We start from the raw sequence: 131198 nt of genomic DNA on the forward strand, positions 1-131198 counted from the left end.
GGAACACTGAGAACCTTGAAAAGATTCTTAGAACTGTCGCTAGACCAGAAGGAAAAGCAACAAATTGGTAATGCTTGTCAAAAAAGAGAATCTCAGAAAATAAAAATAATCTGAAATGAAAACAGAAGATATGCATCTATTGTATCTATTGTAAACAAATAATGCATCACTGACCAAAAAAAGGCAAAAACATAATTTATGTAAGAACTTACCTGATAAATTCATTTCTTTCATATTAGCAAGAGTCCATGAGCTAGTGACGTATGGGATATACATTCCTACCAGGAGGGGCAAAGTTTCCCAAACCTCAAAATGCCTATAAATACACCCCTCACCACACCCACAATTCAGTTTAACGAATAGCCAAGAAGTGGGGTGATAAGAAAAGAGCGAAAGCATCAAATAAGGAATTGGAATAATTGTGCTTTATACAAAAAAATCATAACCACCACAAAAAGGGTGGGCCTCATGGACTCTTGCTAATATGAAAGAAATGAATTTATCAGGTAAGTTCTTACATAAATTATGTTTTCTTTCATGTAATTAGCAAGAGTCCATGAGCTAGTGACGTATGGGATAGCAGATACCCAAGATGTGGAACTTCCACGAGTCACTAGAGAGGGAGGGATAAATAAAGACAGACAATTCCGCTGAAAAAATAATCCACAACCCAAATCAAAAAGTTTTAATCTTATAAAGAAAAAAAACTGAAATCATAAGCAGAAGAATCAAACTGAAACAGCTGCCTGAAGTACTTTTCTACCAAAAACTGCTTCAGAAGAAGAAAACACATCAAAATGGTAGAATTTAGTAAAAATAAGCAAAGAAGACCAAATTGCTGCTTTGCAAATCTGATCAACAGAAGCTTCATTCCTAAAAGCCCAGGAAGTAGAAACTGACCTAGTAGAATGAGCCGTAATCGTCTGAGGCGGGGTTTTACCCGATTCCACATAAGCATGATGAATCAAAGATTTAAACCAGGACGCCAAAGAAAAGGCAGAAGCCTTCTGACCTTTCCTAGAACCAGAAAAGATAACAAATAGACTAGAAGTCATTCCGAAATCTTTAGAAATTTCAACATAATATTTCAAAACTCTAACTACATCCAAAGAATGCAAAGACCTTTCTAGAAAATTCTTAGGATTTGGACACAATGAAGGGACAACAATTTCTCTACTAATGTCATTAGAATTCCCAACCTTAGGAAGAAATTTAAATGAAGTCCGTAACACTGCCTTATCCTGATGAAAAATCAGAAAAGGAGATTCACAAGAAAGAGCAGATAACTCAGAAACTCTTCTAGCAGAAGAGATAGCCAAAAGGAACAATACTTTCCAAGAAAGTAATTTAATGTCCAAAGAATGCATAGGTTCAAACGGAGGAGCCTGTAAAGCCCTCAGCACCAAATTGAGACTCCAAGGAGGAGAGATTGACTTAATGACAGGCTTGATACAAACCAAAGCCTGTACAAAACAATGAATATCAGGATGATTAACAATCTTTCTGTGAAAAAGAACAGAAAGAGCAGAGATTTGTCCTTTCAAGGAACTTGCAGACAAACCCTTATCCAAACCATCTTGAAGAAATTGTAAAATTCTAGGAATTCTAAAAGAATGCCAAGAGAATTTATGTGAAGAACACCAAGAAATGTAAATCTTCCAGACTCGGTAATAGATCTTCCTAGACACAAATTTACGAGCCTGAAACACAGTATTAATTACTGAGTCAGAAAAACCTCTATGACTAAGAATTAAGCGTTCAATTTCCATACCTTTAAATTTAATGATTTGAGATCCTGATGGAAAAATGGGCCTTGAGACAGAAAGTCTGGCCTTAACGGAAGTATCCAAGGTTGGCAACTGGCCATCCGAACGAGATCCGCATACCAAAACCTGTGAGGCCATGCTGGAGCCATCAGCAGTACAAATGACCGCTCCATTAGGATTTTGGAAATCACTTTTGGAAGAAGAACTAGAGGCAGAAAAATATAAGCAGGATGATAATTCCAAGGAAGCGACAACGCATCCACTGCTTCCGCCTGAGGATCCCTGGATCTGGACAGATACCTGGGAAGTTTCTTGTTTAGATGAGAGGCCATCAGATCTATTTCTGGAAGTCCCCAGATTTGAACAATCTGAAGAAATACCTCTGGGTGAAGAGACCATTTGCCCTGATGTAACATCTGTCGACTGAGATAATCCGCTTCCCAATTGTCTATACCTGGGATATGAACCACAGAAATTAGACAGGAGCTGGATTCCGCCCATACAAGTATCCAAGATACTTATTTCATAGCCTGAGGACTGTGAGTCCCCCCTTGATGATTGACATACGCCACGGTTGTGACATTGTCTGTCTGAAAATAAATAAACGATTCTCTCTTCAGAAGAGGCCAGAACTGAAGAGCTCTGAAAATCGCACAGAGTTCCAAAATGTTGAGTGGTAATCTTGCCTCCTGAGATTTCCAAACCCCTTGTGCTGACAGAGATCCTCAGACAGCCTCCCAACCTGAAAGACTCGCATCTGTAAAGATCATGGTCTAGGTTGAAAGAACCGAAGAGACTTGTAGAACTAAATGATGATGAACTTAACCACCAATCAAAGATAGTTAAACATTAGGATTCAAAGATATAAAAAGTGATATCCTAGAATCCCTACACCATTATTCAGCATAAAAAAAACTGGAAAGGTTTCCTATGAAAATGAGCAAAGGGAATCGAATCCAATGCTGCAGCCATGAGACCTAAAACTTCCATGCATATATAGCAACTGAAGGAAATAATAGAGACTGAAGATTCCGACAAACGGAACCCAATAAATTGTCACTTGTCTGTTAGAGACAAAGATTTTGACACAATCTATCTGGAAACCTAAAAAAAAAGGTGACCCTTGTGTGAAAGGAATCAAGGAGCTTTTGATAAAAAAATCCTCTAACCATGACTTGAAGAAACAACAAAGTTAAATCGTATGAGATTCCGCAGAACGAAAAGACTGAGCCAGTACCACGAGACCGTCCAAATAAGGAACACTGAGAACCTTGAAAAGATTCTTAGAACTGTCGCTAGACCAGAAGGAAAAGCAACAAATTGGTAATGCTTGTCAAAAAAGAGAATCTCAGAAAATAAAAATAATCTGAAATGAAAACAGAAGATATGCATCTATTGTATCTATTGTAAACAAATAATGCATCACTGACCAAAAAAAGGCAAAAACATAATTTATGTAAGAACTTACCTGATAAATTCATTTCTTTCATATTAGCAAGAGTCCATGAGCTAGTGACGTATGGGATATACATTCCTACCAGGAGGGGCAAAGTTTCCCAAACCTCAAAATGCCTATAAATACACCCCTCACCACACCCACAATTCAGTTTAACGAATAGCCAAGAAGTGGGGTGATAAGAAAAGAGCGAAAGCATCAAATAAGGAATTGGAATAGTTGTGCTTTATACAAAAAAATCATAACCACCACAAAAAAGGGTGGGCCTCATGGACTCTTGCTAATATGAAAGAAATGAATTTATCAGGTAAGTTCTTACATAAATTATGTTTTCTTTCATGTAATTAGCAAGAGTCCATGAGCTAGTGACGTATGGGATAATAAATACCCAAGATGTGGAACTTCCACGCAAGAGTCACTAGAGAGGGAGGGATAAAATAAAGACAGCCAATTCCACTGAAAAATTAATCCACTACCCAAATCAAAAAAGTTTCAATTTTTATAATGAAAAAAACTGAAAATATAAGCAGAAGAATCAAACTGAAACAGCTGCCTGAAGTACCATTCTACCAAAACTGCTTCTAAAGAAGAGAAAACATCAAAATGGTAGAACATAGTAAAAGTATGCAAAGAAGACCAAGTCATTGCTTTGCAAATCTGATCAACAGAAGCTTCATTCTTAAAAAGCCCAGGAAGTAGAAACTTACCTAGTAGAATGAGCCGTAATCCTCCGAGGCGGGAATCCACCCGACTCCAAATAAGCATGATGAATCAAAAGTTTAAGCAAGATGCCAAATAAATGGCAGAAGCCTTTTGACCTTCCTAACACCAGAAAAGATAACAAATAGACTAGAAGACTATCTGAAATCTGAATAGCTTCAACATAAGATTTCAAAACTCTTACCATATCTAAAGAATGTAAGAATCTTACCAAAGAAGTCTTAGGAAAAGACAATAATTCCTCCCTAATGTTGATAGAAATCACAACTTTAGGTAAGAATTGAAATGAGGATAGCAAAAACCACCTTATCCTGATGAAAAAATCAGAAAAAGGAGACTCACAAGAAAGAACAGATAATTAAAAATTGTTCTAGCTGAAGAGATGTCTAAAAAGAACAATACTTTCCATGAAAGTAAATAATGTCTAGAGAAAACATATGCTCAAATAGAAGAGCCTGTAAAGCCTTTAGAACCAAATTAAAACTCCAAGGAGGAGAAATTGGCTTAATGACAGGTTTGATAAGAACCAAAACCTGAACAAAATAATGAATAACAGGAAGGAACACTGCCTTACCCTGATGAAAAATCAGAAAAGGAGATCCACAAGAAAGAGCAGAAAACTCAGAAACTCTTCTAGCAGAAGAGATAACCAAAAGGAACAATACTTTCCAAGAAAGTAATTTTAATGTCCAGAGAACGCAAAGGTTCAAACGGAGGAGCCTGTAAAGCCCTCAGTACCAAATTGAGACTCCAAGGAGGAGAGATTGAATTAATGACAGGCTTGATACAAACCAAAGCCTGTACCAAACAATGAATATCAGAATGAATAGCAATCTTTCTGTGAAAAAGAACAGAAAGAGTAGAGATTTGTCCTTTCAAAGAACTTGCAGACAAAACCTTATCTAAACCAACCTGAAAAATTGTAAAATTCTAGGAATTCTAAAAGAATGCCAAAAGAATTTATGAGAAGAACACGAAACTCGATAATAAATCTTTCTAGAGATAGATTTACAAACCTGTAACATAGTATTAAACACTGAGTCAGAGAAACCTCTATGACTAAGAATCAAACGTTCAATCTCCATACCTTCAAATTAAATGATTTGAGATCCTGATGAAAAAATGGGCCTTGAGATAGAAGGTCTGGTCTTAACTGAAATGTCCAAGGTTGGCAACTGGCCATCCGAATGAGATCCGCATACCAAAACCTGTGAGGCCATACTGGAACCACCAGCAGTACAAACGAACGCTCCATTAGAATTTTGGAAGAACTAGAGGCGGAAGATATAGACAGAATGATAATTCCAAGGAAGTGTCAATGCATACGCTACTTCCACCTGAGGATCCCCGGACCTGAAATAGGCCCCTGGGAAGTTCCTTGTTAAGACGAGAGGCCAACAGATCTATTTCTGGAAGCCCTCACATCTGAAAAATTGAAAAACATATCTGGGTAAAGACCATTCTCCCTGATGTAAAGCTTGATTAACAGAGATAATCCGCTTCCCAAATGTCTATACCTGGGAAAAGGACCCCAGAATTTAGATAGGAGCTGGATTTAGCCCAAGCAAATATCCAAGATACTTTTGTCACAGTCTAAAGACTGATAGTCACACCCTGATGATTGACATACACCACAGATGTGATAATGTCTGAAAAAAAAATAAACGTCTCTTCTTCAAAAGAAAACAACTGAAGAACTCTGGGAATGCACGGAGTTCCAAAATATCAAATGGTAATCTCGCCTCCTGAGATTTCCAAACCCCTTGTGCTGACAGAGAACCTCAGACAGCCTCCCAACCTAAAAGACTCGCATCTATAGAGATCATGGTCCAGGTTGAAAGAATCAGAGACCTGTAGAACTAAATGATGGTGATCTTAACCACCGAATCAAAGATAGATAAACATAGAATTCGAAGATTTAAAAAGTGAAATCCTAGAATCCCTGCACCATTATTCAACATAAAAAACTGGAAAGGTTTTCTATGAAAATGAACAAAGAGAATTGAATCTAATGCTGCAGCCATAAGACCTAAATTTCCATGCATATATAGCAACTGAAGGAAATAAAAGAGACTGAAGGTACCGACAGACAAAACCCAATAAAAAAGTCACTTGTCTGTTAGAGACAAAGACAGTGACACAATCTATCTGGAAACCTTAAAAAATGTGACCCTTGTGTGAGGAATCAAGAGCTTTTGATAAAAAGATCCTCTAACCATGTCTTGAAAAAAACAAAGTTGAATCATATGAGACTCCGTAGTCTCAGAAATAAAAATAATCTGAATGAAAACAGAAAATGAAGATATGCATCTATTGTATCTAATGAAAACAAATAATGCTATCACTGACCAAAAAAAGGCAGAATAGACCATATAAATACCAATTTAAATGATGGTACATAATAAAAAGATTTTCTATCTTTGGAACAATGAATAGTTTTGAATAAAAACCCCAAAACCCAGTTCCTAAAAATGGAACTGGAATAAATACCCCAGAAGATTCCAGATCTGAGCAGCGCTTGAGCCCCAACAGGTGATCAGCCGCACTTCAACATTACCCAAAATATATAGGAAAATGTTAGCCTTACTGGAATAGCTGGAATATAATAGAGAGAAAAAGACTTCTCATAGACGGTTTAACTCTAAATTTTATTCTGTACCAAAGTCTAAGAAATTTGGACCGAATAGAACCAAAAAAACTTCCAATTAAAAACATGTTACTTGGATAAGAATTAGAATTTTGTTCCTTAGTAAGAACAACCAAACTAAAATAAGCTTAAAGTTTTAGTCTTAGAACTCAATCTTGAAGCCCAGAGTAACAGTTAAGAATTGAATCCAAAATGAACCAAATAATTGATTATCTTGGAAAAAAAGAAATAAGGATTTTTTTTTTTTTTTCAGAAATCACAAAATTCTTCTAGCTAAAAACAGCTAAAGACATAGATTAAAACCTCATTTGTGAAAATATTCAAAAAAATGAAGATACAAATGAAATTATTAGCATGATAGTCCAGTTAAAAGACCAATCAACACACCAGACTTGCATAACAAGACAAATGCAAGATAGCAAGACAAATGCAACAGCACCCAGTCTAACCTCAAATGAGCAGTAGACTTTGTCCCTTAATAATGCTAAATAAAAACATAATCTGATACTTGATTTTAAAGTAAACAGAAAAAATGAAGCAATTGCAACATCATTCAAATAAAACACAGGTCCAAGAAAAATACCTGAAAAATAATTTTCCTTAAATAGGATACAACCATCTAAAGGAAAAATAAATACTATTTTGCTATAGAAACAATAGCATAAGTAGTAGGAGTAGAGATAGCCCCAATAAATTGGAGAACCATCAAAATTGAAATGAACTGCCGGCAAAGAATATAGTTTAAAACCTTTAAAGAAGGAATAAAAGAAAATTCCCAGCCTATTCCATTCCCTAGTATGAGGAACTGGAAAAAAACCTCTGAAAATACAGAAGAATAAATAAGCAGAAATAAAATGTTAGTTAGTCTTGAAAAAGAACTAGTTACCTTAATATCCAAAATAATCAACACCTTTTCAACAAAGAACAAATGTACTTTAAAAATAAAAAAGTGGATTTGATAGTGTCAATATCTGATGAAGAAAATTCTGAAATGAGAAAAAACATCATCAGAGAAGGATAAATCATTATGTTGTTGGTCATTTGAAACTTCAATCATTAAAAAAGAAGTTTGAAAAAGACCTAAAATTTTTTATTAGAAGGCACGATGTCAGACAAAGCCTTTAAAATAGAATCAGAAAAATATTCTTATAAATCCTCTACGTAATTCTTGTACATAAGATGTAAAAAGAATAGGAATATATAAAGCATAAATACTAATGGATTCTGCATGTAAAAGTTTATCATGATAACTTATAACAAACCATAGCTAAAGAAAAAACATTCATAACATTTTTAAAATAAATTAACTTAGCTTTGGTAGGACTGAACTTCAGTCAAAAGGAATCCCTTAGAACGTTTTGAAACAGGAACAGTGAAATCTTGCAATATGTAATAGAAAAAAACAATATTTAAAGCAAAATTATCAAATTCCTTAAATGACAGTTTCAGGAATGGGAAAAGAAATGCAAAATAATAAGCTTCTAAAAACCAGAAGCAATAAAAAAGTGAAATTTAAATAACCACATTTTTTGGCGCCAAAAATGACGCCCACATTATTGGCGCTAAATACAATGCCCATATTCTTTGGCGCCAAGTATGACGCCACATCCTCTGACGCCGAAACCGACGCCCACATTTTTTGGCGGGAAAAAAATGTCTGAATATACATGCGTCAAAAAATGACGTTTACAGAATACAACTTCCGGCGTCAACTACTGCGCCGGAAATGACAAAAAAAATTTGCGCCAAAAAAGTCTGCGCCAAGAATGACGCAATAAAAAGCAACATTTTCTGCCCCCGCGAGCCTAACAGCACGCAGGGAAAATGGTCAATTGAGAATTTTCAAGGTAATGAAAAATAAATTGAATTAAAATGCATTATCCCAAATAATGAAACTGACAGTCTGAATTATAAAGGAATACTGATTATCCTGAATCATGGCAAATATAAGGTTAAAGACATATATTTAGAACTTTACATATAAAGTGCCCAACCATAGCTTAGAGTGTCACAGAAAATAAGACTTACTTACCCCAGGACACTCATCTACATAAAGTAGATAGCCAAACCAGTACTGAAACGAGAATCAGTAGAGGTAATGGTATATAAGAGTATATCGTCGATCTGAAAAGGGAGGTAGGAGAAGAAATCTCTACGACCGATAACAGAGAACCTATGAAATAGATCCCCTTGAGGAAGACCATTGTATTCAAATAGGCAATACTCTCTTCACATCCCTCTGACATTCACTGCACTCTGAGAGGAAAACCGGGCTCCAGCCTGCTGCGAAGCGCATATCAACGTAGAATCTAGCACAAACTTACTTCACCACCTCCATGGGAGGCAAAGTTTGTAAAACTGAATTGTGGGTGTGGTGAGGTGTGTATTTATAGGCATTTTGAGGTTTGGGAAACTTTGCCCCTCCTGGTAGGAATGTATATCCCATACGTCACTAGCTCATGGACTCTTGCTAATTACATGAAAGAAAAGACTAAACCCCAGGTAAGAAATAAATTTCTTTAAAAAAATGTTTATATTCCCCAAATATGAAACTGACAGTCTGCAGAAGGAAATACATGAACCTGACTCATGGCAAATATAAGTACAATACATATATTTAGAACTTTATATAAATGCATAAAGTGCCAAACCATAGCTGAGAGTGTCTTAAGTAATGAAAACATACTTACCAAAAGACACCCATCTACATATAGCAGATAGCCAAACCAGTACTAAAACAGTTATTAGTAGAGGTAATGGTAAATTGAGAGTATATCGTCGATCTGAAAAGGGAGGTAGGAGATGAATCTCTACGACCGATAACAGAGAACCTATGAAATAGACCCCCGTTAGGGAAATCATCGTATTCAAATAAGTGATACTCCCTTCACGTCCCTCTGACATTCGCTGTACTCTGAGAGGAATCGGGCTTCAACAATGCTGAGAAGCGCATATCAACGTAGAAATCTTAGCACAAACTTACTTCACCACCTCCATAGGAGGCAAAGTTTGTAAAACTGAATTGTGGGTGTGGTGAGGGGTGTATTTATAGGCATTTTGAGGTTTGGGAAACTTTGCCCCTCCTGGTAGGATTGTATATCCCATATGTCACTAGCTCAAGGACTCTTGCCAATTACATGAAAGAAAATTGCAATTTTTTCCCCCCAGCATTTTTTTTCCACAGCTACATGTTGTGCAATGGAGAGGCACAAGCAGGTCTGCCCACCATTACACAACATGCTGCGCCACCTACTGGATGAAAGTGGTCAAGATCATTGCATGGCACATAACTGCTTATTTGAGGCAGTCCTATTTGGGCTGACCCAATCCAGTGAGAGGCATTAGTAAGGCATTAGGGTTGGGGCTGGATGTTAAATCATATAAAACAAAACAAAAACGGAAAAAAACAACTTTCATTTATTTTGTTGCTGTCCTGTGAAGCTGCTAGCTTTGCTAAAGTGAAAAAGAGTTCTGTACTACCCCTCCAAGTGCAGTGGAATGTTCCACTGTCACTTCCTTACAGAGCAGCCAGGAAGAGATGCAGTGAGCAGTGTTTTAGCCACATTTTATTAAAGTAAGTTCTGCAACCTTAGATTTTGCTGAAAGGGATTCTGTTAGTGAAAATGATAATTTAATAAATGAGGTTTAGTGTTTTTTGACTCTTTTACAGCAGTTTAAGGATTGTTTTTCTATTTTGTTTACTCAAAATTTACACCCAGAAGCTTGCCTCTGTACTGCACACTAATTTATAGTCTCACTTTCTGAACTCTCTGTAGCTCTGCTGTTTTATTACTTAAATATGCAGTGGTCCATCTCTCCCACCCCTTGTGTGTGTGTGTCTCTCTCTCCTTATGTGTCGTTCTCCCCCATGGTCTCTTTTTCGCTCTCTCTTCCTCCCCCTCTGACTCTCTTATCCCTTATGTGTCTCTCTAACCCTCTGTGTGTGATTGTGTCTCTCTTTCTCTAACCCTCTGTGTGTGATTGTGTCTCTCTCTCTTTCTCTCTCTCTCTCTAACCCTCTGTGTGTGATTGTGTCTCTCTCTCTTTCTCTCTCTCTCTCTAACCCTCTGTGTGATTGTGTGTCTCTCTCTTTCTCTAACCCTCTGTGTGATTGTGTCTCTCTCTCTTTCTCTAACCCTCTGTGTGTGATTGTGTCTCTCTCTCTCTCTAACCCTCTGTGTGTGATTGTGTCTCTCTCTCTCTAACCCTCTGTGTGTGATTGTGTGTCTCTCTCTCTAACCCTCTGTGTGTGATTGTGTGTCTCTCTCTCTAACCCTCTCTTTAACCCTCTGTGTGGGATTGTCTCTCTCTCTAACCCTCTGTGTGTGATTGTGTCTCTCTCTCTTTCTCTCTCTCTCTAACCCTCTGTGTGTGATTGTGTCTCTCTCTCTAACCCTCTGTGTGTGATTGTGTCTCTCTCTCTCTCTCTCTCTAACCCTCTGTGTGTGATTGTGTCTCTCTCTCTTTCTCTCTCTCTAACCCTCTGTGTGTGATTGTGTCTCTCTCTCTCTCTAACCCTCTGTGGGGCCTAGTTATCAAGCCGTCAACCTCAAATACGCTGGAATTCCGCAGCGTATTTGTGGCGAGGCTGATTCGCCTTAGTTATCAAAGGCTCGAGACCGGCAAAAGTAGAATTTTGTGACGTAAACTTCGATCCGCCGGACTCAGTCCGACACAGATCGATTCTTACGTCACTCCAGATGTTCCACACAAGTGCGGCACAATCTCACTACTTTTGCTAGTTATCAAAAAACTAGCAGGTACGCTCGGCACTTTTACGGCCCAGCGTACCTGGTTTTCAAAGCGCCAGCCTGGAGGCGGCGGATCCCATAGGAATCAATGGGAGTCTGACCATAGCGAAAGTACAAGTTCGCTGCTGACAGACATCCCATTGATTCCTATGGGAGCTGTCTACACCTAACACCCTAACATGTACCCCGAGTCTAAACACCGCTAATCTGACCCCCCCCTACACCGCCGCAACTAAATAAAGTTATTACCCCCTAAACCGCCGCTCCCAGAGCCCACCGCAAGCTACTCTATACATATTAACCCCTAAACCGCCGCTCCCGGAGCCCACCGCAACTATAATAAATGTATTAACCCCTAAACCGCCGCTCCCTGAACCTGCCGCAACCTATATTAAATGTATTAACCCCTATCCTGCCCCCCCTACACCGTCGCCACCTATAATAAATTTATTAACCCCTATCCTGCCCCCCACTACGCCGCCGCCACTGTAATAAAATTATTAACCCCTAAACCTAAGTCTAACCCTAACGCCCCCCTAACTTAAATATTAATTAAATAAATCTAAATAAATTAACTCTTATTAACTAAATGAATCCTATTTAAAACTAAATACTTACCTTTAAAATAAACCCTAATATAGCTACAATATAAATAATAATTATATTATAGCTATCTTAGGATTTATATTTATTTTACAGGTAACTTTGTATTTATTTTAGCTAGTTAGAATAGTTATTAAATAGTTATTAACTATTTAATAACTACCTAGCTAAAAGAAATACAAAATTACCTGTAAAATAAATCCTAACTTAAGTTACAATTAAACCTAATACTACACTATCATTAAATTAACTAAATAAACTACCTACAAATAACTACAATTAAATACAATTACATAAACTAACTAAAGTACAAAAAATAAAAAAAGCTAAGTTACAAAAAATAAAAAAATAAGTTACAAACATGTTAAAATATTACAACAATTTTAAGCTACTTACACCTAATCTAAGCCCCCTAATAAAATAACAAACCCCCCCAAAATAAAAAAAATCCCTACCCTATTCTAAATTAAATAAATTTCAAAGCTCTTTTACCTTACCAGCCCTTAAAAGGGCCATTTGTGGGGGCATGCCCCAAAAAGTTCAGCTCTTTTGCCTGTAAAAGAAAAATACAACCCCCCCCCCAACATTAAAACCCACCACCCACATACCCCTAATCTAACCCAAACCCCCCTTACAAAAACCTAACACTAATCCCCTGAAGATCATCCTACCTTGAGTCGTCTTCACTCAGCCGAGCCACCGATGGAACTGAAGAGGACATCCGGAGCGGAAGAAGTTAATCCTCCAAGCGGCGCTGAAGAAATCTTCCATCCGATGAAGTCATCATCCAGGCGGCGCTGAAGAAGTCTTCGATCCGGCCGATGTCATCTTCAAAGAGGCGCTGAAGAGGTCTTCTATCCGGGCGAAGTCATCTTCCAAGCCGGGTCTTGAATCTTCCTTCCGCCGACGCGGAACCACCTTCTTCACCGACGGACTACGACGAATGACGGCTCCTTTAAGGGACGTCATCCAAGATGGCGTCCCCTCAATTCCGATTGGCTGATAGGATTCTATCAGCCAATCGGAATTAAGGTAGGAAAAATCTGATTGGCTGATGGAATCAGCCAATCAGATTGAGCTCGCATTCTATTGGCTGTTCCGATCAGCCAATAGAATGCGAGCTCAATCTGATTGGCTGATTGGATCAGCCAATCGGATTGAACTTGAATCTGATTGGCTGATTCCATCAGCCAGTCAGATTTTCCTACCTTAATTCCGATTGGCTGATAGAATCCTATCAGCCAATCGGAATTGAGGGGACGCCATCTTGGATGACGTCCCTTAAAGGAGCCGTCATTCGTCGTAGTCCGTCGGTGAAGAAGGTGGTTCCGCGTCGGCGGAAGGAAGATTCAAGACCCGGCTTGGAAGATGACTTCGCCCGGATAGAAGACCTCTTCAGCGCCTCTTTGAAGATGACATCGGCCGGATCGAAGACTTCTTCAGCGCCGCCTGGATGATGACTTCATCGGATGGAAGATTTCTTCAGCGCCGCTTGGAGGATTAACTTCTTCCGCTCCGGATGTCCTCTTCAGTTCCATCGGTGGCTCGGCTGAGTGAAGAAGACTCAAGGTAGGATGATCTTCAGGGGATTAGTGTTAGGTTTTTGTAAGGGGGGTTTGGGTTAGATTAGGGGTATGTGGGTGGTGGGTTTTAATGTTGGGGGGGGGTTGTATTTTTCTTTTACAGGCAAAAGAGCTGAACTTTTTGGGGCATGCCCCCACAAATGGCCCTTTTAAGGGCTGGTAAGGTAAAAGAGCTTTGAAATTTATTTAATTTAGAATAGGGTAGGGATTTTTTTTATTTTGGGGGGGTTTGTTATTTTATTAGGGGGCTTAGATTAGGTGTAAGTAGCTTAAAATTGTTGTAATATTTTTAACATGTTTGTAACTTATTTTTTAATTTTTTGTAACTTAGCTTTTTTTATTTTTTGTACTTTAGTTAGTTTATGTAATTGTATTTAATTGTAGTTATTTGTAGGTAGTTTATTTAGTTAATTTAATGATAGTGTAGTATTAGGTTTAATTGTAACTTAAGTTAGGATTTATTTTACAGGTAATTTTGTATTTCTTTTAGCTAGGTAGTTATTAAATAGTTAATAACTATTTAATAACTATTCTAACTAGATAAAATAAATACAAAGTTACCTGTAAAATAAATATAAATCCTAAGATAGCTATAATATAATTATTAATTACATTGTAGCTATCTTAGGGTTTATTTTAAAGGTAAGTATTTAGTTTTAAATAGGATTCATTTAGTTAATTTATTTAGATTTATTTAATTAATATTTAAGTTAGGGGGGCGTTAGGGTTAGGGTTAGACTTAGGTTTAGGGGTTAATAATTTTATTACAGTGGCGGCGGCGTAGTGGGGGGCAGGATAGGGGTTAATACATTTATTATAGGTGGCGACGGTGTAGGGGGGGCAGGATAGGGGTTAATAGGTTTAATATAGGTTGCGGCGGGTTCATGGAGCGGCGGTTTAGGGGTTAAACTATTTATTTAGTTGCGGAGAGGTGCGGGATCAGCAGGATAGGGGTTAATAATTTTATAATAGAGGGCGACGGTGTAGGGGGGGCAGGATAGGGGTTACTAGGTATACTGTAGGTGGCAGCGGTGTCCGGGAGCGGCGGTTTAGGGGTTAATACATTTATAAGAGTTGCGGCAGGGTCTAGGAGCAGCAGTTTAGGGGTTAATACATTTATAAGAGTTGCGGCGGGGTCTAGGAGCGGCGGTTTAGGGGTTAGTAACTTTATTTAGTTGCGGGGGGCTCCGGGGGCGCCGGTATAGGGGGTAGAACAGTGCAGTTTAGTGTGAGTGCTTAGTGACAGGCTAGCAATAAAGCTGGGAAAAAGCCGAAGGGCAGCGAGATCGGATGAGTGATAACTGTCACAGTCCGCTGCTCATCGCCCCGCGGCTTTTTGACAGCTTTATTTGATAACTTAGGCGAACGTATTCAAGGTCCGCGGCGGCGAAGGTAGGCGAGCTTAGGCGGGCGTATTGGGCCGGCGAAGCCAGAAAAGTAGACGGCTTGATAACTACCCCCCTGTGTGTGATTGTGTCTCTCTCTCTTTCTCTCTCTCTAACCCTCTGTGTGTGATTGTGTCTCTCTCTCTCTCTCTCTAACCCTCTGTGTGTGATTGTGTCTCTCTTTCTCTCTAACCCTCTGTGTGTGATTGTGTCTCTCTTTCTCTCTAACCCTCTGTGTGTGATTGTGTGTCTCTCTCTCTCTCTCTCTCTAACCCTCTGTGTGTGATTATCTCTCTCTCTCTCTCTCTTTAACCCTCTGTGTGTGATTGTGTCTCTCTCTCTCTCTAACCCTCTGTGTGTGATTGTGTCTCTCTTTCTCTCTAACCCTCTGTGTGTGATTGTGTCTCTCTTTCTCTTTAACACTCTGTGTGTGATTGTGTCTCTCTTTCTCTCTAACCCTCTGTGTGTGATTGTGTCTCTCTCTTTCTCTCTCTCTAACCCTCTGTGTGCGATTGTGTCTCTCTAACCCTCTGTGTGTGATTGTGTCTCTCTCTCTTTCTCTCTCTCTAACCCTCTGTGTGCGATTGTGTCTCTCTAACCCTCTGTGTCTCTCTCCCCCCGTCTCTCCCTCTCCCCCCCCCCCCCTAGTGCTTTTCTGTGTGTCTGTCTACCTTTTATTTTTTTAATTAATGAATTGGTAGTGCCATCTGATAGTGTGGCTTTATTTAAAGGGGTGGGGTCAAGCGCCCCACCATCTTTAGATTTCACCAGCCGCCACTGGATCAAGACATTTTTATATTTACTGAATAATGAAAGAATCTATAAGCATAATTTGCAGCATTACAGTAAAAAGTATGTTTTAAACATATTTTAATGGGCCTGGATTTCTAGATCTCATAATCAGAGCAAGCATTTTGTTATCTGGCAAGAGTTTCTGTTACAATCCTTTAGACTAAAATCAGATGTTTACTAAGTTGATCAGTTTTCCAAGACACCATTTAAAGGGACACGAAACCCATGTTTTCTTTCATGATTTAGAAAGAGCATGCAATTTTAAATGTTTCCAATTTACATCTAATATCTAATATTCTTCATTCTTTTGATATCCTTTGTTGAAAATCATATCTAAATATGCTCAGTAGCTGCTGATTGGTGGCTGCACATAGATACCTCATGTGATTGGCTCACCCATGTGCATTGCTATTTCTTCAACAAAGGATATCTAAAGAATGAAGGCGTATCCTAGCCACTGCCTCACCAGCCTCTCACATCACTGCACGTCGATATATATATATATATATATATATACACATACATACATACATACACACACACACACACACAGGACACAGTTCAATGACTTCTCACGGTGATGAAAAATACGACGATGAAAGCACATTGTCACGTATTTCATCACTGTGAGAAGTGATTGAAGTTTGCCCTATGTGTATGTATATGTATATACTGTATATATACAGTATCCCACAAAAGCGAGTACACCCCTCACATTTTTGTAAGTATTTTATTATATCTTTTTATGTGACAACACTTTGCTAAAATGTAAAGTAGTGAGTGTACAGCCTGTTTAACAGTGTAAATTTGTTGTCCCCTCAAAATAACTCAACACACAGCCATTAATGTCTAAACCGTTGGCAACAAAAGTGAGTACACCCTTAAGTGGAAATGTCCAAATTGGGCCCAAAGTGTCAATATTTTGTATGGCCACCATTATTTTCCGGCACTGCCTTAACCCTCTTGGGCATGGAGTTCACCAGAACTTCACAGGTTGCCACTGGAGTCCTATTTTACTCCTCCATGACGACATCACAGAGCGCTATCCCACCTTCCATTTGAGGATGCCCCACAGATGCTCAATAGGGTTTAGGTATGGAGAGATGCTTGGCCAGTCCATCACCTTTACCATCAGCTTCTTTAGCAAGGCAGTGGTCGCCTTGGAGGTGTGTTTGGGGTCGTTATCATGTTGGAATACTGCCCTGCGGCCCAGTCCTCGAAGGGAGAGGATCATGCTCTGCTTCAGTATGTCACAGTACATTTTGGCATTAATGGTTCCCTCAATAAACGGTAGCTCCCCAGTGCCGGCAGCACTCATGCAGGCCAAGACCATGACACTCCCACCACCATGCTTGACTGTAGGCAAGACACACTTGTCTTTCTACTCCTCACCTGTTTGCCACCATACACGCTTGACACCATATGAACCAAATAAGTTTATCTTGGGCTCATCGGACCACAGGACATGGTTCCAGTAATCCATGTCCTTAGTATGCTTGTCTTCAGCAAACTGTTTGCGGGCTTTCTTGTGCATCATCTTTAGAAGAGGCTTCCCTTCTGGAACAACAGCCATGCAGACCAATATGATGCAGTGTGCGGCGTATGGTCTGAGCACTGACAGGCTGACCCCCTACCCCTTCAACCTTTGCAGCAATGCTGGCAGCACTCACACGTCTATTTCCCAAAGACAACCTCTGGATATGACGCTGAGCACGTGCACTCAACTTCTTTGGTCAACCATGGCGAGGCCTGTTTTGAGTGGAACCTGTTCTGTGAAAACGCTGTATGGTCTTGCCCACCATTCTACAGCTCAGTTTCAGGGTCTTGGCAATCTTCTTATAGCCTAGGCCATTTTTATGTAGAGCAACAATTTTTTTTTCAGATCCTCAGAGAGTTCTTTGCCATGAGGTGCCATGTTGAACTTCCAGTGACCAGTATGAGAGAGTGTGAGAGCGATAACACCAAATTTAACATACCTGCTCCCCATTCACACCTGAGACCTTGTAACAATAATGAGTCACATGACACCGGGGAGGGAAAATGGCTAATTAGGCCCAATTTAGACATTTCCACTTAGGGGTGTACTCACTTTTGTTGCCAACGGTTTAGACATTAATGGCTGTGTGCTGAGTTATTTTGAGGGGACAGCAAATTTACACTGTTATACAGGCTGTACACTCACTACTTTACATTGTAACAAAGTGTCATTTCTTCAGTGTTATTACATGAAAAGATATAATAAAATATTTACACCGTTATACAGGCTGTACACTCACTACTTTACAGTGTAGTAAAGTGTAATTTCTTCAGTGTTGTCACATGAAAAGATATAATAAAATATTTACACTGTTATACAGGCTGTACACTCACTACTTTACATTGTAGCAAAGTGTCATTTCTTCAGTGTTGTCACATGAAAAGATATAATAAAATATTTACACTGTTATACAGGCTGTACACTCACTACTTTACATTGTAGTAAAGTGTCATTTCTTCAGTGTTATTACATGAAAAGATATAATAAATATTTACACTGTTATACAGGCTGTACACTCACTACTTTACATTGTAGTAAAGTGTCATTTCTTCAGTGTTGTCACATGAAAAGATATAATAAATATTTACACTGTTATACAGGCTGTACACTCACTACTTTACATTGTAGTAAAGTGTCATTTCTTCAGTGTTGTCACATGAAAATATATAATAAAATATTTACACTGTTATACAGGCTGTACACTCACTACTTTACATTGTAGTAAAGTGTCATTTCTTCAGTGTTGTCACATGAAAATATATAATAAATATTTACACTGTTATACAGGCTGTACACTCACTACTTTACATTGTAGTAAAGTGTCATTTCTTCAGTGTTGTCACATGAAAAGATATAATAAATATTTATACTGTTATACAGGCTGTACACTCACTACTTTACATTGTACTGTCATTTCTTCAGTGTTGTCACATGAAAAGATATAATAAAATATTTACAAAAATGTAAGGGGCGTACTCACTCTTGTGAGATACTCTATATATATTTATTATATGCACTTTTAATTTGTGGGACAGTAATACATTTCAACAGCACATGTGTAGCAGCAGCAAGATCTGACACAACTTCCTTGTCAGAATCTGCTCCCTCAGAGCGCATGTTGCTGATTGACAATCGCATTCCTATTTAACATATGGGGAGTGCGATGATGTCATACAGAGCATGCGCAGTCAGAGGGAGCAGAATCTGATAGCACCCCGGCTGTACAAAGGAAGTACGGTACCCTTGATTGGAAGGCGTCCCTAAAAGACATTTAGAAGTGCGCTTAGAGAACGATTCTGAATTAATTTATATATATATTGGTTTTTAGTCCTAAGAAGGCAAATACATTTTTGATATCTTGTATTATACTTAAAGGGACACTGAACCCAATTTTTTTTCTTTTGTGATTCAGATAGAGCAGCAATTTTAAGCAACTTTTCAATTTTTCTTCGTTCTCTTGCTATCTTTATTTGAAAAAGAAGTCATCTAAGCTTTTTTGGGGTTCAGTACTCTGGACATCACTTTTTTATTGGTGGATGAATTTATCCCCCAATTACCAAGGACAACCCAGGATATTCACCAAAAATGGGCCGGCATCTAAACTAACGTTCTTGCATTTCAAATAAAGATACCAAGAGAATGAATAAAATTTGATAATAGGAGTACATTAGAAAGTTGCTTAAAATGTTATGCTCTATCTGAATCACACAAAAAATTGGGCTCAGTGTCCATTTAAAGCTGTGTCTGCCATTTTTAACCTATGCTGTATAGCGCTAGCTTAGCTGTGTAGTCGTGTGTATATTAGTTTCTGATAAAACCTAGAAGAGAGGTTAGCGTAGCTGTGTAGTCGTGTGTATATTAGTTTCTGATAAAACCTAGAAGAGAGTTAGCTTAGCTGTGTAGTCGTGTGTATATTAGTTTCTGATAAAACCTAGAAGAGAGGTTAGCTTAGCTGTGTAGTCGTGTGTATATTAGTTTCTGATAAAACCTAGAAGAGAGGTTAGCGTAGCTGTGTAGTCGTGTGTATATTAGTTTCTGATAAAACCTAGAAGAGAGGTTAGCGTAGCTGTGTAGTCGTGTGTATATTAGTTTCTGATAAAACCTAGAAGAGAGGTTAGCTTAGCTGTGTAGTCGTGAGTATATTAGTTTCTGATAAAACCTAGAAGAGAGGTTAGCGTAGCTGTGTAGTCGTGAGTATATTAGTTTCTGATAAAACCTAGAAGAGAGGTTAGCTTAGCTGTGTAGTCGTGTGTATATTAGTTTCTGATAAAACCTAGAAGAGAGGTTAGCTTAGCTGTGTAGTCGTGTGTATATTAGTTTCTGATAAAACCTAGAAGAGAGGTTAGCGTAGCTGTGTAGTCGTGAGTATATTAGTTTCTGATAAAACCTAGAAGAGAGGTTAGCGTAGCTGTGTAGTCGTGTGTATATTAGTTTCTGATAAAACCTAGAAGAGAGGTTAGCTTAGCTGTGTAGTCGTGTGTATATTAGTTTCTGATAAAACCTAGAAGAGAGGTTAGCTTAGCTGTGTAGTCGTGTGTATATTAGTTTCTGATAAAACCTAGAAGAGAGGTTAGCTTAGCTGTGTAGTCGTGTGTATATTAGTTTCTGATAAAACCTAGAAGAGAGGTAGCTTAGCTGTGTAGTCGTGTGTATATTAGTTTCTGATAAAACCTAGAAGAGAGGTTAGCTTAGCTGTGTAGTCGTGTGTATATTAGTTTCTGATAAAACCTAGAAGAGAGGTTAGCTTAGCTGTGTAGTCGTGAGTATATTAGTTTCTGATAAAACCTAGAAGAGAGGTTAGCGTAGCTGTGTAGTTGTGTGTATATTAGTTTCTGATAAAACCTAGAAGAGAGGTAGCTTAGCTGTGTAGTCGTGTGTATATTAGTTTCTGATAAAACCTAGAAGAGAGTTAGCTTAGCTGTGTAGTCGTGAGTATATTAGTTTCTGATAAAACCTAGAAGAGAGGTTAGCTTAGCTGTGTAGTCGTGTGTATATTAGTTTCTGATAAAACCTAGAAGAGAGTTAGCTTAGCTGTGTAGTCGTGAGTATATTAGTTTCTGATAAAACCTAGAAGAGAGGTTAGCGTAGCTGTGTAGTCGTGTGTATATTAGTTTCTGATAAAACCTAGAAGAGAGGTTAGCTTAGCTGTGTAGTCGTGTGTATATTAGTTTCTGATAAAACCTAGAAGAGAGTTAGCTTAGCTGTGTAGTCGTGTGTATATTAGTTTCTGATAAAACCTAGAAGAGAGTTAGCTTAGCTGTGTAGTCGTGTGTATATTAGTTTCTGATAAAACCTAGAAGAGAGTTAGCTTAGCTGTGTAGTCGTGTGTATATTAGTTTCTGATAAAACCTAGAAGAGAGTTAGCTTAGCTGTGTAGTCGTGTGTATATTAGTTTCTGATAAAACCTAGAAGAGAGGTTAGCGTAGCTGTGTAGTCGTGTGTATATTAGTTTCTGATAAAACCTAGAAGAGAGGTTAGCGTAGCTGTGTAGTTGTGTGTATATTAGTTTCTGATAAAACCTAGAAGAGAGGTTAGCTTAGCTGTGTAGTCGTGTGTATATTAGTTTCTGATAAAACCTAGAAGAGAGGTTAGCTTAGCTGTGTAGTCGTGTGTATATTAGTTTCTGATAAAACCTAGAAGAGAGGTTAGCTTAGCTGTGTAGTCGTGTGTATATTAGTTTCTGATAAAACCTAGAAGAGAGGTTAGCGTAGCTGTGTAGTCGTGTGTATATTAGTTTCTGATAAAATCTAGAAGAGAGGCTAGCGTAGCTGTGTAGTCGTGTGTATATTAGTTTCTGATAAAACCTAGAAGAGAGGTTAGCGTAGCTGTGTAGTCGTGTGTATATTAGTTTCTGATAAAGCCTAGAAGAGAGGTTAGCTTAGCTGTGTAGTCGTGTGTATATTAGTTTCTGATAAAACCTAGAAGAGAGGCTAGCGTAGCTGTGTAGTCGTGTGTATATTAGTTTCTGATAAAACCTAGAAGAGAGGTTAGCGTAGCTGTGTAGTCGTGTGTATATTAGTTTCTGATAAAACCTAGAAGAGAGTTAGCTTAGCTGTGTAGTCGTGTGTATATTAGTTTCTGATAAAACCTAGAAGAGAGGTTAGCGTAGCTGTGTAGTCGTGCGTATATTAGTTTCTGATAAAACCTAGAAGAGAGGTAGCTTAGCTGTGTAGTCGTGCGTATATTAGTTTCTGATAAAACCTAGAAGAGAGGTTAGCTTAGCTGTGTAGTCGTGTGTATATTAGTTTCTGATAAAACCTAGAAGAGAGGTTAGCTTAGCTGTGTAGTCGTGTGTATATTAGTTTCTGATAAAACCTAGAAGAGAGGTAGCTTAGCTGTGTAGTCGTGTGTATATTAGTTTCTGATAAAACCTAGAAGAGAGGTTAGCTTAGCTGTGTAGTCGTGTGTATATTAGTTTCTGATAAAACCTAGAAGAGAGGTTAGCTTAGCTGTGTAGTCGTGTGTATATTAGTTTCTGATAAAACCTAGAAGAGAGGTTAGCGTAGCTGTGTAGTCGTGAGTATATTAGTTTCTGATAAAACCTAGAAGAGAGTTAGCTTAGCTGTGTAGTCGTGTGTATATTAGTTTCTGATAAAACCTAGAAGAGAGGTTAGCGTAGCTGTGTAGTCGTGTGTATATTAGTTTCTGATAAAACCTAGAAGAGAGGTTAGCGTAGCTGTGTAGTCGTGAGTATATTAGTTTCTGATAAAACCTAGAAGAGAGTTAGCTTAGCTGTGTAGTCGTGTGTATATTAGTTTCTGATAAAACCTAGAAGAGAGGTTAGCTTAGCTGTGTAGTCGTGTGTATATTAGTTTCTGATAAAACCTAGAAGAGAGGTTAGCTTAGCTGTGTAGTCGTGTGTATATTAGTTTCTGATAAAACCTAGAAGAGAGGTTAGCGTAGCTGTGTAGTTGTGTGTATATTAGTTTCTGATAAAACCTAGAAGAGAGGTTAGCTTAGCTGTGTAGGTCGTGTGTATATTAGTTCTGATAAAACCTAGAAGAGAGGTTAGCTAAGCTGTGTAGTCGTGTGTATATTAGTTTCTGATAAAACCTAGAAGAGAGGTTAGCTTAGCTGTGTAGTCGTGTGTATATTAGTTTCTGATAAAACCTAGAAGAGAGGTTAGCGTAGCTGTGTAGTCGTGTGTATATTAGTTTCTGATAAAACCTAGAAGAGAGGTTAGCGTAGCTGTGTAGTCGTGTGTATATTAGTTTCTGATAAAACCTAGAAGAGAGGTTAGCGTAGCTGTGTAGTCGTGTGTATATTAGTTTCTGATAAAACCTAGAAGAGAGGTTAGCTTAGCTGTGTAGTCGTGTGTATATTAGTTTCTGATAAAACCTAGAAGAGAGGTTAGCGTAGCTGTGTAGTCGTGTGTATATTAGTTTCTGAATAAAACCTAGAAGAGAGGTTAGCGTAGCTGTGTAGTCGTGTGTATATTAGTTTCTGATAAAACCTAGAAGAGAGGTTAGCGTAGCTGTGTAGTCGTGTGTATATTAGTTTCTGATAAAACCTAGAAGAGAGGCTAGCGTAGCTGTGTAGTCGTGTGTATATTAGTTTCTGATAAAACCTAGAAGAGAGGTTAGCGTAGCTGTGTAGTCGTGTGTATATTAGTTATCTGATAAAAGCCTAGAAGAGAGGTTAGCTTAGCTGTGTAAGTCAGTGTGTATATTAGTTTCTGATAAAACCTAGAAGAGAGAGGTAGCTTAGCTGTGTAGTCGTGTGTATATTAGTTTCTGATAAAACCTAGAAGAGAGGTTAGCTTAGCTGTGTAGTCGTGTGTATATTAGTTTCTGATAAAACCTAGAAGAGAGTTAGCTTAGCTGTGTATCGTGTGTATATTAGTTTCTGATAAAACCTAGAAGAGAGGTTAGCGTAGCTGTGTAGGTCGGAGGTATATTAGTTTCTGATAAAACCTAGAAGAGAGGTTAGCTTAGCTGTGTAGTCCGTGCGTATTATTAGTTTCCTGATAAAACCTAGAAGAAGGGTTAGCTTAGCTGTGTAGTACGTGAGTTTATTAGGTTTCTGATAAAACCTAGAAAGAGGTTAGCTACTAGCAGTGTAGTCGTGTTGTATATTAGTTTCTTGATAAAACCTAGAAGAGAGGTAGCTTAGCTGTGTAGTCGTGAGTATATTAGTTTCTGATAAAACCTAGAAGAGAGGTAGCTAGCTGTGTAGTCGTGTGTATAATAGTTTCTGATAAAACCTAGAAGAGAGGGTTGTTAGCTTAGCTGTGTAGATCGTGTGTATATTAGTTTCTGATAAAACCTAGAAGAGAGGTTAGCGTAGCTGTGTAGTCGTGAGTATATTAGTTTCTGATAAAACCTAGAAGAGAGTTAGCTTAGCTGTGTAGTCGTGTGTATATTAGTTTCTGATAAAACCTAGAAGAGAGGTTAGCGTAGCTGTGTAGTCGTGTGTATATTAGTTTCTGATAAAACCTAGAAGAGAGGTTAGCGTAGCTGTGTAGTCGTGTGTATATTAGTTTCTGATAAAACCTAGAAGAGAGGTTAGCTTAGCTGTGTAGTCGTGAGTATATTAGTTTCTGATAAAACCTAGAAGAGAGGTTAGCTTAGCTGTGTAGTCGTGTGTATATTAGTTTCTGATAAAACCTAGAAGAGAGGTTAGCTTAGCTGTGTAGTCGTGTGTATATTAGTTTCTGATAAAACCTAGAAGAGAGGTTAGCGTAGCTGTGTAGTCGTGTGTATATTAGTTTCTGATAAAACCTAGAAGAGAGGTTAGCTTAGCTGTGTAGTCGTGTGTATATTAGTTTCTGATAAAACCTAGAAGAGAGGTTAGCTTAGCTGTGTAGTCGTGTGTATATTAGTTTCTGATAAAACCTAGAAGAGAGGTTAGCTTAGCTGTGTAGTCGTGTGTATATTAGTTTCTGATAAAACCTAGAAGAGAGGTTAGCGTAGCTGTGTAGTCGTGTGTATATTAGTTTCTGATAAAACCTAGAAGAGAGGCTAGCGTAGCTGTGTAGTCGTGTGTATATTAGTTTCTGATAAAACCTAGAAGAGAGGTTAGCGTAGCTGTGTAGTCGTGTGTATATTAGTTTCTGATAAAGCCTAGAAGAGAGGTTAGCTTAGCTGTGTAGTCGTGTGTATATTAGTTTCTGATAAAACCTAGAAGAGAGGCTAGCGTAGCTGTGTAGTCGTGTGTATATTAGTTTCTGATAAAACCTAGAAGAGAGGTTAGCGTAGCTGTGTAGTCGTGTGTATATTAGTTTCTGATAAAACCTAGAAGAGAGGTTAGCTGTAGCTGTGTAGTCGTGTGTATATTAGTTTCTGATAAATCCTAGAAGAGAGGTTAGCTTAGCTGTGTAGTCGTGTGTATATTAGTTTCTGATAAAACCTAGAAGAGAGGTTAGCGTAGCTGTGTAGTCGTGTGTATATTAGTTTCTGATAAAACCTAGAAGAGAGGTTAGCGTAGCTGTGTAGTCGTGTGTATATTAGTTTCTGATAAAACCTAGAAGAGAGGTTAGCTTAGCTGTGTAGTCGTGTGTATATTAGTTTCTGATAAAACCTAGAAGAGAGGTTAGCTTAGCTGTGTAGTCGTGTGTATATTAGTTTCTGATAAAACCTAGAAGAGAGGTTAGCTTAGCTGTGTAGTCGTGCGTATATTAGTTTCTGATAAAACCTAGAAGAGAGGTTAGCGTAGCTGTGTAGTCGTGAGTATATTAGTTTCTGATAAAACCTAGAAGAGAGGTTAGCGTAGCTGTGTAGTCGTGTGTATATTAGTTTCTGATAAAACCTAGAAGAGAGGTTAGCTTAGCTGTGTAGTCGTGTGTATATTAGTTCTGAATAAAACCTAGAAGAGAGTTAGCGTAGCTGTTTAGTCGTGTGTATATTAGTTTCTGATAAAACCTAGAAGAGAGGTTAGCTTAGCTGTGTAGTCGTGTGTATATTAGTTTCTGATAAAACCTAGAAGAGAGGTTAGCTTAGCTGTGTAGTCGTGAGTATATTAGTTTTCTGATAAAACCTAGAAGAGAGGTTAGCTTAGCTGTGTAGTCGTGTGTATATTAGTTTCTGATAAAACCTAGAAGAGAGGTTAGCTTAGCTGTGTAGTCGTGTGTATATTAGTTTCTGATAAAACCTAGAAGAGAGGTTAGCTTAGCTGTGTAGTCGTGTGTATATTAGTTTCTGATAAAACCTAGAAGAGAGGTTAGCGTAGCTGTGTAGTCGTGAGTATATTAGTTTCTGATAAAACCTAGAAGAGAGGTTAGCGTAGCTGTGTAGTCGTGTGTATATTAGTTTCTGATAAAACCTAGAAGAGAGGTTAGCTTAGCTGTGTAGTCGTGTGTATATTAGTTTCTGATAAAACCTAGAAGAGAGGTTAGCTTAGCTGTGTAGTCGTGTGTATATTAGTTTCTGATAAAACCTAGAAGAGAGGTTAGCGTAGCTGTGTAGTCGTGTGTATATTAGTTTCTGATAAAACCTAGAAGAGAGGTTAGCTTAGCTGTGTAGTCGTGTGTATATTAGTTTCTGATAAAACCTAGAAGAGAGGTTAGCTTAGCTGTGTAGTCGTGTGTATATTAGTTTCTGATAAAACCTAGAAGAGAGGTTAGCGTAGCTGTGTAGTCGTGTGTATATTAGTTTCTGATAAAACCTAGAAGAGAGTTAGCTTAGCTGTGTAGTCGTGTGTATATTAGTTTCTGATAAAACCTAGAAGAGAGGTTAGCTTAGCTGTGTAGTCGTGTGTATATTAGTTTCTGATAAAACCTAGAAGAGAGGTTAGCTTAGCTGTGTAGTCGTGTGTATATTAGTTTCTGATAAAACCTAGAAGAGAGGATAGCTAGCTGTGTAGTCGTGTGTATATTAGTTTCTGCAATAAAGAACCTAGAAGAGAGGTTAGCTTAGCTGTGTAGTCGTGTGTATATTAGTTTCTGATACAACCTAGAAGAGAGTTTATGCGTAGCTGTGTAGTCGTTTGTATATTAGTTTCTGATAAAAACCTAGAAGAGAGGTTAGCGTAGCTGTGTAGTCGTGAGTATATTTAGTTTTCTGATATATAACCTAGAAGAGAGGTTAGCATAGCTGTGTAGGCGACGTGTGTATATAGTTTCAGATAAAACTAGAATGAGAGGTTAGCCCGTTACGTAGCTGTGTAGTCGTGTGTATATTAGTTTCTGATAAAACCTAGAAGAGAGTTAGCTTAGCTGTGTAGTCAGTGAGTATATTAGTTTCTGATAAAACCTAGAAGAGGAGGTTAGCGTTAGCTGTGTAGTCGTCGTGTGTATATTAGTTTCTGATAAAACCTAGATGAAGAGGTTAGCGTAGCTGTGTAGTCGTGTGGATATTAAGTTTCTGAAAAAACCTAGAAGAGAAGTCTTAGCTTTCGTTTTCGACAACCTAGAGTAGCTCGCTGTGTATATTAAGTGTTGCTGATAAAACCTAGAAGAGAGGTTAGCTTAGGCTGTGTAGTCGTGTGTATATTAGTTTCTGATAAAACCTAGAAGAGAGGTTAGCTTAGCTGTGTAGTCGTGTGTATATTAGTTTCTGATAAAACCTAGAAGAGAGGTTAGCTTAGCTGTGTAGTCGTGTGTAATATTAGTTCTGATAAAACCTAGAAGAGAGTTAGCTTAGCTGTGTAGTCGTGTGTATATTAGTTTCTGATAAAACCTAGAAGAGAGGTAGCTTAGCTGTGTAGTCGTGTGTATATTAGTTTCTGATAAAACCTAGAAGAGAGGTTAGCGTAGCTGTGTAGTCGTGAGTATATTAGTTTCTGATAAAACCTAGAAGAGAGTTAGCTTAGCTGTGTAGTCGTGTGTATATTAGTTTCTGATAAAACCTAGAAGAGAGGTTAGCGTAGCTGTGTAGTCGTGTGTATATTAGTTTCTGATAAAACCTAGAAGAGAGGTTAGCTTAGCTGTGTAGTCGTGTGTATATTAGTTTCTGATAAAACCTAGAAGAGAGGTTAGCTTAGCTGTGTAGTCGTGTGTATATTAGTTTCTGATAAAACCTAGAAGAGAGGTTAGCTTAGCTGTGTAGTCGTGTGTATATTAGTTTCTGATAAAACCTAGAAGAGAGGTTAGCGTAGCTGTGTAGTCGTGTGTATATTAGTTTCTGATAAAACCTAGAAGAGAGGTTAGCTTAGCTGTGTAGTCGTGTGTATATTAGTTTCTGATAAAACCTAGAAGAGAGTTAGCTTAGCTGTGTAGTCGTGAGTATATTAGTTTCTGATAAAACCTAGAAGAGAGGTTAGCGTAGCTGTGTAGTCGTGTGTATATTAGTTTCTGATAAAACCTAGAAGAGAGTTAGCTTAGCTGTGTAGTCGTGAGTATATTAGTTTCTGATAAAACCTAGAAGAGAGGTTAGCTTAGCTGTGTAGTCGTGTGTATATTAGTTTCTGATAAAACCTAGAAGAGAGGTTAGCGTAGCTGTGTAGTCGTGTGTATATTAGTTTCTGATAAAACCTAGAAGAGAGGTTAGCGTAGCTGTGTAGTTGTGTGTATATTAGTTTCTGATAAAACCTAGAAGAGAGGTTAGCTTAGCTGTGTAGTCGTGTGTATATTAGTTTCTGATAAAACCTAGAAGAGAGGTTAGCTTAGCTGTGTAGTCGTGTGTATATTAGTTTCTGATAAAACCTAGAAGAGAGGTTAGCTTAGCTGTGTAGTCGTGTGTATATTAGTTTCTGATAAAACCTAGAAGAGAGGTTAGCTTAGCTGTGTAGTCGTGTGTATATTAGTTTCTGATAAAACCTAGAAGAGAGGTTAGCTTAGCTGTGTAGTCGTGTGTATATTAGTTTCTGATAAAACCTAGAAGAGAGGTTAGCTTAGCTGTGTAGTCGTGTGTATATTAGTTTCTGATAAAACCTAGAAGAGAGGTTAGCTTAGCTGTGTAGTCGTGTGTATATTAGTTTCTGATAAAACCTAGAAGAGAGGTTAGCTTAGCTGTGTAGTCGTGTGTATATTAGTTTCTGATAAAACCTAGAAGAGAGGTTAGCGTAGCTGTGTAGTCGTGTGTATATTAGTTTCTGATAAAACCTAGAAGAGAGTTAGCGTAGCTGTGTAGTCGTGTGTATATTAGTTTCTGATAAAACCTAGAAGAGAGTTAGCGTAGCTGTGTAGTCGTGTGTATATTAGTTTCTGATAAAACCTAGAAGAGAGGTTAGCTTAGCTGTGTAGTCGTGTGTATATTAGTTTCTGATAAAACCTAGAAGAGAGTTAGCTTAGCTGTGTAGTCGTGTGTATATTAGTTTCTGATAAAACCTAGAAGAGAGTTAGCTTAGCTGTGTAGTCGTGTGTATATTAGTTTCTGATAAAACCTAGAAGAGAGGTTAGCGTAGCTGTGTAGTCGTGTGTATATTAGTTTCTGATAAAACCTAGAAGAGAGGTTAGCGTAGCTGTGTAGTCGTGTGTATATTAGTTTCTGATAAAACCTAGAAGAGAGTTAGCTTAGCTGTGTAGTCGTGTGTATATTAGTTTCTGATAAAACCTAGAAGAGAGGTTAGCGTAGCTGTGTAGTCGTGTGTATATTAGTTTCTGATAAAACCTAGAAGAGAGGTTGCTTAGCTGTGTAGTTGTGTGTATATTAGTTTCTGATAAAACCTAGAAGAGAGGTTAGCTTAGCTGTGTAGTTGTGTGTATATTAGTTTCTGATAAAACCTAGAAGAGAGGTAGCTTAGCTGTGTAGTCGTGTGTATATTAGTTTCTGATAAAACCTAGAAGAGAGGTTAGCGTAGCTGTGTAGTCGTGTGTATATTAGTTTCTGATAAAACCTAGAAGAGAGGTTGCTTAGCTGTGTAGTCGTGTGTATATTAGTTTCTGATAAAACCTAGAAGAGAGTTAGCTTAGCTGTGTAGTCGTGTGTATATTAGTTTCTGATAAAACCTAGAAGAGAGGTTGCTTAGCTGTGTAGTCGTGTGTATATTAGTTTCTGATAAAACCTAGAAGAGAGGTTAGCGTAGCTGTGTAGTCGTGTGTATATTAGTTTCTGATAAAACCTAGAAGAGAGGTTGCTTAGCTGTGTAGTCGTGTGTATATTAGTTTCTGATAAAACCTAGAAGAGAGTTAGCTTAGCTGTGTAGTCGTGTGTATATTAGTTTCTGATAAAACCTAGAAGAGAGGTTGCTTAGCTGTGTAGTCGTGTGTATATTAGTTTCTGATAAAACCTAGAAGAGAGTTAGCTTAGCTGTGTAGTCGTGTGTATATTAGTTTCTGATAAAACCTAGAAGAGAGTTAGCTTAGCTGTGTAGTCGTGAGTATATTAGTTTCTGATAAAACCTAGCGGTATATGTTTCTATGAGCGTGGCTAATGGGTTTGTTAAAGGGGTACTAAACCAACATTTTTTCTTTCATTATTCAGATAAGGCAGCAACTCCCAAGGGCGCCAAGCCGGATTTATCGCACGGCTATTGGCTAAGAGGTGAAAACGTCACCTCTTAGTAAAACAGCGATCTGCCGTGGGCTGCCTTAGCAGCTTAGTGTGACGAACGCTTGAAACAAATAAAGGAGCTTTCTGCATGAAGTATTTTATACTTCATGACTGAAAGTCCCATTTATTTGTTTCAAGCGTTTCACAAGCACTAGGGCTGACTTTCACTTTAAACAACTTTCTAATTTACTCCTATTATCAATTTTTCTTTTGCTATCTTTATTTGAAAAGCAGGAATGTAAAGCTTAGTAGCCAGCCCATTTTTGGTTCAGAACCTGGGTTATGCTTGCATACTGGTGGTTAAATGTAGCCACTAATCAGCAAGCACTATCCAGGGTGCTGAACCTAAAATGGGCCGGCTCCTAAGCTTTAAATTCCTGCTTTTCAAATAAAGATAGCAAGAGAATGAAGAAAAATTGATAATACGAGTAAATAAGAAAGTTGCTTAAAATTGCTGCTCTATCTGAATCATTAAAGAAAAAAAATTGTTTTGAATCCCTTTAATAGCGCACTATCACTATAATCATTAGCATAACATTTCTTCTCTCATGAGTCATGACACCACTGGTAACATGACATCACTGATGACATGACACAACAGATAACATGACATCACTGATGACATGACACAACAGATAACATGACATCACTGATGACATGACACAACAGATAACATGACATCACTGATGACATGACACAACAGATAACATGACATCACTGATGACATGACACAACAGATAACATGACATCACTGACCAAATGGCACCGCTGGTCACATGCACCGGTGATTACATGGCACAACAGATAACATGACATCACTGACCAAATGGCACCGCTGGTCACATGCACCGGTGATTACATGGCACAACAGATAACATGACATCACTGACCAAATGGCACCGCTGGTCACATGCACCGGTGATTACATGGCACAACAGATAACATGACATCACTGACCAAATGGCACCGCTGGTCACATGCACCGGTGATTACATGGCACAACAGATAACATGACATCACTGATCACATGGTACCACTGGTCGCATGACATCACTGATGACATGACACAACAGATAACATGACATCACTGACCAAATGGCACCGCTGGTCACATGCACCGGTGATTACATGGCACAACAGATAACATGACATCACTGATCACATGGTACCACTGGTCACATGACACAAAAGGCCAGAACTATCATACCTCTGTTATCTTGAGCTGATGACTGTGTAATTGGTAAGGAAAACTCCTGTATAAAGTAGGTTACATGGAACGCACCATTAGGTACTTACCTCATCCAGCTCCGTCACCCTCTGCTGCAGCTGGACCCGGGTTGTATATTCTTCTTCCCACCTGCAAGAAACAAGTTTTATGCTTTCTGTGTATTTATATAATGATATAGGTGACAAAACACAGCATTATACAAATATGTATACTTATACTATATATAAGGGCCCTACAAAACCTCCTATACTATGTAAAGGATGTAGGGTGCCATTATATACACTGGACATAATTAAGACATACATTGAATTGGTGATTTGTTAGTACCACCTTAAACCACTAGTGTATAACAGAATGTCTCCACTTTAAACCACTAGTATGTAACAGGATAATACCACCTTAAACCACTATTAACATATATATTGGTTTTTAGTCCTAAGAAGGCAAATACATTTTGATATCTTGTATTATACTTAAACCTGTGTCTGCCATTTTTAACCTTTGCTGTATAGCACTAGCTTAGCTGTGTAGTCGTGTGTATATTAGTTTCTGATAAAACCTAGAAGAGAGGTATATGTTTCTATAAGCGTGGCTAATGGGTTTGTTAAAGGGATACTAAACCCAAATTTTTTCTTTCATTATTCAGATAAGGCAGCAACTCCCAAGGGCGCCAAGCCGGATTTATCGCACGGCTATTGGCTAAGAGGTGAAAACGTCACCTCTTAGTAAAACAGCGATTTGCCGTGGGCTGCCTTAGCAGCTTAGTGTGACGAACGCTTGAAACAAATAAAGGAGCTTTCAATAGTCAATCCTAGCATTTGACAAACACTAGGGTTGACTTTCACTTTAAGCAACTTTCTAATTTACTCCTATTATCAATTAACAGAATGCAATCATGATAAACCTCGTGTATAACAGGATATTACCAAACCAATAGTGTATAACAGGATATTACCACCTTATTTTACTAGTATACAACATATTACCACCTTAAACTACGTTTATATAACAGGATATTACCAACTTAAACCACTAGTGCATAACAGGATGTTACCACCTTAAACCACTAGTGTATAACAGGATGATACCACCTTAAACCACTAGTGCATAACAGGATATTACCACCTTAAATCACTAGTGCATAACAGGATATTACCACCTTAAACCACTAGTGCATAACAGGATATTACCACCTTAAATCACTAGTGCATAACAGGATATTACCACCTTAAACCACTAGTGCATAACAGGATATTACCACCTTAAATCACTAGTGCATAACAGGATGTTACCACCTTAAACCACTAGTGCATAACAGGATGTTACCACCTTAAACCACTAGTGCATAACTGAAACCACTAGTGCATAACAGGATGTTACCACCTTAAACCACTAGTGCATAACAGGATATTCCCAACTGAAAACACTAGTATATAACAGGATATTACCACCTTAAACCACTAGTGCATAAGAGGATATTACCACATTAAACCACTAGTGCATAACAGGATATTACCACATTAAACCACTATTAACATATATATTGGTTTTTAGTCCTAAGAAGGCAAATACATTTTGATATCTTGTATCATACTTAAACCTGTGTCTGCCATTTTTAACCTTTGCTGTATAGCGCTAGCTTAGCTGTGTAGTCGTGTGTATATTAGTTTCTGATAAAACCTAGAAGAGAGGTATATGTTTCTATAAGCGTGGCTAATGGGTTTGTTAAAGGGATACTAAACCCAAATTTTTTCTTTCATTATTCAGATAAGGCAGCAACTCCCAAGGGCGCCAAGCCGGATTTATCGCACGGCTATTGGCTAAGAGGTGAAAACGTCACCTCTTAGTAAAACAGCGATTTGCCGTGGGCTGCCTTAGCAGCTTAGTGTGACGAACGCTTGAAACAAATAAAGGAGCTTTCAATAGTCAATCCTAGCATTTGACAAACGCTAGGGTTGACTTTCACTTTAAGCAACTTTCTAATTTACTCCTATTATCAATTAACAGAATGCAATCATGATAAACCTCGTGTATAACAGGATATTACCAAACCAATAGTGTATAACAGGATATTACCACCTTATTTTACTAGTATACAACATATTACCACCTTAAACTACGTTTATATAACAGGATATTACCAACTTAAACCACTAGTGCATAACAGGATGTTACCACCTTAAACCACTAGTGTATAACAGGATGATACCACCTTAAACCACTAGTGCATAACAGGATATTACCACCTTAAATCACTAGTGCATAACAGGATATTACCACCTTAAATCACTAGTGCATAACAGGATATTACCACCTTAAACCACTAGTGCATAACAGGATATTACCACCTTAAATCACTAGTGCATAACAGGATATTACCACCTTAAACCACTAGTGCATAACAGGATATTACCACCTTAAATCACTAGTGCATAACAGGATGTTACCACCTTAAACCACTAGTGCATAACAGGATGTTACCACCTTAAACCACTAGTGCATAACTGAAACCACTAGTGCATAACAGGATGTTACCACCTTAAACCACTAGTGCATAACAGGATATTCCCAACTGAAAACACTAGTATATAACAGGATATTACCACCTTAAACCACTAGTGCATAAGAGGATATTACCACATTAAACCACTAGTGCATAACAGGATATTACCACATTAAACCACTATTAACATATATATTGGTTTTTAGTCCTAAGAAGGCAAATACATTTTGATATCTTGTATTATACTTAAACCTGTGTCTGCCATTTTTAACCTTTGCTGTATAGCGCTAGCTTAGCTGTGTAGTCGTGTGTATATTAGTTTCTGATAAAACCTGGAAGAGAGGTATATGTTTCTATAAGCGTGGCTAATGGGTTTGTTAAAGGGATACTAAACCCAAATTTTTTCTTTCATTATTCAGATAAGGCAGCAACTCCCAAGGGCGCCAAGCCGGATTTATCGCACGGCTATTGGCTAAGAGGTGAAAACGTCACCTCTTAGTAAAACAGCGATTTGCCGTGGGCTGCCTTAGCAGCTTAGTGTGACGAACGCTTGAAACAAATAAAGGAGCTTTCAATAGTCAATCCTAGCATTTGACAAACGCTAGGGTTGACTTTCACTTTAAGCAACTTTCTAATTTACTCCTATTATCAATTAACAGAATGCAATCATGATAAACCTCGTGTATAACAGGATATTACCAAACCAATAGTGTATAACAGGATATTACCACCTTATTTTACTAGTATACAACATATTATCACCTTAAACTACGTTTATATAACAGGATATTACCAACTTAAACCACTAGTGCATAACAGGATGTTACCACCTTAAACCACTAGTGTATAACAGGATGATACCACCTTAAACCACTAGTGCATAACAGGATATTACCACCTTAAATCACTAGTGCATAACAGGATATTACCACCTTAAAACACTAGTGCATAACAGGATATTACCACCTTAAATCACTAGTGCATAACAGGATATTACCACCTTAAACCACTAGTGCATAACAGGATATTACCACCTTAAATCACTAGTGCATAACAGGATGTTACCACCTTAAACCACTAGTGCATAACAGGATGTTACCACCTTAAACCACTAGTGCATAACTGAAACCACTAGTGCATAACAGGATGTTACCACCTTAAACCACTAGTGCATAACAGGATATTCCCAACTGAAACCACTAGCATATAACAGGATATTACCACCTTAAACCACTAGTGCATAACAGGATATTACCACATTAAACCACTAGTGCATAACAGGATATTACCACATTAAACCACTAGTGCATAACAGGATGTTACCACCTTAAACCACTAGTGCATAACAGGATATTACCAACTGAAACCACTAGTGTATAACAGGAAATTACCACCTTAAACCACTAGTGCATAACAGGATGTTACCACCTTAAACCACTAGTGCATACTAGGATGTTACCACCTTAAACCACTAGTGCATACTAGGATGTTACGACCTTAAACCACTAGTGCATACTAGGATGTTACCACCTTAAACCACTAGTGCATAACAGGATGTTACCACCTTAAACCACTAGTGCATAACTGAAACCACTAGTGCATAACAGGATGTTACCACCTTAAACCACTAGTGCATAACTGAAACCACTAGTGCATAACAGGATGTTACCACCTTAAACCACTAGTGCATAACTGAAACCACTAGTGCATAACAGGATGTTACCACCTTAAACCACTAGTGCATAACTGAAACCACTAGTGCATAACAGGATGTTACCACCTTAAACCACTAGTGCATAACAGGATATTCCCAACTGAAAACACTAGCATATAACAGGATATTACCACCTTAAACCACTAGTGCATAAGAGGATATTACCACATTAAACCACTAGTGCATAACAGGATATTACCACCTTAAACCACTAGTGCATAACAGGATGTTACCACCTTAAACCACTAGTGCATAACAGGATATTACCACCTTAAACCACTAGTGTATAACAGGATGATACCACCTTAAACCACTAGTGTATAACAGGATGTTACCACCTTAAATCACTAGTGAATAACAGGATGTTACCACCTTAAACCACTAGTGTATAACAGGATATTACCACCTTAAACCACTAGTGCATAACAGGATATTACCACATTAAACCACTAGTGCATAACAGGATATTACCACATTAAACCACTAGTGCATAACAGGATATTACCACATTAAACCACTAGTGCATAACAGGATGTTACCACCTTAAACCACTAGTGCATAACAGGATATTACCAACTGAAACCACTAGTGTATAACAGGAAATTACCACCTTAAACCACTAGTGCATAACAGGATGTTACCACCTTAAACCACTAGTGCATACTAGGATGTTACCACCTTAAACCACTAGTGCATAACAGGATATTATCACCTTAAACCACTTGTGCATAACCACTAGTGCATAATTGAAACCACTAGTGCATAACAGGATATTACCACCTTAAACCACTAGTGCATAACAGGATATTACCACCTTAAACCACTAGTGTATAACAGGATGATACCACCTTAAACCACTAGTGTATAACAGGATGTTACCACCTTAAATCACTAGTGAATAACAGGATGTTACCACCTTAAACCACTAGTGTATAACAGGATGTTACCACCTTATACCACTAGTGTATAACAGGATGTTACCACCTTAAACCACTAGTGTATAACAGGATGTTACCAACTTAAACCACTAGTGTATAACAGGATGTTACCACCTTAAACCACTAGTGCATAACAGGATGTTACCACATTAAACCACTAGTGCATAACAGGATATTACCACCTTAAACCACTAGTGCATAACAGGATATTACCACCTTAAACCACTAGTGCATACCAGGATGTTACCACCTTAAACCACTAGTGCATAACAGGATATTACCACCTTAAACCACTAGTGTATAAAAGGATATTACCACCTTAAACTACTAGTGCATAACAGGATATTACCACCTTAAACCACTAGTGCATAACAGGATATTACCACCTTAAATCACTAGTGCATAACAGGATGTTACCACCTTAAACCACTAGTGCATAACTGAAACCACTAGTGCATAACAGGATGTTACCACCTTAAACCACTAGTGCATAACAGGATATTACCACCTTAAACCACTAGTGCATAACAGGATGTTACCACCTTAAACCACTAGTGCATAAAAGGATATTACCACCTTAAACCACTAGTGCATAACAGGATATTACCACCTTAAACCACTAGTGCATAACAGGATATTACCACCTTAAACAACTAGTGTATAACAGGATGTTACCACCTTAAACCACTAGTGCATAACAGGATGTTACCACCTTAAACCACTAGTGCATAACTGAAACCACTAGTGCATAACAGGATGTTACCACCTTAAACCACTAGTGTATAACAGGATGTTACCACCTTAAATCACTAGTGCATAACTGAAACCACTAGTGCATAACAGGATATTACCACCTTAAACCACTAGTGCATAACAGGATGTTACCACCTTAAACCACTAGTGCATAACAGGATATTACCAACTTAAACCACTAGTTTATAACAGGATGTTACCACCTTAAACCACTAGTGCATAACAGGATGTTACCACCTTAAACCCCTAGTGCATAACAGGATATTACCACCTTAAAACACTAGTGCATAACAGGATATTACCACCTTAAATCACTAGTGTATAACAGGATGTTACCACCTTAAACCACTAGTGCATAACTGAATCCACTAGTGCATAACAGGATGTTACCACCTTAAACCACTAGTGTATAACAGGATGTTACCACCTTAAATCACTAGTGCATAACTGAAACCACTAGTGCATAACAGGATATTACCACCTTAAACCACTAGTGCATAACAGGATGTTACCACCTTAAACCTCTAGTGCATAACAGGATAATACCACCTTAAACTACTAGTGCATAACAGGATATTACCACCTTAAACCACTAGTGCATAACAGGATATTACCACCTTAAACCACAAGTGTATAACAGGATATTACCACCTTAAACCACTAGTGTATAACAGGATATTACCACCTTAAACCACTAGTGCATAACAGGATATTACCAACTTAAACCACTAGTGTATAACAGGATATTACCACCTTAAACCAGTAGTGTATAACAGGATGTTACCACTTTAAACCACTAGTGTATAACAGGATGTTACCACCTTAAATCACTAGTGCATAACTGAAACCACTAGTGCATAACAGGATGTTACCACCTTAAACCACTAGTGTATAACAGGATGTTACCACCTTAAATCACTAGTGCATAACTGAAACCACTAGTGCATAACAGGATGTTACCACCTTAAACCACTAGTGCATAACAGGATGTTACGACCTTAAACCACTAGTGCATAACAGGATATTACCAACTTAAACCACTAGTGCATAACAGGATATTAACACCTTAAACCACTAGTATATAACAGGATGTTACCACCTTAAACCACTAGTGCATAACAGGATGTTACCACCTTAAACCACTAGTGCATAACAGGATATTACCACCTTAAACCACAAGTGTATAACAGGATATTACCACCTTAAACCACTAGTGCATAACAGGATATTACCACCTTAAATCACTAGTGCATAATAGGATATTACCACCTTAAACCACTAGTGCATAATAGGATATTACCACCTTAAACCACTAGTGCATAACAGGATATTACCACCTTAAACCACTAGTGCATAACAGGATGTTACCACCTTAAACCACTAGTGCATAACTGAAACCACTAGTGCATAACAGGACGTTACCACCTTAAACCACTAGTGTATAACAGGATGTTACCACCTTAAACCACTAGTGTATAACAGGATGTTACCACCTTAAATCACTAGTGCATAATAGGATATTACCACCTTAAACCACTAGTGCATAACTGAAACCACTAGTGCATAACTGAAACCACTAGTGCATAACAGGATGCTACCACCTTAAATCACTAGTGCATAATAGGATATTACCACCTTAAACCACTAGTGCATAACAGGATATTACCACCTTAAACCACGAGTGTATAATAGGATATTACCACCTTAAACCACTAGTGCATAACAGGATATTACCACCTTAAATCACTAGTGCATAATAGGATATTACCACCTTAAACCACTAGTGCATAACTGAAACCACTAGTGCATAACAGGATATTACCACCTTAAACCACTAGTGCATAACAGGATGTTACCACCTTAAACCACTAGTGTATAACAGGATATTACCACCTTAAACCACTAGTGCATAACAGGATGTTACCACCTTAAACCACTAGTGTATAACAGGATATTACCACCTTAAACCACTAGTGCATAACTGGATATTACCACCTTAAACCACTAGTGCATAACAGGATGTTACCACCTTAAACCACTAGTGCATTACAGGATTTTACCTCCTTAAACAACTAGTGCATTCCCCCCCCCGTCTCTCCCTCCCTCCCTGCTGCCCTGGGATTTACCTCCTCCATCCCTCCCGTTAGGGCCATTAAAGATGATTAGGAATTTTATAATATATTGCCAAGTAATAAATTACTAACTATTACCTCGTGGAATGTTGCTGGCATTTCATCACCGATTAAAAGAAAAGCAATCCTTAAAAATCTTAAAAAGTTAGATTCAGATATCGCATTATTTCAAGAGATAAGATTAAAAGAAATAGAAATAGCCAAACTGAAAACTAACTGGGTGGGAAAGGTGTATGCTACGTCATGTTTAAACAGGAAGAGAGGGGTAGCCACACTAATTAACAAGAAATTGGATTATAAAATAATAAAATGTGTGCTGGACCCAGAATCCCGCTTTATAATTCTTCAAATGCAAATAAAAAAATCTTTTTTTAATTATATGTAATGTTTATGGTCCAAACGAATTAAAGGGACAGTCTACACCAGAATTGTTATTGTTTTAAAAGATAGATAATCCCTTTTTTACCCATTCCCTAGTTTCGCATAACCAACAGTTATATTTATATATTTTTTATCTCTGTGATTATCTTGTATCTAAGCCTCTGCAGACTGCCCCTTTATTTCAGTTCTTTTGACAGACTTACAGTTTAGCCAATCAGTGATGGCTCCTAGGTGACTTCACGTGCACGAGCACAGTGTTATCTATATGAAAAACATGAACTAACACCCTCTAGTGGTGGAAAACCTGTTAAAATGCATTCTTAAGAGGCGGCCTTCAAGGTCTAAGAAATTAGCATATGAACCTCCTAGGTTAAGCTTTCAACTAAGAATACCAAGAGAATAAAGAAAAATTGGTGATAAAAGTAAATTGGAAAATTGTTTAAAATTACATGCTCTATCTGAATCATGAAAGTTTATTTTGGACTAGACTGTCCCTTTAAACTTAAAATTTTGGCACAATCTTCAAGCCAAACTAATTGATTATACAAACGCTAAGTTAATAGTAGCTGGTGACTTTAATTTAACTCCAAAATTTCCTATAGACAGAAACAGTCCCAATTTGAGAAGATATGATTATGGACTGAAAAAAGAAGCAAAAATCTTTATTTATTTTTTGAAAGACACTGAAACTTCAAGATATTTGGCGTCGGCAAAATGCTGATGAGAAAGCCTATACTTGTATGTCTAAAAGTTTCTCGTCCTCATCTAGAATTGATTTATTTATGATAGCTGAGTCTTTTTTGAAAGAAGATACCGTAGCTGAAATCAAAGATTTTACAATATCAGATCATGCCCAAATTGTATCAAAAATCCCTCTTGTAGGGACAATGACTGGAAATAAAATAAATAACTATTTTTCCCAGCTATATGAAAGACAATCCATCATTTATAGAAGTGCTAAAAAAAAGCTGGAATGAATTTCTATTAAATAATAAAGAGTATAATCAGAAAAAAGAGATTCTTTGGGAGACAGCTAATAAGAGGGGAAATTATAAGTTATATGACTAAATTTAAAAAGAAGGTAAATGCGAGGGAGATACAACTTACGAATCAGCTATCTAATAAATTCAATAAATACTTAATTGACTCCTCTAAAGCTAATTGGTTAGAATATATTAGTTCAAAACAAGAAAGACGCGTTTCTGATTCAAAAAGTGTATAGAGAGGATTTAAAGAGCAGAGCGAGAATTATGAAATTTGGCAACAAGACAGGGAGCTAGCGGGCTAAAATTGCCAAGCTAACCAAAAAAACAAATATGATAGGTGCTATTAAAAAAGAAGGGAAGATGGTGACAAACACTAAAGATATATGCCAAATCTTTTTCGAGGCCTTTCAAAAGTTTTACAACGCCGATGAGACGCATCAAGATAATAAAGGAGAATTCTGGGAGAATATAATTGTACCAAAATTAGATAATGAAAGTCTAGAGAAATTGAATGCCCCGATATCAAAGAAGGAGATAGAAACAGAAATTAAGAAAGCCACTTATAATAAAGCCCCTGGGCCAGACCAGTTACCCTCAGAATTTTATACATTTTTATCAATGTAAATATTTGCATAGAAAATTAGTACATCTAGGCAAGTATCCCCCGCTTGCTTTTCCCGAGAAATTCTTAATATACAATGTTACCAATGCACAAGAGAATTGTGGGTAAGATATGCAAATTCTCATTTTTTTTGCTTCAAAATACTGTTTTGACACAGCGATCCTTTTAACAGGATTATTACAGCAAACCAGAAATCACTCACTAGACAAGCCTGTTTCGTTCTTTTTGGAACTCATCAGTAGGAGATAGATTTCTGGTTGCTGCATTGGTAAAGCTATTTTCATGGTTAAAACAAAATTCATTAAAATTATGGGGGGAGATAAAAAACTGAAATTAAAATCCTCCATGTCTCAAAATTAAATCAATGTAAATATTTGCATAGAAAATTAGCACATCTAGGCAAGTATCTTTTTGCATATTTAATTTGCATATCTTACCCACAATTCTATTGTGCATTGGTAACATTGTATATTAAGAATTTCTGGGGAAAAGCAAGCGAGGATACTTGCCTAGATGTGCTAATTTTCTATGCAAATATTTACATTGATTTAATTTTGAGTCATGGAGGATTTTAATTTCAGTTTTTTATCTCCCCCCATAATTTTAATGAATTTTGGTTTAACCATGAAATTAGCTTTACCAATGCAGCAACCAGAAATCTATCTCCTACTGATGAGTTCCAAAAAGAACGAAACAGGCTTGTCTAGTGAGTGATTTCTGGTTTGCTGTAATAATCCTGTTAAAAGGATCGCTGTGTCAAAACAGTATTTTGAAGCAAAAAAAATGCGAATTTGCATATCTAATTTGCATATATCTTACCCACAATTCTCTTGTGCATTGGTAACATAATATATTAAGAATTTCTGGGGAAAAGCAAGCGGGGATACTTGCCTAGATGTGCTAATTTTCTATGCAAATATTTAATTGAATTAATTTTGAGACATGGAGGATTTTAATTTCCGTTTTTTATCTCCCCCCATAATTTTAATGAATACAATTTTATTAAAGGAGGGTTCTCCCTTGCTAACAGAATTGTTTAATCTCTATTATTCCGGTAATAGTCCAATGTCAAAAAATTTTACAAAAGTAATTACCTCACTGATTCTTAAAAAAGGGAAAAATACGGATTTGATAGACGCTTATAGGCCAATTTCGCTATTAAATACTGACTATAAGATATTGGCCGCAATAGTGGCTAATAGACAAAGATATTATGGGTAATCGTATATCAACAAATCAAACAGGTTTTATGAAGAATAGATCCTCCACTTTAAACATTAGGAAAACATGTTCAATATTGGACTATTGCTGGAATAATGGAAAACAGGAGAATAAAGGCAAGTTAGATGACATGGCTCTGATAACAATTGATGCTGAAAAAGCCTTTGATGCAGTCCAATGGGACCATCTATTTTCCACCCTGAGTAATTTTGGTTTTGCAGGAAATTTTATTAAGTATATCAAATCTATTTATGATAACCCTCTATCCATTATTTCAGTAAGTGGGATGTTTACACCAGATGATAGACTGGGAAGAGGTACAAGACAGGGATGTCCCCTGTCCCCACTTTTATTTAACCTAGTAATAAAGCCCCTAGCAATAAAATTAAATCAAGCTATACAGGGAATTGTATGTAATTCAGTAGAGACAAAAATTATACTTTATGCTGATGATGTTATTGTCTTCCTATGAGACACAAAAAATATATATATTTTTATGGATCTTCTTAATAAATATGGATCTTTTACAGGATATAAAGTCAATATGATCAAATCAGAACTGATGTAGATCAGAAAAACAAAAAGCTCTGCCCAAGATATTTTATTTAAAGAAGTCGATAAAATATTATACTTGTGAATTTGGCTAAATAGGAACCCAGCAAAATGGTATGAGGAAAACTATAATTCTTTTTTCCTCAAAATAAATATTTCATTAGAATTTTGAAAGAAACTCCCCTTGTCCTTATCTGGGAAAAATAACCTGGTGAAAATGATTTGGTTCCCAAAAATCTTATACAAACTACAAAACCTACCTTTATTAATTAAAAAGAAAGATATCAAACTTTTTAATAAAGGTTTAACTAATTTCTTCTGGGGGAAAAGAAAGTCAGATATTCTATAAGCAAATTATGCCATCATAAAAATGTTGGGGGTTTATCTCTCCCGTCTTTGCAAGATAATAATATTGTCTGTCTAGTTAAAATAGCAGCAGAGTGGCTTTTGGGAGAAGATAATTTTACTTCTAAAGGACTGGAGCTGGCGATGGTGAGTCCATTCTCCTAAAAAGCATTATTACATACAGACATAAAAAAGATACCAAAGGAGTGTAAGAATTTAAAAGTAATATTTACTATAATAAGAGCTTGGCAGATTTTTTGTAAAAGAGTTGGCCTAGATTTCAGGAAATCTAATTATCTTGAAATTATTGGACACCCACTCTTTCTGGATGCATTTATCACTGCATCCAGACCAGATATCAGTGATAAATGCATTAAATGTCAAAAAAGCTCGGCTGAAATACTACATTATATATGGGAATGCCCTAAGATAAATCAATTTTGGAATAAGGTTAATTACTGGTTAGTCAAGATTATCCAAGAGAATTATACTCTCCAGCTTGAGTCAGTGATTTTTCTCCTACCAAAACAAAATAGATATAGAAATAGAGATTTTATAAATTTTTCAATTTTAATAGGAACGAACCCAAATTTGAAAAAATGGATCTCAAGAAAAAGTCCTACTATTGCAGAATATGTGGAAAAAATGTATAGTATGTTAATTCTGGAACAATGTGCGATAGAACCTGGAAAAGAAAAAAAAGTGCTTTTTTAAGAAGTGGGGAGATATGATTAAATCATATTCAATAGATATCCAGAAATCAATCATCCGGCCCTTCTATCATTCATTATATGTACAAGAAGAAATGTTAAGAGGTGATCTTCCTCAATTTTGAGTCAATTTGGAACTGGCCTGGGGAGGGGGGGAGAAGAAAGGGGTGGTGGCTGGGGGGGATTTGGGGAGACAGAGTCATTTTTCGTTTTTTTTTCTTCGTAACCTCCAATTCAAGGAGGGCTATGTAATTCTGCTTATCTTGGTTATGGAGGGCATAGTTCCTATTTATTTGCTCTAATGAGTATTTCTGTCGAGTCTTGTTCGTACTGTAAAAAAAAGGAAAAAGGAAAGGAAAAAAGGAGAAAGTCAAGGGGAAAGGAGAGAAGAAGGGGGAAGAGAGAGCAAAAAGTAAAGAAGAGCTCAACAATGTGCTATGAAGTGATATATAGTTGCTTTTGAATGGTATTTTGTTTTTTCTTTTTTTTGCTTTGTCCATATGTTTATTTTTTTAGGTACGGCCTTTGTAGGGCAATCAAATGTATTGTAATCACATTGTTGAAATGATAAAAACAAAAACAAAAACATAATTTATGTAAGAACTTACCTGATAAATTCATTTCTTTCATATTGGCAAGAGTCCATGAGCTAGTGACATATGGGATATACAATCCTACCAGGAGGGGCAAAGTTTCCCAAACCTCAAAATGCCTATAAATACACCCCTCACCACACCCACAATTCAGTTTAACGAATAGCCAAGCAGTGGGGTGATAAAGAAAGGAGAAGAAAGCATCAACAAAGGAAATTTGGAAATAATTGTGCTTTATACAAAAAATCATAACCACCATAAAAAGAGTGGGCCTCATGGACTCTTGCCAATATGAAAGAAATGAATTTATCAGGTAAGTTCTTACATAAATTATGATTTCTTTTATGTAATTGGCAAGAGCCCATGAGCTAGTGACATATGGGATATCAATACCCAAGATGTGGATCTTCCACTCAAGAGTCACTAGAGAGGGAGGGAATAAAAATAAAAACAGCCATATTCCGCTGAAAAAATTAATCCACAACCCAAAAAAAATAAGTTTATTTTCATTTTTGAAAGAAAAAAACTTAAATCAAAAGCAGAAGAATCAAACTGAAACAGCTGCCTGAAGAACTTTTCTACAAAAAACTGCTTCCGAAGAAGCAAATACATCAAAACAGTAGAATTTAGTAAATGTATGCAAAGAGGACCAAGTTGCCGCTTTGCAAATCTGATCAACTGAAGCTTCATTCTTAAAAGCCCACGAAGTGGAGACTGATCTAGTAGAAAGGAAATGTAAGGCAAATTGCCTGGAATGCACATAAGGGTTAAGGCCAAGACGGAGGAGGGGAGTGTTGTGTTGTGTGTATGAAACAATGTTGCAGAAAGAGAGGAGGGGTTCCAGCTTACCTTTTTAAGCCCAGTACAGGAAGCACATGTCCTCTTTCTGCTGTTTTTCTCAAAGTTTTCACATGAGACGTTCAAGGAGATCTAAAGCACCTCCAAGGCGAATCATGGAGGCTGGGGAGGAACCTGCAGAGAGAGAAGTGGTTGAAGACAGCGATGAAGCAGCTGAGTGGATCCCTCCATCGCCAGAAACGGTGGGTCGAACCCCTTTGCTTCCCTCCCTTTCCCCTTCACTTGATCAATCCTCCGGGGAGGTTGGGGGTAGTAGTGGGGAGATTTCAGATAGGGCCCTACTGGAGGTGCTGGCATTAGTGAGCAATATGGGGGGTAGTGCTGGGCATCCAGATGGCGCGTCTGAGCCCGTCGGCCATGCGGCCGGGAGTGAGCCCTCTTTACGGGGGGTTAGTTCTGACATAGGCCCCAATTTAGTTACCATGTCGGGCCCTGCCGGGCCCGTTTCTGGCCTTCGCAGGCCCACATGTCCCCCTAAAGTAGCCGGTAAAGCGGGGGTCCCCGCTAGGCCCGCTATGCGGTCTACAGCCGCTAGCTCCTCTGTCCCCTGCTCTCCGGTCCCCCTGGCTGGGCCTCCCTCCCCTCGCGTGGTCGCGGCGGGCCCTTCTCGGCCTTGTGGCGTTCCGGTCCCCGGCCCCTACGGGCCTTGCTCTTTTGCCCCAATAGTTGGTAGTTTTAGTGGGAGCAGTTCGGCCTTACCTCCGACGTCGTCTCCGGTGTCTCAGGACTCCATCGCGGCCGCGGTATCCCTTTTCCAGATGTGGGCATCTTCTTTGTCGGGGTCTCCGGGTGCGTCCCACGTGGTCCTTGGTCCTCCGGCGGTGGTTGCGCAGGCTCCCGCGTCAGCTGTTCCTCCATCGGCGGCGACTTCCGGTTTGCGGTCCTCCGAGGGCGGGACTTCCGGTGACGTCATTTCCGATGACGTCACTGCCGGTCCCGCCATTTGTCAGCGGTCATCGAAGCGGAGCAGGTCGAGTTCCCCGCGCGGCGTTCAAGGTAAGAGAGGAGTGCCGCGGGGGGGAACTTATGCTCCGGGGGGCAATTCTGCTGATGCAATGGGGTCTACAGGGGCAGCACTTGTGGGGGTTGATCTTCACGAGGGGGCTAATGGTGAATCAATGGAGGAATTACCTCAGGGGGGGCATTTCTCTGGCCAAATGAACCCGGGGGTCCCTGTTGGAGGCCCCCGTGGGCAGGTTGCAAAGGGTATTACGGCCCGGCAAAGGGCAAAGGCCCCGTCGGGTAGTAATCCTCGTCAAGGGGCAAAGGCCCCATTGGGCAATTATAAAGGTGGCGCAGCACCTATTGGGCACGCTAGGAGTATGCCTAAGAGCGCTGGCAGTAATAGTGAGGTTTCTGTGGGCAAAGGCGGCGCCCGTGCAGGCGGCGCTTTTGGCGCGCAAATTGGTGGGAGTGTAGGGGCTAGGCCTCAGGCTCCGGGCGCATCTCCGGCAGCAGCGAGGAAGGTAGTAACTAGGTCTTCTACCAAACATGGTTCACCAGAACAGTTTCAGAGTTTAGATTTAGCGGTTGCATCCACTAGACGTAAGAAAGCCACCCCTATCACTCAGAAGTCAGTACATTTTAGTGAAGAGATAGAGGACTTTACAGAAGATGAGCAGGGTGTGTATGATGATGTTGCAAGTGGCGAAGGCACCCATGATGTCCATGATGTGTGTGAGGGGATGCATGAACGGTCTGGGCACAGGGGGAGGGGTAGAGCAGACCTTCCCCTTCGTGGTACTCCTCTCTGGCAATCTCTTTTGCAGGAAAGCGACATGGCTACGTCAGGAGATTCAGGCAGCGGGTTGGAGAGAGGTGCTGAGAGCGGCCAGGACTCCATGGTGTCAGAGGATGAGCGTCCTTCTACTTCGGGAGTCGTGGCGATTTCAAACAGGACCGGTGTGAGAGATGGTGAGTCCTCAGTTTCAGTGGGGTTGCGGGGTTTTACCTCATCCTCGGATGATTCTGGGTCAGAAAATGACAAGGAACTGGGGTTGCATGGGAAGGGCAATAAAAGAATGTATAAGATGCTTAGATGGTTAACTGATGAGAGGAGATCAGAAAAAGGGGGTTTGCGTGACCGTTATGACGATATTGCCTCTGGCAGGTCCGACAGGGCTGCCCCACCCAGACTTCGCATAAGTGGGGTGGGTAGGCCCGTTAATCGGAAGGTGGCACTCCAAGGGGATACTAGATCCTGGTCTTCTTATGATCTGCACGAGCATTTGAAGACTAAGACAGTACGGAGAATTCAAGAGGGTAAATTTGTTAACATCTTCGAGCTCTCGGTGGAAGCCCTAAGGCAGAAAGCGAGAGCGGAGGATGGGACAGGCCCCAAGAAGTACCAGCGCCCAGATACATTTCACGAATGGCGCCGGTGTTTCAGGATCTATGCGTCCTGCTATTTGCAAAAATGGCCGGACCAGTGTTTAGCCGTGTTGAAATACATGGAAAACATGGAGATCATTGCTGATAATTATCGCGATGGTGCCTGGCGGGATTATGATGAGGAGTTCCGCAGAAAGATGGTGGGTAATCCACTGTTGGATTTCGGGTGCGTAGAAATGCAACTCTGGGCCCGGCTGGGTCCCGAGAAATCGCTAGGTTCCTCTGGGGCCCCGGCGGGTGCAACGCAGTTTCGACCCGCAAATAGATTTCGCAGACGCCCGGCTGGGGTTTGTTGGAAATTCCAGGACAAGCAATGCACGTTGGGAACCGCGTGTTCCTTTCGGCACGCTTGTCGCATCTGCGGGGGATTTCACCCTGCCGCAGACTGCGTTAAAAAAGGGGAAAGACAGGACAGGACTGGGCCAAGAGGCCCTGCTGTCGCTAAGAGCGGACACCCCGCTGAAGGTGGCCGCAATTAGTAAGTGGCTCACGCTCTACCCCGATAGGGTAGCGGCGGCCTTGTTGGAGTCAGGGCTCCGGGAAGGTTTTTGTTATCCCCGTACAAGGTCCGGTTTCGGGTGCGGCTTCTCGCAGGAACCTGAAATCTGCCTCCCTTTTCCCGGAGGTATTAAAGGAGAAATTGGGTAAGGAAGTTTCACTGGGTAGAATGGCTGGCCCGTTTAGGGAAAGACCTATGCCGGGATTGGTTATCTCGCCTCTAGGGGTCGTGCCCAAAAAAGACCCAGGAAAGTTTAGGATGATACAGCATCTCTCATACCCAAAGGGAAAGTCAGTCAATGACGCCATTCCTCAGGACTTAAGTACGGTATATTACCAGTCATTTGATGATGCCTTGCAAGTAGTACGCAGATCGGGTCATGGGGCTTTACTGGCCAAGCTTGACATCGAGTCTGCTTTCAGACTCTTGCCGATTCACCCCGCATCATTTTACTTAATGGGATGTTTCTTCAACGGACACTATTATGTTGACCGTTGTTTGCCCATGGGGTGTTCCATTTCCTGCGCCTATTTTGAGGCGTTTAGTTCCTTCTTGCATTGGGCCGTGGCGGAAGTGACAGGAGAGGATAGGATTGCTCACTACTTGGACGACTTTCTCCTGGTCGGCAGACGGGGGTCTAGGGAATGTGAGCTGCTCCTTTACGCCATGCGGCTGTTGATGGAGAAATTTGGAGTCCCCTTAGCAGAGGACAAATCGGAGGGCCCTTGCACTTGTCTTACTTTCCTGGGTATCGAAATTGATTCGGTAGCCCAGGAATGTAGGCTTCCGGTTGATAAGGTACAGAAGATGTTGGCAGCAGTCAGGAGCCTCGCAGCGGCGCAGTTTTGCACGCTGATAAGAGCTCCAATCGGTTTTGGGTCTGCTCAACTTTGCAGGGAGAGTCATCCCGATGGGGAGGATTTTCCTGAAGAGAATGGAGCGCTTGTTGCCGGGAGTTACTTCCCCTAAGGCCAAAATAATGGTTAATAGTGACACGAGGGAAGACCTCCGTGTCTGGGATCTGTTCCTCAGGGATTTCAATGGGATCTGTATTTGGAGAACCCCTCAAACTCCGGCGCGAGAACTGCACCTCTTTACTGATGCTGCTGGGGGTTTTGGATACGGCGCCTATCTCAATGGCGAGTGGAGCGCCGAACCTTGGCCGGCAGAGTGGGCGACCAGGGGCCTGACCAGGAACCTGTGCCTTCTAGAGCTTTTCCCCATTCTGGTGGCGTTGGAGATCTGGGGGGACAAGCTCGAGAACCGCTCCGTCATTTTTTTTTGGACGGACAATTTGAGCGTGGTTTTCGCCATTAACGGTCTCTCGTCGTCCTCACCGCCAGTAATTCGATATCTGAGAATTCTGGTTTTGAGATGCCTCAAGCGGAACATTGAGTTTCGGGCTAGGCATGTCCCAGGGGTTAAAAACGTTATTGCTGATGCACTATCTCGCTTTCAATGGGAAAATTTTAAGAAATGTGCTCCTGAGGCTGCCACTCATGGCTTTCCCTGTCCCCCTTTTCTTTGGCAGGTGGCTTTGGATGGCAGTCCCTGATTCCGGTGCTTAAGGCGTCCCTGGCACCTTCCACTTGGAAGTCCTATGTAAGGTACTGGGAAGAATGGGTATTCTTCTGCGATGTCCAAGGATTTCCTTCTTGTGCTGGTGAGCAGGACTGGCTATTGCGCTGGCTCGCGGAGCTTAGGGCTAAGTTAGCTAAGAAAGGGGCGGTATCCGCGCGGTTGGCGGCGGTGTCCTTTTTCTGTAAACTATTCACGCTGACGGACTCTTCCAATACGTTTTGATTCGTCAAATACTGAGGGGTTGGGGAAGGTCGGAAGTGCGGCGTCCAGACGTTAGGGAACCCATAACGGCGGACAGGTTGGTCCTCCTGCTTCGTGTTTTACCGGAGGTATGTTCCTCAGACTACGAGGTGCGGCTTTTTTCAGCGGCGTTCGCCATGGCGTTTCATGGCGCACTCCGAGTGGGGGAATTGGTCCCCCAGTCTAAGTTGGCGAAAGTGGGTGGCGTCCTGGCGGAGCACGTCAGGTTTACGGATAATGGGGTATTACTTTTCATCCCTCGATCGAAAGTCGATCAAGATGGTAGGGGGGCCTGGCTGTCGCTACCCGCGCATGCGGGTTCCGCCTGCTGCCCTAGTGCACTGTTGAGGACCTTCTCGGACAGGCGTCCAGTGGGTGCGGTTAGATTTTTAATTCATCAGGATGGTACCCCCCTGACGAGGTTTCAATTTCGGAAGGTTTTGGGGTGGGCGGCTAAAAAAGTGGGCTTGAATCCCAATACCATAGCTCCTCACTCCTTTAGGGTTGGAGCTGCTACGACGGCGGCGACTTTAGGCTGGTCGGCTGACCGCATAATGGCGCTTGGGAGGTGGAAGTCTAAGAGGTATCAGATTTACGTTAGGCCACTTATATCCCAATGTTAATATTTGCTGGTTGATGATGTTGCACACTTCGCTGCCATTATGTGCCCTAACTCTTGTTTCTATTGCAGGGCCTAGAAGTGGGCCACTTCGTGCCTGGATCGTTGGGCACTCGTTCGTACACTGGGCGGCTATCCGAGCAGCATCGCAACCTGGAGGGCAGCAGCTTGGGTTCTCATTCTCCAGGGTGGTAGTTAGGTGGTTAGGAAGGAGAGGCCTTTGCTGGGCAGATCTGCCTGGGTTACTGCAATCCGCCATGAGGCGGTGGGAGAAACCCCATGTTTTGATCATCCACTTAGGTGGAAATGATCTCGGCTCAATTCCCGGCCGGGACTTGAGCGCAGTGATCCAATCAGATCTGCGCACCTTTAAAGCTTGGTTGCCTGGTGTGAGAATGGGCTGGTCAAACATTATACCGAGGTTGACGTGGAGACACATGGCCAATCATAGGGCAGCGTTCCAAGTTCGCAAGAAGCTCAATAGAGATGTTAGGAAGCTTATGTGCGAGCTAGGTGGTTTTGTTGTGGAACACAAGTTCATTACGGCCGCTGACCGGAGCCTGTACCGAGGCGACGGGGTCCATCTTACGGACCATGGCATGGACCTGTTTATTGAAGATATACGTCAGTCCCTACTCCTATTTGTGTGAGTTGGGTGGCGGCGAGAGTGGCCCTTGATATTCGGGCGATCTCGTGGCGGGTGGACAGTGTCCGGGGGCAGGATGTGATCGAGGTAGAGTGACGGCACTTCCGGCCAGGGATGAAGTCCCCAGACGCGCGTCTGGGGTGTTCCCTGCCCGTGTGATTACGATGCCGAGAATTCCCTGTTTTTATAGTATTGAGCTACGCTCTGCTTCTTCTCCTGCGCCCTGGTACTGCCCATCTTGTTAGCATGGGTTACTACGTTTAGCTAGTACCTGATTGCCGCCCCCCTTGGTCCATGTTTATTCAGACGGTCGTTAGTTCTTGTGTTGCCACAATAAACGTGACCTGCGGGTTTTCTCTAACCATAAAAAAGTTGTTGTGTCGTTATTTTGTGTGTTATTTATTTCTACGTTTAGAAACTAAGTTGAGTTTATGTTAAACCAAGAATGTATATAGTTATAAGTTATTCTTTCCACAGAGGAGGATATGGCATTTAATCCCTTAAGGAAATGTAAGGCAAATTGCCTGGAATGCACATAAGGGTTAAGGCCAAGACGGAGGAGGGGAGTGTTGTGTTGTGTGTATGAAACAATGTTGCAGAAAGAGAGGAGGGGTTCCAGCTTACCTTTTTAAGCCCAGTACAGGAAGCACATGTCCTCTTTCTGCTGTTTTTCTCAAAGTTTTCCCCACCCTTCCCTCCCTTTGTTTATTATTTTGCAATCAGTAGGGGGATCCGTCCTTATGGTGGTCCCCAGGGACTAGGGCTATCCGAAGGCTTGATGAGGGCTAGCCAGCCTATTTCTGTAAGTCCAAGGACGTTAAGTTTCAGCTCCCCAGGTATTTCAATCTGGTTTACGCACCTTTTTGATCCTGGCCCCTTACTGGTACGGAGTGGTGGTTTGCACCCTGGGCTGGCGGGTGGACAGTGTCCGGGGGCAGGATGTGATCGAGGTAGAGTGACGGCACTTCCGGCCAGGGATGAAGTCCCCAGACGCGCGTCTGGGGTGTTCCCTGCCCGTGTGATTACGATGCCGAGAATTCCCTGTTTTTATAGTATTGAGCTACGCTCTGCTTCTTCTCCTGCGCCCTGGTACTGCCCATCTTGTTAGCATGGGTTACTACGTTTAGCTAGTACCTGATTGCCGCCCCCCTTGGTCCATGTTTATTCAGACGGTCGTTAGTTCTTGTGTTGCCACAATAAACGTGACCTGCGGGTTTTCTCTAACCATAAAAAAGTTGTTGTGTCGTTATTTTGTGTGTTATTTATTTCTACGTTTAGAAACTAAGTTGAGTTTATGTTAAACCAAGAATGTATATAGTTATAAGTTATTCTTTCCACAGAGGAGGATATGGCATTTAATCCCTTATGAGCTGTAATTCTCTGAGGCGGGGCCTGACCCGACTCCAAATAAGCTTGATGAATCAAAAGTTTCAACCAAGAAGCCAAGGAAATAGCAGAAGCCTTCTGACCTTTCCTAGGACCAGAAAATAAAACAAATAGACTGGAAGTCTTCCTGAGATCTTTAGTAGCTTCCACATAATATTTCAAAGCTCTTACCACATCCAAAGAATGTAAGGATCTCTCCAAAGAATTCTTAGGATTAGGACATAAGGAAGGGACAACAATTTCTCTACTAATGTTGTTAGAATTCACAACCTTAGGTAAAAATTGAAAAGAAGTCTGCAAAACTGCCTTATGCTGATGAAAAATCAGAAAAGGAGACTCACAAGAAAGAGCAGGTAACTCAGAAACTCTTCTAGCAGAAGAGATGGCCAAAAGAAACAACACTTTCCAAGAAAGTAGTTTAATGTCTATAGAATGCATAGGTTCAAATGGAGGAGCCTGTAAAGCCTTCAGAACAAAATTAAGACTCCAAGGAGGAGAAATTGACTTAATGACAGGCTTAATACGAATTAAAGCCTGTACAAAACAGTGTATATCAGGAAGTACAGGGAGTGCAGAATTATTAGGCAAGTTGTATTTTTGAGGATTAATTTTATTATTGAACAACAACCATGTTCTCAATGAACCCAAAAAACTCATTAATATCAAAGCTGAATATTTTTGGAAGTAGTTTTTAGTTTGTTTTTAGTTTTAGCTATTTTAGGGGGATATCTGTGTGTGCAGGTGACTATTACTGTGCATAATTATTAGGCAACTTAACAAAAAACAAATATATACCCATTTCAATTATTTATTTTTACCAGTGAAACCAATATAACATCTCAACATTCACAAATATACATTTCTGACATTCAAAAACAAAACAAAAACAAATCAGTCACCAATATAGCCACCTTTCTTTGCAAGGACACTCAAAAGCCTGCCATCCATGGATTCTGTCAGTGTTTTGATCTGTTCACCATCAACATTGCGTGCAGCAGCAACCACAGCCTCCCAGACACTGTTCAGAGAGGTGTACTGTTTTCCCTCCTTGTAAATCTCACATTTGATGATGGACCACAGGTTCTCAATGGGGTTCAGATCAGGTGAACAAGGAGGCCATGTCATTAGATTTTCTTCTTTTATACCCTTTCTTGCCAGCCACGCTGTGGAGTACTTGGACGCGTGTGATGGAGCATTGTCCTGCATGAAAATCATGTTTTTCTTGAAGGATGCAGACTTCTTCCTGTACCACTGCTTGAAGAAGGTGTCTTCCAGAAACTGGCAGTAGGACTGGGAGTTGAGCTTGACTCCATCCTCAACCCGAAAAGGCCCCACAAGCTCATCTTTGATGATACCAGCCCAAACCAGTACTCCACCTCCACCTTGCTGGCGTCTGAGTCGGACTGGAGCTCTCTGCCCTTTACCAATCCAGCCACGGGCCCATCCATCTGGCCCATCAAGACTCACTCTCATTTCATCAGTCCATAAAACCTTAGAAAAATCAGTCTTGAGATATTTCTTGGCCCAGTCTTGACGTTTCAGCTTGTGTGTCTTGTTCAGTGGTGGTCGTCTTTCAGCCTTTCTTACCTTGGCCATGTCTCTGAGTATTGCACACCTTGTGCTTTTGGGCACTCCAGTGATGTTGCAGCTCTGAAATATGGCCAAACTGGTGGCAAGTGGCATCTTGGCAGCTGCACGCTTGACTTTTCTCAGTTCATGGGCAGTTATTTTGCGCCTTGGTTTTCCCACTTGCTTCTTGCAACCCTGTTGACTATTTTGAATGAAACGCTTGATTGTTCGATGATCATGCTTCAGAAGCTTTGCAATTTTAAGAGTGCTGCATCCCTCTGCAAGATATCTCACTATTTTTGACTTTTCTGAGCCTGTCAAGTCCTTCTTTTGACCCATTTTGCCAAAGGAAAGGAAGTTGCCTAATAATTATGCACACCTGATATAGGGTGTTGATGTCATTAGACCACACCCCTTCTCGTTACAGAGATGCACATCACCTAATATGCTTAATTGGTAGTAGGCTTTCGAGCCTATACAGCTTGGAGTAAGACAACATGCATAAAGAGGATGATGTGGTCAAAATACTAATTTGCCTAATAATTCTGCACTCCCTGTATAGCAATCTTTCTGTGAAATAAAACAGAAAGAGCAGAGATTTGTCCTTTGAAGGAACTTGCAGACAAACCCTTATCCAAACCATCCTGAAGAAACTGTAAAATTCTAGGAATTCTAAAAGAATGCCAGGAGAATTTATGAGAAGAACACCATGAAATGTAAGTCTTCCAAACTCTATAATAAATCTTTCTAGAGACAGATTTACGAGCTTGTAACATAGTATTAATCACAGAGTCAGAGAAACCTCTATGACTTAGAACTAAGCGTTCAATTTCCATACCTTCAAATTTAATGATTTGAGATCCTGATGGAAAAACGGACCTTGAGATAGTAGGTCCGGCCGTAACGGAAGTGGCCAAGGCGGGCAACTGGACATCCGAACCAGATCCGCATACCAAAACCTGTGTGGCCATGCTGGAGCCACCAGCAACACAAAAGACTGTTCCATGATGATTTTGGAGATCACTCTTGGAAGGAGAACTAGAGGCGGGAAGATGTAAGCAGGATGATAACACCAAGGAAGTGTCAGCGCATCCACTGCTTCCGCCTGAACATCCCTGGACCTGGACAGGTATCTAGGAAGTTTCTTGTTTAGATGAGAGGCCATGAGATCTATCTCTGGAAGACCCCACATCTGAACAATCTGAGAAAACACATCTGGATGGAGAGACCACTCCTCTGGATGTAAAGTCTGGCGGCTGAGATAATCCGCCTTCCAATTGTCTACACCTGGGATATGCACCGCAGAGATTAGACAGGAGCTGGATTCCGCCCAAGCAAGTATCCAAGATTCTTCTTCCATAGCTTGAGGACTGTGAGTCTCACCCTGATGATTGACATAAGCCGCAGTTGTGATATTGTCTGTCTGAAAACAAATGAACGGTTCTCTCTTTAGCAGAGGCCAGAACTGAAGAGCCCTGAGAATTGCACAGAGTTCTAAAATATTTATTGGTAATCTCGCCTCTTGAGATTTCCAAACCCCTTGTGCTGTCAGAGATCCCCAAACAGCTCCCCAACCTGAAAGACTCGCATCTGTTGAGATCACAGTCCAGGTTGGCCGAACAAAAGAAGCCCCTTGAACCAAACAATGGTGATCTATCCACCATGTCAGAGAGTGTCGTACATTGGGATTCAAGGATATTAATTGTGATATATTTGTATAATCCCTGCACCATTGATTCAGCATACAAAGCTGTAGAGGTCTCATGTGGAAACGAGCAAAGGGGATCGCGTCCGATGCTGCAGTCATAAGACCTAAAACTTCCATGCACATAGCCACTGAAGGGAATGACTGAGACTGAAGGTGCCGGCATGCTGTGACCAATTTTAAACATCTCTTGTCTGTTAGAGACAGAGTCATGGACACTGAATCTATCTGGAAGCCTAAAAAGGTGACCTTTGTCTGAGGAATCAAGAAACTTTTTGGTAAATTGATCCTCCAACCATGTTTCCGAAGAAACAACACTAGCTGATTCGTGTGAAATTCTGCAGTACGTAAAGACTGAGCTAGTACCAAGATATCGTCCAAATAAGGAAACACTGCAATACCCTGTTCTCTGATTACAGATAGTAGGGCACCCAGAACCTTTGAAAAGATTCTTGGAGCTGTTGCTAGGCCAAATGGAAGAGCAACAAATTGGTAATGCTTGTCTAGAAAAGAGAATCTCAGAAACTGATAGTGTTCTGGATTAATCGGAATATGAAGGTATGCATTCTGCAAGTCTATTGTGGACATATAATGTCCTCGCTGAACAAAAGGCAGAATAGTCCTTATAGTCACCATCTTGAAAGTTGGTACTCTTACATAACGATTCAAAATTTTCAGATCCAGAACTGGTCTGAATAAATTTTCTTTCTTTGGTACAATGAATAGGTTTGAATTAAACCCCAAACCTTGTTCCTGAGGAGGAACTGGCATGATTACCCCTGAAGACTCCAGGTCTGAAACACACTTCAGAAAAGCCTGAGCTTTTACTGGATTTACAGGGATACGTGAGATAAAAAAACTTCTCACAGGAGGTCTTACTCTGAATCCTATTCGATACCCTTGAGAGACAATGCTCTGAATCCAATGATTTTGGACAGATTTTATCCAAATATCCTTGAAAAACCTTAATCTGCCCCCTACCAGCTGAGCTGGAATGAGGGCCGCACCTTCATGCGGACTTAGGGGCTGACTTTGGTTTCCTAAATGGCTTGGATTTATTCCAATTTGAGGAAGGCTTCCAATTGGAAGCAGATTCCTTGGGAGGAGGATTGAGTTTTTGTTCCTTATTCTGACGAAAGGAACGAAAACGGTTAGAAGCCTTAGATTTACCCTTAGTTTTTTTTATCCTGAGGCAGAAAAACTCCTTTTCCCCCAGTGATAGTTGAAATAATAGAATCCAACTGAGAACCAAATAAATTATTACCTTGGAAAGAAAGAGATAGTAATCTAGATTTAGATGTCATATCAGCATTCCAAGATTTAAGCCACAAAGCTCTTCTAGCTAATACAGCTAAAGACATGGATCTAACATCAATTTTGATAATATCAAAAATGGCATCACAAATAAAATGATTAGCATGTTGCAGTAAGCGAATAATGCTAGATATGTCAGAATCCAATTCTTGTTGCACTAAATTCTCCAACCAGAAAGTTGATGCAGCCGCAACATCAGCCAAAGAAATAGCAGGTCTGAGAAGATGACCTGAATATAAATAGGCCTTCCTTAGATAAGATTCAAGCTTCCTATCTAAAGGATCCTTAAAGGAAGTACTATCTTCCATAGGAATAGTGGTACATTTAGCAAGAGTAGAAATAGCCCCATCAACTTTTGGGATTTTTTCCCTAAACTCTATAGATTTTGCTGGTAAAGGATAAAACATTTTAAACCTTGAAGAAGGAATAAAAGAAGTACCTGGCTTATTCCATTCCCTAGAAATCATATCAGAAATAGCCTCAGGAATAGGAAAAACCCCTGGAGAAACCACAGGAGGTTTAAAAACATCATTTAAACGTTTATTAGACTGAACGTCAATAGGACTGGTTACCTCAATATCCAAAGTAATGAACACTTCTTTTAATAAAGAACGCATATACTCTATTTTAAATAAATAAGTAGATTTGTCAGTGTCAATGTCTGAGGAAGGATCTTCTGTCTCAGATAGATCCTCATCAGAAGAGGATAAATTATTATGTTGTTGGTCATTTGAAATTTCATCAGCTAAATGAGAAGTTTTAAAAGACCTTTTAAGTTTATTAGAAGGTGGGAATGCAGACAAAGCCTTCAGAATAGAATCAGAAAAAAATTCTTTTAAAATTTACAGGTATATCATGCACATTAGAAGTTGAAGGAACTGCAACTGGCAATGTACTATTACTGATGGAAACACTATCTGCATGTAAAAGTTTATTATGACAACTATTACAAATGACATTCGGTGAAATAATTTCTACAATTTTACAACAAATGCACTTAGCTTTGGTAGAACCGATGTCAGGCAGCAATGTTCCAGCAGAAACTTCTGAGACAGGATCAGATTGGGACATTTTGCACAATGTAAGAGAAAAAACAACATATAAAGCAAAATTATCTATTTCCTTATATGACAGTTTCAGGAATGGGAAAAAATGCAATAGCATAAGCCTCTGATAGAGAAAAAAGCAAGAGGCAAACATACAAGGGGTATAGAAATAATTAAAAAGTTTGGCGCCAAGTATGACGCACAACGTAACAAACTTTTTTTGGCGCCAAAAATAACCGTAAATGACACACTTGCGTCACTAATGACGCCACCGTGTGAAAGGTCTCGGCGTCATGTATGACTCCGCAAATTACAAAGTTGCGTCATAAACGTATTTTTTCGCGCCAAAAATATTTTTGCGCCAAGAATGACGCAATAAAGTTTAGCATTTGACGCACCCGCGGGCCTAATACCCGCAATAGCAAGAAGAAGTCAATTGAAAAAAAAACTAAACCCCATGTAAGAAATAAATTTCTTGAAATGTTTATATTCCCCAAATATGAAACTGACAGTCTGCAGAAGGAAATACATGAACCTGACTCATGGCAAATATAAGTACAATACATATATTTAGAACTCAATATAAATGCATAAAGTGCCAAACCATAGCTGAGGTGTCTTAAGTAATAAAAACATACTTACCAAAAGACACCCATCCACATATAGCAGATAGCCAAACCAGTACTAAAACAGTTATTAGTAGAGGTAATGGTAAATTGAGAGTATATCGTCGATCTGAAAAGGGAGGTAGGAGATGAATCTCTACGACCGATAACAGAGAACCTATGAAATAGACCCCCGTTAGGGAAATCATCGTATTCAATAAGTGATAATCCCTTCACGTCCCTCTGACATTCGCTGTACTCTGAGAGGAATCGGGCTTCAACAATGCTGAGAAGCGCATATCAACGTAGAAATCTTAGCACAAACTTACTTCACCACCTCCATAGGAGGCAAAGTTTGTAAAACTGAATTGTGGGTGTGGTGGAAACTTTGCCCCTCCTGGTAGGATTGTATATCCCATATGTCACTAGCTCATGAACTCTTGCCAATTACATGAAAGAAAACAAAAAACCCCCCACTAGTGCATAATAGGATATTACCACCTTAAATCACTAGTGCATAATAGGATATTACCACCTTAAATCACTAGTGCATAACAGGATGTTACCACCTTAAACCACTAGTGCATAACAGGATATTATCGCTAATACACTAGACTACTGGCTAAACACTCCACAGAGACAGCAATTGTTAAGGTTACCAACGACCTACTTACAGCAAAATCAAAAGGCCACTTCTCTCTGCTTATCCTTATTGATCTGCCAGCAGCCTTTGATACTGTTGACCACCCTCTTGTGCTCCAAACCCACCAATCCTTCGGCATCTGTGACACAGCCCTCTTGTGGCTCTCTTCCTACCTGTCAAACTGTACCTTTAGTGTAGCCTTCTCTGGGGCCTCCTCTGCCACGTCACCACTTTCTGTCGGAGTACCGCAAGGCTCTATCCTCGGTCCCCTTCTCTTCTCAATCTACACGTTATCAATAGGTTCCCACCCAAATCTACTTCTCTGCACCAGACCTATCTCCTTCCTTGCTAACCCGTGTCACTAACTGTCTTTCTCACATCTCTTCCTGGATGTCCTCTCACTACCTCAAGCTAAATCTCTCCAAAACTGAGCTCCTTATTCCCCCCCCTTCTACCAAAATCTCCACCCCAATCTCTCAATAACTGTTGACAACTCCATTATTACCCCTACCCCGCATGCCCGATGTCTCTGGGTCACATTTGTCTCAGATCTTTCTTTCACTCCTCACATTCAGTCCTTGGCTAAAGCCTTCCGCTTCTGACTGCTCTGTATATAACTATATACCGGTCACTGTACATAGTATTACTGGCTGTGACTGCTCTGTATATAACTATATACCGGTCACTGTACATAGTATTATTGGCTGTGACTGCTCTGTATATAACTATATACCGGTCACTGTACATAGTATTACTGGCTGTGACTGCTCTGTATATAACTATATACCGGTCACTGTACATAGTATTACTGGCTGTGACTGCTCTCTGTATATAACTATATACCGGTCACTGTACATAGTATTACTGGCTGTGACTGCTCTGTATATAACTATATACCGGTCACTGTACATAGTATTACTGGCTGTGACTGCTCTGTATATAACTATATACCGGTCACTGTACATAGTATTACTGGCTGTGACTGCTCTGTATATAACTATATACCGGTCACTGTACATAGTATTACTGGCTGTGACTGCTCTGTATATAACTATATACCGGTTACTGTACATAGTATTACTGGCTGTGACTGCTCTGTATATAACTATATAGCGGTCACTGTACATAGTATTACTGGCTGTGACTGCTCTGTATATAACTATATACCGGTCACTGTACATAGTATTACTGGCTGTGACTGCTCTCTGTATATAACTATATAGCGGTCACTGTACATAGTATTACTGGCTGTGACTGCTCTGTATATAACTATATACTGGTCACTGTACATAGTATTACTGGCTGTGACTGCTCTCTGTATATAACTATATACCGGTCACTGTACATAGTATTAATGGCTGTGACTGCTCTGTATAGAACTATATACCGGTCACTGTACATAGTATTACTGGCTGTGACTGCTCTCTGTATATAACTACATACCGGTCACTGTACATAGTATTACTGGCTGTGACTGCTCTCTGTATATAACTACATACCGGTCACTGTACATAGTATTACTGGCTGTGACTGCTCTGTATATAACTATATAGCGGTCACTGTACATAGTATTACTGGCTGTGACTGCTCTGTATATAACTATATAGCGGTCACTGTACATAGTATTACTGGCTGTGACTGCTCTGTATATAACTATATACCGGTCACTGTACATAGTATTACTGGCTGTGACTGCTCTGTATATAACTATATACCGGTCACTGTACATAGCATTACTGGCTGTGACTGCTCTGTATATAACTATATACCGGTCACTGTACATAGTATTACTGGCTGTGACTGCTCTCTGTATATAACTATATACCGTTCACTGTACATAGTATTACTGGCTGTGACTGCTCTGTATATAACTATATACCGTTCACTGTACATAGTATTACTGGCTGTGACTGCTCTGTATAGAACTATATACCGGTCACTGTACATAGTATTACTGGCTGTGACTGCTCTGTATATAACTATATACCGGTCACTGTACATAGTATTACTGGCTGTGACTGCTCTGTATATAACTATATACCGGTCACTGTACATAGTATTACTGGCTGTGACTGCTCTCTGTATATAACTATATACCGGTCACTGTACATAGTATTACTCGCTGTGACTGCTCTGTATATAACTATATACCGGTCACTGTACATAGTATTACTGGCTGTGACTGCTCTGTATATAACTATATACCGGTCACTGTACATAGTATTACTGGCTGTGACTGCTCTCTGTATATAACTATATAGCGGTCACTGTACATAGTATTACTGGCTGTGACTGCTCTGTATATAACTATATACCGGTCACTGTACATAGAATTACTGGCTGTGACTGCACTGTATATAACTATATAGCGGTCACTGTTCATAGTATTACTGGCTGTGACTGCTCTGTATATAACTATATACCGGTCACTGTACATAGTATTACTGGCTGTGACTGCTCTGTATATAACTATATACCGGTCACTGTACATAGTATTACTGGCTGTGACTGCTCTGTATATAACTATATACCGGTCACTGTACATAGTATTACTGGCTGTGACTGCTCTGTATATAACTATATACCGGTCACTGTACATAGTATTACTGGCTGTGACTGCTCTGTATATAACTATATACTGGTCACTGTACATAGTATTACTGGCTGTGACTGCTCTCTGTATATAACTATATACCGGTCACTGTACATAGTATTACTGGCTGTGACTGCTCTGTATATAACTATATAGCGGTCACTGTACATAGTATTACTGGCTGTGACTGCTCTCTGTATATAACTATATACCGGTCACTGTACATAGTATTACTGGCTGTGACTGCTCTCTGTATATAACTATATACCGGTCACTGTACATAGTATTACTGGCTGTGACTGCTCTGTATATAACTATATACCGGTCACTGTACATAGTATTACTGGCTGTGACTGCTCTGTATATAACTATATACCGGTCACTGTACATAGTATTACTGGCTGTGACTGCTCTGTATATAACTATATACCGGTCACTGTACATAGTATTACTGGCTGTGACTGCTCTGTATATAACTATATACCGGTCACTGTACATAGTATTACTGGCTGTGAATGCTCTGTATATAACTATATACCGGTCACTGTACATAGTATTACTGGCTGTGACTGCTCTGTATATAACTATATACCGGTCACTGTACATAGTATTACTGGCTGTGACTGCTCTGTATATAACTATATACCGGTCACTGTACATAGTATTACTGGCTGTGACTGCTCTGTATATAACTATATACCGGTCACTGTACATAGTATTACTGGCTGTGACTGCTCTGTATATAACTACATACCAGTCACTGTACATAGTATTACTGGCTGTGACTGCTCTGTATATAACTATATACCGGTCACTGTACATAGTATTACTGGCTGTGACTGCTCTGTATATAACTATATAGCGGTCACTGTACATAGTATTACTGGCTGTGACTGCTCTGTATATAACTATATACCGGTCACTGTACATAGTATTACTGGCTGTGACTGCTCTGTATATAACTATATAGCGGTCACTGTACATAGTATTACTGGCTGTGACTGCTCTGTATATAACTATATACCGGTCACTGTACATAGTATTACTGGCTGTGACTGCTCTGTATATAACTATATACAGGTCACTGTACATAGTATTACTGGCTGTGACTGCTCTGTATATAACTATATTCCAGACACTGTATATAGTATTACTGGCTGTGACTGCTCTGTATATAACTATATACCGGTCACTGTACATAATATTACTGGCTGTGACTGCTCTGTATATAACTATATACCGGTCACTGTACATAGTATTACTGGCTGTGACTGCACTGTATATAACTATATAGCGGTCACTGTTCATAGTATTACTGGCTGTGACTGCTCTGTATATAACTATATACCGGTCACTGTACATAGTATTACTGGCTGTGACTGCTCTGTATATAACTATATACCGGTCACTGTACATAGTATTACTGGCTGTGACTGCTCTGTATATAACTATATACCGGTCACTGTACATAGTATTACTGGCTGTGACTGCTCTGTATATAACTATATACCGGTCACTGTACATAGTATTACTGGCTGTGACTGCTCTGTATATAACTATATACTGGTCACTGTACATAGTATTACTGGCTGTGACTGCTCTCTGTATATAACTATATACCGGTCACTGTACATAGTATTACTGGCTGTGACTGCTCTGTATATAACTATATACCGGTCACTGTACATAGTATTACTGGCTGTGACTGCTCTGTATATAACTATATACCGGTCACTGTACATAGTATTACTGGCTGTGACTGCTCTGTATATAACTATATACCGGTCACTGTACATAGTATTACTGGCTGTGACTGCTCTGTATATAACTATATACCGGTCACTGTACATAGTATTACTGGCTGTGACTGCTCTGTATATAACTACATACCAGTCACTGTACATAGTATTACTGGCTGTGACTGCTCTGTATATAACTATATACCGGTCACTGTACATAGTATTACTGGCTGTGACTGCTCTGTATATAACTATATACCGGTCACTGTACATAGTATTACTGGCTGTGACTGCTCTGTATATAACTATATACCGGTCACTGTACATAGTATTACTGGCTGTGACTGCTCTGTATATAACTATATACTGGTCACTGTACATAGTATTACTGGCTGTGACTGCTCTGTATATAACTATATAGCGGTCACTGTACATAGTATTACTGGCTGTGACTGCTCTGTATATAACTATATACCGGTCACTGTACATAGTATTACTGGCTGTGACTGCTCTGTATATAACTATATACCGGTCACTGTACATAGTATTACTGGCTGTGACTGCTCTGTATATAACTATATACTGGTCACTGTACATAGTATTACTGGCTGTGACTGCTCTGTATATAACTATATAGCGGTCACTGTACATAGTATTACTGGCTGTGACTGCTCTGTATATAACTATATACCGGTCACTGTACATAGTATTACTGGCTGTGACTGCTCTGTATATAACTATATAGCGGTCACTGTACATAGTATTACTGGCTGTGACTGCTCTGTATATAACTATATACCGGTCACTGTACATAGTATTACTGGCTGTGACTGCTCTGTATATAACTATATACAGGTCACTGTACATAGTATTACTGGCTGTGACTGCTCTGTATATAACTATATTCCAGACACTGTATATAGTATTACTGGCTGTGACTGCTCTGTATATAACTATATACCGGTCACTGTACATAATATTACTGGCTGTGACTGCTCTGTATATAACTATATACCGGTCACTGTACATAGTATTACTGGCTGTGACTGCACTGTATATAACTATATAGCGGTCACTGTTCATAGTATTACTGGCTGTGACTGCTCTGTATATAACTATATACCGGTCACTGTACATAGTATTACTGGCTGTGACTGCTCTGTATATAACTATATACCGGTCACTGTACATAGTATTACTGGCTGTGACTGCTCTGTATATAACTATATACCGGTCACTGTACATAGTATTACTGGCTGTGACTGCTCTGTATATAACTATATACCGGTCACTGTACATAGTATTACTGGCTGTGACTGCTCTGTATATAACTATATACCGGTCACTGTACATAGTATTACTGGCTGTGACTGCTCTGTATATAACTATATACCGGTCACTGTACATAGTATTACTGGCTGTGACTGTTGTGTATATAACTATATACCGGTCACTGTACATAGTATTACTGGCTGTGACTGCTCTCTGTATATAACTATATACCGGTTACTGTACATAGTATTACTGGCTGTGACTGTTGTGTATATAACTATATACCGGTCACTGTACATAGTATTACTGGCTGTGACTGCTCTCTGTATATAACTATATACCGGTTACTGTACATAGTATTACTGGCTGTGACTGTTGTGTATATAACTATATACCGGTCACTGTACATAGTATTACTGGCTGTGACTGCTCTGTATATAACTATATACCGGTCACTGTACATAGTATTACTGGCTGTGACTGCTCTGTATATAACTATATACCGGTCACTGTACATAGTATTACTGGCTGTGACTGCTCTGTATATAACTATATACCGGTCACTGTACATAGTATTACTGGCTGTGACTGCTCTGTATATAACTATATACCGGTCACTGTACATAGTATTACTGGCTGTGACTGCTCTGTATATAACTATATACCGGTCACTGTACATAGTATTACTGGCTGTGACTGCTGTGTATATAACTATATACCGGTCACTGTACATAGTATTACTGGCTGTGACTGCTCTGTATATAACTACATACCAGTCACTGTACATAGTATTACTGGCTGTGACTGCTCTGTATATAACTATATACCGGTCACTGTACATAGTATTACTGGCTGTGACTGCTCTCTGTATATAACTATATACCGGTCACTGTACATAGTATTACTGGCTGTGACTGCTCTGTATATAACTATATACCGGTCACTGTACATAGTATTACTGGCTGTGACTGTTGTGTATATAACTATATACCGGTTACTGTACATAGTATTACTGGCTGTGACTGTTGTGTATATAACTATATACCAGTCACTGTACATAGTATTACTGGCTGTGACTGTTGTGTATATAACTATATACCAGTCACTGTACATAGTATTACTGGCTGTGACTGCTCTGTATATAACTATATACCGGTCACTGTACATAGTATTACTGGCTGTGACTGCTCTGTATATAACTATATAGCGGTCACTGTACCTAGTATTACTGGCTGTGACTGCTCTCTGCATATAACTATATACCGGTCACTGTACATAGTATTACTGGTTGTGACTGCTCTCTGTATATAACTATATAGCGGTTACTGTACATAGTATTACTGGCTGTGACTGCTCTGTATTTAACTATATACCGGTCACTGTACATAGTATTACTGGCTGTGACTGCTCTGTATATAACTATATACCGGTCACTGTACATAGTATTACTGGCTGTGACTGCTCTGTATATAACTATATACCGGTCACTATACATAGTATTACTGGCTGTGACTGCTCTGTATATAACTATATACCGGTCACTGTACATAGTATTACTGGCTGTGACTGCTCTGTATATAACTATATACCGGTCACTGTACATAGTATTACTGGCTGTGACTGCTCTGTATATAACTATATACCGGTCACTGTACATAGTATTACTGTCTGTGACTGCTCTCTGTATATAACTATATACCGGTCACTGTACATAGTATTACTGGCTGTGACTGCTCTGTATATAACTATATACCGGTTACTGTACATAGTATTACTGGCTGTGACTGCTCTCTGTATATAACTATATAGCGGTTACTGTACATAGTATTACTGGCTGTGACTGCTCTGTATATAACTATATACCGGTCACTGTACATAGTATTACTGGCTGTGACTGCTCTGTATATAACTATATACCGGTCACTGTACATAGTATTACTGGCTGTGACTGCTCTGTATATAACTATATACCGGTAACTGTACATAGTATTACTGGCTGTGACTGCTCTGTATATAACTATATACCGGTCACTGTACATAGTATTACTGGCTGTGACTGCTCTGTATATAACTATATACCGGTCACTGTACATAGTATTACTGGCTGTGACTGCTCTGTATATAACTATATACCGGTCACTGTACATAGTATTACTGGCTGTGACTGCTCTGTATATAACTATATACGGTCACTGTACATAGTATTACTGGCTGTGACTGCTCTGTATATAACTATATAGCGGTCACTGTACATAGTATTACTGGCTGTGACTGCTCTGTATATAACTATATAGCGGTCACTGTACATAGTATTACTGGCTGTGACTGCTCTGTATATAACTATATACCGGTCACTGTACATAGTATTACTGGCTGTGACTGCTCTGTATATAACTATATACCGGTCACTGTACATAGTATTACTGGCTGTGACTGCTCTGTATATAACTATATACCGGTCACTGTACATAGTATTACTGGCTGTGACTGCTCTGTATATAACTATATACCGGTCACTGTACATAGTATTACTGGCTGTGACTGCTGTGTATATAACTATATACCGTTCACTGTACATAGTATTACTGGCTGTGACTGCTCTGTATATAACTATATACCGGTCACTGTACATAGTATTACTGGCTGTGACTGCTGTGTATATAACTATATACCGGTCACTGTACATAGTATTACTGGCTGTGACTGCTCTCTGTATATAACTATATACCGGTCACTGTACATAGTATTACTGTCTGTGACTGCTGTCTGTATATAACTATATACCGGTCACTGTTCATAGTATTACTGGCTGTGAATGCTCTGTATATAACTATATACCGGTCACTGTACATAGTATTACTGGCTGTGACTGCTCTGTATATAACTATATACCAGTCACTGTACATAGTATTACTGGCTGTGACTGTTGTGTATATAACTATATACCGGTCACTGTACATAGTATTACTGGCTGTGACTGCTCTGTATATAACTATATACCGGTCACTGTACATAGTATTACTGGCTGTGACTACTCTCTGTATATAACTATATACCGGTCACTGTACATAGTATTACTGGCTGTGACTGCTCTGTATATAACTATATACCGGTCACTGTACATAGTATTACTGGCTGTGACTGCTCTGTATATAACTATATACCGGTCACTGTACATAGTATTACTGGCTGTGACTGCTCTCTGTATATAACTATATACCGGTCACTGTACATAGTATTACTGGCTGTGACTGCTCTCTGTATATAACTATATAGCGGTTACTGTACATAGTATTACTGGCTGTGACTACTCTCTGTATATAACTATATACCGGTCACTGTACATAGTATTACTGGCTGTGACTGCTCTGTATATAACTATATACCGGTCACTGTACATAGTATTACTGGCTGTGACTGCTCTGAATATAACTATATACCGGTCACTGTACATAGTATTACTGGCTGTGACTGCTCTGTATATAACTATATACCGGTTACTGTACATAGTATTACTGGCTGTGACTGCTCTGTATATAACTATATACCGGTCACTGTACAAAGTATTACTGGCTGTGACTGCTCTGTATATAACTAGATACCGGTCACTGTACATAGTATTACTGGCTGTGACTGCTCTGTATATAACTATATAGCGGTCACTGTACATAGTATTACTGGCTGTGACTGCTCTGTATATAACTATATACCGGTCACTGTACATAGTATTACTGGCTGTGACTGCTCTGTATATAACTATATACCGGTTACTGTACATAGTATTACTGGCTGTGACTGCTCTGTATATAACTATATAGCGGTCACTGTACATAGTATTACTGGCTGTGACTGCTCTGTATATAACTATATAGCGGTCACTGTACATAGTATTACTGGCTGTGACTGCTCTCTGTATATAACTATATAGCGGTCACTGTACATAGTATTACTGGCTGTGACTGCTCTGTATATAACTATATACCGGTCACTGTACATAGTATTACTGGCTGTGACTGCTCTGTATATAACTATATAGCGGTCACTGTACATAGTATTACTGGCTGTGACTGCTCTGTATATAACTATATACTGGTCACTGTACATAGTATTACTGGCTGTGACTGCACTGTATATAACTATATAGCGGTCACTGTTCATAGTATTACTGGCTGTGACTGCTCTGTATATAACTATATACCGGTCACTGTACATAGTATTACTGGCTGTGACTGCTCTCTGTATATAACTATATAGCGGTCACTGTACATAGTATTACTGGCTGTGACTGCTCTCTGTATATAACTATATACCGGTCACTGTACATAGTATTACTGGCTGTGACTGCTCTATATATAACTATATACCGGTCACTGTACATAGTATTACTGGCTGTGACTGCTCTGTATATAACTATATACTGGTCACTGTACATAGTATTACTGGCTGTGACTGCTCTCTGTATATAACTATATACTGGTCACTGTACATAGTATTACTGGCTGTGACTGCTCTGTATATAACTATATACCGGTCACTGTACATAGTATTACTGGCTGTGACTGCTCTGTATATAACTATATTCCAGACACTGTATATAGTATTACTGGCTGTGACTGCTCTGTATATAACTATATAGCGGTCACTGTACATAGTATTACTGGCTGTGACTGCTCTGTATATAACTATATACCGGTCACTGTACATAGTATTACTGGCTGTGACTGCTCTGTATATAACTATATAGCGGTCACTGTACATAGTATTACTGGCTGTGACTGCTCTGTATATAACTATATACCGGTCACTATACATAGTATTACTGGCTGTGACTGCTCTGTATATAACTATATACCGGTCACTGTACATAGTATTACTGGCTGTCAATGCTCTGTATATAACTATATACCGGTCACTGTACATAGTATTACTGGCTGTGACTGCTCTCTGTATATAACTAGATACCGGTCACTGTACATAGTATTACTGGCTGTGACTGCTCTGTATAAAACTATATACCGGTCACTGTACATAGTATTACTGGCTGTGACTGCTCTGTATATAACTATATAGCGGTCACTGTACATAGTATTACTGGCTGTGACTGCTGTGTATATAACTATATACCGGTTACTGTACATAGTATTACTGGCTGTGACTGCTCTGTATATAACTATATACCGGTCACTGTACATAGTATTACTGGCTGTGACTGCTCTGTATATAACTATATAGCGGTCACTGTACATAGTATTACTGGCTGTGACTGCTCTGTATATAACTATATACCGGTCACTGTACATAGTATTACTGGCTGTGACTGCTCTCTGTATATAACTATATAGCGGTCACTGTACATAGTATTACTGGCTGTGACTGCTCTCTGTATATAACTATATACCGGTCACTGTACATAGTATTACTGGCTGTGACTGCTGTGTATATAACTATATACCGTTCACTGTACATAGTATTACTGGCTGTGACTGCTGTGTATATAACTATATACCGGTCACTGTACATAGTATTACTGGCTGTGACTGCTCTCTGTATATAACTATATAGCGGTCACTGTACATAGTATTACTGGCTGTGACTGCTCTCTGTATATAACTATATAGCGGTCACTGTACATAGTATTACTGGCTGTGACTGCTCTCTGTATATAACTATATAGCGGTTACTGTACATAGTATTACTGGCTGTGACTGCTCTCTGTATATAACTATATAGCGGTCACTGTACATAGTATGACTGGTTGTGACTGCTGTGTATATAACTATATAACGGTCACTGTACATAGTAGTACTGGCTGTGACTGCTCTGTATATAACTATATACCGGTCACTGTACATAGTATTACTGGCTGTGACTGCTCTGTATATAACTATATACCGGTCACTGTACATAGTATTACTGGCTGTGACTGCTCTGTATATAACTATATACCGGTCACTGTACATAGTATTACTGGCTGTGACTGCTCTGTATATAACTATATACCGGTCACTGTACATAGTATTACTGGCTGTGAATGCTCTGTATATAACTATATACCAGTCACTGTACATAGTATTACTGGCTGTGACTGCTCTGTATATAACTATATACCGGTCACTGTACATAGTATTACTGGCTGTGACTGCTCTGTATATAACTATATACCGGTCACTGTACATAGTATTACTGGCTGTGACTGCTCTGTATATAACTATATACCGGTCACTGTACATAGTATTACTGGCTGTGACTGCTGTGTATATAACTATATACCGTTCACTGTACATAGTATTACTGGCTGTGACTGCTGTGTATATAACTATATACCGTTCACTGTACATAGTATTACTGGCTGTGACTGCTGTGTATATAACTATATACCGGTCACTGTACATAGTATTACTGGCTGTGACTGCTCTGTATATAACTATATACCGGTCACTGTACATAGTATTACTGGCTGTGACTGCTCTGTATATAACTATATACCGGTCACTGTACATAGTATTACTGGCTGTGACTGCTCTGTATATAACTATATACCGGTCACTGTACATAGTATTACTGGCTGTGACTGCTCTGTATATAACTATATACCGGTCACTGTACATAGTATTACTGGGTGTGACTGCTCTGTATATAACTATATACCGGTCACTGTACATAGTATTACTGGCTGTGAATGCTCTGTATATAACTATATACCGTTCACTTTACATAGTATTACTGGCTGTGACTGCTCTGTATATAACTATATACCGGTCACTGTACATAGTATTACTGGCTGTGACTGCTCTCTGTATATAACTATATACCGGTCACTGTACATAGTATTACTGGCTGTGACTGCTCTGTATATAACTATATACCGGTCACTGTACATAGTATTACTGGCTGTGACTGCTCTGTATATAACTATATACCGGTCACTGTACATAGTATTACTGGCTGTGACTGCTCTGTATATAACTATATACTTGTCACTGTACATAGTATTACTGGCTGTGACTGCTCTCTGTATATAACTATATACCGGTCACTGTACATAATATTACTGGCTGTGACTGCTCTCTGTATATAACTATATAGCGGTCACTGTACATAGTATTACTGGCTGTGACTGCTCTGTATATAACTATATACTTGTCACTGTACATAGTATTACTGGCTGTGACTGCTCTCTGTATATAACTATATACCGGTCACTGTACATAGTATTACTGGCTGTGACTGCTCTCTGTATATAACTATATAGCGGTTACTGTACATAGTATTACTGGCTGTGACTGCTCTGTATTTAACTATATACCGGTCACTGTACATAGTATTACTGGCTGTGACTGCTCTGTATATAACTATATACCGGTCACTGTACATAGTATTACTGGCTGTGACTGCTCTGTATATAACTATATACCGGTCACTGTACATAGTATTACTGGCTGTGACTGTTCTGTATTTAACTATATACCGGTCACTGTACATAGTATTACTGGCTGTGACTGCTCTGTATATAACTATATACCGGTCACTGTACATAGTATTACTGGCTGTGACTGCTCTGTATATAACTATATACTTGTCACTGTACATAGTATTACTGGCTGTGACTGCTCTGTATATAACTATATACCGGTCACTGTACATAGTATTACTGGCTGTGACTGCTCTGTATATAACTATATACCGGTCACTGTACATAGTATTACTGGCTGTGACTGCTCTGTATATAACTATATACCGGTCACTATACATAATATTACTGGCTGTGACTGCTCTGTATATAACTATATACCGGTCACTGTACATAGTATTACTGGCTGTGACTGCTCTGTATATAACTATATACCGGTCACTGTACATAGTATTACTGGCTGTGACTGCTCTGTATATAACTATATACCGGTCACTGTACATAGTATTACTGGCTGTGACTGCTCTGTATATAACTATATACTTGTCACTGTACATAGTATTACTGGCTGTGACTGCTCTCTGTATATAACTAGATACCGGTCACTGTACATAGTATTACTGGCTGTGACTGCTCTGTATAAAACTATATACCGGTCACTGTACATAGTATTACTGGCTGTGACTGCTCTGTATATAACTATATACCGGTCACTTTACATAGTATGACTGGTTGTGACTGCTGTGTATATAACTATATACCGGTCACTGTACATAGTATTACTGGCTGTGACTGCTCTCTGTATATAACTATATACCGGTCACTGTACATAGTATTACTGGCTGTGACTGCTCTGTATATAACTATATACCGGTCACTTTACATAGTATGACTGGTTGTGACTGCTCTGTATAAAACTATATACCGGTCACTGTACATAGTAGTACTGGCTGTGACTGCTCTGTATATAACTATATACCGGTCACTGTACATAGTATTACTGGCTGTGACTGCTCTGTATATAACTATATACCGGTCACTGTACATAGTATTACTGGCTGTGACTGCTCTGTATATAACTATATACCGGTCACTGTACATAGTATTACTGGCTGTGACTGCCTCTGTATATAACTATATACCGGTCACTGTACATAGTATTACTGGCTGTGACTGCTCTGTATATAACTATATACCGGTCACTGTACATAGTATTACTGGCTGTGACTGCTCTGTATATAACTATATACCGGTCACTGTACATAGTATTACTGGCTGTGACTGCTCTGTATATAACTATATACCGGTCACTGTACATAGTATTACTGGCTGTGACTGCTCTGTATATAACTATATACCGGTCACTGTACATAGTATTACTGGCTGTGACTGCTCTGTATATAACTATATACCGGTCACTGTACATAGTATTACTGGCTGTGACTGCTGTGTATATAACTATATACCGGTCACTGTACATAGTATTACTGGCTGTGACTGCTGTGTATATAACTATATACCGGTCACTGTACATAGTATTACTGGCTGTGACTGCTCTCTGTATATAACTATATACCGGTCACTGTACATAGTATTACTGGCTGTGACTGCTCTCTGTATATAACTATATACCGGTCACTGTACATAGTATTACTGTCTGTGACTGCTGTCTGTATATAACTATATACCGGTCACTGTACATAGTATTACTGGCTGTGACTGCTCTGTATATAACTATATACCGGTCACTGTACATAGTAGTACTGGCTGTGAATGCTCTGTATATAACTATATACCGGTCACTGTACATAGTATTACTGGCTGTGATTGCTCTGTATATAACTATATACCGGTCACTGTACATAGTATTACTGGCTGTGACTGTTGTGTATATAACTATATACCGGTTACTGTACATAGTATTACCTGGATGTGACTGCTCTGTATTAAAACTATATAACGGTCACTGTACATAGTATTACTGGCTGTGGACTGTTGTGTATACTAACTTATTTCCGGTCACTGTACATAGTATTACTGGCTGTGACTGCTCTGTATATAACTATATACGGTCACTGTACATAGTATTACTGGCTGTGACTGCTCTGTATATAACTATATACCGGTCACTGTACATAGTATTACTGGCTGTGACTGTTGTGTATATAACTATATACCGGTAACTGTACATAGTATTACTGGCGTGTGACTACTCCTCTGTATATAACTATATACCGGTCACTGTACATAGTATTACTGGCTGTGACTGCTCTGTATATAACTATATACCGCGTCACTGTACATAGTATTACTGGCTGTGACTGCTCTGTATATAACTCTATACCGGTCTCTGTACATAGTATTACTGGCTGTGACTGCTCTGTATATAACTATATACCGGTCACTGTACATAGTATTACTGGCTGTGACTGCTCTGTATATAACTATATACCGGTCACTGTACATAGTATTACTGGCTGTGACTGCTCTCTGTATATAACTATATACCGGTCACTGTACATAGTATTACTGGCTGTGACTGCTCTGTATATAACTATATACCGGTCACTGTACATAGTATTACTGGCTGTGACTGCTCTGTATATAACTATATACCGGTCACTGTACATAGTATTACTGGCTGTGACTGCTCTGTATATAACTATATACCGGTCACTGTACATAGTATTACTGGCTGTGACTGCTCTGTATATAACTATATACCGGTCACTGTACATAGTATTACTGGCTGTGACTACTCTCTGTATATAACTATATAGCGGTCACTGTACATAGTATTACTGGCTGTGACTGCTCTCTGTATATAACTATATACCGGTCACTGTACATAGTATTACTGGCTGTGACTGCTCTGTATATAACTATATACCGGTCACTGTACATAGTATTACTGGCTGTGACTGCTCTGTATTTAACTATATACCGGTCACTGTACATAGTATTACTGGCTGTGACTGCTCTGTATATAACTATATACCGGTCACTGTACATAGTATTACTGGCTGTGACTGCTCTGTATATAACTATATACCGGTCACTGTACATAGTATTACTGACTGTGACTGCTGTGTATATAACTATATACCGGTCACTGTACATAGTATTACTGGCTGTGACTGCTCTGTATATAACTATATAGCGGTTACTGTACATAGTATTACTGGCTGTGACTGCTCTCTGTATATAACTATATAGCGGTTACTGTACATAGTATTACTGGCTGTGACTGCTCTGTATATAACTATATACCGGTCACTGTACATAGTATTACTGGCTGTGACTGCTCTCTGTATATAACTATATAGCGGTCACTGTACATAGTATTACTGGCTGTGACTGCTCTGTATATAACTATATACCGGTCACTGTACATAGTATTACTGGCTGTGACTGCTCTGTATATAACTATATACCGGTCACTTTACATAGTATGACTGGTTGTGACTGCTGTGTATATAACTATATAACGGTCACTGTACATAGTAGTACTGGCTGTGACTGCTCTGTATATAACTATATACCGGTCACTGTACATAGTATTACTGGCTGTGACTGCTCTGTATATAACTACATACCGGTCACTGTACATAGTATTACTGGCTGTGACTGCTCTGTATATAACTATATACCGGTCACTGTACATAGTATTACTGGCTGTGACTGCTCTGTATATAACTATATACCGGTCACTGTACATAGTATTACTGGCTGTGACTGCTCTGTATATAACTATATAGCGGTCACTGTACATAGTATTACTGGCTGTGACTGCTCTGTATATAACTATATAGCGGTCACTGTACATAGTATTACTGGCTGTGACTGCTCTGTATATAACTATATACCGGTCACTGTACATAGTATTACTGGCTGTGACTGCTGTGTATATAACTATATACCGGTCACTGTACATAGTATTACTGGCTGTGACTGCTGTGTATATAACTATATACCGGTCACTGTACATAGTATTACTGGCTGTGACTGCTCTCTGTATATAACTATATAACGGTCACTGTACATAGTATTACTGTCTGTGACTGCTGTCTGTATATAACTATATACCGGTCACTGTTCATAGTATTACTGGCTGTGAATGCTCTGTATATAACTATATACCGGTCACTGTACATAGTATTACTGGCTGTGATTGCTCTGTATATAACTATATACCGGTCACTGTACATAGTATTACTGGCTGTGACTGTTGTGTATATAACTATATACCGGTTACTGTACATAGTATTACTGGCTGTGACTGCTCGGTATATAACTATATACCGGTCACTGTACATAGTATTACTGGCTGTGACTGCTCTGTATATAACTATATACCGGTCACTGTACATAGTATTACTGGCTGTGACTGTTGTGTATATAACTATATACCGGTCACTGTACATAGTATTACTGGCTGTGACTACTCTCTGTATATAACTATATACCGGTCACTGTACATAGTATTACTGGCTGTGACTGCTGTGTATATAACTATATACCGTTCACTTTACATAGTATTACTGGCTGTGACTGCTGTGTATATAACTATATACCGGTCACTGTACATAGTATTACTGGCTGTGACTGCTCTCTGTATATAACTATATACCGGTCACTGTACATAGTATTACTGGCTGTGACTGCTCTCTGTATATAACTATATAGCGGTTACTGTACATAGTATTACTGGCTGTGACTGTTGTGTATATAACTATATACCGGTCACTGTACATAGTATTACTGGCTGTGACTGCTGTGTATATAACTATATACCGTTCACTTTACATAGTATTACTGGCTGTGACTGCTCTGTATATAACTATATACCGGTCACTGTACATAGTATTACTGGCTGTGACTGCTCTCTGCATATAACTATATACCGGTCACTGTACATAGTATTACTGGCTGTGACTGCTCTCTGTATATAACTATATAGCGGTTACTGTACATAGTATTACTGGCTGTGACTGCTCTGTATTTAACTATATACCGGTCACTGTACATAGTATTACTGGCTGTGACTGCTCTGTATATAACTATATACCGGTCACTGTACATAGTATTACTGGCTGTGACTGCTCTGTATATAACTATATACCGGTCACTGTACATAGTATTACTGGCTGTGACTGCTCTCTGTATATAACTATATACCGGTCACTGTACATAGTATTACTGGCTGTGACTGCTCTGTATATAACTATATACCGGTCACTGTACATAGTATTACTGGCTGTGACTGCTCTGTATATAACTATATACCGGTCACTGTACATAGTATTACTGGCTGTGACTGCTCTGTATATAACTATATACTTGTCACTGTACATAGTATTACTGGCTGTGACTGCTCTCTGTATATAACTAGATACCGGTCACTGTACATAGTATTACTGGCTGTGACTGCTCTGTATAAAACTATATACCGGTCACTGTACATAGTATTACTGGCTGTGACTGCTCTGTATATAACTATATACCGGTCACTTTACATAGTATGACTGGTTGTGACTGCTGTGTATATAACTATATAACGGTCACTGTACATAGTAGTACTGGCTGTGACTGCTCTGTATATAACTATATACCGGTCACTGTACATAGTATTACTGGCTGTGACTGCTCTGTATATAACTATATACCGGTCACTGTACATAGTATTACTGGTTGTGACTGCTCTGTATATAACTATATACCGGTCACTGTACATAGTATTACTGGCTGTGACTGCTCTGTATATAACTATATACCGGTCACTGTACATAGTATTACTGGCTGTGACTGCTCTGTATATAACTATATACCGGTCACTGTACATAGTATTACTGGCTGTGACTGCTCTGTATATAACTATATACCGGTCACTGTACATAGTATTACTGGCTGTGACTGCTCTGTATATAACTACATACCGGTCACTGTACATAGTATTACTGGCTGTGACTGCTCTGTATATAACTATATACCGGTCACTGTACATAGTATTACTGGCTGTGACTGCTCTGTATATAACTATATACCGGTAACTGTACATAGTATTACTGGTTGTGACTGCTCTGTATATAACTATATACCGGTCACTGTACATAGTATTACTGGCTGTGACTGCTCTCTGTATATAACTATATACCGGTTACTGTACATAGTATTACTGGCTGTGACTGCTCTGTATATAACTATATACCGGTCACTGTACATAGTATTACTGGCTGTGACTGCTCTGTATATAACTATATACCGGTCACTGTACATAGTATTACTGGCTGTGACTGCTCTGTATATAACTATATACCGGTCACTGTACATAGTATTACTGGCTGTGACTGCTCTGTATATAACTATATACTTGTCACTGTACATAGTATTACTGGCTGTGACTGCTCTGTATATAACTATATACCGGTCACTGTACATAGTATTACTGGCTGTGACTGCTCTGTATATAACTATATACCGGTCACTGTACATAGTATTACTGGCTGTGACTGCTGTGTATATAACTATATACCGGTCACTGTACATAGTATTACTGGCTGTGACTGCTCTGTATATAACTATATACCGGTTACTGTACATAGTATTACTGGCTGTGACTGCTCTGTATATAACTATATACCGGTCACTGTACATAGTATTACTGGCTGTGATTGCTCTGTATATAACTATATACCGGTCACTGTACATAGTATTACTGGCTGTGACTGCTGTGTATATAACTATATACCGGTCACTGTACATAGTATTACTGTCTGTGACTGCTCTCTGTATATAACTATATACCGGTCACTGTACAATAGTATTACTGGCTGTGACTGCTCTGTATATAACTATATACCGGTTACTGTACATAGTATTACTGGCTGTGACTGCTCTGTATATAACTATATACCGGTCACTGTACATAGTATTACTGGCTGTGAATGCTCTGTATATAACTATATACCGGTCACTGTACATAGTATTACTGGCTGTGATTGCTCTGTATATAACTATATACCGGTCACTGTACATAGTATTACTGGCTGTGACTGTTGTGTATATAACTATATACCGGTTACTGTACATAGTATTACTGGCTGTGACTGTTGTGTATATAACTATATACCGGTCACTGTACATAGTATTACTGGCTGTGACTGCTCTGTATATAACTATATACCGGTCACTGTACATAGTATTACTGGCTGTGACTGCTCTGTATATAACTATATACCGGTCACTGTACATAGTATTACTGGCTGTGACTGCTCTGTATATAACTATATACCGGTCACTGTACATAGTATTACTGGCTGTGACTGCTGTGTATATAACTATATAGCGGTCACTGTACATAGTATTACTGGCTGTGACTGCTGTGTATATAACTATATAGCGGTCACTGTACATAGTATTACTGGCTGTGACTGCTCTGTATATAACTATATACCGTTCACTGTACATAGTATTACTGGCTGTGACTGCTCTGTATATAACTATATACCGGTCACTGTACATAGTATTACTGGCTGTGACTGCTGTGTATATAACTATATACCGTTCACTGTACATAGTATTACTGGCTGTGACTGCTGTGTATATAACTATATACCGGTCACTGTACATAGTATTACTGGCTGTGACTGCTCTCTGTATATAACTATATACCGGTCACTGTACATAGTATTACTGGCTGTGACTGCTCTGTATATAACTATATACCGGTCACTGTACATAGTATTACTGGCTGTGACTGTTGTGTATATAACTATATACCGGTTACTGTACATAGTATTACTGGCTGTGACTGTTGTGTATATAACTATATACCGGTCACTGTACATAGTATTACTGGCTGTGACTGCTCTGTATATAACTATATACTTGTCACTGTACATAGTATTACTGGCTGTGACTGCTCTGTATATAACTATATACCGGTCACTGTACATAGTATTATTGGCTGTGACTGCTTTGTATATAACTATATACCGGTCACTATACATAGTATTACTGGCTGTGACTGCTGTGTATATAACTATATACCGGTCACTGTACATAGTATTACTGGCTGTGAATGCTCTGTATATAACTATATACCGGTCACTGTACATAGTATTACTGGCTGTGAATGCTCTGTATATAACTATATACCTGTCACTGTACATAGTATTACTGGCTGTGACTGCTCTCTGTATATAACTATATAGCGGTCACTGTACATAGTATTACTGGCTGTGACTGCTCTCTGTATATAACTATATAGCGGTCACTGTACATAGTATTACTGGCTGTGACTGCTCTGTATATAACTATATACCGGTTACTGTACATAGTATTACTGGCTGTGACTGCTCTGTATATAACTATATACCGGTCACTGTACATAGTATTACTGGCTGTGACTGCTCTGTATATAACTATATAGTGGTCACTGTACATAGTATTACTGGCTGTGACTGCTCTGTATATAACTATATACCGGTCACTGTACATAGTATTACTGGCTGTGAATGCTCTGTATATAACTATATACCTGTCACTGTACATAGTATTACTGGCTGTGACTGCTCTCTGTATATAACTATATAGCGGTCACTGTACATAGTATTACTGGCTGTGACTGCTCTCTGTATATAACTATATAGCGGTCACTGCACATAGTATTACTGGCTGTGACTGCTCTGTATATAACTATATACCGGTAACTGTACATAGTATTACTGGCTGTGACTGCTCTGTATATAACTATATACCGGTCACTGTACATAGTATTACTGGCTGTGACTGCTCTGTATATAACTATATAGTGGTCACTGTACATAGTATTACTGGCTGTGACTGCTCTCTGTATATAACTATGTAGCGGTCACTGTACATAGTATTACTGGCTGTGACTGCTCTGTATATAACTATATACCGGTCACTGTACATAGTATTACTGGCTGTGACTGCTCTGTATATAACTATATAGCGGTCACTGTACATAGTATTACTGGCTGTGACTGCTCTGTATATAACTATATAGCGGTCACTGTACATAGTATTACTGGCTGTGACTGCTCTGTATATAACTATATACCGGTCACTGTACATAGTATTACTGGCTGTGACTGCTCTGTATATAACTATATACCGGTCACTGTACATAGTATTACTGGCTGTGACTGCTCTGTATATAACTCTATACCGGTCACTGTACAATTAGTATTACTGGCTGTGACTGCTCTGTATATAACTATATAGCGGTCACTGTACATAGTATTACTGGCTGTGACTGCTCTGTATATAACTATATACCGGTCACTGTACATAGTATTACTGGCTGTGACTGCTCTGTATATAACTATATACCGGTCACTGTACATAGTATTACTGGCTGTGACTGCTCTGTATATAACTATATACCGGTCACTGTACATAGTATTACTGGCTGTGACTGCTCTCTGTATATAACTATATACCGGTCACTGTGCATAGTATTACTGGCTGTCACTGCTCTGTATATAACTATATAGCGGTCACTGTATATAGTAGTACTGGCTGTGACTGCTCTCTGTATATAACTATATACCGGTCACTGTACATAGTATTACTGGCTGTGACTGCGCTGTATATAACTATATACCGGTCACTGTACATAGTATTACTGGCTGTGACTGCTCTGTATTTAACTATATACCGGTCACTGTACATAGTATTACTGACTGTGAATGCTCTGTATATAACTATATACCGGTCACTTTACATAGTATGACTGGTTGTGACTGCTCTGTATATAACTATATACCGGTCAGTGTACATAGTATTACTGACTGTGAATGCTCTGTATATAACTATATACCGGTCACTGTACATAGTATTACTGGCTGTGACTGCTCTGTATATAACTATATACCGGTCACTGTACATAGTATTACTGGCTGTGACTGCTGTGTATATAACTATATAGCGGTCACTGTACATAGTATTACTGGCTGTGACTGCTCTCTGTATATAACTATATACCGGTCACTTTACATAGTATGACTGGCTGTGACTGTTGTGTATATAACTATATACCGGTCACTGTACATAGTATTACTGGCTGTGACTGCTCTGTATATAACTATATACCGGTCACTGTACATAGTATTACTGGCTGTGACTACTCTCTGTATATAACTATATACCGGTCACTGTACATAGTATTACTGGCTGTGAATGCTCTGTATATAACTATATACCGGTCACTGTACATAGTATTACTGGCTGTGACTGCTCTGTATATAACTATATACCGGTCACTGTACATAGTATTACTGGCTGTGACTGCTCTGTATATAACTATATACCGGTCACTGTACATAGTATTACTGGCTGTGAATGCTCTGTATATAACTATATACCGGTCACTGTACATAGTATTACTGGCTGTGACTGTTGTGTATATAACTATATACCGGTTACTGTACATAGTATTACTGGCTGTGACTGCTCTGTATATAACTATATACCGGTCACTGTACATAGTATTACTGGCTGTGACTGCTCTGTATATAACTATATACCGGTCACTGTACATAGTATTACTGGCTATGAATGCTCTGTATATAACTATATACCGGTCACTGTACATAGTATTACTGGCTGTGACTGTTATGTATATAACTATATACCGGTCACTGTACATAGTATTACTGGCTGTGACTGCTCTGTATATAACTATATACCGGTCACTGTACAAAGTATTACTGGCTGTGACTGCTCTGTATATAACTATATACCGGTCACTGTACATAGTATTACTGGCTGTGACTGCTCTGTATATAACTATATACCGGTCACTGTACATAGTATTACTGGCTGTGACTACTCTCTTTATATAACTATATACCGGTCACTGTACATAGTATTACTGGCTGTGACTGCTCTGTATATAACTATATACCGGTCACTGTACATAGTATTACTGGCTGTGACTGCTCTGTATATAACTATATACCGGTCACTGTACATAGTATTACTGGCTGTGACTGCTCTGTATATAACTATATACCGGTCACTGTACATAGTATTACTGGCTGTGACCTGCTCTGTATATAACTATATACCGGTCACTGTACATAGTATTACTGGCTGTGACTGCTCTGTATATAACTATATACCGGTCACTGTACATAGTATTACTGGCTGTGACTGCTCTGTATATAACTATATACCGGTTACTGTACATAGTATTACTGGCTGTGACTGCTCTCTGTATATAACTATATAGCGGTCACTGTACATAGTATTACTGGCTGTGACTGCTCTGTATATAACTATATACCGGTCACTGTACATAGTATTACTGGCTGTGACTGCTCTGTATATAACTAGATACCGGTCACTGTACATAGTATTACTGGCTGTGATTGCTCTGTATATAACTATATACCGGTCACTGTACATAGTATTACTGGCTGTGACTGTTGTGTATATAACTATATACCGGTCACTGTACAATTAGTATTACTGGCTGTGACTGCTCTGTATATAACTATATACCGGTCACTGTACATAGTATTACTGTCTGTGACTGCTCTGTATATAACTATATACCGGTCACTATACATAGTATTACTGACTGTGACTGCTCTGTATATAACTATATACCGGTCACTGTACATAGTATTACTGGCTGTGACTGCTCTGTATATAACTATATACCGGTCACTGTACATAGTATTACTGGCTGTGACTGCTCTGTATATAACTATATACCGGTCACTGTACATAGTATTACTGGCTGTGACTGCTCTGTATATAACTATATACCGGTCACTGTACATAGTATTACTGGCTGTGACTGCTCTGTATATAACTCTATACCGGTCACTGTACATAGTATTACTGGCTGTGACTGCTCTGTATATAACTATATAACGGTCACTGTACATAGTAGTACTGGCTGTGACTGCTCTGTATATAACTATATACCGGTCACTGTACAATTAGTATTACTGGCTGTGACTGCTCTGTATATAACTATATACCGGTCACTGTACATAGTATTACTGGCTGTGACTGCTCTGTATATAACTATATACCGGTCACTGTACATAGTATTACTGGCTGTGACTGCTCTGTATATAACTATATACCGGTCACTGTACATAGTATTACTGGCTGTGACTGCTCTGTATATAACTATATACCGGTCACTGTACATAATATTACTGGCTGTGACTGCTCTCTGTATATAACTATATACCGGTCACTGTACATAGTATTACTGGCTGTGACTGCTCTGTATATAACTATATACCGGTCACTGTACATAGTATTACTGACTGTGACTGCTCTGTATATAACTATATACCGGTCACTGTACATAGTATTACTGGCTGTGACTGCTCTGTATATAACTATATACCGGTCACTGTACATAGTATTACTGGCTGTGACTGCTCTGTATATAACTATATACCGGTCACTGTACATAGTATTACTGGCTGTGACTGCTCTGTATATAACTATATACCGGTCACTGTACATAGTATTACTGGCTGTGACTGCTCTCTGTATATAACTATATAGCGGTCACTGTACATAGTATTACTGGCTGTGACTGCTCTGTATATAACTATATAGCGGTCACTGTACATAGTATTACTGGCTGTGACTGCTCTGTATATAACTATATACCGGTCACTGTACATAGTATTACTGGCTGAGACTGCTATCTGTATATAACTATATAGCGGTCACTGTACATAGTATTACTGGCTGTGACTGCTCTGTATATAACTATATACCGGTCACTGTACATAGTATTACTGGCTGAGACTGCTATCTGTATATAACTATATACCGGTCACTGTACATAGTATTACTGGCTGTGACTGCTCTGTATATAACTATATACCGGTTACTGTACATAGTATTACTGGCTGTGACTGCTCTCTGTATATAACTATATAGCGGTCACTGTACATAGTATTACTGGCTGTGACTGCTCTGTATATAACTATATACCGGTCACTGTACATAGTATTACTGGCTGTGACTGCTCTGTATATAACTCTATAGCGGTCACTGTACATAGTATTACTGGCTGTGACTGCTCTGTATATAACTCTATAGCGGTCACTGTACATAGTATTACTGGCTGTGACTGTTGTGTATATAACTATATACCGTTCACTGTACATAGTATTACTGGCTGTGACTGCTCTGTATATAACTATATAGCGGTCACTGTACATAGTATTACTGGCTGTGACTGCTCTCTGTATATAACTATATACCGGTCACTGTACATAGTATTACTGGCTGTGACTGCTCTTTATATAACTATATACCGGTCACTGTACATAGTATTACTGGCTGTGACTGCTCTGTATATAACTATATAGCGGTTACTGTACATAGTATTACTGGCTGTGACTGCTCTGTATATAACTATATACCGGTCACTGTACATAGTATTACTGGCTGTGACTGCTCTGTATATAACTATATACCGGTCACTGTACATAGTATTACTGGCTGTGACTGCTCTGTATATAACTATATACCGGTCACTGTACATAGTATTACTGGCTGTGACTGCTCTGTATATAACTATATACCGGTCACTGTACATAGTATTACTGGCTGTGACTGCTCTGTATATAACTATATACCGGTCACTGTACAATTAGTATTACTGGCTGTGACTGCTCTGTATATAACTATATACCGGTCACTGTACATAGTATTACTGGCTGTGATTGCTCTGTATATAACTATATACCGGTCACTGTACATAGTATTACTGGCTGTGACTGTTGTGTATATAACTATATACCGGTCACTGTACATAGTATTACTGGCTGTGACTGCTCTGTATATAACTATATACCGGTCACTGTACATAGTATTACTGGCTGTGACTGCTCTCTGTATATAACTATATACCGGTCACTGTACATAGTATTACTGGCTGTGACTGCTCTGTATATAACTATATACCGGTCACTATACATAGTATTACTGGCTGTGACTGCTCTGTATATAACTATATACCGGTCACTGTACATAATATTACTGGCTGTGACTGCTCTCTGTATATAACTATATACCGGTCACTGTACATAGTATTACTGGCTGTGACTGCTCTCTGTATATAACTATATACCGGTCACTGTACATAGTATTACTGGCTGTGACAGCTCTGTATATAACTATATACCGGTCACTGTACATAGTATTACTGGCTGTGACTGCTCTGTATATAACTATATACCGGTCACTGTACATAGTATTACTGGCTGTGACTGCTCTGTATATAACTATATACCGGTCACTGTACATAGTATTACTGGCTGTGACTGCTCTGTATATAACTATATAGCGGTCACTGTACATAGTATTACTGGCTGTGACTGCTCTGTATATAACTATATTCCAGACACTGTATATAGTATTGCTATATGTGACTATATACAGTACACCTCTCTATATATGGGATTAATGATAGTTCCTGGTCTCAGAAGAAAATAGACTCTATGCTCCCAATTTACTGTATATTAGATCTACAAGACAGTCTCAGCTAGGGAGCACACTCACTATATCAGACACTGGGAGCACACTCACTATGTCAGTCACAGGGAGCACACTCACTATATCAGACACTGGGAGCACACTCACTATATCAGACACTGGGAGCACACTCACTATATCAGACACAGGGAGCACACTCACTATGTCAGACACTGGGAGCACACTCACTATATCAGACACTGGGAGCACACTCACTATGTCAGACACTGGGAGCACACTCACTATATCAGACACAGGGAGCACACTCACTATATCAGACACTGGGAGCACACTCACTATATCAGACACTGGGAGCACACTCACTATATCAGACACTGGGAGCACACTCACTATATCAGACACTGGGAGCACACTCACTATATCAGACACTGGGAGCACACTCACTATGTCAGACACTGGGAGCACACTCACTATATCAGACACAGGGAGCACACTCACTATATCAGACACTGGGAGCACACTCACTATATCAGACACTGGGAGCACACTCACTATATCAGACACTGGGAGCACACTCACTATATCAGACACTGGGAGCACACTCACTATATCAGACACTGGGAGCACACTCACTATATCAGACACTGGGAGCACACTCACTATATCAGACACAGGGAGCACACTCACTATATCAGACACAGGGAGCACACTCACTATATCAGACACTGGGAGCACACTCACTATATCAGACACTGGGAGCACACTCACTTACCTCTGTTTATAGGCATCTCGTTCACGTTTGACCTTTCCCAGCACATTGTATAATGCTCTTATTTCTGGGGTGATCGTATCAATCTGCACACCAACACCATCTGAGTGACCCCAGTAGGCCCCGCTTCCTAGCCCTGGCGTCACCACATCAGACCGGGTCACTAGTCTACGGGGGCCATAAATCCATGGCTGAGGGGCTGGCATGGGAACAGGACGAGTAAGTCCCAAAATGGGTCCCACAAAACCAGTCTGGACGGCTTGATCCCGAGTTATAGGCCCTGCACCCCGTGCTCTCTCAAGTGCTCTTTCCAATGAGCGGTTCCTTCGCTCCAATTCATGCACTTTAGCCAAGAAGCAACGAAAGCGCAGATTAAGGGTCTTCAGGACACTAATGTTAGAGCCAAAGTCATTGCGTAAAGCGGAGGCCCCCCCACCCTGAGTGTAAGGGGCCCCCAATAAAAGTGAAGCTGGAGGGGGGGATGGGGGGCTGTCCTCAGATTGAAGAGGGGAATCTGAGGACAGGAGGAGAAGGTTGGGAGTCAGCATTGGGTTCATAGCCTGAATATTGAGGAAGCAGATGGGGGTGACCAGGAGAGAAAGATGAGGGGGTCACATCTTGTGTGAGGAGTAACAAGATGCTGCAGACGGTTACTGAGGCTGCGAGAGAGGAGAACACAGCATCTGTGACGTACACAGGGAGCTGCAGGGCTGGGGGGGCACATTCCTGACTGCTTCACCGCAGGCTACTGAAAGACATCTGCAGAAAGGGGGGAGGGAGATGGGGAGTGTATGCAGAACTTGTGTTTGTGCAGGCCAGAGATACCAACAGGCAGCTAGAGACAGGCAGAGGTGCACAGAGACAGGCCGCTAGAGACAGGCAGCTAGAGACAGGCAGCTAGAGACAGGCAGAGGTGCACAGAGACAGGCAGCTAGAGACAGGCAGAGGTGCACAGAGACAGGCAGCTAGAGACAGGCAGCTAGAGACAGGCAGCTAGAGACAGGCAGAGGTGCACAGAGACAGGCAGCTAGAGACAGGCAGAGGTGCACAGAGACAGGCAGCTAGAGACAGGCAGCTAGAGACAGGCAGCTAGAGACAGGCAGAGGTGCACAGAGACAGGCAGCTAGAGACAGGCAGAGGTGCACAGAGACAGGCAGCTAGATACAGGCAGCTAGAGACAGGCAGCTAGAGACAGGCAGAGGTGCACAGAGACAGGCAGCTAGAGACAGGCAGAGGTGCACAGAGACAGGCAGCTAGAGACAGGCAGAGGTGCACAGAGACAAGCAGCTAGAGACAGGCAGCTAGAGACAGGCAGAGGTGCACAGAGACAGGCAGCTAGAGACAGGCAGAGATGCACAGAGACAGGCAGAGGTGCACAGAGACAGGCAGAGGTGCACAGAGACAGGCAGAGGGGGGCAGCTAGAGACAGGCAGAGGTGGGCAGCTAGAGACAGGCAGAGGGGGGCAGCTAGAGACAGGCAGAGGGGGCAGCTAGAGACAGGCAGAGGGGGCAGCTAGAGACAGGCAGAGGTGGACAGCTAGAGACAGGCAGAGGTGGACAGCTAGAGACAGGCAGAGGTGGGCAGATAGAGACAGGCAGAGGTGGGCAGATAGAGACAGGCAGAGGTGGGCAGATAGAGACAGGCAGAGGTGGACAGCTAGAGACAGGCAGAGGTGGGCAGATAGAGACAGGCAGAGGTGGACAGATAGAGACAGGCAGAGGTGGGCAGATAGAGACAGGCAGAGGGGGGCAGCTAGAGACAGGCAGAGGTGCACAAAGACAGGCAAAGGGGTCAGCTAGAGACAGGCAGAGGGGGGCAGCTAGAGACAGGCAGAGGTGGGCAGATAGAGACAGGCAGAGGGGGGCAGCTAGAGACAGGCAGAAATGCACAGAGACAGGCAGAGGGGGGCAGCTAGAGACAGGCAGAGGTGGGCAGCTAGAGACAGGCAGAGGTGCACAGAGACAGGCAGAGGGGTCAGCTAGAAACAGGCAGAGGGGGGCAGCTAGAGACAGGCAGAGGGGGGCAGCTAGAGATAGGCAGAGGTTGGCAGCTAGAGACAGGCAGAGGTGGACAGCTAGAGACAGGCAGAGGTGGACAGCTAGAGACAGGCAGAGGTGGACAGCTAGAGACAGGCAGAGGTGGACAGCTAGAGACAGGCAGAGGTGGGCAGATAGAGACAGGCAGAGGTGGGCAGATAGAGACAGGCAGAGGTGGGCAGCTAGAGACAGGCAGAGGTGGACAGATAGAGACAGGCAGAGGTGGGCAGCTAGAGACAGGCAGAGATGCACAGAGACAGGCAGAGATGCACAGAGACAGGCAGAGGGGGGCAGCTAGAGACAGGCAGAGGGGGGCAGCTAGAGACAGGCAGAGGGGGGCAGCTAGAGACAGGCAGAGGGGGGCAGCTAGAGACAGGCAGAGGTGGGCAGCTAGAGACAGGCAGAGGTGCACAGAGACAGGCAGAGGTGCACAGAGACAGGCAGAGGTGCACAGAGACAGGCAGAGGTGCACAGAGACAGGCAGAGGTGGGCAGCTAGAGACAGGCAGAGGGGGGCAGCTAGAGACAGGCAGAGGTGGACAGCTAGAGACAGGCAGAGGTGGACAGCTAGAGACAGGCAGAGGTGGACAGCTAGAGACAGGCAGAGGTGGGCAGATAGAGACAGGCAGAGGTGGGCAGCTAGAGACAGGCAGAGGTGGACAGATAGAGACAGGCAGAGGTGGGCAGCTAGAGACAGGCAGAGGTGGACAGATAGAGACAGGCAGAGGTGGACAGATAGAGACAGGCAGAGGTGGACAGCTAGAGACAGGCAGAGGTGGGCAGCTAGAGACAGGCAGAGGTGGGCAGCTAGAGACAGGCAGAGGTGGACAGATAGAGACAGGCAGAGGTGGGCAGCTAGAGACAGGCAGAGGTGGGCAGCTAGAGACAGGCAGAGGTGGACAGATAGAGACAGGCAGAGGTGGGCAGCTAGAGACAGGCAGAGGTGGGCAGCTAGAGACAGGCAGAGGTGGGCAGCTAGAGACAGGCAGAGGTGGGCAGCTAGAGACAGGCAGAGGTGGGCAGCTAGAGACAGGCAGAGGTGGACAGATAGAGACAGGCAGAGGTGGGCAGCTAGAGACAGGCAGAGGTGGGCAGCTAGAGACAGGCAGAGGTGGGCAGCTAGAGACAGGCAGAGGTGGGCAGCTAGAGACAGGCAGAGGTGGGCAGCTAGAGACAGGCAGAGGTGGGCAGCTAGAGACAGGCAGAGGTGGACAGCTAGAGACAGGCAGAGGTGGGCAGCTAGAGACAGGCAGAGGTGGGCAGCTAGAGACAGGCAGAGGTGGGCAGCTAGAGACAGGCAGAGGTGGGCAGCTAGAGACAGGCAGAGGTGGGCAGCTAGAGACAGGCAGAGGTGGACAGATAGAGACAGGCAGAGGTGGGCAGCTAGAGACAGGCAGAGGTGGGCAGCTAGAGACAGGCAGAGGTGGGCAGCTAGAGACAGGCAGAGGTGGGCAGCTAGAGACAGGCAGAGATGCACAGAGACAGGCAGAGATGCACAGAGACAGGCAGAGGGGGCAGCTAGAGACAGGCAGAGGGGGGCAGCTAGAGACAGGCAGAGGGGGGCAGCTAGAGACAGGCAGAGGGGGGCAGCTAGAGACAGGCAGAGGGGGGCAGCTAGAGACAGGCAGAGGGGGGCAGCTAGAGACAGGCAGAGGGGGGCAGCTAGAGACAGGCAGAGGGGGGCAGCTAGAGGCAGGCAGAGGGGGGCAGCTAGAGACAGGCAGAGGTGGGCAGCTAGAGACAGGCAGAGGGGTGCAGCTAGAGACAGGCAGCTAGAGACAGGCAAAGGTGGGCAGCTAGACACAGGCAGAGGTTGCAGCTAGAGACAGGCAGAGGGGGGCAGCTAGAGACAGGCAGAGGTGGGCAGCTAGAGACAGGCAGAGGGGGGCAGCTAGAGACAGGCAGATGTGGACAGCTAGAGACAGGCAGAGGTGGACAGCTAGAGACAGGCAGAGGTGGACAGCTAGAGACAGGCAGAGGTGGACAGCTAGAGACAGGCAGAGGTGGGCAGATAGAGACAGGCAGAGGTGGGCAGATAGAGACAGGCAGAGGTGGACAGATAGAGACAGGCAGAGGGGTCAGCTAGAGACAGGCAGAGGGGGCAGCTAGAGACAGGCAGAGGGGTCAGCTAGAGACAGGCAGAGGGGTCAGCTAGAGACAGGCAGAGGGGGGCAGCTAGAGACAGGCAGAGGGGGGCAGATAGAGACAGGCAGAGGGGGGCAGCTAGAGACAGGCAGAGGGGGGCAGCTAGAGACAGGCAGAGGTGGGCAGCTAGAGACAGGCAGAGGGGGGCAGCTAGAGACAGGCAGAGGTGGGCAGAGACAGGCAGAGGTGGGCAGAGACAGGCAGAGGTGGGCAGCTAGAGACAGGCAGAGGGGGGCAGCTAGAGACAGGCAGAAATGCAGAGACAGGCAGAGGGGGGCAGCTAGAGACAGGCAGAGGTGCACAAAGACAGGCAGAGGGGTCAGCTAGAGACAGGCAGAGGGGGGCAGCTAGAGACAGGCAGAGGTGGGCAGCTAGAGACAGGCAGAGGGGGGCAGCTAGAGACAGGCAGAGGGGGGCAGCTAGAGACAGGCAGAGGGGGGCAGCTAGAGACAGGCAGAAATGCACAGAGACAGGCAGAGGGGGGCAGCTAGAGACAGGCAGAGGGGGCAGCTAAAGACAGGCAGAGGTGGACAGCTAGAGACAGGCAGAGGTGGGCAGATAGAGACAGGCAGAGGTGGGCAGAGACAGGCAGAGGTGCACAGAGACAGGCAGAGGTGGGCAGCTAGAGACAGGCAGAGGGGGCAGCTAGAGACAGGCAGAGGGAGCAGCTAGAGACAGGCAGAGGGGGCAGCTAGAGACAGGCAGAGGGGGCAACTAGAGACAGGCAGAGGTGGGCAGATAGAGACAGGCAGAGGTGGGCAGATAGAGACAGGCAGAGGTGGGCAGATAGAGACAGGCAGAGGTGGGCAGATAGAGACAGGCAGAGGTGGACAGATAGAGACAGGCAGAGGTGGGCAGATAGAGACAGGCAGAGGGGGGCAGCTAGAGACAGGCAGAGGGGGGCAGCTAGAGACAGGCAGAGGGGTCAGCTAGAGACAGGCAGAGGGGGGCAGCTAGAAACAGGCAGAGGTGGGCAGCTAGAAACAGGCAGAGGGGGGCAGCTAGAGACAGGCAGAAATGCACAGAGACAGGCAGAGGGGGGCAGCTAGAGACAGACAGAGGGGGCAGCTAGAGACAGGCAGAGGTGGACAGCTAGAGACAAGCAGAGGTGGGCAGATAGAGACAGGCAGAGGTGGGCAGATAGAGACAGGCAGAGGTGGACAGATAGAGACAGGCAGAGGTGGACAGATAGAGACAGGCAGAGGTGGACAGATAGAGACAGGCAGAGGTGGACAGATAGAGACAGGCAGAGGTGGGCAGCTAGAGACAGGCAGAGATGCACAGAGACAGGCAGGGGGGGCAGCTAGAGACAGGCAGAGGGGGGCAGCTAGAGACAGGCAGAGGGGGGCAGCTAGAGACAGGCAGAGGGGGGCAGCTAGAGACAGGCATAGGGGGGCAGCTAGAGACAGGCAGAGGGGGGCAGCTAGAGACAGGCAGAGGGGGGCAGCTAGAGGCAGGCATAGGGGGGCAGCTAGAGGCAGGCATAGGGGGGCAGCTAGAGACAGGCAGAGGTGGGCAGCTAGAGACAGGCAGAGGTGCACAGAGACAGGCAGAGGGGTCAGCTAGAGACAGGCAGAGGGGGGCAGCTAGAGACAGGCAGAGGGGGGCAGCTAGAGACAGGCAGAGGGGGGCAGCTAGAGACAGGCAGAGGTGCACAGAGACAGGCAGAGGTGCACAGAGACAGGCAGAGGTGGGCAGCTAGAGACAGGCAGAGGTGGGCAGCTAGAGACAGGCAGAGGTGGGCAGATAGAGACAGGCAGAGGTGGGCAGATAGAGACAGGCAGAGGTGGGCAGCTAGAGACAGGCAGAGGTGGACAGATAGAGACAGGCAGAGGTGGGCAGCTAGAGACAGGCAGAGATGCACAGAGACAGGCAGAGATGCACAGAGACAGGCAGAGGGGGGCAGCTAGAGACAGGCAGAGGGGGGCAGCTAGAGACAGGCAGAGGGGGGCAGCTAGAGACAGGCAGAGGGGGGCAGCTAGAGACAGGCAGAGGGGGGCAGCTAGAGACAGGCAGAGGTGCACAGAGACAGGCAGAGGTGCACAGAGACAGGCAGAGGGGGGCAGCTAGAGGCAGGCAGAGGGGGGCAGCTAGAGACAGGCAGAGGTGGGCAGCTAGAGACAGGCAGAGGGGTGCAGCTAGAGACAGGCAGCTAGAGACAGGCAAAGGTGGGCAGCTAGACACAGGCAGAGGTTGCAGCTAGACACAGGCAGAGGGGGGCAGCTAGAGACAGGCAGAGGTGGGCAGCTAGAGACAGGCAGAGGGGGGCAGCTAGAGACAGGCAGATGTGGACAGCTAGAGACAGGCAGAGGTGGACAGCTAGAGACAGGCAGAGGTGGACAGCTAGAGACAGGCAGAGGTGGACAGCTAGAGACAGGCAGAGGTGGGCAGATAGAGACAGGCAGAGGTGGGCAGATAGAGACAGGCAGAGGTGGACAGATAGAGACAGGCAGAGGTGGGCAGATAGAGACAGGCAGAGGTGGACAGATAGAGACAGGCAGAGGGGGCAGCTAGAGACAGGCAGAGGGGTCAGCTAGAGACAGGCAGAGGGGTCAGCTAGAGACAGGCAGAGGTGGACAGATAGAGACAGGCAGAGGGGTCAGCTAGAGACAGGCAGAGGGGTCAGCTAGAGACAGGCAGAGGGGTCAGCTAGAGACAGGCAGAGGGGGCAGCTAGAGACAGGCAGAGGGGGCAGCTAGAGACAGGCAGAGGGGGCAGCTAGAGACAGGCAGAGGGGTCAGCTAGAGACAGGCAGAGGGGGGCAGCTAGAGACAGGCAGAGGGGGGCAGATAGAGACAGGCAGAGGTGGGCAGCTAGAGACAGGCAGAGGTGGGCAGCTAGACACAGGCAGAGGTGGGCAGCTAGAGACAGGCAGAGGTGGGCAGCTAGAGACAGGCAGAGGTGGGCAGCTAGAGACAGGCAGAGGGGGGCAGCTAGAGACAGGCAGAGGGGGGCAGCTAGAGACAGGCAGAGGTGGGCAGAGACAGGCAGAGGTGGGCAGAGACAGGCAGAGGGGGGCAGCTAGAGACAGGCAGAAATGCACAGAGACAGGCAGAGGGGGCAGCTAGAGACAGGCAGCTAGAGACAGACATAGGGGGCAGCTAGAGACAGGCAGAGGTGGACAGCTAGAGACAGGCAGAGGGGGGCAGCTAGAGACAGGCAGAGGGGGGCAGCTAGAGACAGACAGACAGGCAGCTAGAGACAGACAGGCAGGCAGGCAGCTAGAGACAGGCAGGAAGAGTAGAGCAAAGCAGGCAGACTAGCCCCAGATTTAGACAGTGAGAGAGAAAGACGTACATGCTACCTACATACTAACACATTACTGTACTCACAAGAGAATACTACCCATATACTAATACATTACTGTACTCACCAGAGAATAGTACCCAGATACTAATACATTACTGTACTCACAAGAGAATACTACCCAGATACTAATAAATTACTGTACTCACCAGAGAATACTACCCAGATACTAATACATTATTGTACTCGCAAGAGAATACTACCCATATACTAATACATTACTGTACTCACCAGAGAATAGTACCCAGATACTAATACATTACTGTAATCACCAGAGAATTCTACCCAGATACTAATACATTACTGTACTCACAAGAGAATACTACCCATATACTAATACATTACTGTACTCATCAGAGAATAGTACCCAGATACTAATACATTACTGTACTCACCAGAGAATACTACCCAGATACTAATACATTACTGTACTCACCAGAGAATACTACCCAGATACTAATACATTACTGTACTCACCAGAGAATACTACCCAGATACTAATACATTACTGTACTCACCAGAGAATAGTACCCAGATACTAATACATTACTGTACTCACCAGAGAATAGTACCCAGATACTAATACATTACTGTACTCACCAGAGAATGCTACCCATATACTAATACATTACTGTACTCACCAGAGAATGCTACCCATATACTAATAGATTACTGTACTCACCAGAGAATACTACCCAGATACTAATACATTACTGTACTCACCAGAGAATACTACCCAGATACTAATACATTACTGTACTCACCAGAGAATACTACCCAGATACTAATACATTACTGTACTCACCAGAGAATACTACCCAGATACTAATACATTACTGTACTCCCAGCAAATACTACCCATATACTAATACATTACTGTACTCACCAGAGAATACTACCCATATACCAATACATTACTGTACTCCCAGAGAATACTACCCATATACTAATACATTACTGTACCCACCAGAGAATGCTACCCATATACTAATACATTACTGTACTCACCAGATAATACTACCTAGATACTAATACATTACTGTACTCACCAGAGAATACTACCCAGATACTAATGTATTACTGTACTCACCAGAGCATACTACCCAGTACTAATGTTTTACTGTAGTCACCAGAGAATACTACCCATATACTAATACATTACTGTACTCACCAGAGAATACTACCCAGATACTAATACATTACTGTACTCACCAGATAATACTACCCAGATACTAATACATTACTGTACTCACCAGAGAATACTACCCAGATACTAATGCATTACTGTACTTACCAGAGCATACTACCCAGTAGTAATGTTTTACTGTACTCACCAGAGAATACTACCCATATACTAATACATTACTGTACTTCCAGAGAATACTACCCAGATACTAATGTATTACTGTACTCATTGGAGAATACTACCCAGATACTAATACATTACTGTACTCACCAGAGAATACTACCCAGATACTAATACATTACTGTACTAACCAGAGAATACTACCCAGATACTAAAACATTACTGTACTCACCAGAGAATACTACCCAGATACTAATGTATTACTGTACTCACCAGAGAATACTACCCAGATACTAATGTATTACTGTACTCACCAGAGAATGCTACCTATATACTAATACATTACTGTTCTCACCAGAGAATACTACCCATATACTAATTTATTACTGTTCTCACCAGAGAATACTAAACATATACTAATTTATTACTGTTCTCACCAGAGAATACTACTGAGATACTAATACATTACTGTATCCAAATGTAGATGAGGACAGCACTATCAGTGTAGAAAGGTGCCCGGTGCAAGGGGCAGCTGCAACAGCCCCAGGAATCAGAGTATATTCGTAGTAACACCAGCACCAGTATCTTAGTATAAATGCTTTATTGAGGTTACATTAAAAGCAGCAACGTTTCGTGGCAAACCCACTTAGTCATGCCTTAGTCATGACTAAGTGGGTTTGCCACGAAACGTTGCTGCTTTTTATGTAACCTCAATAAAGCATTTATACTAAGATACTGGTGCTGGTGTTACTACGAATATACTCTAATACATTACTGTACTCACCAGAGAATAGTACCCATATACTAATACATTACTGTACTTCCAGAGAATACTACCCAGATACTAATGTATTACTGTACTCATCAGAGAATAGTACCCAGATACTAATACATTACTGTACTCACCAGAGAATACTACCCAGATACTAATACATTACTGTACTCACCAGAGAATACTACCCAGATACTAATACATTACTGTACTCACCAGAGAATACTACCCAGATACTAATACATTACTGTACTCACCAGAGAATAGTACCCAGATACTAATACATTACTGTACTCACCAGAGAATAGTACCCAGATACTAATACATTACTGTACTCACCAGAGAATGCTACCCATATACTAATACATTACTGTACTCACCAGAGAATGCTACCCATATACTAATACATTACTGTACTCACCAGAGAATACTACCCAGATACTAATACATTACTGTACTCACCAGAGAATACTACCCAGATACTAATACATTACTGTACTCACCAGAGAATACTACCCAGATACTAATACATTACTGTACTCACCAGAGAATACTACCCAGATACTAATACATTACTGTACTCCCAGCAAATACTACCCATATACTAATACATTACTGTACTCACCAGAGAATACTACCCATATACCAATACATTACTGTACTCCCAGAGAATACTACCCATATACTAATACATTACTGTACCCACCAGAGAATGCTACCCATATACTAATACATTACTGTACTCACCAGATAATACTACCTAGATACTAATACATTACTGTACTCACCAGAGAATACTACCCAGATACTAATGTATTACTGTACTCACCAGAGCATACTACCCAGTACTAATGTTTTACTGTAGTCACCAGAGAATACTACCCATATACTAATACATTACTGTACTCACCAGAGAATACTACCCAGATACTAATACATTACTGTACTCACCAGATAATACTACCCAGATACTAATACATTACTGTACTCACCAGAGAATACTACCCAGATACTAATGTATTACTGTACTTACCAGAGCATACTACCCAGTAGTAATGTTTTACTGTACTCACCAGAGAATACTACCCATATACTAATACATTACTGTACTTCCAGAGAATACTACCCAGATACTAATGTATTACTGTACTCATTGGAGAATACTACCCAGATACTAATACATTACTTTACTCACCAGAGACTACTACCCAGATACTAATACATTACTGTACTCACCAGAGAATACTACCCAGATACTAATACATTACTGTACTAACCAGAGAATACTACCCAGATACTAAAACATTACTGTACTCACCAGAGAATACTACCCAGATACTAATGTATTACTGTACTCACCAGAGAATGCTACCTATATACTAATACATTACTGTTCTCACCAGAGAATACTACCCATATACTAATTTATTACTGTTCTCACCAGAGAATACTACCCATATACTAATTTATTACTGTTCTCACCAGAGAATACTACTGAGATACTAATACATTACTGTATCCAAATGTAGATGAGGACAGCACTATCAGTGTAGAAAGGTGCCCGGTGCAAGGGGCAGCTGCAACAGCCCCAGGAATCAGAGTATATTCGTAGTAACACCAGCACCAGTATCTTAGTATAAATGCTTTATTGAGGTTACATTAAAAGCAGCAACGTTTCGTGGCAAACCCACTTAGTCATGCCTTAGTCATGACTAAGTGGGTTTGCCACGAAACGTTGCTGCTTTTTATGTAACCTCAATAAAGCATTTATACTAAGATACTGGTGCTGGTGTTACTACGAATATACTCTAATACATTACTGTACTCACCAGAGAATAGTACCCATATACTAATACATTACTGTACTTCCAGAGAATACTACCCAGATACTAATGTATTACTGTACTCATTGGAGAATACTACCCAGATACTAATACATTACTGTACTCACCAGAGAATACTACTCAGATACTAATACATTACTGTACTCACCAGAGAATACTACCCAGATACTAATACATTACTGTACTCACCAGAGAATACTACCCAGATACTAATGTATTACTGTACTCACCAGAAAATACTACTCAGATACTAATGTATTACTGTACCCACCAGAGAATACTACCCAGATACTAATACATTACTGTACTTACAAGATAATACTACCCAGATACTAATACATTACTGTACCCACCAGAGAATGCTACCTATATACTAATACATTACTGTACTCACCATAGAATACTACCCATATACTACAGGGAGTGTAGAATTATTAGGCAAATTAGTATTTTGACCACATCATCCTCTTTATGCATGTTGTCTTACTCCAAGCTGTATAGGCTCGAAAGCCTACTACCAATTAAGCATATTAGGTGATGTGCATCTCTGTAATGAGAAGGGGTGTGGTCTAATGACATCAACACCCTATATCAGGTGTGCATAATTATTAGGCAACTTCCTTTCCTTTGGCAAAATGGGTCAAAAGAAGGACTTGACAGGCTCAGAAAAGTCAAAAATAGTGAGATATCTTGCAGAGGGATGCAGCACTCTTAAAATTGCAAAGCTTCTGAAGCGTGATCATCGAACAATCAAGCGTTTCATTCAAAATAGTCAACAGGGTCGCAAGAAGCGTGTGGAAAAACCAAGGCGCAAAATAACTGCCCATGAACTGAGAAAAGTCAAGCGTGCAGCTGCCAAGATGCCACTTGCCACCAGTTTGGCCATATTTCAGAGCTGCAACATCACTGGAGTGCCCAAAAGCACAAGGTGTGCAATACTCAGAGACATGGCCAAGGTAAGAAAGGCTGAAAGACGACCACCACTGAACAAGACACACAAGCTGAAACGTCAAGACTGGGCCAAGAAATATCTCAAGACTGATTTTTCTAAGGTTTTATGGACTGATGAAATGAGAGTGAGTCTTGATGGGCCAGATGGATGGGCCCGTGGCTGGATTGGTAAAGGGCAGAGAGCTCCAGTCCGACTCAGACGCCAGCAAGGTGGAGGTGGAGTACTGGTTTGGGCTGGTATCATCAAAGATGAGCTTGTGGGGCCTTTTCGGGTTGAGGATGGAGTCAAGCTCAACTCCCAGTCCTACTGCCAGTTTCTGGAAGACACCTTCTTCAAGCAGTGGTACAGGAAGAAGTCTGCATCCTTCAAGAAAAACATGATTTTCATGCAGGACAATGCTCCATCACACTCGTCCAAGTACTCCACAGCATTGCTGGCAAGAAAGGGTATAAAAGAAGAAAATCTAATGACATGGCCTCCTTGTTCACCTGATCTGAACCCCATTGAGAACCTGTGGTCCATCATCAAATGTGAGATTTACAAGGAGGGAAAACAGTACACCTCTCTGAACAGTGTCTGGGAGGCTGTGGTTGCTGCTGCACGCAATGTTGATGGTGAACAGATCAAAACACCTACAGAATCCATGGATGGCAGGCTTTTGAGTGTCCTTGCAAAGAAAGGTGTCTATATTGGTCACTGATTTGTTTTTGTTTTGTTTTTGAATGTCAGAAATGTATATTTGTGAATGTTGAGATGTTATATTGGTTTCACTGGTAAAAATAAATAATTGAAATGGGTATATATTTGTTTTTTGTTAAGTTGCCTAATAATTATGCACAGTAATAGTCACCTGCACACACAGAGATCCCCCTAAAATAGCTAAAACTAAAAACAAACTAAAAACTACTTCCAAAAATATTCAGCTTTGATATTAATGAGTTTTTTGGGTTCATTGAGAACATGGTTGTTGTTCAATAATAAAATTAATCCTCAAAAATACAACTTGCCTAATAATTCTGCACTCCCTGTAATTTATTACTGTTCTCACCAGAGAATACTACCGAGATACTAATACATTACTGTATCCAAATGTAGATGAGGACAGCACTATCAGTGTAGAAAGGTGCCCGGTGCAAGGGGCAGCTGCAACAGCCCCAGGAATCAGAGTATATTCGTAGTAACACCAGCACCAGTATCTTAGTATAAATGCTTTATTGAGGTTACATTAAAAGCAGCAACGTTTCGTGGCAAACCCACTTAGTCATGCCTTAGTCATGACTAAGTGGGTTTGCTGCTTTGAGAAAGCCGACAAGCGGCGAAACATGTTAGGGAAATGGTGAGGAGTCTAGTGAGCTCCTGTGTTTTAGGAATTGTCTAGTAGGGCTCGATTAGCGTGTCCCTTCCAGCTACTCTTAATATCCTATATTTATTTGCCACTGGGGTTAATGTTTATTGGTAGCTACTATATGGTCTATATCTGGTACTAATTTCATTCAGAAGCCTCACGAGTAGATATATTCTATTAGGCATCAAACAAACCGAAAACCAGCAGTACAACCATACCTACCAATAACATACTGATTAATTTTACGAGTTACTGTCTCATTGTACGGTGCAAACATTTGACCAACTAATTGGTAATTAATCTCAGACACCTGACAGCCAACTCTCTGTTCCTTGTAAGATACAAATATAACAAACATAACAAATGTGTGAGAGCTAACTATCAATATCTACAAACTACGAGGCAAGTGTGGGCATTTACACTATCGCTACAGTGCACAAAACCCCTCTGTATCAATTGCTTTACTATACAACGTATATGCTTCAACTTGCTAAGTATTGATCTTATCAACAACACTCCTAGTAGCACCTAAGCATATCTTGTAGCGTTTTATTTACACGCTGTATGAATTTACATAAGTTGCGATTGGCCAACCACATGCACTAAAGCGTATGATAGTATCTGCTGCAGCACACTAGAATCTGCTCCAAATATAACAAACATAACCAATGTGTGTGAGTTAACTATTAATAGCCACAAACTACGAGGCAAGTGTAGGTACTTACACTACCGCCACAGTGCACAAAACCTCTTTGTATCAATTGCTTTATTATACAATGTATATGTTTCAATTTGCTAAGCATTTATCTTACCAACAACACTCCTAGCAGCACCTAAGCATATCTTGTAGCGTTCTATTTACACGCTGTACGAAGCTACATAAGTAGCAATTGGTCAACTACATGCACTAAAGCGTATGAGAGTATCCGCTGCAGCACATTAGAATCTGCTTCAAATACCTCCGAATAAAATTAATAATACGAAGCAAGTTACCGTCTATGATTAATGGTGATACACCAATACCTGTATATGTTTACTAACTTCACTTGGGTGCTTGCATCTATATATTATTACATAGATATGCTGATTCTAGTGGTATCATATCTGATCATATGATCCATGAACCAGCTGGATTTGCATAATATCACTCCAATAACACTATCTGCTACTGAGATACGAAAGCATTGATTACCTTCGATAACAACTACCACCCTATCAGCTAACAGTGTGTTATTACTTTATTGCCTTACACTCTTAAGGAACGCCACAACTCTAGTTCACTTAACCCAGTGTCCTATTAGTTAAGAGTTTATATCTGGAAGTAGTCCCAATATCTCTGGGTGAATAATTAATTGTTCTGGTAGTTTTACACATAAGCCAGACAATATATAAAATTCACCGCTCAGAGTACACAACTACTACCTTTATTTGCTATATTTATAGCATAGATTATTAGGAAGGGCACATCTATGAAAATTCCCTCTAGACGTAGTTTTAATTGTGTGTTGTATGTATGTGAGAATTTTTAAATAATCCAATAAAAGTTAATTTTTAATTTAGTTCTCTTTTATCTATCTTGCCCATAAGTACCACAGTATTCTTATATGACTTTTGTGATTCTAAGCATCACCTAATGGTGATTCATTTATTTAGACTTCAGAGTGCTATAAGTATATACTTGTTGTGCAGAGCTTTCCCTTCTCCACAACTTTCTCCAATTGTAGTTTCTTATATACACAGCACCTACCCTGGAACCTGGGTCAATAATACCCAAGTATCCTATTACTGGACACAAGTCTACAAATATTAAATAAGTAGTGCCATTGGTCATTCTCCTCTCTCCACTTAGTCATGCCTTAGTCATGACTAAGTGGGTTTGCCACGAAACGTTGCTGCTTTTTATGTAACCTCAATAAAGCATTTATACTAAGATACTGGTGCTGGTGTTACTACGAATATACTCTAATACATTACTGTACTCACCAGAGAATAGTACCCATATACTAATACATTACTGTACTTCCAGAGAATACTACCCAGATACTAATGTATTACTGTACTCATTGGAGAATACTACCCAGATACTAATGCATTACTGTACTCACCAGAGAATACTACCCAGATACTAATGCATTATTGTACACACCAGAGAATACTACCCGTATGCTAATACATTACTGTACTCACCAGAGAATACTACCCAGATACTAATACATTACTGTACTCACCAGTGAATACTACCCATATGCTAATACATTACTGTACTCACTAGAGAATACTACCCAGATACTAATGCATTATTGTACACATCAGATAATACTAAATTACTGTATTCACCAGAGAATACTACCCAGATATTAATACATTAGTGTACCCACCAGAGAATACTACCCATATACTAATACATTACTGTAGACACCAGAGAACACTACCCAGATACTAATACATTACTGTAATCACCAGAGAATACTACCCAGATATTAATACATTACTGTACTCACCAGAGAATACTACCCAGATAATAATACATTACTGTACTCACCAGAGAATACTACCCAGATACTAATACATTACTGTACTCACCAGAGAATACTACCCAGATACTAAAACATTACTGTAGTCACCAGAGAATACTACCCAGATACTAATATATTACTGTACTCACCAGAGAATACTACCCAGATACTAAAACATTACTGTAGTCACCAGAGAATACTACCCAGATACTAATACATTACTATACTCACCAGAGAATACTCCCCAGATACTAAAACATTACTGTACTCATCAGAGAATACTACCCAGATACTAATACATTACTGTACTCACCAGAGAATACTACCCAGATACTAAAACATTACTGTAGTCGCCAGAAAATACTACCCAGATGCTAATACATTACTGTAGTCACCAGAGAATACTAGCCAGATACTAATGTATTACTGTACTCACCAGAGAATACTACCCAGATACTAAAACATTACTGTAGTCATCAGAGAATACTACCCAGATACTAATACATTACTGTACTCACCAGAAAATACTACTCAGATACTAATGTATTACTGTACCCACCAGAGAATACTACCCACATACTAATACATTACTGTACTTACCAGATAATACTACCCAGATACTAATACATTACTGTACTTACCAGAGAATACTACCCAGATACTAATACATTACTGTACTCACCAGATAATACTACCCAGATACTAATACATTACTGTACCCACCAGAGAATGCTACCTAGATACTAATACATTACTGTACTCACCAGATAATACTACCCAGATACTAATTTATTACTGTTCTCACCAGAGAATACTACCGAGATACTAATACATTACTGTACTCACCAGAGAATACTACCCAGATACTTATACATTACTGTACTCACCAGAGAATACTACCCATATGCTAATACATTACTGTACTCCCAGATACTACTACCCATATGCTAATACATTACTGTACTCACTAGAGAGTACTACCCAGATACTAATGCATTATTGTACACACCAGATAATACTAAATTACTGTATTCACCAGAGAATACTACCCAGATATTAATACATTAGTGTACCCACCAGAGAATACTACCCATATACTAATACATTACTGTAGACACCAGAGAATACTACCCAGATACTAATACATTGCTGTACTCACCAGAGAATACTACCCAGATATTAACACATTATTGTACTCACCAGAGAATACTACCCAGATACTAATGCATTACTGTACACACCAGAGAATACTACCCAGATACTAAAACATTACTGTAGTCACCAGAGAATACTACCCAGATACTAATACATTACTGTACTCACCAGAGAATACCACACAGATACTAAAACATTACTGTAGTCACCAGAGAATACTACCCATATACTAATACATTACTGTAGACACCAGAGAATACACCCAGATACTAAAACATTACTGTACTCATCAGAGAATACTACCCAGATACTAATACATTACTGTACTCACCAGAGAATACTACCCATATACTAATACATTACTGTACTAACCAGAGAATACTACCCAGATACTAAAACATTACTGTAGTCACCAGAAAATACTACCCAGATACTAATACATTACTGTACTCACCAGAGAATACTCCCCAGATACTAAAACATTACTGTACTCATCAGAGAATACTACCCAGATACTAATACATTACTGTACTCACCAGAGAATACTACCCAGATACTAAAACATTACTGTAGTCGCCAGAAAATGCTACCCAGATGCTAATACATTACTGTAGTCACCAGAGAATACTAGCCAGATACTAATACATTACTGTACTCACCAGAGAATACTACTCAGATACTAATGTATTACTGTACCCACCAGAGAATACTACCCAGATACTAATACATTACTGTACTTACCAGATAATACTACCCAGATACTAATACATTACTGTACTTACCAGAGAATACTACCCAGATACTAATACATTACTGTACCCACCAGATAATACTACCCAGATACTAATACATTACTGTACCCACCAGAGAATGCTACCTAGATACTAATACATTACTGTACTCACCAGAGAATACTACCCAGATACTAATTTATTACTGTTCTCACCAGAGAATACTACTGAGATACTAATACATTACTGTACTCACCAGAGAATACTACCCAGATACTTATACATTACTGTACTCACCAGAGAATACTACCCATATGCTAATACATTACTGTACTCCCAGATACTACTACCCATATGCTAATACATTACTGTACTCACTAGAGAGTACTACCCAGATACTAATGCATTATTGTACACACCAGATAATACTAAATTACTGTATTCACCAGAGAATACTACCCAGATATTAATACATTAGTGTACCCACCAGAGAATACTACCCATATACTAATACATTACTGTAGACACCAGAGAATACTACCCAGATACTAATACATTGCTGTACTCACCAGAGAATACTACCCAGATATTAATACATTATTGTACTCACCAGAGAATACTACCCAGATACTAATGCATTACTGTACACACCAGAGAATACTACCCAGATACTAAAACATTACTGTAGTCACCAGAGAATACTACCCAGATACTAATACATTACTGTACTCACCAGAGAATACTACCCAGATATTAATACATTACTGTACTCACCAGAGAATACTACCCAGATACTAATGCATTACTGTACTCACCAGAGAATACTACCCAGATATTAATACATTACTGTACTCACCAGAGAATACTACCCAGATATTAATACATTACTGTACTCACCAGAGAATACTACCCAGATACTAAAACATTACTGTACTCACCAGAGAATACTACCCAGATACTAATACATTACTGTACTCACCAGAGAATACCACCCAGATACTAAAACATTACTGTAGTCACCAGAGAATACTACCCCTATACTAATACATTACTGTAGTCACCAGAGAATACACCCAGATACTAAAACATTACTGTACTCATCAGAGAATACTACCCAGATACTAATACATTACTGTACTCACCAGAGAATACTACCCATATACTAATACATTACTGTACTCACCAGAGAATACTACCCATATACTAATACATTACTGTACTCACCAGAGAATACTACCCATATACTAATACATTACTGTAGACACCAGAGAATACACCCAGATACTAAAACATTACTGTACTCACCAGAGAATACTACCCAGATACTAATACATTACTGTACTCACCAGAGAATACTACCCATATACTAATACATTACTGTACTCACCAGAGAATACTACCCATATACTAATACATTACTGTACTCACCAGAGAATAATACCCAGATACTAATACATTACTGTACTCACCAGAGAATACTACCCATATACTAATACATTACTGTACTCACCAGAGAATAATACCCATATACTAATACATTACTGTACTCACCAGAGAATACTACCCAGATACTAAAACATTACTGTAGTCACCAGAGAATACTACCCAGATACTAATACATTACTGTACTCACCAGAGAATACTACCCACTATCCTTGAGCTTTTACAGGATTCTTTGGAACATTGGACAGAAAAAAAACTTCATCTGGGAGGCCTTGTTCTGAAACCTATTTAATATCCCTGAGAAATTATATTCAAAACCCAGGGGTCTGTAACAGACTGAAACCAAGCCCTCTGCTCCCTACCAGAACTTCTGGATTGGGGGACACACCTTGATGCAGTTTTGATAGTAGGGATAGATTTTTTACCCTGCTTTGACATGTTCCAGCTAGCACTAGGTCTCCAGACTGAACCAGAGGTGCCTTGCTTTTGAGCAGAGGAGTCAACTTTTTGTTCCTTATTCTAAAGAAAGGAAGGAACGAAAATGATTAGAAGCTTTGGATTTCCCTCTAGACTTTCTTGGGGAAGAAAAGCTCCTTTACCTCCAATAAGAGTAAATATAATATCATCTAAATCAGAACCAAATAATTTCTTTCCATGAAAAGAAACAGCTAATAGTCAGGATTTAGACACAATGGCCTCTAGTTATCAAGCTCCGTAAGGAGCTTGATGGCCTCTGTTTCTGGCGAGTCTTCAGACTCGCCAGAAACAGCAGTTATGAAGCAGCGGTCACAAAGACCGCTGCTCCATAACCTGTCCGCCTGCTCTGAGCAGGCGGACAGACATCGCCGGAAATCAACCCGATCGAGTACGATCGGGTTGATGGACACCCCCTGCTGGCGGCCTATTGGCCGCGAGTCTGCAGGGGGCGGCGTTGCACCAGCAGCTCTTGTGAGCTGCTGGTGCAATGCTGAATATGGCGAGCGTATTGTTCGCCGTATTCAGCGAGGTCTGTCGGACCTGATCCACACTGTCGGATTAGGTCCGACAGACCTTGATAACTTGGGGCCCATATTAGCAGACCAGGATTTAAGTCATGAGGCTTCCTGCCAAGGACTGAAAAATAAATGTTTTTTACATTAATCTTCATAATATCAAATGCAACATCACAAATAAAAAAAATTGGCACTCTTGATTAAACGCAAAAGATTTGCACTAGCAGAGTCATTAGAATACTGCTCTGAAAGATTAGACAACCAGTAAGTAGAAGCCACAGCTACCTCAGCAATAGAAATAGCTGGCCTGAGAATATATGTAAAAAAAAGCCCTTCTATCAAAAGACAACAACTTTCTATCTAAAGGTTCTTTAAAAGAAGTACTGTCTTACATAGGAATAGTAATTTGTTTAGCCAGAGTGAAAATAGCCCCATCCACCTTGGGAACTGTTTCCTATAAATCTGTATTAGCAGTAGGTAAATAATATACGGCTAGATTACGAGTTTTGCATTATGAGTGAAAAAGCCTCATAACGCTGTTTTTTCACTACCGCTGCTATTATGAGTCTTGCAGGTTTAGCTGTACCGCACACTTTTTGGGCCGTAACGCAACGTAACTACCGCACCTTTCAAAAAGTCCTTTTTCAATGGGACTTCCATAGCGGCGGTATTACTAGTTTTGCCTGGGATGCCAAAAAGTGAGCGGTACACCCTATACTGACAAGATTCGTACCACTATCTAAAGTCAGTAGTTATGAGTTTTACGTTACAAAGCTGTCGCATAAAACTCATAACTAAAGTGTTACAAAGTACACTAACACCCATAAACTACCTATTAACCCCTAAACCGAGGCCCTCCCGCATCGCAAACACTATAGTAAAATTATTAACCCCTAATCTGCCGCTCCGGACATTGCCGCCACTATAATAAACATATTAACCCCTAAACCGCAACACTCCCGCATCGCAAACACTAGTTAAATATTGTTAACTCCGAATCTGCCGCCCCCAACGTCACCGCCGCTACTATACTAAAGTCATTAACCCCTAAACCTAACCCTAAGTCTAACCCTAACACCCCTAACTTTAATATAATTAAAATAAATCTAAATAAAAATTACTATCATTAACTAAATAATTCCTATTAAAACAAAATACTTACCTATAAATAAACCCTAAGCTAGCTACAATATAACTAATAGATATAACTAATAGTTACATTGTATCTAGCTTAGGTTTTATTTTTATTTCACAGCTAAGTTTGTATTTATTTTAACTAGGTAGATTAGTTATTAAAAAGTTATTAACTATTTAATAACTACCTAGTTAAAATAAATACAAATTTACCTGTAAAATTAAACCTAACCTGAGTTACACTAACACCTAACATTACACTACAATTAAATAAATTACATTCATTAAATACAATTAACTAAATTACAAAAAACAAACAAACACTAAATTACACAAAATAAAAAACAAATTATCAAATATTTAGACTAATTACACCTAATCTAATAGCCCTATCAAAATAAAAAAAGCCCCCCCCAAAATAAAAAAAAAACTAAACTGCCAATAACCCTTAAAATGGCCTTTTGCGGGGAATTGCCCCAAAGAAATCATCTCTTTTACCTGTAAAAAAAATACACACAACCCCCCCCAACAGTAAAACCCACTACCCACACAACCAACCCCCCAAATTAAAACCTAATCTAAAAAAACCTAAACTCCCCATTGCCCTGAAAAGGGCATTTGGATGGGCATTGCCCTTAAAAAGGCATTTAGCTCTTTTACATTGCCCAAAGTCCCTAATCTAAAAATAAAACCCACCCAATAAACCCTTAAAAAAACCTAACACTAACCCCTGAAGATCCACTTACAGTTTTGAAGACCGGACATCCATCCTCATCAAGCCGGGAGAAGTCTTCATTTAAGCGGCAAGAAGTCCTCAACGAAGCCGGGAGAAGTCTTCATCCAAGCGGAATGAAGTCATCCTCCAGGCAGTGGCGGCTGGTGACTTTTGAAGATGGGGGAGCACTAGCCCCGCCCTTCAGATGGCTCCGCCCATTTTAATGTGTGTGTGTGTGTGTGTATACATACATACATACATACACACACACACACACTCTGCCAGTTAACTTAAAGGGACATTAAACCCAAAAATTTTCTTTCATAATTCAGACAGATAATACAATTTTAAACAACATTCCAATTTACTTCTATTATCTAATTTGCTTCATTCTTTAGATATCCTTTGTTAAAGAAATAGCAATGCACACGGGCCAGCCAATCACAGGAGGCATCTATGGTTCATATACATAGTAAATACTGACAGCACTTTGACAACAGTGATAATTTATTGTTTTTCAATTTCTGATCAATACGTTTCAGCCTACCTAACAGTTAGTATTTAGATCCTACCCAGTTTTTTGTTTTTTTGTTGGTTTTTTTATCATACATTTAGGAACTATTTTTTCTTAACCAACATTTTCTAACAATAACACAATCTTGCAGTATTATGACAACAGTAGTTCCCATAATAGTGATGTGCCTATTTAAGAAGTTAAATTGTATAAATATGTTGTGTTTATATATATATAACATGTTTTCAAAAAAAATCGTGGACATACTATTAGGGATAAATTGTATTCAAGGTTTGTCTCCATTGGGATATCAATTTAACAATTAGAGTCTCCTGTAGTTATTGGCTGCATAAAATACCGGATGTTGATAATTAACAGATATTTTAATTATTTCGTTTTTCCATTTTCCGGTATTTCTGAAATTACTATGTAACGTTAGCAGCTTTAAATAACTGTGGGACTACACTATCTATAATTGATATTAACATATTCACATATTTTTTTTTTTAAATATTCATAATAAGTCTTTGACATCTACCTCTCCTCGTACATTATGGAGCAACAGGGAACAGAGGATTTTGTGTTTGAAGATCTCACAAAAACACTTGATCCCTCAGCCGACACACTACAGTCATGGTTAAATGATGCAGAACACGATTTAGAGAGCTTATTTGTACAAATGGATAGTCTTAGAAAAACAGATATCACGTTAGAAATGGATATCAAGACCTTTCTTATTTATCAACAAAGGGAACATATTCCTAGGGGTCTTAGGATAAAAAAGTTTCCATCATTTCATGTTACATGTCTAAAGTTTATAGAGGAGTGGAACACAGCACTTTCCACATGTTCACAAACACTAATGACAATTCTAATTAATTACAAAAAACAACAGAGAATGACACTAATTAAACAAATGCAAGACTTGCAAGTTGAATTAAAACAAGTACAAACAGACCCTGAATTTGGTCTTTATGATACCCAGTTTAAAGAAAACATGCAAAAATTCCAGAAAGAACTATGGGATTTTAAGTCACAAAAAATGAATAGGGACAAAATGGACTATGACTCTGATAATGTTTATTCATGGTCTCATAAGGGTTCAGTCTCTAATAATAACAACAAAAGTAAAAAAACTTAGATATAAAAAAGACAAGAAGATATTTAAGCTGAACCTGCTGCTGTTATATTAATTATGTTAATGATAATAATAATAATAAATAAATGTGATGCGCCACACCACCAGCACCTACCTCTCTCTCACACTGCTGCATGGTCCGGTCTCTTTCTCATCATAGCACCATCTGTGGCGGGTGGGCGGGATGCCGCATCCCTCACGTGTGGCTCCCAAGCCTCAATTTCACTGGCATCTAAAAACATAGAAGAGAGAGGAACCTGCTAACTGTGTCTGAGTGACAAGGTACAGTCAGAGTCACGACGAGACGTCAGCATCTCCTCACGTGCGTTTTCCCTCTCACACACAGCTCCAGTGCTGCTCTGCCTCCACGCTGTCCGCCAGCCTCAGCTGCCTCCAGTCTCATGTCACGTCGTCATCAAGATGCACACTAAGGGAAGACAGCTGAGATGCTCCTCCTCCCCCACACACACAGCTCTTAGGGTGCGAGTGTCACGTGACAGCTGGCTCTCGCACACTAAGAGCTGTGCGTTTAGGAAAGCTATGTGCTGGCCTGTAGGTGGCGCTGAAGGCAATGCAGGCTGAAAGTGGAAAGAGCTTTTGCCTATACTTCGATCTATCGCACTGCACAGCATGTGCGATAGATAGAAGTATAGGTAAAACAGCCCTTTCCACTTTCAGCCTTAAGAATTAAAAACTGCAATTTTAATGTTTTTTAGTCAAAACTGCAGTGGAGCCTGGAAGATTTTTTTATTTTATCAGCAAAAAAGGTTTAAAATTTTAATTTTTTTTTTTTTTTTTTTTTTCATCAGGGGTTGGGCGGTTCACGTGCTCAAGTGCTCCTATAGAGGAGCCTCCACTGCCTCCAGGCGGGCAGAAGTCTTCCTTTAAATGACGTCATCCAAGATGGCGTCCCTTGAATTCCGATTGGCTGATAGAATTCTATCAGCCAATCGGAATTCAAGGGACGCTGTAGCGGAGAGGCAGTAGGATCCGCAATATCTTTTAGTTAGGCAGAGACATCCTCATCTTAAAAATGTCGTCTAAATAATTCAGTCCAAGTTTAAGTCTAAATCAGCTATTTATTTTGCTTCTAGCCACTGCTTAAAACTGGTGCAACAACTGATAACAACAACTTTCATACAGTTACTCAAAACTAACAGTTACTCAAAACTGTAGTTAACCCCTCCAGTACTGTTGGATTTGCACCCTGTACCTATAATGGGCACAGGGTGACAACATAATGCCTGAATCCATAATCCGTAGGGAGGTTGACAGAGGGGTCTGTCACATGGCCCCCTCCTTGTGGGACACTCCGGCAGACCCGGCTTGACCCTTTGGCGGGTCAACTTGGGGATGACTGGACTAGGAGGTGGTAGGAATGTCAGTTTGCTGGGACAATCCATCTGCATTCCCGTTATGAGAGAGAATTCCTGTCCGTATAAATAAGGGTTCAACTTCTTCAGTGCCCAGACCAGGGCTAAACATTCCTTCAAGTTTTTGTTTTCAGAGACGCTTCTTTCCAGTTGGAGACAAATCTCATTGGCTTCTTTACGAGTTTTTTGTACCTGCTCTTTATAGGTATCCGCAAGTCCTTCATACTGACGTAGGGTGCCCTTGAGTTGCTGCACCTCACTATGAGCCAGCGTCAGCTTCTTCTCCAGTGTCGCTAAGTTTGTCTTTAATGTTTTATGTTCCACTCTGAAGCTGGTGTTTTCTGCAGTCTGTCGGGGCAGCTTGTCTAGCAGAGATTCCCGTTCTAAACACGCTTTTTCCTCTGCGCTCCTCTTTTCCCCCGCTAGCATCGTTACGTGATTAACGTGATCATTTCATCCTCTACTTGACTCTTCTCCTTCATCAGCGTATTGTAACAGGACTTCCACGTATCAATAGTGGACAGAGATTTACTGAGCTCAGCGTCCTGGGGCTCAGCAGCAGGTGGGTCAGTCTCTGCGGCACGGATCTGGGCATGGGTAGTCACAGGGTTAACATCGGTGGGACCCATGGGAGCGTAGGCAGAAACAAGGGGGGCCAAGTCATTTCCAAGGAGAACATCAGCTGGTAAGTCTTTTATGACCCCCACATTCACATGTCTAGAGCCCACTCCCCAATTCAAATGTACCCGGGCAACAGGTAGGCGGAACACATCGCCCCCTGCTACCCTCAGAGCCACAGTGTCTCCAGTGTGCTGGTTCTCAGACACCAAGTTCTTTTGTAGCAAGGTCATGGTAGCACCAGTATCCCGTAGGCCACTGACCTCCTTCCCATTCACTTTAACCAGTTGCCGGTGCTGTTGCCGGTTATCCAGGTGGGCAGCTTGCATGGGGTCTGCTTCATGTAGGATGCCCCAGCATTCTTCCTCCTCTATGCAGTGGGCAGCAGGCTGAGGGTTACGTGGGTTTCCGCCAGAAGGGTCTTCTCCAGGACTGTGCTTGGTTCGCTGTGTTTAGGGGACACTCTGGTCTTTTGTGCCCTAGTCGCTTACATCCAAAGCACCGAATAGGCTGTGAGTAATCCTGTGAGTTGAACCGGGCTGTCTGAGGATAGTTCGTGGCTGAAGGTGGTGTGGTAGAGCGGTGCGCCGGGGGTTGGTAACTGGTAGCTGCTGGGGTGACTGTGGGTCTGTACTCCACTCTGGCAGGGATCTTAGTGGTAGCAGTGTCCAGTTTGCGGGCATCCGTATACTCATCTGCCAGGCGAGCAGCTTCATGCAGGGTGGAGGGTTTACGGTCCCGAACCCAATCTCTAACTCCTGCGGATAACTTGTCGAAGCAATGTTCCAACAGGAATAGCTGCAGCACCTCTTCCCCAGATACGGCTTGGCACCCTGCTATCCAGTGAGCTGCTGTGCGGTGCACCTTATATGCCCACTCGACATAGGAATCTCCAGCTAGCTGGAGCTACAACCTCTACTTTCACTACTTTGGGACTTTGACACCTTTGATTGCTGTTTGCAAACCAACGCTGTTTGCAGACCCTGTTTGAAAGAATTGGAACAATCGCTTTTAAAGTCAGCATGCTTTAACAAGCCAGCAAGACCAAAATTGTATGTTGGCACACACTGGAAACTACCAATCCGGCTTACAGCAAGGTCACTGACCCTTTGTATTGGAAATACTGCTTAACGCCTCAGAACCTGCCTCTTCCACACACTACCTTCTAAGAGTACCGTGCGTGCTGTCAGGCACTAAAGTGCAGATACTCTGTGCTGTGGATAACGGCAGTTGCATTCTTCAAGCTGTTCCGAAAAAGGACCAATCAGACCATTCATCCAGGACAGCGCCCATAAAAGTGACGTCATCCCGCTACGGCGGTAATTTCACTCGCAGAGACAACAGAGTATGTACAGCCTGGGGGTAAGCCTGTCGTTTGCTCGCAATAATCCTTCATTTATTCGGATTCTAACAACTTTGTTTACCAACAAGACATTGTTCATAGACTGAGACTATTATACTGGCTCTCTTTCCTGCAGTTTTAATCTTTTATGTGGTGGCAACCTCTTCCCATATAGTTAACGGAGAGGTCCGTTCATATTAATTAGTGCTAGCATTTTTTTACTGATGTATTTTATTGTTTTTATAGGTGTTTATTAAATTGTGTCATAGCCATTATTATTATCTATTTGCATTATTAGTTATTGATTTATTTCGTTCTGGCAATTTGTATTTTCATTTGATTTACTAGAATCACTTTACTCATTGCATCACATAATACACACTTGTTTGGAGTTATATACTCCTCACACCTGATACATAATATCAGCTACTCTTTTGTATCAATTTACACACCAGTCACTAAGTTGTATTCACTAATTGCTCTATCCACCTTCAGCTGTAGCACTCCTGCTTCTGAATCCTTTGTATTTATAGTTTAACAGTGTCTCTGAACCACCTCCTGTATGCCTCCGGTGTAATCGCATACCTGGAGAGCAGAGCCTCTTTTACAGCATTATAATCCCCGACTTCCTCATCTGGAATGGCCCGAAAAGCCTCACTGGCCCGGCCGGATAATTTTCCGGATAATATCATGACCCAGTCCTCTGCAGGTACCTTGTGTAGTGCACATTGCCTCTCAAAATCCGCAAGGTACCCATCAATCTCTCCTTCTGTTTCCATGAAGTTTTTAAAAGCTGCAAAATGTACCTCTCTCTTTTCCACTGGGGTTGCTGTGACTTGGGCTGCTGCAGCGCTGCTTTGGCGAAGTAGGTTGGCATCCACAGCTGCTATGACCCGTGCGATAATTTAGGCAGTCGGTAGGGGCCATAATGTGCCAGTCTTATTTTAACCGCCCGGTCAAAGCTTGCTTCTTCGGGAGTTCTGTCTGATATGCTGGGCTCATTGGTTCCTTCGGGCCCTGGTACTCCGTCCATCTCGGTCAGTATTGTAATAATCTCCCTCTTCCTGAGGTTACTGGCTTGTCTGCCCCATTGTTCTAGCAGGTCTTTAAGGGTGGCTCTTTTCAGCCTTTCATACTGTATTCCCATTAGGTCCGGATGTGTAGTTGCTCTTCTGGGCTATGAGGACTAACCCGTCGCTTGCCACCAATTGTAGCGGAGAGGCAGTAGGATCCGCAATATCTTTTAGTTAGGCAGAGACATCCTCATCTTAAAAATGTTGTCTAAATAATTCAGTCCAAGTTTAAGTCTAAATCAGCTATTTATTTTGCTTCTAGCCACTGCTTAAAACTGGTGCAACAACTGCTAACAACAACTGTCTTAGACAATACAGTTACTCAAAACTAACAGTTACTCAAAACTGAAGTTAACCCCTCCAGTACTGTTGGATTTGCACCCTGTACCTATAATGGGCACAGGGTGACTTAACATAATGCCTGAATCCATAATCCATAGGGAGGTTGACAGAGGGGTCTGTCACAGACGCCATCTTGGATGACGTCATTTAAAGGAACCTTTAGTGTACGGCTGGGACAGTATGAAGAGGACGCTCCGCGCCGGATGTCTTGAAGATGGAGCCGCTCTGCGCCGGACGGATGAAGATTTCTGCCCGCTTGGAGGATGACTTCTCCCGGCTTGATGAGGATGGATGTCCGGTCTTCAAAAACTAAGTGGATCTTCGGGGGATAGTGTTTTTTAAGGGTTTATTAGGTGGGTTTTATTTTTAGATTAGGGTTTGGGCAATTGAAAAAGAGCTAAATGCCCTTTTAAGGGCAATGCCCATCCAAATGCCATTTTCAGGGCAATGGGAAGCTTAGGTTTATTTAGATAGGATTTTATTTGGGGGGTTTGGTTGTGTGGGTGGTGGGTTTTACCGTTGGGGGGGTTGTTTGTATTTTTTTTTTTACAGGTAAAAGAGCTGATTTCTTTAGGGCAATGCCCCGCAAAAGGCCCTTTTAAAGGGCTATTGGCAGTTTAGTTTAGGCTAGGTTTTTTGTTTTTTTTTGGGGGGGGGGTTTATTTTGATAGGGCTATTAGATTAGGTGTAATTAGTTTAAATATTGAATCATTTCTTTTTTATTTTGTGTAATTTAGTGTTTAGTTTTTTTTTGTAATTTAGTTAATTGTATTTAATTAATGTAATTTATTTAATTGTAGTGTAATGTTAGGTGTTAGTTTAAGACAGGTTAGGTTTTATTTTACAGGTACATTTGTATTTATTTTAACTAGATTAGTTAGTAAATAGTTTAGTAAATAGTTAATAACTATTTAATAACTAATCTACCTACTTAAAATAAATACAAACTTAGCTGTTAAATAAAAATAAAACCTAAACTAAATACAATGTAACTATTAGTTATATTGTAGCTAGCTTAGGGTTTATTTTATAGGTAAGTATTTAGTTTTAAATAGGAATTAGATAGGTAATGATAGTAAGTTTTATTTAGATTTATTTTAATTATATTGAAGTTAGGGTTAGACTTAGGGTTAGGGGTAAATATATTTATTTAGTGTTAGTGATGTGGGAGGCCAGAGGTTTAGGGGTTAATAACTTTAGTATAGTGGCGGCGGCGATGTTGGGGGCAGCAGATTAGAGGTTAATAAATTTATGTAGGTGGTGGCAACATTGGGGGCTGCAGATTAGGGGTTAATAAGTGTAATGTAGGTAGCGACGACATTGGGGCAGCAGATTAGGGGTCAATACATTTATGTAGGTGGCGGCGACATTGGGGGCGGCAGATTAGGGGTTAATAAGTATAATGTAGGTGTTGGCGATGTCGGGGGCAGATTAGGGGTGTTTAGACTCGGGGTTTATGTTAGGGTGTTAGGTGTAAACATAACTTTTCTTTCCCCATAGGAATCAATGGGGCTGCGTTACGGAGCTTTACGCTCCTTTATTGCAGGTGTTAGGCTTTTTTTTAAGTCGGCTCTCCCCGTTGATGTCTATGGGGAAATCGTGCACGAGCACGTAAAACCAGCTCAAAGCAGCGCTGGTATTTGAGTGCGGTGTATGGAGCTCAACGCTGCCATATTGCCTGCTAATGCCGGGTTTTTGCAAACCTGTAATAGCAGCGTTATTAAAGGTGAGCGGTGGAAATAACTTGCAAGTTATTACCGAGCTGCTCATAACGCAAAACTCGTAATCTGGCCGATAGCTTTTTAAACCTTGCAGGAGGAGTAAAATAATTACCAGGTATTGACCATTCACTATAAATCATGTCAGACACAGCATCAGGAAGAGGGAAAACCTCAGGGAGATTAACAACAGTCTTAAAAACTGAATTTAAATTATTACAAGGCTAATCATCAGAAACTTTAGGATCTTTAACCCCTAATTTAATTAAGACCTCCTTAAAAACAAAGAGAATGTGTTCAACTTTAAACAAAAAAGAGGAACTATTAGGTTCAGCATCAGATAAGGATTCCTCATCACCAGAGGAAACATCACCATCTGAAGACACAACAGTATCCCTGGGAGCACTTATAGAAGGTAAAATCTGAACTGACCTGTGGCAAACCTCGCCACTTATGAACTATGCAGGAATTGTTATTTAGGCTAATGGTTAAAATGTATGTTAAACTGTATGTTACTGTTTAAACTCCCTGCTGTTTCAGTTGGGAAACCCCTTGTAGGGGAGACTGTTTTTAAAAAGTGTTTGTTTTTCCAGTTGTTGAATAAGCTGTTGTTGACTCCCAATCTATGTGTCGTCTAGTTCTTGGTGGAAAGGGGTTATTATTACAATTACCAAGAGTAGTTACTTGCTTGTCTCTGCTTACCAAAAAGATATTGCAGATCCTACTGCCTCTCTGCTACAATTACCAAGAGTAGTTACTTGCTTGTCTCTGCCTACCCAAAAGATATTACAGATCCTACTGCCTCTCTGCTACAATTACCAAGAGTAGTTACTTGCTTGTCTCTGCCTACCCAAAAAGATATTACAGATCCTACTGCCTCTCTGCTACAATTACCAAGAGTAGTTACTTGCTTGTCTCTGCCTACCCAAAAGATATTACAGATCCTACTGCCTCTCTGCTACAATTGGTGGCAAGCGACAGGATTCAAACCGCACAGCAAGTCATAGGACATGTGATGTATATGAACGGATGGTGAATGGGGACAGATTATACCAGACTAAAGAGAACTGCATTGAAGGAATTACTGGAGGCGAGAGGAATTATTGCCAGCAATAAAACCAAAGCAAGGCTGACTGCAGAGCTCATGGAGGGAGACCGGGTAGCAGGTACGGCCGTACCCATGACGAACAACGAAACCGAATTCCAAAAAGAGATGCGGACCCGGTTGGCTTTTTTTCCGCTACCCCATTCGGAGGAGCTCCTGACACGGACATCAGCAGACGTACAGGAATACTTGATGGTGACCCGACAAACCACCCCGAGACCCGGAGAGGGGCTACCAGTACACTCCAGTGCTGGTACAGGGAAAGCTAAGATTCCCTACCACGCATTCAAGGATCATACCGACACAGAGGATATCGATGGTTACCTACAGGACTTTGAGCGATTATGCCAACTGCATAATATTAGTACCGCTGACCAAGTTCCCCTACTGGCTGGCAAGTTATCCGGGCGGGCTGCTGAAGCCTACCGCACCATACCAGATGAGGACAGCAGGGACTACCAGAAGGTAAAACAGGCCATCCTAACTAGGTATGCTATTACCCTGGAGGCATACCGACAGCGGTTCCGAGACCTGAAGAAGCTGGAGAAAGATACCCACACTGAGTGGGCGCATCGGCTAACCAGGGCCGCTAAAGGCTGGTTGCAGGCAGCCCAAGTCACCCAGTTGGAAGACCTTTAACAACTCCTGTTGATGGAGCAATTCTTCCAAGGGGTGTCCACTGAATTGCAAAACTGGCTGAGAGATCGAAAACCGGGCACGGTACATACCGCAGCGACCTTGGCCGATGAATACCAAGATGCTCGGAGAGCTCAACGAACACAGCAATGCTCCAGTATTGGGGTCACCCCAAACCCCACTGCAGCTCCCACACCTCTGCTACCCCGTCCTGGAGGGGGAATCCACCCTCCCCGATACCAGACTCGATCAGCTATCCGTTGCCATCTTTGTAACCAACAAGGGCACATTCAGAGAGACTGTCCCAGGAACAAGAACCGATCCACCTGGAACAACTGGGCAACTGTACACTGCTACCAGAACGAGCCCCGACTACAGACCCAACCCGCAGTCTTCCACGAGGAACCCTTGGGCATCTTACACGAGGTAAACCCAGTACAGGCCGCTTCGGACAACCTACAAAGCCACCGCCAGGTGGTCTATATAGAGGGCCGACGTGTCCAAGGGCTGCGTGACTCTGGGGCCACTATAACCTTGCTCCGGTAACATTTAGTTTCCACCAATCAACTCACCGGAGACTGTGTAGCTGTTCGGGTGGCCGGGGGAGCCATTTACAAGATTCCCACGGCCAAAGTACACTTGGATTGGGGAGCAGGGTCGGGGAACATAGAAGTGGGCCTTATGCAAAATTTGCCCGCAGACGTTATTTTGGGCAACGACTTAGGGGAGCTGACTTCAGCATTTGCATCCCAAACCTCCCCACAAGCAGCACTGCCCGTTGTTACCCAACAACAGGCCCGCACCAACACACTGACTGATCACTCTGAGGCTCAGGTAAGCAATCACCCCCCTAATGTCTCTTGGGCCCCTCCACTAGAGTTTGGTAGCGAAGTGGCCACTGACCCCTCATTGCAAGTATATAGGGATAAGGTAAACAAGAATCAGGCGGGGTTGGAAGGAGAGAGGTATGGTTGGAACAAGGGGTTACTGTACAGGTATACTGAGAAGATAGTGGCCGAATCTATTCCCCTGTCCGTTCAGCAGTTAATAGTACCTCAGAGGTATAGACGAGAACTGCTACGGATTGCCCACGATATTCCGCTGTCAGGCCACCGAGGAGTTAGTTGGACGAAGCACCGCCTAACTCAGAATTTCTTTTGGCCAGGGATCACCAAAGATATTAGGCAGTATTGCCAGACGTGTGACACCTGCCAACGAGTAGGGAAAAGAGGAGACCGATATAATGCAAAGCTACACTCCCTCCCCATAATAGAGGAGCCTTTTAGTCGAGTGGCGGTGGACCTCATTGGCCCCCTAGCCAAGCCTAGCCCCTCGGGGAAGAGGTATATACTCACGGTCGTGGATTATGCCACCCGATATCCCAAGGCGGTGGCTCTGGCTAATATTCATGCCGAGACCGTGGCGGATGCCCTCATCAAAATCTTCTCCCGCATGGGATTTCCCCGGGAGATTATTTCGGACCGGGGCACCCAGTTTACGGCTGAGATTACCCACCAGTTGTGGAGAGCATGTGGGGTGAAACCCATTGTAAATTCCGCTTATCACCGCCAGTCTAATGGGCTCTGTGAACGGTTTAATGGAACACTGAAACAGATGCTCCGCACGTTCATAGATACCCAGAAGAACTGGGAGCGGTTTCTACTCCATTTGCTTTTCACCTACCGGGAGGTACCTCAGGAGTCCACGGGGTTCTCTACCTTTGAATTATTATTCGGAAGGAGGGTACGGGGTCCCCTAGACTTAATCCGAGAGCATTGGGAGGGGGAAGTCACTAGTGACGGTACTCCTATCGTACCATACGTGCTGGAGTTTAGGGAGCGCCTGGAGGCCCTGACTCGGACTGTCCGCTCCAACCTTCAGGCGGCTCAAACCCGTCAGCGCCGTTGGTATGATAGGGGTGCCAGGGACCGCAGTTTTCAGACTGGGCAGAAGGTGCTAATCTTAAAACCGGTCAAAAATGATAAACTGCAGGCCTCCTGGCAGGGCCCATACAAGGTGGTGGAACAAATCTGTGACACCACCTATGTGATTGGCCCATGTACTGGAGCAGGCGGTAGACGCATGCACCATGTAAATATGTTGAAGCCGTACCATGAACGCGCAGAGGAGGTGAATGCTATTTGCGCCCCTGCCGCGGATGACACAGACAGTTTACCTCTTCCCGACCTCCTAGGATTGAAGAACCGGAACGAAGGTCTGGGAGAGGTACAATTGGGTGAGCGGTTAAGTCCTCGGGAACGAGCTCAAATAGCAGAACTACTGCAGGAAAAGAGAGACACGTTCTCCAACGTGCCTGGATATACCAGACTGGCCACCCATAGGGTAGAAACCCCAGGTCACCTCCCTATGCGTCAACCTCCTTACCGCATACCAGAATCGGTGAGAGAACATATGCAGAAGGAGATTGACGAGATGCTACAGCTAGGAGTGATTGAGCACTCGGACAGCCCCTGGGCCTCACCGGTAGTTCTAGTGCCGAAGCGGGACAGCACGACCCGCTTCTGCGTAGACTACCGGAAACTTAATGATAAAACCGTCTCTGACGCCTACCCTATGCCCCGGATAGATGAGCTCCTGGATAAAATGGCTCGAGGCCAGTACCTCACCACCATAGATCTGTGTAAGGGGTACTGGCAGATCCCACTAGCCGAGGATGCCATTCCCAAATCAGCGTTCGTCACCCCGTTTGGCCTGTACCAATTCAAGGTCATGCCATTCGGGATGAAGAACGCTCCGGCTACTTTCCAGCGAATGGTAGATCGGCTACTGGATGGGTCCCAAGAGTACGCATGCGCCTATTTAGACGACATAGCTATATTTAGCAGCTCCTGGGACGAGCATTTGAACCATATAGGGGCGATCCTAGATCACATTAGGGAGGCAGGATTAACCCTTAAGCCTAGCAAATCTCACATAGGGATGGCGGAGGTCCAGTACCTAGGGCACCGAGTAGGTAGCGGGCAGCAGAAGCCCGAACCGGCCAAGGTAGAGGCCGTAGCCAAGTGGCCCACTCCCCGTACCAAGACCCAAGTGCTAGCCTTTCTAGGTACCGCAGGCTATTATAGGAAGTTCCTAATTATAGTACCCTAGCCAAACCCCTCACCGACCTCACCCGTAAAAACCTTCCTAAGATTGTTACCTGGAGCCCAGAGTGTGAACAAGCATTCCAAGAACTGAAAAACGCTCTCGTAAATGCCCCTATCCTTGCTGCCCCGGATCCAACTAAACGCTTTCTCGTCCATACAGACGCTTCTATGTTTGGATTGGGAGCCGTGTTGAGCCAAGTCGGGGCTGATGGCGGCGAGCATCCTGTGGCCTACCTAAGAAGGAAACTGTTACCCCGAGAAGTTAGCTACGCCGCCATCGAAAAGGAATGCCTGGCCGTGGTGTGGGCCCTCAAGAAACTTCAGCCATATCTATATGGACAACAATTTTCCCTGCTCACAGATCACAACCCGTTGGTGTGGCTGAACAGGGTATCCGGAGACAATGCCCGTCTGTTGCGCTGGAGTTTGGCTCTGCAGCCGTTTGACTTAACAATCCATTACCGACCTGGGAAGCAAAACGGCAACGCCGACGGGTTGTCCAGACAAACTGAACTTGAACCTTGATCTGTGAACACTCCTCCGGACCTCCCCAAGCCAATCCGTTGGGATCAGACTGGGTATGCCGGTTTGGTTCTGGGGGAGCATTGTGGCAAACCTCGCCACTTATGAACTATGCAGGAATTGTTATTTAGGCTAATGGTTAAAATGTATGTTAAACTGTATGTTACTGTTTAAACTCCCTGCTGTTTCAGTTGGGAAACCCCTTGTAGGGGAGACTGTTTTTAAAAAGTGTTTGTTTTTCCAGTTGTTGAATAAGTTGTTGTTGACTCCCAAGCTATGTGTCGTCTAGTTCTTGGTGGAAAGGGGTTATTATTACAATTACCAAGAGTAGTTACTTGCTTGTCTCTGCCTACCCAAAAAGATATTACAGATCCTACTGCCTCTCTGCTACAATTACCAAGAGTAGTTACTTGCTTGTCTCTGCCTACCCAAAAGATATTACAGCTCCTACTGCCTCTCTGCTACAATTACCAAGAGTAGTTACTTGCTTGTCTCTGCCTACCCAAAAGATATTACAGCTCCTACTGCCTCTCTGCTACAATTACCAAGAGTAGTTACTTGCTTGTCTCTGCCTACCCAAAAGATATTACAGATCCTACTGCCTCTCTGCTACATGACCTTTTACGCTTGAGAGCAGCCAACGCCTCAGAGACTGCAGCCTTGATAACGTTTTCCACAGTAAGTGACACCATATCAGGAACAAACAGAAGGTGCATTATATGGACCGTTTACTCAAAAAATGTCTCCCTTTTAATTTGTTCCCAATGATCCACTTTACCTGCTGGAGTGTATTAAATGGTCTACAAGTATTTCCATTACCCTTCTATTGGCATTTAAAATAGCTGATTTATCCTGTGGTATCCCCACCTATTCTGAAAGTTTGTGGCCTTAAGACCAAGCTATGTAAACACAGCCAGCAGAAGAAATTACACTCCCAGTGGGGTATAGAAGAGATAAGGTAATAAAATATTTTTCCGAACTACAGAACTCGTAGCATTGGAGGAATACGGTTTTAAGAAAAGAGGCCTACTCACATACTTTTTAGACGTCAAATTTTACTGGGAACAACTATTGTCTGACAACATATAAGAAAATAATACTAATCAACCAATAGCGGACTTACAAACACAGATCTATGTTAACTAACGGACATCGTCCCTGTCTTCTACTAACAAGGGGGCAGGACGGAACTAGCTACCCTTTGATTGTATAACTCAATTATAAATAGCTCGCTACTGAGTTTAAGATTTCCCAATAACACAGCCTTACTGCCACTTTCGTAGCCTAGGTCAGATACAGACAAATATACCTCCACTATCAAATTATAGTTTACCGTGTAATTAGATGTACAGAGACACAGTAATATATTCAAGTGATTGATTCAACACAGCAACCACTTTTTGCTTATAATTTCTTTTTTTTTCTTCCCCCCACCTATATCAGTTCTTACCACGCCATTTTCCTTTTCTGTTAGTATAAATGCAACTGAGATACTGCTTCAATTGTTGATTGTAAATGCACAAGTTAGAGTCAAAATGTACAATACCTGTGACTGTTACTTTGTATAACCCTTAACATCTCTAATAAAGTTTGAAAATTGAAAAGAAAAAAAAAAAGTTAATTTACCATTGTTCCCTCCAAGTATTGGTGATTGGTTTATGGGCAGATATAAGATAAAGAAGCATTTATATGTACACAATTTGATAAAGTAATGAGATCTGATTATACCTACAGATATAAGATAAAGACACATGCATATGTACACAATGTGATACAGTAATGAGATCTGATTATACCTACAGATATAAGATACAGACACATGTATATGTACACAGTGTGATACAGTAATGAGATATGATTATACCTACAGATATAAGATAAAGACACATGTATATGTACACAATGTGATACAGTAATGAGATCTAGTTATACCTACAGATATAAGATACAGACACATGTATATGTACACAATGTGATACAGTAATGAGATCTGATTATACCTACAGATATAAGATAGACACATGTATATGTACACAATGTGATACAGTAATGAGATCTGATTATACCTACAGATATAAGATAAAGACACATGTATATGTACACAGTCTGATACAGTAATGAGATCTGATTATACCTACAGATATAAGATACAGACACATGTATATGTACACAGTGTGATACAGTAATGAGATCTGATTATACCTACAGATATAAGATAGACACATGTATATGTACACAGTGTGATACAGTAATGAGATCTGATTATACCTACAGATATAAGATACAGACACATGTATACGTACACAGTGTGATACAGTAATGAGATATGATTATACCTACAGATATAAGATACAGACACATGTATATGTACACAGTGTGATACAGTAATGAGATCTGATTATACCTACAGATATAAGATAGACACATGTATATGTACACAATGTGATACAGTAATGAGATCTGATGATACCTACAGATATAAGATACAGACACATGTATATGTACACAGTGTGATACAGTAATGAGATCTGATTATACCTACAGATATAAGATAAAGACACATGTATATGTACACAGTGTGATACAGTAATGAGATCTGATTATACCTACAGATATAAGATAGACACATGTATATGTACACAATATGATACAGTAATGAGATCTGATTATACCTACAGATATAAGATAAAGACACATGTATATGTACACAGTGTGATACAGTAATGAGATCTGATTATACCTACAGATATAAGATAAAGACACATGTATATATACACAGTGTGATACAGTAATGAGATCTGATTATACCAACAGATATAAGATAAAAACACATGTATATGTACACAGTGTGATACAGTAATGAGATCTGATTATACCTACAGATATAAGATAAATACACATGTATATGTACACAGTGTGATACAGTAATGAGATCTAATTATACCTACAGATATAAGATAGACACACATGTATATATACACAGTGTGATACAGTAATGAGATCTGATTATACCAACAGATATAAGATAAAAACACATGTATATGTACACAGTGTGATACAGTAATGAGATCTGATTATACCTACAGATATAAGATAAATACACATGTATATGTACACAGTGTGATACAGTAATGAGATCTGATTATACCTACAGATATAAGATAAAGACACATGTATATATACACAGTGTGATACAGTAATGAGATCTGATTATACCAACAGATATAAGATAAAAACACATGTATATGTACACAGTGTGATATAGTAATGAGATCTGATTATACCTACAGATATAAGATAAAGACACATGTATATGTACACAATGTGATACAGTAATGAGATCTGATTATACCTACAGATATAAGATAAAGACTCATGTATATGTAAACAATGTGATACAGTAATGAGATCTGATTATACCTACAGATATAAGATAGACACATGTATATGTACACAGTGTGATACAGTAATGAGATCTGATTATACCTACAGATATAAGATAAAGACTCATGTATATGTAAACAATGTGATACAGTAATGAGATCTGATTATACCTACAGATATAAGATACAGACACATGTATATGTACACAGTGTGATACAGTAATGAGATCTGATTATACCTATAGATATAAGATACAGACACATGTATATGTACACAGTGTGATACAGTAATGAGATCTGATTACACCTACAGATATAAGATACAGACACATGTATATGTACACAATGTGATACAGTAATGAGATCTGATTATACCTACAGATATAAGATACAGACACATGTATATGTACACAGTGTGATACAGTAATGAGATCTGATTATACCTACAGATATAAGATACAGACACATGTATATGTACACAATATGATACAGTAATGAGATCTGATTATACCTACAGATATAAGATACAGACACATGTATATGTACACAATGTGATACAGTAATGAGATCTGATTATACCTACAGATATAAGATACAGACACATGTATATGTACACAATGTGATACAGTAATGAGATCTGATTATACCTACAGATATAAGATAAAGACACATGTATATGTACACAATGTGATACAGTAATGAGATCTGATTATACCTACAGATATAAGATAAAGACACATGTATATGTACACAATGTGATACAGTAATGAGTTCTGATTATACCTACAGATATAAGATACAGACACATGTATATGTACACAGTGTGATACAGTAATGAGATCTGATTATACCTACAGATATAAGTTACAGACACATGTATATGTACACAATGTGATACAGTAATGAGATCTGATTATACCTACAGATATAAGATACAGACACATGTATATGTACACAGTGTGATACAGTAATGAGATCTGATTATACCTACAGATATAAGATACAGACACATGTATATGTACACAGTGTGATAAAGTAATAAGATCTGATTATACCAACAGATATAAGTTAACCCCTTAACGACCGAGGACGTGCAGGGTACGTCCTCAAAAAAAAGGCAGTTAACGCCTGAGGACGTACCCTGCACGTCCTCGGTGTGGAAAGCAGCTGGAAGCGATCCCGCTCGCTTCCAGCTGCTTTCCGGTTATTGCAGTGATGCCTCGATATGGAGGCATCCTGCAATAACCTTTTTAAGCCATCCGGTGCAGAGAGAGCCACTCTGTGGCCCTCTCTGCACCGGAGATCGGTGGCTCACTGGGTTGGTGGGTGGGAGCCGGACCGGGAGGCGGGTGGCGGCCATCAATGGCCCTGCTGATGTGGAGGGGGGGCGGGATCGTGGGCGGGGATGGCCGGGGGCGCGCACGGGAGGGCGGGGGCGGGCGCGTGCACGGGGAGGGAGCGGGTGGGAAACGGTACGCTACAGAAAATCCAATAATACAAAATGTTAACAAATGTTAAAAAATGGCTAAAAAGTTTAAAAAAAAAAACGATCAGCAAGGTGGTGGGGGTTTGTCTGTGTGGGGGGGGGGGGAAGCTACACTACAGAAAAAAACCAAACAAACAAAAAAAAAAAAGCACTTTTTTTTTTGCAAACTGGGTACTGGCAGACAGCTGCCAGTACCCAAGATGGCCCCCAATGAGGCAGAGGGGAGGGTTAGAGAGCGGTTTTGGGGGGGGATCAGGGAGGTTGGGGGCTAAGGGGGGATCCTACACAGTAGCATATGTAAATATGCTAAAAAAAAAATCTTTTTTTTTAAAAAACCCTTTTATTTTAGTACTGGCAGACTTTCTGCCAGTACTTAAGTTGGCGGGGACAATTGTGGGGTGGGGGAGGGAAGGGAGCTGTTTGGGAGGGATCAGGGGGTGGGATGTGTCAGGTGGGAGGCTGATCTCTACACTAAAGCTAAAATTAACCCTGCAAGCTCCCTACAAACTCCCTAATTAACCCCTTCACTGCTAGCCATAATACACGTGTGAGGCGCAGCAGGATTTAGCGGCCTTCTAATTACCAGAAAGCAACGCCAAAGTCATATATGTCTGCTATTTCTGAATAAAGGGGATCCCAGACAAGTATTTACAACCATTTGTGCCATAATTCCACAAGCTGTTTGTAAATTATTTCAGTGAGAAACCTAAAATTGTGAAAAATTTAACTTTTTTTTTCAATTTGATCGCATTTGGCGGTGAAATGGTGGCATGAAATATACCAAAATGTGCCTAGATCAATACTTGGGGTTGTCTACTACACTACACTAAAGCTAAAATTAACCCTACAAGCTCCCTAAAAGCTCCCTAATTAACCCCTTAACTGCTGGGCATAATACACTTGTGGTGCGCAGTGGCATTTAGCGGCCTTCTAATTACCAAAAAGCAATGCCAAAGCCATATATGTCTGCTATTTCTGAACAAAGGGGATCCCAGAGAAGAATTTACAACCATTTATGCCATAATTGCACAAGTTGTTTGTAAATAATTTCAGTGAGAAACCGAAAGTTTGTGAAAAAATTTGTGAAAAAGTGAACGATTTTTTGTATTTGATCGCATTTGGCGGTGAAATGGTGGTATGAAATATACCAAAATTGGCCTAGATCAATACTTTGGGATGTCTACTAAAAAAAAATATTTACATGTCAAGGGATATTCAGGGATTCCTGAAAGATATTAGTGTTCTAATGTAACTAGCGCTAATTTTGGAAAAAAGTGGTTTGGAAATAGCAAAGTGCTACTTGTATTTATGGCCCTATAACTTGCAAAAAAAGCAAAGAACATGTAAACATTTGGTATTTCTAAACTCAGGACAAAATTTAGAAACTATTTAGCATGGGTGTTTTTTGGTGGTTGTAGATATGTAACAGATTTTGGGGGTCAAAGTTAGAAAAAGTGTGTTTTTTTCCATTTTTCCTCATATTTTATAATTTTTTTTATAGTAAATTATAAGATATGATGAAAATAATGGTATCTTTAGAAAGTCCATTTAGTGGCGAGAAAAACGGTATATAATATGTGTGGGTACAGTAAATGAGTAAGAAGAAAATTACAGCTAAACACAGCAAAAATGTAAAAATAGCCTTGGTCCCAAACGGACAGAAAATGGAAAAGTGCTGTGGTCATTAAGGGGTTAAAGACACATGTATATGTACACAATGTGATACAGTAATGAGATCTGATTACACCTACAGATATAAGATACAGACACATGTATATGTACACAGTGTGATAAAGTAATGAGATCTGATTATACCTACAGATATAAGATACAGACACATGTATATGTACACAGTGTGATACAGTAATGAGATCTGATTATACCTACAGATATAAGATAAAGACACATGTATATGTATACAATGTGATACAGTAATGAGATCTGATTATACCTACAGATATAAGATAAAGACACATGTATATGTACACAATGTGATACAGTAATGAGATCTGATTATACCTACAGATATAAGATAAAGACACATGTATATGTACACAATGTGATACAGTAATGAGATCTGATTATACCTACAGATATAAGATACAGACACATGTATATGTACACAGTGTGATACAGTAATGAGATCTGATTATACCTACAGATATAAGATACAGACACATGTATACATACACAATGTGATAAAGTAATGAGCTCTGATTATACCTACAGATATAAGATACAGACACATGTATATGTACACAGTGT

General features: G+C 40.8%; 1 protein-coding gene across 1 annotated transcript; it reads right to left on the reverse strand.

The window, feature by feature from the left end:
* Window positions 1-31217: 31217 nt before the first annotated feature.
* Window positions 31218-88933, reverse strand: LOC128640605 (non-homologous end joining factor IFFO1). Its single transcript, XM_053693074.1, has 3 exons — window positions 88188-88933; window positions 31406-31466; window positions 31218-31280 (listed from the first exon to the last, which is right to left on the reverse strand). The coding sequence occupies exons 1-3, from the start codon at window positions 88739-88741 to the stop codon at window positions 31218-31220; spliced, it is 678 nt and encodes a 225-aa protein (XP_053549049.1). The 5' UTR covers window positions 88742-88933.
* Between the last annotated feature and the right edge of the window lie 42265 nt (window positions 88934-131198).

This window comes from Bombina bombina, chromosome 9 (assembly GCF_027579735.1).
Source record: "Bombina bombina isolate aBomBom1 chromosome 9, aBomBom1.pri, whole genome shotgun sequence".
Taxonomy (NCBI): domain Eukaryota; kingdom Metazoa; phylum Chordata; class Amphibia; order Anura; family Bombinatoridae; genus Bombina; species Bombina bombina.

Bases quoted from the DNA above. Each gene is read 5' to 3' on its own strand.
- LOC128640605 (XM_053693074.1), bottom strand. From the start codon at position 88,741: ATGAACCCAATGCTGACTCCCAACCTTCTCCTCCTGTCCTCAGATTCC. The intron at 31,467-88,187 runs GTAAGTGAGTGT...TGTTTCTTGCAG, and splicing joins CGAGATGCCTATAAACAGAG to GTGGGAAGAAGAATATACAA. The intron at 31,281-31,405 runs GTAAGTACCTAA...TCATGTGACCAG, and splicing joins GGGTGACGGAGCTGGATGAG to TGGTACCATGTGATCAGTGA.